Raw genomic sequence first — 144179 nt, forward strand, 5'->3', positions numbered from 1 at the left:
AGGTTAGGAAATACCTGGAGATTTTAGGGTTGGAGTCTGAGGAGGGCAGGGTTTGGGGAGGGGAGGGACTTCAATGCCATAGAGTCCAATTGCCAAAGCGGCCATTTTCTCCAGGGGAACTGATCTCTGTCGCCTGGAGATCAGTTGTAATAGCGGGAAAACTTCAGCCATCACCTGGAGTTTGGCAACCCTATACCCAGCGATTGGTAACCCTACCAGATTTATCAAAAAATTTGTTCATCTTTAAGGTGCCACCACATTCCTGTTTTATTTAATAGCTTTATTGTGGACGTTGCTTTTTTTCTGGCTATGTATATGGTGTCTATAGCCCCCACTGTATATGCTTTCCTTTCTTATCTAAGGCCGCAATCCACACAAACTGCCATTTTACATATTGCAGTAATTCCTTTATTTGCTGGCGCCAATACATGCATATAGATAAGGGGTTTGTGAATGGCGGGCTCAGTAATGAAAAAGGATTTCACACTCAGGTCCCTAGAAGGTACAAAAATGCTTCTTGCGTGTTCCTTTGTTTAACTCTGCGCATGCAAATCAAAATCAACTAGAAAACGAATAACCCATCTGGCGGTACACCGCACTAACGAAATAGTGTCATAAAGATGAAATTATTTAAATTAATATTCAAACCATACAGTCAGCCTTGATTTAACTTTCAATTATACGGAGGTAATTGTATTAAGGAATTACTTCATTCGCTGGTTGGGGGCTGAAAATAGCCGGAGTGTTTTAATATCCCTGTGTCTGCAGGTAATATATGTCTCGGTCTGTGGCTCAGTGCTGACTGGAATCCTAATTCTTGTTGTGGTGGGTATATATGACAGTGGAACTATTGATAGGGTCTGAGCGTGACCCTCTGGACATACTCTGCACAGTCTACTGAGTTCGCTGGAAAGGACTTCGAGAGATTTCTCTGTGCCTAATGCAACTGCGTATGCTAGAATGGGTTTTTACATCTGTGCGGCAGATTTTGTTCATCTTTAAGGTGCCACTGAGAGCCAGTGTATTATACTGGTTAAGAGTGTCAGATTAGTGTCTGAGAAGCTGTAGGAACTAGTCTGTGAAGCCCCCAACGGGTCCAATAGAAACCTTTGGGGCTGTTCAGGACAGGAAAATGGTACCAAGGGAAGGTATAACTCCCCACTCTCTAACCTGGCATGGACGCCCCTCCCCACATGTTGACTCACTGCATGGAGAGGGAGATCAGGGACGAGCATGCTCGCCTCATCAACCATGTGGAGGAAGTGGCCATGTGTACACTGGCCAGGGTAGGAGGCTGGAGATGGGGAGAGGCAAGTACTGTCACGGCTTGTGGCGTTAAGGGGTCTACACTCCTAGAATGTACCATTTACTGAGAAATGGAGTTATCTATTCAGCGAGACCTCACAGCCAGAAGTCAATGATAATTCCTACAAGGACTGTAGGCTTTCTATTGAGAAGTGCCAGAAAATTTATGAACAAGGGACTTCCTTTAAATAACATTTATTTCACATAAAATATATATGCATGTGAATACATATTCTCAAAACATGTCATAAAGTACAAACATTATGATTCTTTAACATGTTCAGTTATGTTAACATATGCAAGCAGTTTCATACAATCTTTATAAGCAATTTCTCTATGTAAGGTTTCCTAACCTTAAACCTTTAATACATTTCTCTTTATGAGATTCTAACTAGTATCTCTAGATTCATTCAGAATACTACAGTTACAGAATCTTGTAAAAACTTGATTAATTTCACAGAGAGAAGATATGGTTAAATATAATGGGAAAAAGATCTGTTATAGCAAAAAGCTTCTTTATCCAAAGTACCTGAAATATAAACTATAAGTTATAGTGAATTAAATACAACCTTATATTATTTCTAAAACCTCTCCAGCTCATATGCATAGCTGATATTTAGGATATTGCAAACCTTTTCTGTAAGGACATAGACTTTTCCCATGCTTCTATGTCTTTACCATATCTTTGATTCTCTGGTTCTTAGTTTATTTAAGAATTATAGTCCAAAGCTCATTGAGTATTTCATGCCAGTTTAGGTTCATTGAAATACTGTTCTGAAGTCTATTTATCAGAGAAAGCTGAAATTAGAGCTATTTGAGCTATAGTCAATTATTACAGCTAAGTGTAGTATCTTTACCCATTGCAGTGTGCAGAGGATAAGATACTATGATCTTTATATTTAAACCATTCTATGTTTATAGATGTCTGATCACTTTCAAGATCAGGAATGCTTCATACATGCTGATGGTATGTGTATCTCTTAACAGTCAGCAATGCAGAGCTTATATATTATTTATTATGTGCAAGCTTAAGGCTGTATTAGTGTTTATATGGAAGACTCAGCTATTCTCTAGCTTGTCAATTTCAGTGAATATGTTTCCTGAACTAAGAGTCTCCATGAATAGGCCTAATAGATTTTGTATATGTTTTATGTAAGCATTTCATATGTGCCTTAAGCTTCATTACAGAGAAAAGAGATTCTCCTTTTCTCCCAGGAACATCTCTTGCCTCTTATTCTGAGTACAGAAGCCTCCCCTATTATGTTGGGGGAGCCTCTGACTCCTTTCTTCCCTGTTTCTGGTTCTAAGAACTGTATGGACCAGTTCTGTAGTTTGGGTTTCACAACTTCCATGTTGTGAAATGGTATAGTTTCATATCACGCAAGACATGAAATGATAGAATATAATGGAAATGAGTTATGGCCAGACAGACTTGCTGCCCTCTCTGTAACTCACTTCATGTGTCTCACGCAAGAGACAAGTATAGAGAGTGAGGTCGGTCAGCGTCAGCCAACTTCCATCAACTCTCTGCTTTCCTAGTTTAACATCTTAGGAGGATGTCAGGGAGACCCAGCAGCCAGACAGCATTCAGCTGTCCTCTACCAGTCCTCCCGCCTTTTGGCCGTTTGAGGCTTCCTTATATCCTCTCAGATCAGTGGTTATCTGAGCTGAGTCAGGAATCTTCAGGCCTCTGTCATGGATCCAAATCAGGATCCATGGCAGTATCATTTTCACTCATCTATGGGGAAAATATTAAGTCACCAGGTTTACAAGTGCAAAATCCCCAGTACAAGGTTTATTGTACTGCTGCACTGTCTTATCGGACAGCGGCATAATTCCGTCCGACAGTGGCATAATTCCGTCCTTTACACTGTATCTTAGAGCAGAGACGAAAAAACCCCAAAACAGAGATGACCTTCCATTCTATGCCTGGAAAAGCACCTCAGATAAGCAAATGCCGACTTTTCAGACTTAACTATCAAGCAGGCAGCATGAAGTGCCTTTAACCTTGTAGCCGTGTAGTTATTTCAAAACAGCTATAAGTGGCATAACGTTTACCCCACATTACTGCATTAGGTCCCAAGGAATGCTTTTTATTATTTAGATCCAGAGGAAAACCATATGCTCAAGCCAATTATTGCCACGGGCTGCTACAGTACTTACTGGCGGAGGGGGGGGATTTTCATCGCCAGGCAATGACATCATTTCCAGTGGGACCTGGAAGCACTGGCATCGCACCGGGGTGATGCTCTAGCACTCACCCCCGAAACTCCATGTGTGCCAGAGTGTGGTCCTGATGAAATGCCAATGCTTCCAGGTCAAGCCGGAAGTGAAATTGTCACAGCAATGAAGATTGCTTCCCCCCACCCCACCGTTTTGCCAGCCTGCACCAGATGACTGTCAGCAGGCATCAGCATCAATTACCTGTAGTTTGCCCGCCATTAGCAGGCACTGTTGATGCTGCTTTCAGAAGAAGCAGAGTTGGTTTTTATATGCCAACTTTCTCTACCACTTAAGAATCAAACCGGCTTACAATCACCTTCCCCTCCTCACAGCAGACACCCTGTGAGGTAGGTGGGGCTGAGAGAGTGTGACTAGCCCAAAGTCACCCCGCTGGCTTCGTGTGTAGGAGTGGGGAAACAAATCCAGTTCACCAGATTAGCCTCCACCGCTCATGTGGAGCAGTGGGGAATCGAATCCGGTTCTGCAGATCAGAGTCCACCGCAGAGTCCACGTTGCTGATCACCGAGCAGGGGGTGCACATGGTCACTGCTCCCACACATCGCACTCAGCAGATGACCAGGCAATTGCACAAAGGCAGGGGGTTGCTATGGTCCCAATCTGAATCATTCCCCCACCCATATCTGAGAATTAAGGTCTGAGCCCAGAACTCCAGGGGCACATGCAATTGACGGGGGTACCGTGGTAGCCACGAGGGGGACACAAAGCCTTTGAAACTTCAACTGCCTGTCTTGAGTTGTGCACTGTTGTTGCCCTGAGATGGTTTTGTTTTGATGAACCCTTACGTAACTGGGAGTAAAGAAGTTACTTCATGGTGACTTGATTATATGTTGTATGTTGTAAGCAAGATAATCAGTCAGTGCACTAGTATGCTTGCTGACCCAAAATTAAGTCCCGCTGTGTTCAATAATGCTTGCTTCTAGGTACGTGTGTGAATGGGACCTCCGTGCTGTATTGTTGTTGTTGTTTTATGGCTCCCTTCAGCTTTAAATTAGTACGTTAAATAAGCAAATTAGATGAATTCATTATGAATTGGGTCTCTCGGCGGCTTTTGGTTCCAGCAGGGAAGTGGAACCTCTCTGCTCTGGGGAGTGTATCTCCGATTACTACAAGCCAGGAGCAAACTGCAGGCGAAGACCCTCTCTGTCATCCATTTGTGAAGCTTTCCAGAAGCATCTGGGTAGAGAGGAAATGTTGAACTATCGTCACTGTATTAGTCTGATCCAACAAGAGAATTTTTAGTGTTTTTCTCATCTTAATTGTATAAAAAGGTAAAGGTCCCCTGTGCAAGCACCAGGTCATTCCTGGCCCATGGAGTGACCTCACATCCCGAAGTCTACTAGGCAGACTATATTTATGGGGTGGTTTGCCATTGCCTTCCCCAGTCGTCTACACTTTACCCCCAGCAAGCTGGGTACTCATTTTACCAACCTCAGAAGGATGGAAGGTTGAGTCAACCTTGAGCCGGCTACCTGAAACCCGGATTGAGGTCTTTAAATGGCTAGCATTTATTAGCAACCTGGTTGGTTGGTTTTTACAAGGGGGACCTGGAACTAACTTTGACCTCTCATTTTTAATCCTTCCTCCCCATAAATTATAACAAAACCAGGTTTGCTCTGAAAATGATCCTCCCCTAACTCTGTTCCTTGGGATTTTGTCTTTGTTTCCTTGGAAACAGTGGAAACTGTAAACTGTTATCAAGTTCAAACCAGTTTAGGACGGAGCAAAAAGAGTAAGAAAGAGTAATCTGAACTTCAGTTCAACCTGATAAAAGAGGTGTAGGATGCTGGGATCAAAAGAGCAAAAGTGTTTAAAAAATGGTGTTAAAATTTGGTGCTTGAGCATCCCACGTGATGTCAGGCCTTTTCTATCATGACCCCTATTCTGTGGAATGGGGTCCTTGAAGAGATGAGGAGGACAACCTACTCCAAAACTCTGGATGATCTCGACCAATGGTTTAACATAAAGGTTAAAGATAGGCTTGCCAACTTCCAGAAGGGGCCTTGAGGTCTCCCAGAATTACAGCTTATCTCCAGACGACCGAGATCAGTTTCCCTGGAGAAAATGGCTGTTTTGGAGGACAGACTCTATGGCATTATACCCTGCTGATTATACCCTGCTAAGGTCTCTCCCCTCCCCAAACCCCACCTTTACCTAGCTCAAAAATCTCCTAGTATTTCCAGACCTGGAGTTGGCAACCCTAGCGAGCATTGGACATAATGGACTTAGAATATCTCATACATGAAATCCCAACTAGCTGATTCTGCCTTTCCTACGGTAACTTGTTTCCTGCCAACAAGAAAAAGAACAACACCGATAGAGGGCTGTTTGCAGTTGATTGCAGTCGATCAACAAAAATATCAGGGTTTATATCAAATACGGCTGATGGAGCTAACAATATCAGAAGTGATGGATTGCCTTTATCTAACTCTAGCTGGAGATAATCAACCAAGGCCAGTAGTGCTATTTTGATCCCAAATCCTGCATTGAAAAGGGTCAAGGGCAGATGTATCCTCTAGAAATGGGCCTGCAGTTGTTTCGCCACTACCTGCTCAATCGCTTTGCCTAAAGAGCAAAAACTGGATACTGGTCGATAATTGTCTGAAACCCTCTTATCCAAACATAACTTCTTCAGAAAAGGCCTAATCACACCTTCTACCAGCTGTGAGGGAAACTCCCCTTGTAGGAGGGCCATCTTAATGATCTTCCCCAGGGCGCTTTGTAAACAAAGCTGTCACTCCCATTGATGGTCCCATCTTGAGGATCATCAACTGCTAACTAGGAAGTTTTGGCTTGTATTTTTTGCCATATTATCTGGAGTAATTGGCCTTCTCATAAACAACAGCAGCACTCAAAAAAAAATACTGATTCTAAACAGTTATAAGGTAACCACGCAACATCCCATCGCTAGCCTAGCGGATTGTCCACATAGACCTGCCAGCGCTCCCACACAGTAGGAGACAGCCAGCTAATTAAAGGTTGCACTCTTTCCATCCTTCTTTGAAATCTGATATGCCAATTTTGTTCTGAGATGCTGTACCCATATGGAGATTTCCTCTGTGTGCAACAGTCTGTCAGTGTGCAACGGTCGAGCCTCTAACGTTCCAGGAGAGCAATAAGGCACTGTAGGTTGTTTCTTCGGCAGGCTAATGAAAGTCACTGTTCTACAAAAAATAAAATTAAAAAAAACCCACTTTAACAGAAATGCCCTGTGGACGCCTCCCAGGATGCCATCGCAGGGACTTCTGCCACAGGAACTCTGCCAAGAGGCAGCGCCAGCACCTGAGCCCCCACTGCTATGTCGCATCTCAGTGCCGGCGTGGATGCCACCTGTGACAGCATAAGTGCCCCTTATCCCAGGTTAAATGGGCACTTACGCTGGCGCAGGGTCACACCAGCTCCTAAAGAGCTTCGTGTCCCCAGGATCGCAGCCTTAGTCCTGCTAACGGGAAACCTGCTTTTGCATTGCTGCCTTTTGGATCATTCCTCACCATCACAGGAAAATGTATCATTAGGCTATTGTGGCTGTTGAGCGATCTTCCACAGCGGCAAAACCCTGTCTGCACATTACAGACGTGGGGGAGCTCTTCTTGCTCAGGGGATATGAAGCGATCTTCAGAGACGTCCCCCTGAGCACAGCTTTCCAAGAACATTTTCAAAATCCTGAAAACAACGAAGCTTGCACGAAAGATTCACAAAACGGCATTGGCACGGACCCAGGGTGAGGTGGGGGGCGGTCGTTCCTCACAAATGATGCCAGAGAGATGCCCGTGACATTTGCACAACCTCACTGCTTGCTGCAATCACAATGGCAACGAATAAACCAAGGGGAAGAGGGGGAATCGTTGCAGGTAATAAATATTGTTCTGAATTTTCAGCAACATGCAGCAAAAGCGCCACCTGGAGGGCAAAAAGACACCTACAATTTTCACAGTGTACAAGTAAAAACAAGTTGGTACCCAAGTCAGGCAGTTGTAGCAACAGTGGGGATGTATTGGGGTATGAGCCCACTTCACCAGATGCATACACTGTTACCTGGAATCGGCAGATCAAAAGTTCATGCTCCTTATAAACTTTTCTTTCTCTTTCTCCATACACTATACCTGCCAACTGGGAATAGGTTCCTTCCCTCCCAGGGCCGGTGCCAGTCATTTTTGCGCCCTAGGCAAGGCTAACTACTTGTGCCCCCCCCCCACGTTGCTAACCAATTTTGAAAAACAGGTGTCTTGTAGAAAAAATAAAAGCACAAAATGTTTTATAAGATGTTATAATTAGTGCTGTTCCATAGCACTGTTGTGGTACTTATCTTAAAATAAAAATATATAAATTGTCAGTTGCATTTTTTTTCAACAAAGTAATTTGGTTAAAAACTGTGCCCCTCAGGCCAGTTCTGCACCCCTCTGAGGCCTGCGCCCTAGGCAACCGTCTAGTTCACCTAATTTTAGCACCGGCTCTGTTCCTTCCTTCCTTCCTATTGTTTTATACTCTGCAGTCTTAAGAAAAAAATTTTTGAGGTGGCATTTGTCTCAAAGCTTATATAATACAATAACCATGCTAATTTTTTAAGTGCCACAAAATTATTGTTGAACCATGAACCTTAGGGATGTGACTGTCAGAAATCTGAACACATGTGTATCGCATAGATGTTATGCAACAGAAATCTTGAATTGGTTACGGCTTAAGTGTAAACTTGGGGCAAAGCCACATGTGAAACAGGAGGTCTCTGATGAGGAACTTCTGAAAGCAGCCATGGAGGGGTTGATCTGGGTCAGGACAGCAATAAAGGGGGAAACAAGATTATCTTATTCCTATGACACTATTTTGCTCATTTAAATGTTTCATTTGGAGTTGCTGTTTGGATGCGGGGGGGCACAATAATGATCTCCTTTTACCAGCAATGATGCCCTATAATTTGTTAGATTTTTACCCCATGCTTGCTATAAGGACTTCAGAGTAGTATACATAGTGGGATGGATTCGGGCATTCTGATTGCAGTCCTAAGCAGTGTTACACCCTTCTATGTCCATTAAGGTTCCCCACCCCTGGGCTAGAGCCACCCCAATGTCACCCCCTCCATGTTATCCTTACCAACAGCATGTGAAGTGGGTTAGGCTGAGAAAAAAATAACTGGCCCAAGTTCAGCCAATGAACTGCATGGCTAAGTGGATCTCCCAGGTCTAGGGTTGCCAACCTCCTGGTATTGATAATGACTAGGTCCTACTCTGATACCAACACTGAATCCTCTAGCATCTCGAGTAGGACATCAAGGAGGGACTATGCCTTAAGACTGAGAAACTACCAGAATTACTATATTAGAGGAGGTTATTTTCCCAGGCGCAGGAGGAGGAATCCCAAGACCTAGTGGTTAATTTATCTGACCACACCCTTACGGATACAGAACGTAAGGTGCTCAATTTGGGTCTGGGATACGTGCCATTCCCGCAATACTCCAATGTGCAAACACGGACTGACCTTTTTAAATTAATCAGGTTAATCAAACTGAAGGATTTTTTAAAAAATAAGGACACAGATAGAATGGGCATGAAAATTAAGTCAACATTCACCCCCCACAACTCAAAACCCCTTGATTGAAACCTTTCAACATGTGGAGAAAATGGCTGCTTTGGTAATTGGACTCAATGGCATTGATCCCTCCCCTCCCCAAACCCCGCCCTCCTCAGGCTCTGCCCCAAAAACCTCCCGCCGGTGACGAAGACAGACCTGGCAACCATACCCAGGTCCTAGTCCGACACTCTAATGACTGTAACATGCTGGCTCGTATTACAGACTATGTAATGTAAATTATATAATATTATATGAACATCACCTATCTGTGCTGTTCACTGGGGGGACTTTTATTTTTAAATAACCAGTCATTTTTTAAAAATCAAGTTTGAAAAACTCTATCGCCTGTTTTGTTTTTTAATGTATACAAGGAATAGATGAAATCCTAAGAATAAAGTATGGGGTCATTATTAGAAAGACAGGTGAATTTTTTAAATAGTGATGTAGAAGAGGGAGGAAGGAATGCTTGATAAATATTTCCGTTCTCATTTGGAAAGAAGGAGAATAATGCATTCATAATGCTGTTTAATGATGATTAACTACTTTCTGATCCGACCATAATAAGGGAAGGTACTTAGCAGCATCCACAGAAACATTTTCAATCAGTACGTCTTGCACTCAAGAGTTCTCAAAGAACTTCCTTAGGAAGGAACTGGTCTACTCACATTAATCATGGAATATGGAATAAATTAGCTAGTATTTAGTTGTTAATAGGAGAGGCCCAAGTAATTATGGGCCAATTAGCATTGTATTGATCTTGAGGTAAACAATTGAAATGCAAGCACAAGACTTAATAAACAATGACTGAGAAGACAGCAATATAACATTTGGTAGACTTCGCTGGTGCATGATTAGCGTTCGCTGTCTCCCCTGCGACAGCGTGGTGGTACAGAAGAGTTAAGTCTGTTCGCAACTCACACGCATCTAATTGCACAGACAGTGCAGAAAATGTATAAAAAACTTAATCTGCAAATGAAAGCGGAAGCAGAAGGAGAGGAACAAGAGACCCATTATTGGGGGGAAAAAACAATTAATAACCTAGCGAACACCAGAAGACACTTATTAAACAGCAGCTGACTTTGGAGTTGGGCAGGAGGCCTGAAGAAGAAGAAGGAGAAGAAGAAGAAGAGTTGGTTTTTATATGCCAACTTTCTCTACTACTTAAGGGAGACTCAAACCAGCTTACAATCACCTTCCCCTCCCCACAATATAGACCCTGTGAGGAAGGTGGGGCTGAGAGAACAACAGAGCTGTGACTTGCCCAAGGTCATCTAGCTGGCTTCGTGTGTAGGAGTGGGGAAACTAATCCAGTTCACCAGATTAGCCTCCACCACTCATGTGGAGGAGTGGGGAATCAAACCTGGTTCTCCAGATCAGGCTCCATCACTCTAAACCACCGTTCTTAACCATGTTAGTCTGCTCCTACCATGAGGATTTGGTAGACTTTTTTTTAATTGAGCTTTGGTTGGGTCAAACTCCCCACATTTTACATATGATCTTAGTACGGGCTTCCATTGTCTCTGGGAGACTATCACATAGCCAGGAACTATATTCCCCACTGGACAGCCTGAATACAAATGGCGGTGTTTGTGGCTGTAAAAGTCTTCAAAAGTGTCTGGATGAACAGACCAGATCAGCCCTAAACACCATTGTATTAGCACTGAATATTTTTCCACAATGGCAGCATAATGTCATGTTTTGTGAAATTTCAACAACCACTGAGGTTGGTACAATTTACCTTAAGCATTTGTTTAAAGGTGCAGCCTCAGGGTTTTACCATATCCGGCTTCAGATGCACTGGATTTCCCCACCACCACCATCTACACCAGCTTCTAAGCAGGTCCTGGAGGCACTGTGCAGCGGTGGAGTACCCCAACCTCACTGATGTCCAGGCTGCCCTCTTGCCTAAACCCAGCAGCCAATAGGAAGGGGAGACCCAGCTGACCATGCAGCAGAGGCGGGCTGCCATCAGGATGGGGACCTGGGGCACATCTCGCTGACCAGCTGGCAGTCCAGAGGCAGGGTGGAGCATGAAGAGAATCTTCCATAGGGCCTTGAAGAGATGGGGAGGAAAGGGGAGGAGAAGGTTGAGTCTCAAGAGTAGGTGGAGCTGGTTGACTCTGGAAAGGCTGCCAGAGGAGGCATGGGCAGAGAAGGGAGGGATAAAAGAATGCTGATACCCGAGTCAGGGATGAAAGAGGTCAGAACTCTCTAAGTTGCCAAGAGGAGCTGACCAGGAGGAGAAGGAATTAAGTGAAGCAACCCCGTTTCACAGTTCTGAGGCCTGTGGGGGCTCCTGATAGGGTTGTCAGCTCTGGGTTAGGAAATACCTGGAGATTTTGGGGGTGGAGTTGCCGTGGTGCAGGCAAGGAGCGAGAGCTGGAAGAGTAGTCCGGGGAACAGTCCAAGGTCATTCACAGTTCAGGCAAAGTCCAAGATCTCAATACCGGCAAGGGAAGTCCAAGGCGTTCGTCAAAGCCAGTCCAAGAAGTCAGGCTACCAGGAATCCAAAGGATAGCAGGGAAACAAGGCCGGTTCACAAGGAGGTTGGTGACAAGTTGCTTGCACAACAGCCAAGCCTAACTGATGGCTTCAGTCCCTTCCCCTGCTGCTGTAGCAGAGCCAGCTGATGCTGATGAGGCTGAGTTCACAGGTGGTGCTTCAGCCCTGCTCTTCCTCATCACTGCTACTGGGGAGGTTCCTCTGTAAAGCCTTCAGTCTAGCACTTTCCCGTCTCTGCTGCATTGCCAGACGGACCTGTTTTCTTCTCTGCTCCAGTGGCCTTGGCGAGGCCTCTGGAGACACTGCATGTTGCAAGGTGTCAGGTCCAACTGGAGTCCTTGAGCTGGCAGGCTGCAGGCATGGCGAGTCATCTCCTGACTTTGACTGCTCCTCTATTCTGGCAGGCTGTAGTCCTTGTGGTTGTTCCTGTGGGACTTCTGCCTGAGGATGTCCCTCTGTTCTGGCTTCTAATTCCCCTTCGTCAGAGGAGGTCTCTGCAGGCTGACTCATGACAGCAGCCTGGGAACGGTGGGATTTGGTGAGTGGAGGGACTTCAATGGGGTATAATGCCATACAGTCCACCTTCCAAAGCGGCCATTAATAATTATTGTTGATCTCTCAAACATTAAATATCCCAAGTTCATCGTAAGTTGAGGAGAACCCACAGCTCCCAAACTTGCATTGAGTTAGGGTTGCCAACTTCCAGGTGTTGGCTGCAGATCTCCTGGTATTACAACTGATCTCCAGGCGATAGAAATCAGTTCCCGTGGAGAAAATGGCTGCTTTACGGCATTGAAGTCCCTCCCCTCTCCAAACCCCTCCCTCCTCAGACTCCACCCCCAAAATCTCCAGGTATTTCCCAACTTGGAGCTGGCAACTTTATACTGAGCTGATCCAGCTAAAAAAGGTAATTCAAAGTGGCCAGAGCAAACAAAACATGAAGAAATTAGAAGGAGATGGAATTCTTTAATCCTTACTTGGCAAAACAATGATTCATATTTTTTCTGGTCCTTGGTCTCTGGTGCTATGGGAGGAAGGAAGGGATGGATTTTGGTATTCCTCCAGCTGTACGAAAAGAATAATGTGCTAATTTTTTGATGGTCCACCAATGAATGAAGAACCTCTGTGGGAGCAAGAGACGCTTCCAGCTTGGCATAGAGTCTTGCCAGAGGAGATACAATAGTGACCTTAATCAAGAAACTAAAGCCAGGGAAACCCCCTGGGCCTGACCTGATTATGGCTGAAGTTCTTCATTCTGATACTGGATGGTGTGCCATCCATTTTTACATCGTTCAACAACTCAGGCAAAGTGCCTAGATCCTGGCACTAAGTCATTATTGCACCAACCCATAAAAAGGGGGGCACATCTAACCCAGCTAATTACCAACCGATTCACCTTTTGTCTGTGCTGGGGAAATTGCATGCTTTATACTTACATCGGAAACTTGAATTTAGTCAGAACACACTATTGGCCCTGAGCAGGCCGGGTTTATACACGGCTGCTCTCTGCTGGATCAGTGAGCAATTCTCTACCAAGTGGTTCCTTGTATGTTGCCTTCATTGAACTATGGGCAGCTTTTGACTTTGTACCAAGAAACCACCTGTGGACCAAGCTGAGAACCCCTTCCATCAATTGTAGACTGTTGTGGCTAATTGAAACACTATATTAGCCCTCCTACACATGTGTCCGTTGTAGCAACGCTGGTCTAGATCCTTCCCTCTGTGGAGAGGGGTCTGTCAGGGATGTGTTTTGGCTCCCTTATTGTTCAATTTATATTTGAATGACTGATTTAAACTTGTATAACTTGTTTTATTCTTATACATCAGTTGCCTTGAGCAGATTTTGGAGAGGTGGCATAAATATTCGAAACAAACAAACAGATGTCTCATAGTCAGATTGCAACACAGGATGTTCAATTAGCCTAAACTCAAACCGCATGGATTCACCGAACATATGTAACAATGTCCAGGGCGTCTTATTCTGCTGTCATCTTAAGCACCACAAAATAACATTGTTCTGGTTGCCCCATGTCCCTGGCAAGAAAGCAAAGTTTGGACTGTGGGGTCTTCAGGCTCAGCGGCGTTGGAAAGTGCTGTCAAGTCACTGCTGATTTACGGTGACCCCGTAGGGTTTTCAAGGCAAGAGACTTTCAGAGGTGGTTTGCCATCACCTGCCTCCGCCGAGAGAGTTCTGAGAGAACTGTGACTGGCCCAAGCAGGCTTCATGTGTGGGGAATCGAACCTGGTTCTCCAAATTAGAGTCTGCCGCTCTTAACCACTACGCCACGCTGGCTCTCTTACACCTTCCAGTACCACTGTATTAGGAAACTGTGCACCAAACAGAAAGAGCTGCAGATTACAAACGCTGTTGTACCGATGCTCAACACAAGGGCTTTCTTTTGAATCCTTCTGCGTGTGTGTGTGTTAAGTGCCGTCAAGTCGCTTCCAACTCATGGCGACCCTATGAATGAAAGTCCTCCAAAATGTCCTATCTTCTGCCTACCACCAACTTAACTTGATAGTGTTAGACAACACAGAGCAGCCTCCCAAGAAAATGGAGGAACAGTTAAGAGTTTTTGCCCCAAATGTTGAGGATCCGAATAGTTGGCCTTTCGCGTGGGCTGAGAGAGTTCTGAGAGATCTGTCACTGGTCCAAGGTCACCCAGCAGGCTTCATGTGGAGGAGTGGGGAATCAAACCCGGTTCTCCAGATTAGAGTCCACCGCTCGTAACCACTACACAACGCTGGCTCACAGGCTCTAGCAGACAGCAATAATATAATTTCTGGGCCCTAGGCAAAGTGGGCCTCTGGGCTTTACCAATGCCGAATAGGAAATAGACCCTGGATGATCTAGTCCAGTCTAGAATTAATGTACAGAATGTGGATCCCTGAATCCTACGGGGTGGGGTGGGGGGTGGAATCTTAGGGTTTCCAGGCCCCTCTTCGCCACCGGCAGGGGATTTTTGGCACAGAGCCTGAGGAGGGCAGGATTTGGGATGGGGAGGGGCTTCAATGCTATAGAGTCCAATTGCCAAAGTGGCCATTTTCTTCAGGTGAACTTATCTCTATTGGCTGGAGATCAGTTGTAATAGCAGGAGATCGCCAGCTAGTACCTGGAGGTTGGCAATCTTAGGAAATCTAGACTTGACGGGTGTTTGATAGCTACTCTTACCTCCCGTAATGTTTTGGTAAAGCTGATACTGATTTGTTTTTTCAGGCCATCGGTGACTAACACCGGACCGTGTGGGCAGGTTCTTACAAGAGAGCTTTCATTTTGTTCCATTTCCTCCTCCGTCTTAAGTTTGAGAATGGCTCCTTTCTGAATGCCATATCAAGCATTGAACAGGGCAGGGGCCACTTCCACAATGCTGGGAACGATGCTGGCAGAAGGACTAGGACCAGACCTAATTTCATTGTGCTAACAGAAGTAAAATAGGCAGTCACAGGGGAAGCTCTGCCTCACTTGGTATCTGGCCATAAGGTTCTTCATCAAGGACTGCAGATGATAGCTTTAGCCACAAACAGAACCTGTTGCACGAACATTTCTCAAAGAAAGGTTTGCCTGCCTTGGAGTGACTGTCACTATGACCCAGTCTAGACTAATGAATTGCCGGCCAAAGCCTCGTGTTACAGATGAGGCCATGTCTGCCACCGAGAACCACCACCTCTTCCATATCTAGAAAGCCTGCCATCTTTTACTTTATTGGGAATGTTTCCCATGACCTGGAACCGCAGCCTCCAAGTTGCTCAGTGCCCCCTAGGGTTGCCAGCCTCCAAGTGGTGGCTGGAGGTCTCCCGCTATTACAACTGATCTCCAGGTGATAGAGATCAGTTCCCCTGGAGAAAATGGCCACTGTGGCCATTGGACTCTATGGTATTGAAGGCCCTCCCCTCTCCAAACCCCGCCCTCCCCAGGCTCCACCCCCAACATCTCCAGGGTAATTCCCAACCTGGAGCTGGCAACCTTAATCACACATCACTTTTGGTTATGTGACTGGACGTGATGTTGGGGTATTCTGCCCCCCCCCCATCACTTTTTTGCTCAAATTTCTTCTGCTGTTGCACCGGGCCGTAGCAGTAGGGTTGCCAGGTCCCTCTTTGCCACTGGGGGGAGGTTTTTGGGGTGGAGCCTGGGAGGGTGGGGTTTGGGGAGGCAGGGACTTCAATGCCATAGAGCAAGGGTGGGGAACCTTTTTTCCGCCAAGGGCCATTTGGATATTTATAACATCATTCGCAGGCTATACAAAATTATCAACTTAAAAATTAGCCGGCCAAGCCCCAAGCAGGCAGCTTCCCCAGATGACCCCCCCCCCGGGCACGGGCAAGCAGGCAGGCATCCAACCGGTGGCGCACTTGCCCAGCTGGTGGCACAGGATGGTCTGTTGCACCAGCCGGGCATAGCCGTCCAGCCGCACGCCGGAGTTGCTCCTGCTCCACATGGTCGGGGCCGGATTCTACAGCCGGCTCCTGCTACCTCTGCCTGCAGGGATGAAAGGAGGACACGCTGGCTAAGAACTCCCCCCCCTCTCCCGCACATTCTGGCCCTGCCCCCATTAACCCCTCCATTGTTGCCACTTCTGCCCCCAGCCCTCTTGTAGTACAGAGGGAATATGTTTCTCTTAAACGGCCCCTGGGCCTGACGTTCCCCACCCCTGCCATAGAGTCCAATTGCCAAAGCGGCCATTTTCTCCAGGTGAACTGATCTCTATTGGCTGGAGTTGTAATAGCAGGAGATCTCCAGCTATTACCTGGAGGTTGGCAACCCTATGTAGCGGGACCGAGGACAGGAGCACCTCACTACTTTGTCAAAAAATACCTTATTGCCATTTTTGGGTCACTGTCAACCCTGGTAGTGTTCCTTAAGCCAGGTGTAGAAGCATTTAGGAGAGGTGGCAGAATTAGAATTTTCTTCTTTATGCACAGGCTATTTTCATATGGATGAAACTAACTGTCCCCCACAACTCAGGATTGCTGTTAGTGTCCACAGATCATAGAATCATAGAGTTGGAAGGGACCACCAGGGTCATCTAGTCCAACCCCTGCACCATGCAGGCAATTCACAACTACCTCCCCCCCACACCCCCAATGACCCCTACTCCATGCTCAGGAGATGGCCAAGATCCCCTCCCTCTCATCATCTGCTTATGGTCTTCAGACTAAACATAATTACTAGCTGGGCTGCAAACTTTTTTTTGTGGGAAACAGTAACTTCTGTGGATTTGTTTGAAAAGTTGATATACTGTATTAAGCAAATGATTCAAATTTTATCTTTTGACATGCTGTGTTACCAAGGATTGGTGGATTAGTATGTGGGTAGAGGGGATGAGATGTGGATTTAATATTTGGGAGTTGTTAATGAATTATAAAGATTTGTGAAACATTTTAGATTCGAAATGGAACTCAGATGCAGCTTAAAGAATCATAGAGTTGGAAGGGACCACCAGGGCCATCTAGTCCAACCCCTGCACAGTGCAGGAAATTCACAATTACCTGCCCCACCACACCCCCAGTGACCCCTACTCCACACCCAGAAGATTGCAAAAAAAAAAACAACCCTCCAGGATCCCTGGCCAATCTGGCCTGGAGCAAAATTGCTTCCTGACCCCAAAGTGGGAATAGGCATTACCCTGGGCATGTAAGAAAGGGCCATGAGAACCAAACACTTTCTGCCCTCCCTCTCATGATCTGCCTAAGTTCGCAGAACTTGTGCATCTGCTTCTCGATCCCTGTGATTTTGCAATATGATTTATGTTCATATTGTGGATAGCATGACTCATAAAATGACAGAATGAAGCAATTTAATACTCTCATCTTACTCCTGTCCCAAAACTGTAAGGGAGAGGCACGATGAAGTCTCCCAAGCTCTTGTCACAAAAGTGTTCCCACTTGTGTAAACTCCTAGGTCAGGATGACACACTGCTCACAACAGATCATCTAGATATTCCAAAAAGATTGCTCATCCTCCTCGGTTGGTCAGGTTATATCATCCCATCTTCCACAAAGTTTTATATCTCTGAACCCTGCTGGGAGGAAGAAGTTATGAGGAGAACAGTATGCCCTCTGTTAAATGCCCAATCATAAATTAATTTTAAAACTCCCAAGTAGGGGTTAAATCTCCCAGACTGTGGAGCTATGCAGCACCTAGACGAGTGCTTACAGACAACCGGTGGAAAACCATTTCAGACTACAGTGAGGAGTTAACACAATTTAATGTTTCACCATATTCCTACCCCAGTCCCCTCACATAGAAAACTTGGGATTCAGGGAAAAGAGAGAGCCAAGTTGGTGTAGTGGTTAAGAGTGTCGGACTAGTATGTGGGCAGACCCAAGTTCAAATCCTCACTTGTGCCATGGAAACTCATTGGGTGACTTTGGGCCAGTCGCATTCCTGTGGGGAGGATGCATGAGTTTAAGTGGACATTATAATACTGGGAAGACATTGAATAAGGAGCTGATGAATTGAAGAATCGAAACGGTCGTCTGGCTTGATGTTTCATCAGCGTGAGGGTCGGATTACCTACTTATCTCCCTGTGGAAAGAAATTCAGAAACTCACGTGCATATTGAGTACAAGTGTAGAAGAGACTGCAAATCATTACATTTTTGTTACACTTGCCTTGAGTTGTGGACATTATGACATTATGATACTTTTGTGGGTGGCTGCATGCTTCGTTGGGGGTTACCGCATTATGTATTCCCAGCAATGTATTAAGAGTTTGAAAATGTTATAAAAAAACATCGCTTTAAAAGGGTTTTTGGAAGCCACGGCTAAAAAATGGTTGGAAGACGTCTTCACATCTAAAGAGGCCAAACAAGTGCGAACAGTATTTTTTATAACAGTTTCAAACTCTTAATACATTGGAGGGAATACATAGAAAGTGCGAACAGTATTTTTTATAACATTTTCAAACTCTTAATGCATCGCTGGGAATACATAGGGGGTTACCACATTATATATTCCCAGCGATGTATCAAGAGTTTGAAAATGTTATAAAAAACATCGCTTTAAAAGGGTTTTTGGATACCACTGGAAAAAAATGGTTGGAAGACGTCTTCACAGCTAAAGGGGCCAAACAAAGTGCGAACAGTATTTTTTATAACATTTTCAAACTCTTAATACATCGCTGGGAATACATAGAAAGTGCGAACAGTATTTTTTATAACGTTTTCACACTCTTAATACATCGTTGGGAACACATAATGCGGTAACCCCCATAATGCGGTAACCCGTTGTTATAAGTCTGTCACAATGTATTTGAAATGCTTATTGTTCATTCATATTGATAAATGGTATTTAAAACTTCTTGTTAAGGTCATAATATTTTGATAAGATCTTTGTGGTTGGCTGCTGTGTCAGGTTTCAGCAATCACTTAGTTGTACACAGTGGTGCTTATTTCCTGCAACCTCCAGGTAATAGCTGGTAATCTCCTGCTGTTACACCTGATCTCACGCCAACAGAGATCAGTTCACCTGGAGAAAATGGCCGCTTTGGCAATTGGACTCTATGGCATTGAAGTCTCTCCCCTCCCCAAACCCTGCCCTCCTCAGGCTTTGCCCCAAAAAACCCCCGCCGGTGGCAAAGAGGGACCTGGCAACCCTACTGACTCTGGAGGTGAGCTGTAATTCTGGGAGATCTCCAGGCCCCACCTGGAGGCTGGCCTCCCTATATAATGCAGAAGAAGCCCCATGCTCTTGATTGTATCTGCTTAAACTTCACAAGCAGGAGAATGGTTCCATTTTGAATGCTTCTTCCAACATTTTAAAAGTTTGGGTCCAAGACAGGCATATTTACATTATTTATTTACAGCAAATATGAACACATGTGTAATGTGCATGGGCACTTGGCAACCCTAACTGCAATTTCTGTTTGAACTTATGTTTGTCTTCATCAAAAATCAAGAGTGTTATGTATGCATGTCTGTATGTGTAATTGAATCAAGGGAAAACAAGTACCTTGTAATTGCATCAGGGGAAAACAAGCACCCTGTGGAACTTGGAGTTCCCCAGGGCTCCTGAACTGTATGTTCCCATTGGCTACTGGGGTTTTCCCTCCCCAATCACAGACTTGGGGGAGAGTGGCCGCAGGCGGTCAAGCGGGCATATAAGTAGGGTTGCCAGGTGCCCGCTGGTGGCGGGCAAACCCCCGGTAAAGTGCCCCTCTGCCCACCGACCAGCTGAGGTTCGGCGGGCAATCGTGCACGCGCAGAGCTGGAGCGCCAGCCGGGAAACTTCCTTCGCCCTCCCCGAGGGGTGCGGGCCGCCCGCTTCAGGCGTGCGCTCCAGCTGGGAACCTTCCCTTGCCCTCCCTGGGGTGAGCGGGCCGCCCGCTTCAGGCGCACGCCAGTCCAGAACCTTCCTTCTCCCTCCCCGGGAGCCAGCCAGGAATCTTCCCTCGCCCTTCCCAGGGCATGCGCCCGAGTGGCAGCCACGCGCACCAGCCATGCGCACTCACACAACTCTAAAGAAACCTCCCACCGAAGGTGAGTGGGGACCTGGCAATCTACATATAAGCAGGGGTCCGATCACAGTAGTTAGTTCCATTCTTGTTCTCTCAATAAAGCAGTTGTGGAACTCCGTCTCCGACCTCCTGTATTGCTCACCCGGACTTAACAAAGAGCACAACTTAGGATCTTATTGTTGTATGTGCCAAGAAATAGTGGTTTAGTGTTAGGCAATTGTATGCCTGTCTCAGAAGATGGGTCAAAGCTGCTATAAGCTTGAGGCTATGAACTGGCATGGGTGAAGGGAGCCTGAAAGTGAAGTTACCTGAGGGTGCACCCATAAACATTTATGGTTCAGCATTAATCTCAGAGTGTTAAAGAAGTCAGTGGCAGTTAAAAACAATTTATTCCAGCATCAGTCAGAGCCCATAAATGAAGTGTACATCTGATGGTGAGATGGATTTATCTTGAAAGCTGCAAACAGTTGACTGGCTGTTGTTGTGATTTTTAAAAAACTTTCTTTGGTAATATCACTCCTCTCCCTTTCCATCGTTCACAATTTTTGAGTATAAATGCATCTGCCTAACTAACAAACATATACTTCAATGCATCTGATGAAGCCACCTGACTTGGGAAAGTTGATGCTGGAATCAATGTTAGCCTTGTATGGTGCCTCCTGTTTTATTTTGCTGCTACAGGCTAACACGATTACTCCTATGGAATTAGAAAAGAGCAAGAGTCCAGTAGCACCTTAAAGACTAACAAAACATCCGGCAGGGTATGAGCTGTGGCTCACAAAAGCTCATACCCTGCCAGAACTTTTGTTAGTCTTTAAGGTGCTACTGGACCCTTGCTCTTTTCTACTGCTACACACAAACACGGCTACCCATTGTGATCTATCTCTAGGGTTGCCAACCTCCAGGTAATTTACAATTAAAGTCAACTTGGATTGCAAAATTATTAGTTATTCAACAAAAAGCAACCACTATGGCTATTACATAAAACAAACCAATGATATCAGTATAAATGTAATACTGTATTAGTCTTTTGTTCCTTCACAAAGACTTTTAACAAAATATTGTTAGGACCATTCTCATCTCAGACAGGCTTCCGGTAAATATCCTGTTTCATATAACTTTTCATCAGTTAATGAATAATAGTCCATACATCAGGGGTGGGGAACCTCAGGAGGACATTTTTTGTGGCCCTCTGGAGCTCCGGGAATCCTGCCGCGGAGCTCTGGGGGGGGGGAGTGCACTGAGACTGGGGCCCGGTTGCTTGGTGCTCCGTGCACCGCCAGGTGTGTGGGCGGGGGAGGTGGGGTGGCTGGGGCCCGGTCGCGCAGGCCGGCATGCGTGGGTGTGTGTGTGTGGGGGGGGGGAGGCTTTTCTCTCTTCCTCTTTTTCTGTCACTCTTTCTCCTTTCTCTCCCTCTCTTCCTCCCTCTTTTTCTGTCTCTTTCTTTGTTTCCCTCCGTCCTTTTTTTTCTTTCCCTCCATCCTTTTCTTTCTTTCTCCTCCTCTCTCCATTTCTTTCTCCCTTTCTCTCTGTTTCTCCCTCCCTCCCTTTCCCTCTTTCTCTGTTTTCCTTCCTCCCTTCCTCCCTTGCCAATTGACTCTGGGCTGCGCCTCGTTTTCTGGGGCTCACCGCTGGCTGCCCTCGCACCTGGGAGGGGGGAGTGGGGGCGCCCTGCAGGCCTTCTCTGGGTGGCCTCCCCTGGGGTTGCCAACCTCCAGGTGGTGGCTGGAGACCTGGCAACCCTAGCCTCTCCCCCCCCACGGGAGATCTACACCTGGTATGGCCCCCGAAAGATGTTATAAATGTGCAAATGGCCCTTGGCAGGAAAAAGGTTCCCCACCCCTGCCATACATAATCAATATTAATCTTCTGTTCTTCTCCTTTTGTTCTTTTTTTCGGATCCCTTTACTGAAGATTTTTTAAAGAGTTGGTGTTCAATGGCTATCCCACGATGCTTCTACTCTAATCAATTAAACTCATTATTATTAAAACTCGTATCATTGGAAATTTTTTTATGCTAGTGCACAAAATAACATGCAAAAACATAATATAACATAATTACTTACTGTCAACTTTACACGTCTTAAACATATATCCAGGTAACCATATAGGTATGTTACTCAATTCATGATGGGATACAAGGGAGAGAAAAGGTGTGATATTTATACAAACGCTGATCTAGGTTTCCTGAATGCACTTAAAGTAACAAACCCAATTACAAAAAGGCTGAATAATCGCATGCCGAGTTCAATCAATTCGGGATCATTGTGTTGAACAAGGTTACGAAATAAGCTTCTCTCTGGCTTAATATTTTATCCACATTCTCATTACTAAATGGTCTTTTGTGAAATTGCCAGAGAGCAAAAAATCTTAGGTCAGTATCACAATGTTTTGCTTGAGTGAAGTGTGGGACAATCGGTGCCTCTAGGACAGAATTGCGCACACGCGACCTGTGTTCTCCGATCCTTGTTTTCAAGGATCGATTGGTCTTGCCTATATAAAGAAGCTGGCAGGGGCACAGGACGGCATAAATCACGTTGGCAGAGGTACAATCAGTGTAGCATTTAATTTCAAAAGTGAGTCCTGTTTTTACGCACGTAAAACTCGACAGGGAGTGCATAAGGGCACATGACACATGATCCACAGCGATAATGGCCCCTTCTAGTATCTCCGATCGGGCGATCGATAGTGTCTGTGTGCACTAGTCTGTCCTTAAGGGACATCGTTCTTCTATATCCCAGGAGGGGTGGTTCTGAGCAGTCTGGCAATGAGGCAACAATGTGCCAATGTTTATTAATGATCTTGCGTATGCCACCCACAAGTGGAGTGTACTGGAAAGATGATGCCAGCCTTTTTTAAAATTCTTTAGGGCGTGCAAACAGTTGGTCTCGTGTCTGAGCATCTGCCCGTTCCTTGGCTGCATAAAGGAAGCCACGGCCCTCAATTTGCAAGACCTCCAGGATCAGAGGAGCAGGCCAGTAGCACTGTGGATGCTGTGGAGCACAGGCAGGACGGTGCTGCAGCAGTCGTCTTGTTTGTGGGCTTTCTAGAGGCACCTGGTTGGCCACTGTGTGAACAGACTGCTGGACTTGATGGACTTTGGTCTGATCCAGCAGGGCTTTTCTTGTTCTAAGACATTTTTGAGGACATTGATTCATAGGGTCGCCATGAGTCGGAATCGACTTGAGGACACTTAACACACATACACATATTGCCCATAGTGTCTCCTTGAGCCAGTGCAGAAACCTAGTGCACGACTTGGGGTTTAGCCTGCAGAACTGACCTGAGGTGAACGAAAACGCATGGGAGGTTTTGCCTTGGACTTGTGTGTGTGTTAAGTGCTGTCAAGTCACTTCCGACTCATGGCGACCCTATGAATGAAAGTCCTCCAAAATGTCCTATCTTTGACAGCCTCACTCAGATCTTGCAAATTGAAGGCTGTGGCTTTCTTTATTGAGTCAGTCCATCTCTTGTTGGGTCTTCCTCTTTTCCTGCTGCCCTCAACTTTTCCTAGCATGACTGTCTGATCCAGTGACTCTTGTTGTGACCAAAATACGACAGCCTCAGTTTAGTCATTTTAGCTTCTAGGGTCAGTTCAGGCTTGATCTATAACCCACTGGTTTGTTTTTTTGGCCGTCCACGGAATCCATAACCCTCTCCTCCAACGCCACGTTTCAAAGGAATCTATTTTCTTCCTATCAGCTTCCTTCACTGTCCAGCTTTCACACCCATACACAGTAATACGGAATACGATGGCCTGAATTAATCTAGTCTTGGAGGCCGGCGACACATACTTACACTTCAAAATATCTTCACGGCCGCCCTTCCCAGTCTCAACCTCCTTCTGTTTTCCTGGCTGCAGTCTCCCTTTGGGTTGATGGTGGAGCCAAGGAACAGAAAGGCTTGCGCAATTTCAGTTTCCTCATTGTCAACCTTAAAGTTGTGTGGTTCTCCTGTAGTCATTACTTTCGTAAGCCTTGGACCTGCCGCTCTCAAAATGCACCATTTCTGAATTCTCAAAACTCTGCATGGGGGGGGCTTATTGTTGACTTTGGAGAATTAAACTGGGGAAAATGTGCATTTTGAGAGTGGCGAGTCCAAGGCAAAACCTCCCAGGCGTTTTCGAGTGGGGGGGGGCCTCAAAGGAGCACCAGAGTTCCACAGCCAGATGGGCGGGGCCAAAGGGGCGTGGCTTCTCCCCGCTCCGCAGGCGTGACGCGCAACGAAGGCGCCAGAGTTGCCGCCTCGTCCCCATACGCGCGAGGAGGAGGCGAAGGAGGGGAGGGGGCGGCGGGCCTATAAGAAGCGGCTCGGGCCGCGCGTGACCTTTCACCCGACGTTGCTTGACGGTGCGACACGGAAGTGCGATGGCGGCGGCGGCGGCAGGAGGGCCGGGCGGTAGTGGAAGCGGCGTCGCCTCGTCCTCAGAGTCCGCGGCGCGTCGGCGGCTGCGGATCCTCTCGGGCCACCTGCGCGGCGCTCCGGAGACGCACCTGTCGGCCGGTCCGTGCCGAGGGCGAGCGGCGGCCCCGCCGTCGCCGTCGGCGGGGTCTCCCCCGACCACCCTCCCCAAGAGACGGTAAGTCCTGGGAAGCCTGGCTGGGGAGGAGCTCTCCTTCCCGCCGCCGGACCGCTGGCCCCGGAGAGGCGCGGGGCCTCTCATCCGGCGCTGCTTTTTTCCCTTCCCCAGCCAGCCAGCCCGGTAGCGGCTGAAGCGTGCGGCTTCGCTATCTCTGTGTGCCCGCAGGGCGGATGTTGTGCTTTCCACAGCCGTTGGAAAAAAAAAAACCCCATCTCAATCTGATAATTCACAGTGGGTCGCTGTGTTCGTCTGTCTGCAGTAGTAGAAAAGGATAAGAGTCCAGTAGCACCTTCAAGACTAACACAAATGTTTTCCGGTAGGGTATGAGCTTTCGTCCAGTAGCACCTTAAACACTAACAAAAAAATATTGTCTGGCAGGGTGTGTGAGCTTTCGTGAGCCACAGCTCACTTCTTCAGATACAGCTAGGATGTGAATCCATCTGTCGTTAAGTAGAGGAGAGTGAATTCAGGCAAGCATTCGTATGTCAATGTTAAGAGTCCAGTAGCACCTTAAAGACTAACAAAAATATTTTCTGGTAGGGTGTGAGCTTTCGTGAGCCACAGCTCACTTCTTCAGATACAGCTAGAATGTGAATCCATCTGTCTTTAAGTAGAGGCCTGCCAGGTAAGGATAACCACTACCTTGTGAGGGTCCATAAGGATATTGTGGGGAATAATATGATGCCCAAGGATATCTACCTCTGTCAGATCGAAGGCACACTTTCCAAGTTTAGCAAATGGGTTATTATCTATAACCTCTGCATGACAGCCTTCACATGCTAGTCATGAGTCCAGGGATCTGGGGAATACATCAATATGCCATCAAGGTAGATACTAACAAACTGGTCAAAAAGGTGATAGAAAATAATTCACAGTGGGTAGCCGTGTTAGTCTGTCTGCAGTAGTAGAAAAGAGCAAGAGTCCAGTAGCACCTTAAAGACTAACAAAAATATTTTCTGGCAGGGTATGAGGGTATCTGAAGAAGTGAGCTGTGGCTCACGAAAGCTCACACCCTACCAGAAAATATTTTTGTTAGTCTTTAAGGTGCTACTGGGCTCTTGCCCTTTTCTACCATCTCAATCTGGGTTTTAAGGGCGGGCGAAGTTTATTGGGCTTTGAGGAGGCTCTGGAAACGGCCTCGGGCTTATCGGGGAGCTGGTCTGTTGTCTGGTCCTAGACGCATCTCTCTGTAAAGTAGGCCCTTAGGTTCTGAAGTGCTTGCTCCCAGGTAAGTAGTCATAGAAGTGTATTCCACAGACATAACAGTGCCATCCTAAGAACACTTAGCCTGGGAGCGAGCCCGGTTGTTACTGTAGTTGAGTTACTTTGCGTTAGCTCCTTGGTGTTAAAGTGGCTAGCAAAGTGTCAAAAGCATGAAAACAAGATAACAATCAAGATTTATTTTTTTTGTTAGAAAAACACCCAAGATAAAAACAGGACAGCCAGGTCTGCTGAAGCAACTTACCTTCCTCCAAATGTCTTCTGAAATTAAATGGGACTGGCTTCTGAGTAAACATGCATAAGATTGTACTGTCTATCAGCCTGACCCCAAAGTTAGTACCCTTGCCCTGTTTCTTAAAAAACAAGTTTGCTCTGTTTCTCAACCGTTGTTAGCAGCATGGATTCTTAGTCCACTATCAGATATCAACTAAATGTGATGTGTGGCTGGTATTTTGAATAGGAGTGGGTATGCAGATCTTACTAGCTGGATCCTAAGCACCTCCATTCAGAAGTAAACTCCAGAAAGTTAAACGGATCATCTGGAGTAAGCATTCTTCAGTTGATTACTGTAGAGTGATCCACTGTAGAGCCAGTAGATAACTCTGTGGCCTTGTTTAGAGAGAGGCCCGCTTGAACTTCTTCAGACCTGATTCTAGAAGCAGGCCGTTAATGTGTGTTTGTCTCTTGTAGGAATTTTTAGGTCTGTAAACTTTTAACTCTGTTGGTTAGTGTTCTGGAAATCCCAGGCTTAAGTTTATTCCCCCCCCCCCCTAGTTCTTGTACCTATAGGTCAAAGTGTGAATGCATTCTACTGCGCTCCTTCGTGTTGAAAAGTGGCCCACCTTGGTGGATAGGCTTTGAAACAAAGGTCATTACAGCAAAGCAATAGTAGCTGAAAACTTCTGGTGCTGTCCTGATGAAGAACTCGTGTGTCTTCTCCACAAATGAAGACACGAATCCGGCATTCTGCTGGAATGCTGCAGAAGTCTATCTCTTCCTTCCGCCTACTTCTGGGATGTTGCACCAGAAGTACAAACAGTGGATGTCCAGATGCCTTGCACGGTTCACAGATTTGTGAAACTGAATACTTGAGGGGGAGGGGGTGGGGTCCTTGAAGTGGCAGTGATACAGAAGGGAGGTAAGTCAGCAACTGCAACAGGATGTGTGTCAGAGGCAGGGAGGAATGATAGCAATGCTGTTTGCTCTTCCACTCTGGGCAGTAGTGGTTCAGCTCATTAGCAAGTTGCTTGCGTGAGGGGCAAGGCAGTCTTGCTGGCTGGGTGCAATAAGATCATGAATGTATGTGTTCTTTGATGATCAGTTTGTCCTAACATTAACTTTCCCCTGTTCTCAGGATTGTATTTGCCACTGCGAACATAATAATCACATATGCAAGGATGAGGGGATAGTTAGAAGGCCTTTCCTAATACTGACTATGAAACTGCAGCATTATTTTCTGCCTGTTCATTTTGGATTTGCGTAAATTGAGCGTAAGACTTCATATACTTACTGAGTAACTACTGGTGTTGCAGAGAATTTTCAGTAACATTGTCAACAGGAATAAGAGGACAAGTCTTATGGATTGAGAGCTGGCTGAAAAATAGGAAGCAGAGAGAAGGAATCAATGGTCAGTTCTCACAATGGATGGGTCTGAACAGTGGGGTCCCTCAGGGATCTATGTTGGGACCGGAGCTTTTCAACCTGTTCATCAGTGACCTGGTGTTGGGGGTGAACAGCAAGGTGGCCAAGTTTGCAGGTGACACCAAATTATTTAGGGTGGTTAAAACAAAAACAGACTGTGAAGAGCTCTGAAAGGATCTCTTCAAACTGGAGGAATGGGCATTAAAATGGCAAATGAGATTCAATGTGAGCAAGTGCAAAGTGATGCATATTGGGGCAAAAAAATCCCAACTTCACATATACGCTGATCGGATCTGTGCTGACATTGACAGACCAAGAAAGGGATCTTGGGGTGGTAGTGGATAGCTCGATGAAGAGGTCAACCCAGTGTGCAGCTGCTGTGAAAAAGGCAAATTCCATGCTGTCCATAATTAGACAAGGAATAGAGAATAAAACTGCTGCTATCATACTGACTTGTAGGACCATGCTTGGAATACTGTGTACAGTATTGCAGAGCTTGAAAGTGGAGAAAAGAGCAACCAGAATGATCACAGGACTAGAGCAACTGCCCTGTGAGGAGCGGTTAAAATGCTTAGGGCAGTTTAGCTTAGAAAGAAGGTGGTTAAGGGGGGGGGGCATGATAGAGGTCTATAAAATTATGCATGGTTTGGAGAGTGGACAGGGAGAAGCTTTTCTGCTGAACCTGGAGAGTGAGAGATTCTAAACAGATAAAAGGAAGTATTTCTTCACACAATGCATACTTAAATTGTGGAACTCCCTGCCCCAGAATGTGGTGATGGCTGCCAACTTGGAAGGCTTTAAGAGGGGAGTGGACATGTTCATGGAGTAGAGGGCTATTCATGGCTACTAGTAAAAATGAATGCTAGTCACGATGTATGCCTGTTCTCTCCAGGATCAGAGGGGCATTTGAATATATTAGGTGCTTTGGAGTGCAGGCAGGATAACGCTGCTGCAGTTGTCTTGTTTGTGGGCTTCCTAGAGGCACCTGATTGGCCACTGTGTGAACAGACTGCTGGACTTGATGGACCTTAGTCTGATCCAGCATGGCCTTTCTTATGTTCTTATATTCTTAGGTGTTAATTGCAATGATGTAACTGGAGTTTAGGTAAGTGGACTGGAAATGGTAAGAAAGTTAGGGTATCCATCGATATTTGCAGCGGTAACAGGAAAGTTAGAGATTTGTGTTGCAGACATATGGTTAACAACCACACCCTCTGTGTATGGGATCTCAACATTCCAGCCCCACAAAAAGGAGAGCATTATTACGCCACTTAGAAGTATGTCTCATCTAGTTATTATGTATTGTGTGGGGTCCCATCTGGTGTCTTAGCTAGTTATCTAGTGTGATGTAGTTCATCTTTGAATTCAGTCATTTGACAGAAAGCATGACCAAGGGAGGCATCACAAACCAGAATTATAATGCTGGTGTTGATGTACCGTATTTTTGGCTCCATAGGACGCACCTGACCATAAGACGCACCTAGTTTTTAGAGGAGGAAAACAAGAAAAAATCTTGTTTTCCTCCTCTAAAAACGTGTCTTATGGAGTGAATGCCGGCTGGGCGCGTGCGCGTCCGGATGGCGCGAGCTGGCGTTTCCCACCCCGACGGCACGTCGGGACGGCACGAGCCGGCGCACGCGCCCAGCTGGCCAGCGGGGCAGGGAACGCCGGCTCGCGCTGTCCGGACGCGCACTCGCCTAGCTGGCTCTGTGCGCCCCGCCCGCCTCCCAGCTGGCCATTGGGATGGGGAATGCCAGCTCGCGCCGTCCCGACGCGCACGCGCCCAGCCGGCATTCATTTCATAAGACGCACAGACATTTCCCCTCACTTTTGAGGAGGAAAAAAGTGCGTCTTATGGAGCGAAAAATACTGTAACTCCTTGGTTTCATGATTTGCTAGCATTTATCTGAAGTATGTGTTGAACTGTTACTGTGGAGAGATTACTATGGAGAGATGATTTTACATTTTTGTGGGGGGGTCAGAAAGGAAAACAAAATGCTAACATGGCACAAGCTCCTGTGTTAAGGGGTGGAAGTAGAATCCTACCTTTGGGATCAGGATTGCAGAGTTCTTGATCCCCCAGATCCATGTTTCTCTGAACAACGAATCCAGTATGGGCTCATAGGATTTCCTGGTAGGCACTACCCCTTTCCTCCCATTGGGTCTTTGTGAAAGATTTTAAGGGATCAAGCCAGGCCACGCATGGGGAGTAGCCCTTCTGTCCTTCACGAATTATATGCATTTGAGCATTCTTTCTCGATGTACCTGAAAGAATGATTTGGGAATGATAGTTTGTAAACAGTACTTCCAGTCCTCCCCCTCTCAATTGATGTCCACTGTGAAACTTGTCCTCACTCTTGGGAAGCCATATATCCAAGACATATATTTCCTACCCTGACGCTACTGCATGCTGTCCACAAGACTGCAGATCTCAGATCTAGCAAGTCTGAACCCTGGATATTTCATGCCCGAAAGAAGGTAAGACTATATTCCATGCTGAAAGCTACACTGTTTAAATCTGACCATGTTTTTTTTTCCACGGTAAGAATATAAGAAAATACATGCTGGATCAGACCAAGGCCTATCAAGTCCAGCAGTGGCCAACCTGGTGCCTCTAGGAAGCCCGCAAACAAAATGACTGCAGCGGCATCCTGCCTGTGTTTCAGAGCACCTAATATAATGGGCATGTTCCTCTGATACTGCAGAGAATAGGTATGCATCATAACTAGTGTTCTTTCTTATTAGTAGCCATGGATAGCCCTATCCTCCGTGAACATGTCCACTCTCCTCTTAAAGCCTGCCAAGTTGGTGACTTCAGGAGTCCTCGAAATGAGCTGAGGAATCGTCATCCTCACAAAGCTTTTTGTCGCCATCCTGCTGATCGATAGGAGGATAAGAGCTTCTTGAAGGGGCTTCAAGCTTCATCTTTACCATGATCTCTGAAGCAGTTGTTCCAGTTGCGGTCTCTGCAACACTGCCTGCTGGCTTCTTGTACAAAGTAGATTCTGGTGACTTCTGCGCCAACTGCCTTTGCCCCCTTCCCGGACCCTGCCTATTCTCAAATTAAGGATATGTGCAAAGACCTTTTTCTTCTCCTCTCTCCCTTACCTTTCCCCCCACCCCCAAAAGCATATTGCATTCTCTGGTTATTGAGAATAAAATCTGGCCAGGCTGTTTGAAGGGAGAGAGCCTGTACTTTCCCTCAAGATAGTTTCAGCGAGCTTACTTTTAGTTTGTCCAAAGGGACAGACAATTAACCTTCATGTAATCAAGAGCTTTACTTAGAATCATAGAATTGGAAGGGGTCACCAGGGTCATCTAGTCCAACCCCCTGCACAATGCAGGAAATTCACGACGACCTGCCCCACACACCCCCAGTGACCCCTACTCCATGCCCAGAAGATGACCAAGTATGCCCTCCCTCTCATACTTGCAAGTGTTTTGCGCCTCTTCGATAGACCAGCTGATGCATAACCAGTGGCGTTATACATGCAGAGATTCAGTTGCTCAGGAAAGCTCTGATGGCAAAAGAGATGTAATCCTCTGGTTTAGGTAACATTTTCCTCTTGGCTTGGGTCTTCAGAATATGAGGCAATGTTGTCCAAGATGCATACTAGCATAAGTTCCTATAAATCAAAGTTGCTGCCATCCCAGAAAGCAATCCATAGGGGTTTTTGTTGTGTAATAACATTTTCTTACTCTTTCATAGATGAAATTGTTCTCATAGATGAGATTGTTTCACAGATGAGATGTTCTCCATGCTGGCTTGCCTATGGTAATGCGCAAGCAGGAACATAAATGGACTTAGTGCTGTTCTGCATGCTCCAGATCTTGTTCAACACCTAGAACTTTCCTCCCTATATACTAGAATGCCTAGACATTAATTACACAGAACTTGTGGAAACGTAATTGGGGACGCAGTAAGTTTGTTTTAGTGTGCGTGGCTGCTGCAGGCTTTTTGGCGCATTTCCACTTGTGCAAGAGCTTTTGCAGAAGCAGAAATTTGGCGCTGGACTCTATATCCAAATACTGTGTGCCTTAACTCTGTATCCAAATATGCTGCTAGTACTAGTATGACAGATTGTTTTGGTCCAAATATCACTTTCTTTTGTTGACCAAAAAATTCCTGTTCTCCATTTTCTGCTGTTTTCCCCTCTGATGGCCAAAACTAAGGGTGTAACAACATGATGCAGTTAACATGTGTCGGGTCGCAGGTGTATAACAAGGCTTGCAGGCAGATGTACATTGGGGGAACTCTCCTTAAAAAGCATTCATTTGCTCAGTGCTGTGAGGAGGGTGAAGGAGCTTCCGGTTTCCCTTCCACTCTGCTTTTGCCAGCAGAAATGGCGGCAGGGAGGCTTTTTGCCCCTTTTCTCTGCCTACATGTGCCCTAGTAAGGACATACGGAGCCAGAGAAAAGGGGGCAAAAAGCCCCCCACCATTCTTTTTGTTGGTGAAACTGGTATGGGAGAGAAACAGGAAGTGCCTTCTTCCCCCTCACAGCACCAAGCAATTGAGTGCTTTTATAGAAGAGTTGGTTTTTATATGCCGACTTTCTCTACCACAGGGGTGGGGAACCTTTTTTTCTGCCAAGGGCCATTTAGATATTTATAATATCATTTGCGGGCCATACAGAATTATCAACTTAAAATTAGCCTGCTATATTCTTGGGCAGTCCTAGCAGCTCCATAGCTAATGACTCTTCTTCAAGGCAGAAAAAAGGTTCCTTTTCTTGGCAAAACAAACTCACATCCGCCTTGAATAAAGGTTATTTCTGTCTGCGGGAGGGGGCAGACCACCAGTCTTAGATCCTTCTGAGCTAGAGATCTGCCAGGACCCACGAAGGGCCAGACCAAATGCTTTCGCGGGCCTTATATGGCCCCTGGACCTGACGTTCCCCACCCCTGCTCTACCACTTTAGGCAGAATCAAACTGGCTTACAATCACCTTCCCTTCCCACAACAGACACCCTGTGAGGTAGGTGAGACTGAGAGAGCTATAAGAGAGCTGTGACTAGCCCAAGGTCACTTAGCTGGCTTCATGTGTAGGAGTGGGGAAACAAATCCAGTTCACCAGATTAGCTTCCGCCACTCATGTGGAGGAGTGGGGAATCAAACCCGCTTCTCCAGATCAGAGTCCACTACTCCAAACCACCGCTCTTAACTACTACACCATGCTGGCTCTCAGCACTGGGGCAAGTTTCCCCGATGTATGTCTGACTGTGAGTCTAGTTGTGCACCGATGACCTGAGACATGTTTGGCCCTAAGATACATGTGCTAAGGTAGCCTAGGGTAGTGATGGCGAACCTTTTAGAGACCGAGTGCCCAAACTGCAACCCAAAACCCACGTATTTATTGCCGAGTGCCAATGCGGCAATTTAACCTGAATACTGAGGTTTTAGTTTAGAAAAAACAACTCATACGTTAACATCTTTTGCCTTAAAAGAAAAACACAACAACAGAGCTTTCAATTATACAAACAACTTTTTATCGAAAGGGATGCTTTTGAACAATTAATGTGATTTTTGCTGTTGTGTGCATGCTGATAATTTGGCTCATACTTTGTAAGTTTGAGAGCAACACATGCAGCACTCAGGTCATCGGTTAGGTGTCAGATTTGATATAATTCAAAGCTGAAAACAGCTGCTCACAAGCATAAGATGATCCAAACAAAGTGAGGAAAGCAATCCCAAGTGCTTTCATTGACTTAACATTATTTGGCAAAGAATTCCACACTTTTAAGGAATTCTGAGTGGCGAATGCAAGGCAAAACCTCCCATTCATAAATGGCCAATAACCCCCCATGCAGAGTTTTGAGAATCTGGATGGGGGAAATGTGCATCTGAGTGGCAAATCCAAGGCAAAACCTCCCATTCACAAATGGCCAATTATCCCCCATGCAGAGTTTTCAGAATCTGGATGGGGAAAATGCGCAAGGGGCCAGCTTGCCCAAGCAACGGGGTGTATTGGGGGAGGAAGAGAGAGAAAGACACCCCCCCCCCGAGGAAAGGTCGAGGCGGCCGCAGGCTTGCATGAAAACCCGCAAGGCGAACTTTTGCAACTCACCCCCCAACGATGCAAAGACACAAACACACAAAAAAGCCTGCCGCGTTGCAGAGGAAGAGGCGCCTTTGCATCGTGCCCCGGGTAAGGGGGGGGCAAGCTCGCATGCTTCCCACGCCAGCAGCAAAAGCCGTGCGGGTGCAAAGGGCGGCAAGTTTGCAAAAGTGGGTTGGGGGGGGGCTTTCCCACTCCGTTCCTCCGGTCCGGCTCCCTGGCTCCCCTCCGCCGCCTGCAGCGAAATGCAAACCCCGGGCGAGACGCGCTTTACAAAAAAACATAACCAAGCCACGCACCCTTCCAAGCAGCGTGCTCGGTAGAAGCTCTCGACTCAGGGGGCTCCGAGGGGAGGGGAGGGAAAAGGGGGAGCGATTCCCAACTCGCCGCCGCCGATCACAGCACATCCTACCAGGAGGGAGAGAAACCCCTCTTCCCCTGGCCTCCAAGGGGCCAGGGCCACTCACAGCAGGCAGAGGGTGAAGGCTCCTGCCACGCTCTTGCGCACCAGGAAGCTGCCGTCGCGGCCGGCCCAGGCCAGCAGCTCCTTGGCCGCCGCCCGGCTCAGGTCCTTGTGGTACCACGGCGGTAGAGCCCCATGCCGCAAGCCATATGCCTCCCGCCGCCCCACTCTGCCACAGCAGCAATGCCGCCGCCCCACCCAGGCGCCGCTCCAGACCCGCTGCCGCCACTGGCCGCTCATGCTCGCCCCCAAGGACTACCTGGCTGGCCGCACCGCTACACCTGCCGCCTCGTCTCCGCCCGGCTCTGCGCGTGCCCACGGAGAGGGATCGGCGTGCCGCTTATGGCATGCGTGCCATAGGTTCGCCAACACGGGCCTAGGGTGCTGTAGTTTCCAGCTATGTTTCCAGTATTGGGTGTATTTGTAATTTTTTCTTTCTGTGAAGTCACAGCTGACTTATGGCAACCCTGAAGGGTTTTCAAGGCAAGAGATGTTAGGAAGTGGTTTGCCATTGCCTGCCTCCACGTCACGGCCGTGATATTCCTTGAAGGTCTCCCATCCAAATACTAGCCTGGGTCAGGGAATTTTGCTTCTTGAAAGCAGTTGTTTATACTTTTAAATTACACAAATATCCCTAACAGTACAATTGTATATGTTAAATTGTAAATGATGCCTTTTATATTGAAGTCGTAAAATAAGTTTAGGCTACTTCAGAAAGTAAGGTATGTATTTCAATTTTGCCTCCCTAAATTTTCAAACTTTCCCTAAGAACTGGAAGAAAGGTTTCCCATGGTTTCAGCATTTCTGGACATTGTATCTCTGTGTTTAGTGATAAATCAGTGTGTATTGTTTGTCTTAACTATTCTCATACTTTTTACCAACTGATCAATCATATCCAACAACATGTGAGAGAATGTTCAAATGATCTTCAGCTGTTGTTTTCCAGGCCTAAACTTTTAACACAGAATTCTAAATTAGCTTTTGCAGATTAAATGTCTGATTCCATGGCTTCTGAGTAAAGTAGAATAACAAACATTTTATATATGGTCTGGGACCTTTGTACCTGCTAGACCACCTCTCCTAGTATTCCCCTCAGAGAGCTTTACGTTCTACTAACAATAATCTCCTGGTGGTCCCCAGCCCGAAAAGTGTCCGGCTGTCCTCGACCAGGGCCAGGGCTTTCTCAGCCCTGGCTCCAGCCTGGGGGAAACTCCCTTTCCACCAAAACTAGGGCCCTTCGGGATCTCAAACAATTCCTCAGGCCCTGCAAGGAGTTATTCCACCAGGCCTATGGTTGAGGACAGCTATGGTTTTATCATCTATGCTGGCTTCCTTACCCGCCCCCTTATGTTACTGGAATTTATGGGGGCCCTGGTTGCTTGCCGGCCCTGCAGCGACGCTTGTGTTTTCTATGAGCACCATTACTTTAATTGTTAAATTATCGATTATTACTATTATGTAGTTTTCTGGAATTTTATTGTATTTTATACTGTTTTATTGTATTTATTACATGTTGTGAGCCGCCCTGAGCCCAGCTTCGGGAGTGAGGGCAGGATACAAAACTGAATATCAAACTGTTACGCAGTTCTGGGGCATCATCAGTGGCAAATTGCCTGGTTCATTAGCAGAGGCTCGTGTTTGGCAGCTCCCTGGATACAATCCATTATTCCTCCTCGAGAAACTCCTTGTCAGGCAAGTGTGTTCTGCAGCCTTTTCACGATCGTTATTATTTAACTTGTGTGTCAGATGGCTGGCTTGGTGTTAGATGGCTGGCTTGTTTGGGCTGCATTCTTCTGAAATTGGCTGCAGTGAAAATAGCCGACTAAATTAAGCAGTTTCCATTTGTGGTCCCAGGACGCTTCATGTTAAGAAGACATTTCCCGTCTTCAGTTTTAAAATCCGTTTCCATTGTTGGAATGCAAGCCTTCCACACGCCTTAGCATTTACTTTTATGTGGATTTTGACAAGAGGAAAGGCGAAGTCTGATAGCTGCTTGGATTTGTAAGAGGAATTCTGATGGTTAAGACTAGCAAGTGCTGTGGCATTTATGATGAGCCACGTGTTCTGAGAAAGCACAGTATTTTAAATCTAAAAAAGGCAATGGCCCCATCATTCAGGCTCTAACAAGAAATACAATCATTTTTCTGTTACATGTTCGGAGGTCCAGGAGGAGATATACTTTGGGGTGGTAGAGGAAGTCCTTCCTGTGGAGTAATCTGTTATACCACAGAGGCTAGGCATAACACCTAAGAAGAATTTCAAATATCACACTGGTTGTGATATTTGCAAAAGTGAGACATGGAGTTAAAGAAAGCAGCAGTTGAAATGCAAGATACACATTTCAAGATACACATTTCCGATTTCTGATCTAATGAAACTCCATTCAGCCCTTTTTATGAATGTGCTGAGCCCTGGTGAGTTGGTTTTATTTCTAACATCGTTGGCCTGCTCTGTAAAGGGACCTCAACATTGAATCTTCCAAATGAAAGGGGTTGACTGCCTCATTCAAACAAAACAAAATATTGCCACCTTGTGGATGACTCCTACCGCTTTCTGAGTCATCTTTTCTTTTTCGTGAGAGCATTTCACCTCCATCGATGGACTGTGAATAGTTTCTAGAATTTCATTCTGCCCTAATTGTTTTTTGCGGGAATGAGTGAATTTGTCTGTGAAAAGCTTTCTCTGCATATGAGGGAGCCTGAAGAACCCTGATGTAAGCAATTGAAATGACCAGAATAATTTTTAGAGCTGTTCTGTGTTTCTTCTATGTTGACGGGCTGGTTAATGTTGATGTAGCTAGTTTGGATCTTATGCTCTTCTGGCCAATACCCTGAAAGAAATGTAAGGTAATGTGTAGAGCCACCCACCGGTCAGAGTGGTTTGCGTGCCTTGTCACACAACACAAGCAAGAGCATAGAAGCAAACACAATGCTGCCCCCTCCGTTCCATGGATTGCTGGAGTGCACGGTGGTATAGGACCCCTGCAGCTGTCCTTTTGATAAGACCTAGGTGGAAGCAAGGATGTACAGGTCAAGTGTCTCATCCAACCACCTCTACAGCTCACTTGGGGGAGAAACCTTCAGGAAGAAGCACATAACCTTAGTGAGGAAGACACTAGGACAAGAAACTGGGGAGCGCAGAGTTTCATGTTACCCAAGATTAACTTGGTTAATTGGGGAGGGGCTGTGGCTCAGTGGTAGAGCCTCTGCTTGGCATGCAGAAGGTCCCAGGTTCAATCCCTGGCATCTGCAGTTAAAGAGAGTGAAGAAGAAGAGTTGGTTTTTATATGCCGACTTTCTCTACCACTTAAGGAAGAATCAAACCGGCTTACAATCACCTTCCCTTCCCCTCCCCACAGAAGACACCCTGTGAGGTAGGTGTGACTGAGAGAGTGTGTCTAGCCCAAGGTCACCCAGCTGGCTTCGTGTGTAGGAGCGGGGAAACAAATCCAGTTCACCAGATTAGTGTCCTCTGCTCCAATCCACTGCTTTTAACCACTATACCATGCTGGCTCTCAAGTATGTGATATGAAAGACCTCTGCCTGAGACCCTTGAGAGCCCCTGTCAGTCTGAGTAGACAATACCAACTTTGATGGGTCTGATTCAGTATAAGGCAGCTTCATGTGTTCAGGTATATACTATATGTTAACTCGGTCATCTCCCCAGTAGCTATTGGGAGGGTGGGGAAGGATTGTCATGAGACATGATAATTGCCACAGGCTTAGATAGATGTAAAAGGGATTGGATATACAGGTTGAGTATCCCTTATCTGGACATCCGATATCCAGGCTGATCCAAAAACCGTATGTTTTGAGCCGGCATGCAGGCATTCCTCACAGGCCCTCAGCAGGGCCATTGATGGTTCAATGTACACAGCATTATTAAAAATATTGTTTACAATTACTTTCAGGCTATGTGTATTAAGGTGTATATATAAAACATAAATGAATTTCATGTTAAGACTTGGGTCCCATCCTCAAGACATCTCATTTTGTATTTGCACAAATTCCAAAATATGGAAGGATCCAAAATACAGACCACTTTTGTTCCCAAGCAGTCCGGACAAGGGATAACTCAACCTATATTTACAGACGATCGGTCTGTGGTCTGCTTTTAGCCATGATAGCTGAAGGCTGAGAGGCAGAATGCTTCTGATAGCTGGGTACTAGGGAGCAAAGGGCTGTTTCTGGGCTTCTCTACAGCACCTGATCACCATGGCTATAAACAAGATGCTGGGCCCACAGCGCTGATCCAGCACGGTTAGTCTTACTTTCCATCTCTATACATTGGAATGCGAGAGAGGTGTTTTTGGATCATACCATAACCCTATCTTGAAACTGAGGCAAAACTCACCTTTGCACCTTTTTGGCCTGTAGGGCAAGAACTCACGTTTTAAATTACACAGACTTAGGACCACACAGAAACGCATTAATTGTGTGATCCCTCATTAGCCCTGGTGATGAAACCAGCCACTAATACCAGGACTGAACAGACTGCTGAGAAGGGCTTTGCCTTGCTGAACAGCACAGGTTTAGCATGCATGAAATCCCCAGTTCAAACCTGGGTATGATCTCCAGCCAAAGAGGGCTGGGAGTAGCCCTGTCCCCAGCAATACCTTATAAGAGTATGTTGTTAGAGCCACTCAGTGCCAATTAGGTATTTATAGCGTTTAGCTGATGGGCTGCCCATAATTTTCCCTAATCCCATTCAACCATGCCATTAACGATCCTCACTGTGTCGACTACCTTTGTGTATTGCTTAAGGTCCCAGTGCCTTTAATATTCATCTCCCATTTCACATAATAAAGCCTGGTATTTTTGGTATGGCCGTAGCCTTGAGCCCCTTACAGATCAGCAGAAGCCCTGCTGGAACAAGGTTATTTTCTGCCTGTGCTACAAAGCGGCAATGCCCATTTGTCACTGCAGTTGCTGATCTTGTGGGCATACTCATGGTCTGCACAGCACCGGCAGCGGGAAATATTCTTGCCTCAGCTCCTCTCGAAGCAGGTGATGTGAAAGACCTCAGCCTGAGACCCTGGAGAGCTGCTGCTGGTCTGAGTAGACAATGCTGACTTTGATGGACCAAGGGTCTGATTCAGTGTAAGGCAGCTTCATGTGAAGGGCTGCCTGAAGAGAGTCAAGAGAGGCGACAAGCGTAGTGGCAATAACTGCGACAGAGTAGGTGCTGTTGCATGGTTGGTGCGGTAAGCCCACAGCGGAGTGGAGCCACCCTGGTACTCTTCCCTGCCTGACTCCTCCACTTCAGAACTCTTGAGTTCCTTTCACTTTTCATATTTGCCTGCTGGTGAGGGGCTGTGGCTTAGTGGTAGAGCCTCTGTTTGGCGTGCAGAAGGTCCCAGGTTCAATCCTTGGCATCTCCAGTTCAAGGGACTAGGCAAGTGGGTGATGTGGAAAACCTCAACCTGAGACCGTGGAGAGCCGCTGCCAGTCTGAGTAGACAATACGGACTTTGATGGACCAAGGTCTGATTCAGTATAAGGCAGCGTCATGAGTTCATGGGACTAGGCGAGGTGATGGGAAAGACCTTAGCCTGAGACCCTGGAGAGCCGCTGCCGGTCTGAGCAGACAATACTGACTTTGATGGACCGAAGGTCTGATTCAGTATAAAGCAGCTTCATGTGTTCATATGGCAAGATAATGTGGCAACACCCCCCTTTCTCCTGTGTTTCTATGGGGCTTAATCTGTGGTAGCATGGGGTGCAAGCAGTTTGCGTCCCTTTCTCAAGCCAGTGTGGTGTAGGTGGTTAGAAAGTCAGCCTGGGATCTGGGAGTCCTGGTTGCAAATCACCAAGCCTTGGAATCTGGCCAGGGGATCTTGGGCCAGTTAGACACTCTTGCAGCCTAAACTTATTCCGCTGAGTTGTTGTGAGGATGAAATGAAAAAGAAGGGAACGATGTAAGCTGTTTTGGGTCCTCCCATTGGGGAGGAAGGCGAGGGGGTAAATGAATACTACCATTTTATATTCTAACTGAGTTATGAATGATGCCTTTTGTGTTGTTTAACCAGTAAGCAAAACAAAAGAACACTGTGTGATAGCACAAATTACAAAATCCTTATCAGCACTATACTGGACACAGTAATAAAGACTTAAAATATATTTTCTTTCCCCCCCTGCAAAAAATCCCCCCCCCCACAAATCCCAGTTTTATCGGCACAATCCATACAAGGATACCTTCCAATCCACTGACGAGAAGAAACCTTTGCGGTAGATCCAATGTTTTGTTCTGCATTTATTGATATTTATGATTACCTCAAGAGAAACATTTGTCAAAAGATGTTGGTGTGTTAGCTTGTTTCAGTTAAGTACTTCTTCAGGTTTGGGTGTGAGTTTCTCTGGCCCTTCCCCACCTTTAGGAAATTATGTCATTATAGTAGGTTAAATTGGACAGCCTTCTTTTAATCTTTTGTGTGTGTATTAAGTGCCGTCAAGTCGTTTCCGACTCATGGCAACCCTATGAATGAAAGTCCTCCAAAATGTCCTATCTTTGACAGCCTTTAATCTTTTAATCTGTGTGTATTTATATGTGATGTTTTAACTTATGTGCTAAGCCGCCCTGAGCCCAGCCTGAGTTGGGAAACAGTGGGGTATAAATCGAATCCAGTGGATGCACGAAAATGTATATGCAACCAGGGCGCATTAGAAACCACTGAACACGTCCTATTTGAGTGCCCATTGTATGATCATATACGATCAGGCCCTCTGATTCCCTTGTTAGTGGATTGTCCCAGACCTCAGAAAACATCGTCTAGAGCTCCTTTTGTCAGACACAATACCAAATTTATCTGTTAGTATGGCTAGATTTGCCTGGCTGGCAACTAAAATAAGACAAAATGCATTTAAGGCTCTAGAACACTGGTTCCCAACCAGGGGTCCTCGAGAACTAAATTAAGGTCCACGAAACAAAGTTGTAAACCCATAATAAATTAATATTTTCAATTAAAAGTTCTCTACTATATATATATATATATATATATTCAAATATTATTTTAAGTTTAATGTTTAACTGTTATGATTAAAGTTTATTTTCAAATTCTCTGAATTTTTATTTTGAACCTTGGGGTCCCTGCACCGAACAAAAAAGTCCTAGTGGTCCCTGGTCAAAAAAAGGTTGGGAACCACTGCTCTAGAATAACCAATCTATAATTAGAATCTCAACTATTTTATGTATACTTTGGAGGATTTTATCCCTTTATTTCAGTTTTTAATCTCTGCTACATCTTTATCATTTGTATTATCAGTTCATAACTATTTATGTATATATTTAATTACAATTTTTTGGGGTATTTGATAGTCTATGGGGGTTACCGCACTTGTATTCCCAGCAACGTATTAAGTATTGTCGAAGGCTTTCACGGTCAGAGTTCATTGGTTCTTGTAGGTTATCTGGGCTGTGTAACCGTGGTCTTGGTATTTTCTTTCCTGACGTTTCGCCAGCAGCTGTGGCAGGCATCTTCAGAGGAGTAACACTGAAGGACAGTGTTGAGAGACACAGTGTTGAGAGACACTGTCCTTCAGTGTTAGTCCTCTGAAGATGCCTGCCACAACTGCTGGCGAAACGTCAGGAAAGAAAACACCAAGACCATGGTTACACAGCCTGGATAACCTACAAGAACCGATGTATTACATGTTTGAAAATGTTATAAAAAATACTGTTCGCACTTTCTATGTATTCCCACCGATGTATTAAGAGTTTGAAAACATTATAAAAAATACTGTTCGCACTTCGTTTGGCCCCTTTAGCTGTGAAGACGTCTTCCAACCATTTATAAGCCATGGTATCCAAAAACCCTTTTAAAGCGATGGTTTTTTATAACATTTTCAAACTATTGATACATCACTGGGAATACATAGTGCAGTAACAGCCTATGACTACAAATAAAGTATGATTCCGATTCTGAATTAAAAATGAAATGGCTTAAAAATTACCAGAAATTTTGACTCTCTAGCTGTGCCATGATCAGCTCCAGCATTTGTTGTCATCTTGTGCCCTCTTGAGCTGAATTAATACTGGAGAGTTTACTCAGGCTTGGCTCCTTCATCTGTGTGTGGACAGTCTGCTGCACTGAAGTAGCCAGCATGGTGTAGTGGTTAAGAGCAGTGGTTTGGAGCGGTGGACTCATCTAGAGAACCGGGTTTGATTCCCCACTTCTCTACGTGAGCGGCATACGCTAATCTGGTGAACTGGGTTTGTTTCCCCACTCCTGCACATGAAGCCAGCTGGGTGACCTTGGGCTTGTCACAGCTCTCTCAGCCCCACCTACCTCACAGGGTGTCTGTTGTGGGGAGGGGAAGGGAAGGTGATTGTCAAGCGGTTTGAGTCTCCCTTAAGTGGTAGACAAAATTGGCATATAAAAACCAACTCTTCTTCTTCTAGTTCGGGTTGGCCTTCTAATGAAGCCAAAAAATTTCTTTCTTTCTTTCTTTCTTTCTTTCTTTCTTTCTTTCTTTCTTTCTTTCTTTCTTTCTTTCTTTCTTTCTTTCTTTCTTTCTTTCTTTCTTTCTTTCTTTCTTTCTTTCTTTTTCATTCATTCATTCATTCATTCATTCATTCATTCATTCATTCATTCATTCATTCATTGCATATTGCATTGCATTTATAGCCCGCCCTCATTCTCAGCAAGCCGGGCTCAGAGCGGGTCACAACATCAGTTAAAACATACTCTAAAACATGCTTTAAAATTATAAACCCAAACCAAATATAATGAGGCAAGGTGGCACTAATACAGGATACAATTACAGGCACTGGAGAAAGCTGGCCAGGCAGTGGGACACCCCCCCCCAAAAAAAAAACACTAGGTTGGGGAGGATGGGGAGGTCAGGTATATTTTCTAGGATAGATTGACTGGAACCTAAAACTAAAGCCTCAGGCATAAACGTATCAGATGCATCTGACCATATTGCACTAAGCGTTTGGTCATGTTCCTGTTATGGTCCTGCATGCCAGCAGGTCTTGTTGTCCTTGTTAGTCTGTGTTTGAGCTTGGTTGAAGAAGAAGAGTTGGTTTTTATATGCCGACTTTCTCTACCACTTAAGGGAGAATCAAACCGACTTGCAATCACCTTCCCTTCCCATCCCCACAACAGACACCCTGTGCTGTAGGTGGGGCTGAGCGAGCTGTGACTAGCCCAAGGTCACCCAGCTGGCTTCATGTGGAGGAGTGAGGAATCAAACCCAGTTCTCCAGATCAGAGTCCACCACTCCAAACCACCGCTCTTACTTGCTACACCAAGCTCAAACACAGAACTGATGAGGTCTGAAGGACTTGAAGCAGATGACGCAATTATACCATGTTTACTATGGATAATAGCCTCGATCCCTTGGAACACAAGTGTAGCAGTTTTTCCCCTTTTCTACTCACTAGCCTCCATGATCTCCGAAGAGCTGATGCTGGGAGGCTGCTGAACTGGTGTGGACAAAAAATCATCCAGGATGCAGCAAGGAGAGGAAGACCACTACTTTTGCGCCAAGTTGGATTTCTTGTGCATGGGGGATGGAAGAGCAACTTTTGCCCTGTTCCTCACCCCTACCTGCAGCCCCCTCACCCTGGGGCCAAGTTGCTTTTTGTCTGTGGTATTCCTGCAGTGCCCTGACCTTTGTGGCCCAGGTTAGTCACATCTCAGAAGATAAACAGAGTAGGCCTTGGTTAGTACTTGGACGGGTGACCACTAGGAAAGTCCACAGTTGCTATGTGTTGGCAGGCAATGGCACACCACCTGTTCGTCTCTTGCCTTGACAACCCTATGGGGTCTCCATAGGTCAGCTGCAACCTGATGGCATTTTGCAGCACCCTTCCTGCAACCTCTGGTAGCATTTTGGAAGTCTCAAGGGGCTGTTCTGAACATGGACTGACACAAACAGGACACAGGGTCTTATTCCAAGACACTGAAAGACTGGACAATTCTACCAACTATTTTGCACAGAGAAGCCATTGAAATTAATAAACATCAGCACAACTTTAACAGAAAAGAAGAGAGTTTAAGAATGAATAAGGCTTGGCTTCCTGTCCTGAAAATCTCCAGACTAACAAAGACTACAGTCAACAATAGCCATGCAGATTAGCTTTGCATTTCACACATTAACAGATCACTTCAGGATACAATGGTTCCATATTAACATACCACACCCTCATTAGCACATTATCTTGATACTTACAGGACAATGATTAGCACATTACCTTTGATACTTTTTGCAGGACAATGATTCAGCTCAACCCAACCCCTTTCTGACTATATATTACTCTTCCTACACACTTGACACTGAGAGACACTGTCCTTCAGTGTTACTCCTCTGAAGATGCCTGCCACAGCTGCGGGCGAAACGTCAGGAAAGAAAATACCAAGACCACGGTTACACAGCCCGGATAACCTACAAGAACCAATGAACTCTGACTGTGAAAGCCTTCGACAACTGTCATAAGGATTGTGCTTACCTTTCATAGGAGTTTATTATCAAAGATTTATATCTTGCACTCTCCAGAATCTACTTGATGCAAGCCAGTGAAGGAAAGGACAGCTGTCCAGAAATATATCAAATGGTTTTTCTGTTGCTTTCCTTCTTTGCTGCTATGACCCATAGGTCCTGAGCAGTTATTTCGTAGAGAAAAATATGATGGAGAGATATTTGGCCACGGCCAATGTTCTATTTGGATCTGTATCCATCAGCAGAAAGGGAACTATTTTGTCTCTTGTTATGGTGGCAGGAATTCTTGCCAATATGGGGGTAATCCATTTATCTCGGTGGTGTTTAAAGAGGGGGTATACCATCATCTTATGAGATAATGTGTCAATTTTCTTCTGTGGCTATCGTATAGTTCTGCTGTTACGTTTGTGTGGCCTGTCCAGAGATCAGTTGTGTGTTTAGTCAGTTCTTTGGTCTATTTTTCTTGGAGCCGACACGGAAGATTATCTGGATAATTATAGCTGAGCCAAGGGCTATGGGTTTGAATACTGGTCTTATAATAACAACTTGACGTGTTCTGTCAAAACGGGCTACAATTAAATGAATTGTATCACAATTACCCAACTGAGTATATTCTATTATGCTCCTCTTTTAAGGCAAGAAGTTTTGAAGTGGAACGGCTGGGGATACAGTGACTCAAAATTCCTATTCAATAAGGGGCAAGCAGAATTTACAGGAAAGAGGTAATAAATGATGACAGATGGCTCATACATTGGAAGAGTGGGCGGCAGCTCCATGGGGGTCACTGTGTTTTGGCTACTCTTTGGAAAATCTTCTTCTCCTTTCCATCTTGATCAATTTATTCTCTAGAAAACTGACTGTCCCCACAATTAACTGGATTATTAAAGAATAAGACATCGCGGTTCCCAGTATAGAGCCTTGTGGAGGCTGGCTGTTTCCCTCCATTCGATTCCCCACTCCTCCACATGAGCAGCGGACGCTAATCTGGTGAACCAGGTTGGTTTCCCCACTCCTACGCATGAAGCCAGCTGGGATACCTTGGGCTAGTCACAGTTCTATTAAGAGCTCTCTCAGCCCCACCTACCTCACAAGGGTGTCTGATGTGAGGAGGGGAAGGGAAGGTGATTGTAAGCCGGTTTGATTCTGCCTTGTGGTAGAGAAAGTCAGCATTTAAAAACCAACTCTTCTTCTTCATCTTCCATTGTGAAAATTGTCTCCAGCTTCAGCTTTGATTTTTTAATGAGCTATAATCCCATAAGAGGATTTGTATTGTGTGACTTCTGTGCTAAGGCTGACATACTCTAGCAAACAAAACTAAAACATATAGAACTGGATCCAAAGAAGACCCTTCCAGAGGTGCAGAATTTCTCCCACAAATGATACCTGAAACATGGCACTGCAGAATAGTATAGCGGCGAATAGATTCAAAATTGTCTTCCCCTTCTGTTGGCTGAAAGGAATTGTGGATTCAGTTCGTTATGTCTGCTGAATTATCCTTATTACAGGTAGAGTATCCCTTATCCGGACATCCCGTATCCAGACTGATCCGAAAACTGGACCCTTCGAGCCGACATGCGGATAGATCCATACTGCCCGCTTTTTAGAGTTTCCTCTCATCTAAAAAATAAAATGCAGTGTACACTGCATCGTAGGTGGAAACTGAAAGCTTGCCTTTGTTAGTTTGTTGTTGTTCTTGTTTAACAGCTGATACAAGTATTCTGGTGAGATAGTTACCCCTTTGCTTTCTGATAGTTCAGTGTACACAAAAATTATTAAAAATATTGTTTAAAATTACATTCAGGCTTATGTGCATAAAGTGTCTATAAAACAAATAAATTTGGGGCCTATCCCCAAGATATCTCATTATGTATATGCAAATATTCCAATATACGGAATGATCCGAAATACGGGCCACTTCTGGTCCCAGGCAGTCCGCATAAGGGATACTCAACCTGTAATCTATTTGCTGCTATTCTCAAATAATTATACAGAGTTGCCAAGCATAACTTTTCCTTGTCGAAGCCATGCTGATTCTCTCTTGGCATGTCTTAACAATACCTGCTTAACAGCTTGTGTAATTTTTCATGGGAAGTGACAGGCAGACAGAGCAGTAATTTCTTGGTTTCTCTTGCTTTGTCTTCATAATTAATCCTCAATTTGTCTGTATGAAGTAACATCCAGTTTACACGGGGAGGCAGGGCAGGAAAGAACTGATTTTAAAATACTTTTTTCTTTGGTTCAGGTACCAGATAGGTGGTACAGTGTTGCCTCTTCTGCAAGAATGGGTAGAGAAAAATCTTGGAGGAAATACGGAACACAAAAGTACCCCTAAGGTAAGTATATACATGCTGTGTGTGTGTTTGTGTAGGAAATCGGATTTGAATTAATGTCTCTTAACTCCTCTATAACTTCTGTTTGCATGTCTTTGTGTTGAAAATGTGAAGTTCACCTGTACTAAATTGGATCATTGGCCCTTCTAGGCTGGTAACATAGAGAGCCAGCGTGGTGTAGTGGTTAAGAGCGGTGGTTTGGAGTGGTAGATTCTGATCTGGAGAACCGGGTTTGATTCCTCCACATGAGAAAGACTGCTTTCTAAGTCTGCGCGAGTCACTGTTCTGGGCATGCTCTTATCAATAGGAGGTGATTCTGGAGAAGCGCTTGGTGGAAACGGGCAGATGCCCATGTCTCCGGTTCTTGTATTTCTCTGCACCTTGGCATATAGTGTGTTCCCAAGCGTGAACTGAGTTGAGGAACACAGGGCTAAGGGAGCCCCCTTAACCTATAAGAGAAAAGCAGGGAGTATGCCTTGAAATGCTGGTCTAATCAGAAGGGCCCCCTCCCCAAGAATGAATTGTGATATAGGAGATACGTTGCTGGTATCGCAATGTGGATTATTCTCCCTATGGTGTAGTGCCAGCACTCTGACTTGGATCCAGACAAACTTCCACAGTCACAAGGATTTCCATTCACCACAAGCAATTTCCCCCTACTGTAGCAGCCTATAATGCCCCTCAAAATCCTGGTCTTGGGGGAGAGGGGACTGTGAAGGTTGGGGTAACAGAGGTAGCTTGATGTAACGCTCGACCAGTGTGACCTCTACCCCAGCCCTCACCTGACAGATTTAACCCGAGTGGCTTCTGAATAAAGCACATTCAGCATCCTTGAGGGAAACAGAAAAAGAACTGTAACTTTTCTTCACTTCCAAGGATAGGGAAATAAGGTGATTCAGAAAAGAGGATGGGAACTATTCTCGCTCTGAGCAAGGAGGGCATCTTGAAACATTGGGTTATTCCCATCGGTTGCTCAGGGAGGCAGGAACAAAAACCTTCAACTTCCTGTCTCCTCTTGAGGGAATAAACCCCTCCTTCTCCTCAGTTTTGTTTCCTGCCTTGCATGGGGAAGCAGCTTTTCAGCAGAGCTCTGCTACTTTCGCTTTCTTTCTGAAACCTCACCTTGTTTTTACCAGAAGACTTCATCATGGGATTGCTCTTGGCATTGCCGAGCACTTCGGAGCAGCCCGCCGTGCGCCAGTCTTCCAACATCCACTGTTGTGGTATCACGGGGTTGAAAGAGGGAAAAGAGCCGATCGCCTCTAAGTGCCAGCATATTGCTGCAGCAAAAAGGTGGTGGTGGGGGGAGAAAGGCCTCACATAAGAAGAAGGCATCAAAAATGGCTCTTGCTCCAGGCACTACAGGAAGGATTTAACCTCCTCTGCCTGAGTCATGCACCTTGCCTGCAACTGGTAATGTAGCCTTTTCCTCCCCTCCCCCAAGCCAAAAAAGAGCAGGGAAAAGGCCTTGCATAAGAAGGAGGCATCAAAAATGGCTCTTGCTTCAGGCGCTTCAGGATTTCTCCTCCTCTGCCTGAGTCGTGTACCTTGCCTACAACTGGTATTGTAGCCTTTTCCTCATTTGTCCTCAGCCAAAAAGAGTGGGGGAAAAGGCCTTGCATAAGGAGGCATGGGAAATGGCTCTTGCTCCAGGCACTTCAGGAAGGATGTCTCCTCCTCTGCTTGAGTCTTGCACCTTGCCTGTGGCTGGTAATGTGCCCCCCCCCCGAGCCAACCGGTGGGTGGTCTCCAAGTCCTCTGTGCAGAACTGGCCTACTTAGGACAGGAGCCTCCTAGATGGTTGGCATTCATTGCAGCTGCCTTCTCCCGCTCCCTCAGTCAGAGAATCCTGACACCCCACAATCTTGTGTCCTGTTCTAGTTGGCCCACTAAAGCAGCAAGGAAGGCTCCTTGCCTCAGACTAGTGAGTGTGTTTTGCACAGCCTTCCCCTTGCTCCTCGACTGAGGAACGTAGGGAAGAAGAAGAATTTTTCCTTGGATGATGAAGAAACACAAGAGAAACACACCAGGCTATTTAGCAGCAAAGACTATCAGTCTGCTGACCATTACAGCTCTAGACTTAAATGATGATCCTGATGGGTCACACACACACACCCCAAAAAAAAAATTTTTTAAGCCAGAAGGGACTAAGCAATTATTCCATAGGCATGCCACCCCTTCTCAGGGGGTGCCTTTCCCTGATTACTTCAAGACCCCTTTTAGGGCTGAGTGGGAAGTTTTTTAAAGTTTTTAACATGATGGCTAAAGCCTCAGAGTTGCTACAGCTCCCCCTGATGGATGCTCAGGTAGCCACACTACAGTCCTCAGATCTCTTCTCAGAGGACAGCCTAGACTTCGTTGGGACGCAATAGAAAGGCTGACCTTGCAGCTAGAAACGGCAGGAGTTCTCTGCTCTTATTTCTAGGGCTGTTATACTGTTGACTCGTAGCTTCTCAGTGTATCCCTTCTGATAATAATTTTTTTAAAAGAGCCTTAAAAGCTACCATCTTCTGGCTTACTCTGCCAGAAGTGCTTACACCTGGATATCCTTTGCCTCCAGGGCCATGTCAGCAGCTCAGCCATTAGACATGCCCTTTGGCTCAGATCCTGGCAGGTGGATTCCCATCCCAAAACTGTCCTAAAGGGATATCCTTCCCAAGGGGGAAAGTTGTTTGGGAGAAATTGGACAGCATCCTGGCAGAAACCAGGGATAAAAGAAAGCCCTTCTCGGGATCTCTTGATCCGGGTGGTCATTCAGATGCTGGTGGCTGCCCTTGGCTTACACCTATATGGAGTTATCAAAACAGTGCGCAGTTGGACGCACATTAGCCGCAGCCTTATTCCTGTTTTCTCTCTGTTATTAAGACAAAGGGGATTGAGATAATGTACCAGACCCCATCTGCACAATGTGCCCATAGTGCAAGTCTCACAGGGAGACTTGGTGGTTTGATCACTACAGAGTGTAGTCTTGGCCTCCCTCATCCTCTCAACGATATTGTTTACACAAAACGGTTTGCAGCAACCGCAGCAGTCTTTTCATGGTTGGGACCAGCCCTTCAGTTTTGGGCCCTACCTTTGGCCTCCTTAGTATCTAGGATTTTTTCCAAGTCGTTTATGTCTATAGAAGCCCAGTGGGCTGAGCTCCGAGCTTCAATCCAGGTCAGCCAGATCCTAGTGGATCTCCAGAAAATTGCTAAGGACTTACCTGTTATACATAGGGTTGGTTCATTGTTTCTCTATTGCACACCAGACCACTCCTGTTAAAACAGAGCCTGTTCTGGTGGGCCATTCCAGCAACCTGATCAGGGGTCAACAGCACTCCTGTTAGCAGCACTCCCATTACTCTTTATTTCAAATCTCTCAGTAATCAGGGTGACCAGGTGTAGGGACCCCTTCCCCGGCCAATCAGTTCAAGGTTCATGGTTTGTCATGGGAGTCTGAACATACTGGAACTCAGGGCCATCCCTAGAACACTACATAGGTGCTTCTTTTCTGTCAAGGCCAGGCTAACCGACATAGGTGGACCAGGCTAGCTTGAGTCTAGCACCTGGTTGGCCACTGTGTGAACAGACTGCTGGACTTGATGGGCCTTGGTCTGATCCAGCAGGGCCTTTCTTATGTACTTATGAGTCCCTCACATCCTTGGAGCTAAGCAGGATTGTGCCCTTGTTGATTTTCCACCCTCATCAGAATAGACTACTTTCTGATAAGTCCATATAATAAATTAGGATGACACAGATCTCTTCTTTGGCTGGAGGATCAAAGAAAGTACAGACACCGGGGTAACCTCCTTCCCATAGTGCAGGTGGAATGCTAGGCCATCAGTTCACAGATAAATGAGTAGTCAATCAAGTTCCCTCCAACAGTCAGTGCTCAGACTGGGCTTCCACAGGTGGAACTATCCACACTAGCCTCTAGTCTCTGTGGCCCAGAAAATTTTTCCTGGCATCACCTCACAAGGGCGAAATGGAAGGGATGGTTGCCCCCCCCCTGTTTTTTCCTTGGTTTAAGTCTAGCAATTGTCTTTTTCCTCTATAGAGCATTCCATGAACCTGAGAAGGTTATGACAGGAACCAGCAGTAGCTGTATTTGTGTACCTATGTGGAATAAGGTAAAAATATGGTTTCCATTCGGGGGAAATAGGGCTATATAGGAACTGTGGAGGCTCCTGGTATGCCAGGATTAGCCCACATGGCCTGCTTTCATTCCATGGATCTGGACCGCTACCGACTGCTGGGTTATCGAAAGACACTGGCAGTGACTTGAGGGAAAATCTCCAGTCATGGAAAATGCTTCTTACCCTTGAAGATCAATCTCCAAGAGCATATGCTCTCCCTCGTAAAAAATGGGTGTCCTCTAGCGCATGCATAAGGATATGGAACCCTAAGTTATTAGGTTTGGCAGTTACTTGGGGCCTTGTGGGAAGGCGTATGCCAGAGTATCCAGTTCTCCACCTTGTGCAGACAAGTGACAACCACTGCCGCATTAACTCCCGGTTTAGCAGGACATAGTGGCCAAAATTTCAGGCCAGTCCACCTTTGATATTCAGGTTCGCTTACTGGGGTCATGTCTTCATCCACTAGGTATTTTCCAAGGTGGTGTTATTTAAATTTAAAAAAGAAAGAAAGGAAACCTGAAGGAAGTTACACTCAGGTGGCTCCTATTAAGTCTCATCCTGATACCAGTAGTGTCAACCCATGGGGTACCCAAACTGAGAACCCTATTGTTCCGTAAGGTTCTGTGTGTGTGTATTTCTCAAAGTCAGGGTAGTACTATGCCCTGTTCCTACCTTCATCCTTTATGGAAACTGCTCAGTTTATAAGGAATTCATCTCCTTATTCTAGCTTAACATAACATAACATGTAATAACATAATGCTCAACCAGCTGGTTTTTTATTTGCGCTTATATCAGTCGCAGCCAATCCATGAGTAGCTCCGTTGTTTTTGATCTTGGACCTTCCGGAACGAAGGGAAAGGTTAAGGCTTGAGTCATAGTAATCTGTCATAGTACTGGACAATATATCAAGCAGGTGGTACTGCACAGTCTACACCTAGTGCAGCCCCAGTTTTTCTTCTCGTTTACATAGGCAAGCTTGACAGAAGAGTTATGGTTACAACAATGTAGTCTCCTATGTTTGTCTTAGACAATACAGAATACATTCCTTTGGTTCAGCGGATGCAGGCTCCACTACAAATGTTGGAAGAAGACTAGTACCCACACGGCAATGGGATACAGCTCTTGGAGATCCCAGTGTTTCAAGATGCCCTCCTTGCTCAGAGTGAGAATGAACCTTGGATTACTTACCGTGAAGGTTCCTTCTGCTCTGAGGTAAGGAGGGCATCTTGCCCCACCCAAAATGAATAAGCTCAACAAGTCAGTAAAATGACGATATGGTTACAAAGCCTGCCGTGCACCTTACGGGCACAGGTTGATGTTCAGGTCATAAACCATATCAAATCAAGGTTTAAGAATGTTTATAGGGAAGAGGACAACCTGGCTCAATTAGTGATCTCCTGCAGTTCTTCCATTGTCCTTCTGTTTGTTTAACCGTTGGCACCTATTCTGTATTTTTTGTCTAGTTAAGAATGGCTTCGACTCCTTTCTGTCTCTTCCTAGCCTGGGAAGTCTTCAAACTGAGGAAGGGGTGATTCCAGACCAGGAGACAGGAAGTTGTAATTGATCCTGCCTCCCTGAGCAACCAGTGGGAATCACGCACTGCTCTGAGGTCTAAAGGGCATCTTGCCCATCTGGTGCAGGTATTCCAGTACTACTACACAATGCAGCCTTTTCTCAATCTTGATGTCAGGAGAAGAACGACAACTATTTCTCCAGCAGTTCCTCTGGAGATAGAAAGAGTTCTCTTCACTCGGGAGTATCCTTCCCCGTTTTTGCCAGTTTCCTCCTGTTACTGTTATAACGGTCTTTTCTAGGCTCCCTGTCCTAGGCAGAGTTTTTTGTTATAACCTGCCTATGGTTTTAATGTTTGGTTACCTCTACCGTGTTTATTTCTGTTGTTCCGGTCTGTATATGGTTCCTTCCTGTCCATTCCTAGCTTGGAAAGTCTCAGACTGAGGAGAAGGAGGGACTTATTCCCTCAAGAGGAGACAGGAAGTTGGAGGTTTTTGTTCCTGCCTCCCCAAGCAACCGATGGGAATAACCCAATGTTTCAAGATGCCCTTCTTATCTCAGAGCAGAAGGAACCTTCACAGTAAGTAATCCAAGGTTCATTTATAGGTGTAATGCAGTTGGGATATCAGGAGAGCAGTTAGCAGCCAAGTTTGTATTCCTGAGGTGAATATTGGCCTTCCCTCAGCCTCAGGATTCTCTCAGCGTAAATGTGAGCTGCTCTCAGAAACCACAAATGTTTTGCTAGTTTCCCTCAGAAATTGAGGCTTTGAGACAACTACAGTCTCTTCCTCAAAGCCAGCTTGCTTTATCACCAAAGACCGATTCTGAGACTTCCAAAGTCTCCTGAGGCAAGTTCTCTCCCACCTAAAACTCGGGAGACCCAAACCCAGTCCCTACACGTACACTGGTTTAGCCTGCTTACACATGATGCAAACTCTTGAGACAGGATCCCTCCAGTCTCTCTTTCTCTGAAGGTTCAGACTCCATCTGATCCGAGCTGACAGTGAAACAGCTTTTTCTGTCTTGCTTCCCCTTCCATCTGGTTCATCCAGCCTTTCCAGGAATCCTGCCTGGCTGCTATCTCTTCTGCTCACATACTGTGTGTGTTAAGTGCCATCAAGTCACTTCCGACTGATGGTGACCCTATGAATCAGTGTCCTCCAAAATGTCCTGTCTTGGACAGCTTTGCTCAGATCTTGCAAATTGAGGGCCGTGGCTTCCCTTATGGAGTCAATGCATCTCTTGTTGGGTCTTCCTCTTTTCCTGCTGCCCTCAACTTTTCCTAGTATGATTGTCTTTTCCAGTGACTTGTCTTCTCATAATGTGTCCCAAATATGATAGCCTCAGTTTAGTCATTTTAGCTTCTAGGATCAGTTCAGGCTTGATTTGATCTACAGGCCACTGGTTTGTTTTTTTGGCAGTTCATGGTACACATGGTAACCGTAACACTCTCCTCCAATACCACATTTCAAAGGAATCTACTTACTTCCTATCAGCTTTCTTCAATATCCAGCTTTCATACCCATACATAGTAATAGTAATACAAACCAGGATTAAAGGGGATTGGTGTATTTCGGAAAGGGACCAGGACCTTTGCCCCTCTGTCACAGGGACTCGCCCCCAAACAGGATTTTGAGGGGCTGTTGAGGGGGGTTCACTCCATGGATGGGGGAATCCTTATGGCCACGGAAACATTAGTCTGGATCCAGCCCTGCGCGTCCTCGTTGAGAACTAATATTTCAGGGTTTGTATGTTGAATGTTGTTGTTTCTTCATGTTGAAGGCATCCTTAAATATTAGCGAAGTACCTCCGTCTGTTACAAATGAAGAATTCCTTCAGGACCTCAAAGCTACAAACATCTCATATTCCCAAGATGCAGAAGACAGGGTATTCAGAGCTCATGGTAAGCAAACATCTGCACACAGCTGTATGTTTAACTTCAGAAACTAAACAATAACAACAAAAAAGGAAACTTGAATGATTTTTCTAATGATTATTCTTATACTTCAGGTCATTGCCTACATGAGCTGTTTTTACTCAGGGAAGGGATGTTTAAACGAGTTCCTGATATAGTTGTATGGCCAGGTAAGCACTTCAGAATATTCTTTTCATTTTTCAGAGGAGGTCCAGTGTGGTAAACCACCACCCCTTTCAGGAATGCCCTTCCCCGTCTCTCATATGGGACATAACTGACTGCATCATGCCGCTAGTGAAGTAGGCTGAAGCTTGGGTTCTTAAAGTCGTATCTTTTACAATTAAGGAAGTATTGCATATAGTTCCTTTTACCCCATAATGTTAATGTCTTTTTTAAGTAAGGGGGAATATCCCACCCCCACCCCCTGTATATTTTCATACTGTAGTAGAGCTGTTAAAAACACTGAGGGAATATATGAGGCTTCCTGTTTTGCTTACTGTAATAAAATTATGGCGTCTGACTCCCTTTGAAGCCAAGCTATTATTTAGGTGTTTTAAGTTCTTGTAATTCAAGGTGTAGCTGCATTACTGGCATTTCTTAATGTATTCTGAGAAAACCAGTTATAAAACCAACTAAAACACACTTTTCTTTCTCTGTTCATTTCTGATCTAGAGTGCCATGACGACGTAGTTAAAATAGTTGAATTAGCCTGCAAGCATAATGTTTGTATTATACCTTTTGGTGGTAAGTAATATAACCTGTTGAGCCACTCTGTAAGAACTATTACTTTGTTTGCAGTGGTTGGGATCCGTAGAGCTACTTCAGGTGTGCCCAAGGGCCGAGTGCGATTTTTGACTTCGATCAGTAGCTGCGCATGCCGCATCGTAATTTGCTTTTTTGGAAGCCCCCTCAGATTCAGAAACCCAGTCCACACGCTCTCTTAGCCTAACCTACCTCCCAAGGTTGTTGTGAGGATAAAATAGAAGAGGAGGAGAGTAATGTAGGCTGCTTCGGGTCTCCACTGGGGAGGAAGTTGCAGTTATATATTGAAGTAAATAAATAAGATCAGGGATCTTTCTTGACAATAGTGCTATTGGCTGTAGTTCTGAATATCAAAATAAATCCAGCGAATAAACCTTTCACAAAACCGTTTGGGAGAGAGGGATCATAAATCTAACGCCAGCATACTAGTTTACTCTGACTCAGAAATAATAAGCTTGTTAATAAGCCATCTCCTACTCAGTGGCAGATAGAACCACTTTCAGGGTGGAGGGTGGTGGGCAGCTGGAGGAGGAAATCAGCACATGCTGTGCTGTTAATGGGTTGCATAGAGCCCATTGTTTCTAGCAAGGCTTGGCTTTCCTTGCTTCCTCGGCCATGAAAGCGAGCCGCGCACTTCCCCTTTCATACCGTGTTTTGCGTATTTTAAATCTTCGCAAGTTGGTTTGTGCAAATCTGCTGGAAGCATTTAAAACAAGCCTGGATTCTTGGTACATTCAGAGAATTAACTTGACCAGCTTGAGAGAAATGGAACACTGACAAAGGAGAGGCAATGAGTTGTGAATGGTTCGATACACGTCCGGGTCACAACCTAGTTCGGTCCCCTGGCTGAAGAAATCCCACGTACTTTACTATCCTATAGTTGCCATACAGCTCTTGCTTCTTGACCCAAGGAGGGAGAAAGAAGCCACACTAGAAGGACCATCACTGTGATGAACTTGACAAAACTGATCTTTGCGTGGTAGTATTCTGCTCTTCCTCCTGTCCTCATCCTGTGATGCCCCTTCAACACATACTAATGGCGTCTGGCGTCCTATGTATAATTCTTCTGGACAGTCACTTTGAGTGGATAGTTGGTATGCAAGAGCCAGCCATGTGCACATATGGGTGGCCACACCTTTATTGCTTAGGGACCAGGTCCAGTCTCTTTGGGTGCCTGGTCACCTTGCAAGTGACCTCTTAAAGCAGGGGGTCCTCAGCCTTTTTGAGCCTGCAGACACATTTGGCATTCTGACACGAAGTGGTGGGCGCAGCAACAAAATGGTTGCTGCAGGAGGCGGAGCCAGCCACAAAATGGGTGCCACAGCTTAACCTCAGTAACACAGTGCAGATCCTTGTGCTGTGGTGGCAGCTGCTGCCAAAGCAACATTTTAGAAAGAAATCTGCACAGCCAGTCAGAAGCCTTGCTGGGCAAAAGCCCTACCTGGCCCCACCACTTCCGAAAAACACTTGGGCACCAGAAAAGGTGTTGGTGGGCTTCGTGGCACCCACAGGCACCACATGGGGGACCCCTGTCTTAAAGCAAAATATCTAGAAGTGCTGCTTTTAAAATTTCCCCTCAGCTAAAATATTGACCACTTAGGCAAAAGAATTAAAAATGATTTTCTATATTTCCTGTTTGCAGGTGGAACGAGTGTTTCTAGCGCGCTTGAGTGTCCTGCTGATGAGAATCGAACTATCGTGTCGCTGGACACCTCGCAAATGGTAGGGAATGAAAAAAAAAACTATTCCTAGCAGAGAATAGCTGCTGGCCAGACCTGCCAGAGTTCAGTTTTTAGCGCAACTTTCTTTTAGTTTCGCAAATGGACTTTGGAGTATAAATTAGTTGGCTGAAAAATGAATTTTTAAGGGGCACTGGTCTATTGTCACAAATCCTGATTATGTAGACTTGACCACCAACAAGGAAGTACCCTCTGCTAATTTACTAACTTCTACTATCAATTCAGGATTATTGCAACAGCGTGGTGTAGTGGTTAAGAGCAGTGGACTCTGATCTGGAGAACCGGGTTTGATTCCCCACTCCTCCACATGAATGGCGGAGGCTAATCTGGTGAACTGACTCAAAGTCAGCTGGGTGACCTTGGGCAAGTTACAGCTCTGTTAGAGCTCTCAGCCCCACCTACCTCACAGGGCATCTGTTGTGGGGAAGGGAAGGTGATTGTAAGCCAGTTTGAGTCTCCCTTAAGTGGTAGAGAAAGTCGACATATAAAAACCAACTCTTCTTCTTCCTGATTCTTATCAGCTTGCGGAAGGTAGAAATGTCTTGAGATCTATTGTATAAAGGATCAGCAGCCTTGCCCTTTTGAAGTCTTCTTAGTAGACTGACATTTAGGTGGGTTCTTTCAATGCCTATATGAATCCATGGGCCTGAGCTCTCAGCTGTTGTTTTTGCTACAGGTTGGTAGATCATCAGGTCACAAGTTCGGTGTCCACACTTCGTAGCTTAAACAGAACAAGGCAAAACCTAAAGGAAGGAGAGGGAATGCTTATATTTATTTCCACCTTCCCTGCTTCAGTCACACAGCTAGCTAAACACTGCTGCTTTTGATGGGGAGCTAAAAAGCAAAGTGCCTTTTTTTTTTTAACTGAGTCTCTCTTTTGTTTTCTTGCAACAGCATCGAATTCACTGGATAGATGAGAAAAATTTAACTGCTCGTGTCGAAGCCGGCATTGTTGGACAAGACTTAGAAAAACGGGTATCTTGAATTTCTTGTTCTGTTGTGACCCACAATTTCCCACATTTACTGCTTATATCCTCTTTCATTTGTGACTTCATTGTTCTACACGTTCTTGTTAATTAATATCCACCTGTCTCCTGGAGTTCTGGGATGTTCTTCAAGCTCCTGAACTTTCTGATGTTTAAATAGTCCAAGGGCACATTTAGAAGTTTGTCTACAAGGCAAAGCAAGTCTGCAACTATAACTGTAAAGAAAGCAAAAACTTGCAAGATGTTTGTGTTCACAGGAGCGCCTGCCAAAATGTAACAGCTCTCCGTTTTTTCTAGCACATATTCTCATTCTTCTAAACTACAAAAGAAGCGATGTTGCCGTTCTTGATGTAAAACCTTCCAGTGAACAGGGAAAAAGAGTCAAACAACCTGATCCTGAGCCAGCATGGTGTAGTGGTTAAGAGCGGTGGTTTGGAGCGGTGGACTCTGTTCTGGAGAACCGGGTTTGATTCCCCATTCCTCCACATGAGCAGCGGAGACTAATCTGGTGAACTGGGTTGGTTTCCCCACTCCTACACATGAAGCCAGCTGGGTGACCTTGGGCTAGTCACAGCTCTCAGCCCCACCCACCTCACAGGGTGTCTGTTATGGGGAGAGGAAGGGAAGATGATTGTAAGCCGGTTTGAGTCTCCCTTAAGTGGTAGAGAAAGTCAGCATGTAAAAACCAACTCTTCTTCTTCATCATCCTAGCCAGGGTTTTAGACAGTATGTGTGTCCTACATCTGCTTAAGCCAGCATACTTTGTGAGTGAGGCAGAGCTGTCCCGCTTGGCCCTTGTTACGGAGGGTCCTTTGACTCTCAGGAGGAGCATTTCGGAGGTGTCAGTGGGAAGGAAGGGGGAAAACAGGGATGTCCCACTCCACGGGGAGTACTTAGGATCCTCCCCGATGTCGTCATTTGATTCTGCTGTGCTGAAAGAATCCCTTTCAAAGATTAAGTCTGCCTCTGTCATGATTCACTGTTCTAATGTTCAAAACCAGGTTGAGCAAACTAAGATTAGCAGTTGTCCCAGGTTAGGAATCTGTTTACAAGCTAGATGCTCGAGATAGGTTTACAGATGGAAATCATGTTTAATAGCAGGTTAGGCATAACCTTGAACCTCATTTAAGAAAAACAGATTTCAAAATTTCATTTGAATTGTATGCTTTGATTAAGAACTTCTACCCAACTATGTTTTTTTTAAAAAAAAACTTAGCACCAGTTTTTAACAAGTTACTCAAATGATTTTAGTGTCTTATTTTTTATTATTTTAAGGTTTGTTTTTAAAAAGTAACTTTCCCTTTAGCTATGACTCAACTTGGCCTGTGATTCCTTTGTTCATTAATCCTATTTTTGCCTTGGCAAAATGGGCTCTTGCGTACATATTCAGTGTTAACAGGTAACCATTGGTAAATGTGTTCACTCTGCCTAGTGAGAGAACTTCTTTTAACTTTGAAATGGAACAAATGAGCTTGGGTTTGGCACAGGGTTAACCGCTCCTGCAGAGGTGGCTAAAAGTCATTCTGAAGTCATACACCTTTTAAAAATACTTGCAGTGTTTTGTGATGGGACTTCCCAAAGAAGAGTAGCCTGTTTTTTAGGGGGTTCTGTAGCATTTTCCCAAAGAATTTTTTGTGTGTAGGAAAATACTCATACTGCAATTTCTGATGAGATGCCCTTTCATACTTCTTGTTTTTATGTCTTTTTATCATTTGATGTAGTATTTTAACCTTTCCGGAGCTGTGGTTTTTTTTTTTTTTTAAAGGTTAGAATTAAAATGCACAGAGTACATTCCCTTAATTTAAATGTCATTTTTCTAGGCTGCTAACTTCTGATATTTCACCAACTGCTCCATTCTTGAAATGCCACGCAGTCTTTTGTCCCGCTAGAGTACCGCATAATATCGTCTTTTGCGGCAGCTTCTTCCTTTAAAACTTGTGTTGTGGTTCCCCCACACACACCTTCCGAGTTTCCCCTTCATTAGAAATCAGTTTTGATTTTGTTTTTCAGTGACTGGGTTTCTTTCATTGGTTCCGTATCACTTGGGGTCAGTGCTGACCAAATTTGGGGTGTTGATTACATTTTTTTTACATACAGAATAGTTATAGAATATGTAGAAATACCTTGGTGGTAAGCCGCTCAAACCATTAGTAACTTTTATTGCAAGTGTACAGGTACTGCTGAAGTACCTTATTAAAATCCGCGAAGGAAAGAAAGGGCTCCCAGCAGCGCTTGAAATGTCAAGTAGAAAGCGTTCGGCGTCGTGGGCCACTGCGGCAAGTCTTGATCATGCTCGGAAGAACTTGCGTGCCGAGAGGATTTGCAGTCCGGTCCCATTGATCAACAGTAGTGCATATGCCCCAAATCCTTGAGGATACCGGATTTCAAAAGTCACTTGATATTTTTTAATAAAAATAAGTCTCATTCTTTTATTTTCTGAATAGCTGCATTATATTTTCTGCGATCCGTACATCAACATATTTTTCCTGGTTGAAAACAACTTCTTGATGATTAAGGGATTTATTTATTTATTTTAATCTTTAGCCTTCTATCCCGCCCTTCTCTCGGCTGAAGCCGGTCTCAGGGTGGCTCACAACAGATAAAAACAACGCAAAAAAATAGCAGTACATAAAATTATCTGAATTAAAACCCACAATCTCAAACTAAAAGCCAGATCCACACGGCTTCCATATTGTACCAACAAAGAGCACGAAGGAACACAGAATGCATGGTACTTTATGTGCTGTATCTTGTGTCTGCCATGTAGCAGATGAAGGGCAGATGCAAGCAAGGAGCCATAAATGTGGTTTACCTGTGATTGCATTGACATGTTGTAGGACGCTGTGAAAATTCTTGGGCCTCCAGCTTCCTTTCCCTCCCCTCATTTGTGGTTTTAAAACTACTCCCTTCTGCATTCTGTTCAATCCCATGTTTGGAGGCCAAAAGAACACAGCGTAATTTGTGATTCAGCTGAAGGATACTGTGGCTTCTGTGAACTTTTACATGGTTTGTTTTGAAGCTGGGCATGAGGAGGGGAAGGAGGGGGGAAACGTGAGCCTGAGGATAGTCAAGGGCCCTTTCCCATAAGACTGTGGTTTGTCACTGCTAGCAAACGTACGGTTGGAAGCCTAGACCATGACTTGAGTGCTACATTGTGGTCGGAATAAACCATGGTTTGGTAGCGTGTACTAGCAGTCCTAGACTTACCTTTAACAGCGCAGATGAGTCTTTAGGTTCTGACATAAGCGACCCCTCTTGTACCACTGAAATACTAAAAAAGGTGACCGGACCATAGCATGTAATTGGGAATTTGCGGGAAATACTGACTCATTGCAAGAATTCTCACTCCATTTGAGCAGGAACTCATGTGGGGTGACTTCTGTTGCTTCCCTCTCCTGGTTGCACCCTGTGCCATTTCCAGAGGGTCCCCCCCCACCCAACTCTCAGGAGCAGCTTTTTAGAGGGAAGCTGTGGGCTGCAGTGGGGAGGCAAAAAAATGGAAGGCAGCTTTTAAACCAGCTTTAGTCTCACTAATGACAATAAGGGGAGCAAAACACTGATATGATTCCAAAGAAAATGCTGTGGTTAATGTATCTTTAAAGCCCGAAACCAGTGATGGCGAACCTTTTAGAGACTGAGTGCCCAAACTGCAACCCAAAACCCACTTATTTATCGCCAAGTGCCAATACGGCAATTTAACCTGAATACTGAGGTTTTAGTTTAGAAAAAGCAACTCATACATTCACATATTTTGCGTTAAAAGAAAAACACAATAACAGAGCTTTCAATGATACAAACAACTTTTTATTGAAAGGTAAAAGTTTGCATTTGGCATGCATCTCTCGTCCTCTGCTCAGCCACCAGACATTATTGTACATAAGTAAACAATTATACTGTCCCTGAACCTCCTCAAGAAGTGCTTGAAACTGTCAACAATTCAGAGCACGAGCCATGATGTAATTCACCATTTTTGTGACATCTTTGAGGACATCGTCAAATTTTTTGAACAATTAATGTGATTTTTGCTGTTGTGTGCATGCTGATAATTTTTCTACCCTTGGCTCATACTTTGTAAGTTTGAGAGCAACACATGCAGCACTCAGGTCATCTGTTAGCCTGTTTCTGGTGTCAGATTTGATATAATTCAAAGCTGAAAACAGCTGCTCATAAGCATAAGATGATCCAAACAAAGTAAGGAAAGCAATCCCAAGTTCTTTCATTGACTTAAAATTATTTGACAGAGAATTCCACACTTTAAGGATTTCATTTTCAGAACTAACTGTGCTGTTCTTTGGCATCCCTTCTATCTTCTCAAGTGTTTCACGCAGGTCATAAAATTATTTTTTCCAGATAGAGCTTTCCTGAAATTCTATTAGCTCCATTTCCAGATTTTCTAAATTTAACCAGTGTAGGCAGGAAAGATCAAGTTCTTCAAATTTGGCTTTATCTGGAGAAGTAAGAAAACACAGGGTTGTCTTCATCTTACGGAACTGTAAAAATCTGTTACTAAAATTCACCTTTGCAGCTGCGACAATGCTAGAAAATTCCTTGTAGATTTCCTGATGGCTTGTAGGATTGTCTGCAAATGTTGTAGAATTTTCTAAATGCTTTTTTAGACGGGCGGGGCCCCAGACAAACTGAAGAGGGGCGGGTCAGCTCAGCTAGAGAGAGGGAGGGGCTTGCCCCGGGTGCAAGGAGAGGGAGGGCGCCAGCGCAGGCTTGGGGAGCATGGGCTTGGGGAAAGGAGCACCGCCCTCACCACGGCAACACGGCACAGCCCTAGGCAGACGCGATGGGTCTGTGCGTGCCCACAGAGAGGGCTTGGTGTGCCGGCTGCAGCACGCTTGCCATAGGTTCACCAACACGGCCCTAAATGATCTGAGATCACCCTACCTGTAGGACCGTCTCTCCCAGTACACACCCCAGAGAGCGTTACACTCAGCTAGTAATAATTTACTTTTGGTCCCTGGTCCAAGAAGTGTCTGGCTGTCCCCAACCAGAGCCTTTTCAGCTCTGGCCCTGGTCTGGTAGAACTCTCTGTCAAGTGAGACCCGGGGCCTTGCGGGACTTGAATCAATTCTGCAGGGCCTGCAAGACTGAGACTTTCCGCCAGGCCTGTGTTTGAGGCCATGGATTTATTGTAGCTGGCCTCAATACCCCTATCCATAGTTTTATTTCTTCAGTTGTTCTTGGAATATTTGGTTCTGTTTTCCATAGAATCATACAGTTGGAAGGGACCACCAGGGTCATCTGGTCCAACCCCCTTCACAATGCAGGAAATTCACAACTACCTCCCCCACACACACCCAGTGACCCCTACTCCCTGCCCAAAAGATGGCCAAGATGCCCTCCCTCTCATGTTCTGACATAGGTCATAGAATCAGCATTGCTGACAGATGGCCATCTAGCCTCTTCTTAAAAACCTCTGAGGAAGGAGAGCTTACCACCTCCCAAGGAAGCCTGTTCCACTGAGGATCCGCTCTAACTTTCTTTTTTCTCCTCCCTCTCTCTGACTGGTTGTCCCCATCACTGAGATTAATATCAAGGGCATCAACTGGATTTTAAAATTAGTAAGGTTTTAATTATAGCCTGTATTTTACAGTGTGCATTTTAATTGATTGTGTCATTTTGATTGTTAGCCACCCTGAACCAGACTGTAGTCAAGAAAGGGAGGGGTATAAATCCAATAAACTAAACTAAACTCCATTAGCACTCCTCTGGATCTGAGTCATAGATTGGCCTGGATCCTGCCTAGAATTTCTGCAGGCGCAAGAGGAGAGGTACAATGTTTGATTCCATCCTTTCACTGGATACCTCTGATTCCTCCCCAAACTGTTCATGGGGGGTGTCCCTATGCCCCCACAGCAGTATTTCAGGGGGCATTTTGTGCTGCTTCAGTTGGGGGGCTGTTGGTAAAAATAGCCACCCCTCTAGTGCCTGCAGAAATTCTTGTTGGTATCCATTATTTTTGCAATGGGTGTTGTGGAATAGCTCTAGAATTCTTGCAAGGCACTCTTGAATGTATACTGCTCACATGATCAGTAGCTGTGCCAGTTGACGTAAGACTGACTTATGAAATGCTTTCATTAGAACTAGCGTTGGGGGTCACCGTACAAAGGCGTTTTATTCAATTGTTGAGGCAGTGCAGATGGCAAAAACCAAACTAATAAAGAAAAGCGAAACCAGCAACAAATGTATAGGAATTCCTGATCTGGGTAGCAAATACCCATTGGTATTGCATCCTGAAATCCCAGCCAGATGGTTGTATATTAAAAAGGGAGCTCTTCTTGAGAGAATAAAGTGGAATCTGTTCAGGATTTCTGTGAGCCAGATGCAAATCATGTTAACAGAATCATAAATGAATGCTTCCTTTATTGTTTGCTAGGGAAATTTAGTTTGCCAGGGAAAATTAGTTAGTTAACATTGTGTCCTGTGAAACATGCTTTACAGTATTTGATGCTTTACAGTATTTATGACAATGCTTTACAGTATTTAATAAAGTATTGGACTGAAGCTTTTGGAAGTGGAAGGATGAATAAGGCTACATCTTAACAGCTGTGTTTTTAATGCATGCTGCTAAGGCCAGTTCACTTAGTAAATTCTTGGCTGGTTTTTGTTTGTTTGTTCATGCCGACCTTGTAATCATGCACACATGGTACAGTATGATTTTTTGCAATGGTGACATTACCCAAAAGTATTCCCATTAGGGTAGAAATGGTTGAAGAATGGATGTCATGCTTCTGTGTATTGTGCCTACACTTCTATGTCTGAGAGCAGCTACCTGGAGAGTAGTGAGTGGCAGAAATGAATGAAAACCAGTCACTGAGAAACCCAGGCTTAATCAAATTTAAATTATGTTGATCTGAGACTTCCCTCCAGTTTCTGGGGGAGGAAAGCCATGCATTTGCAAAACAGTTCTGCAGTGGAATTTGAACCATCTCTGACAATAATGGATTATTTTTTCTTTTAGCTGGCTGAAAGCGGTTACTGTACAGGCCACGAACCGGATTCTATGGAATTCAGTACTCTTGGAGGATGGGTGGCAACGCGAGCATCCGGCATGAAGAAAAACGTTTATGGAAACATTGAAGACCTGGTAAACTTCTTCCTCTTCTCCGCCTCCCCACCCAGCTTTCAGCAAATGATCTCATTCCACTGTGATAGATCACGATGGGTTAGTCTGTCTGCAGCTGTAGAAAAGAGCAAGAGTCCAGTAGCACCTTAAAGACTAACAACATTTCTGGCTGGGTATGAGCTTTCTGAAGAAGCGAGCTTTGGCTCACAAAAGCTCATACCCTGCCAGAAATTTTGTTAGCCTTTAAGGTGCTACTGAACTCTTGCTCATTCCAGTACATCTGTGTTTTGGTCTTGGTTTTTAGTCTTGTTGTTGATGCCGTGGCAGGGATGGAAAGTGTAAGGGTTTCTGAAAGCAGCAGAGTTGATCTTGTTCTAAATAACACTTGGAACAATACTACTTGAGCTTTACGTGTTGTGACCCAAATGGCCTTCAGGGTAGAATGATGAGAAAGAGTTGATGATTGAATAAAAATATTTTGGCGTAGATCCCGTACTTTCCCTTGTGCTGTTCTCTGCTTCATTGGAGGAGAGGTCCCCTGATGAGTGAGACTCTTTCCACTCTTGCAAGAAGCCAGTCTTGCATGAATGAGAAGTGCTGGTACCTGAGGAATGCACCATGTAAGCAGAAGGAGAACCGGGAGTGGGGGGGGGGGGGCTAGCCTATAAGAAGTACTCTTCCCTTTGTCCACCCTTCATCCTTTTTAGGAACAGCAGACAGCAGGGTGGGGACATATTAATGGAGGAAAGGGGTATTCATGGCTATTAGTTAAAATGAATACTAGTCATGCTGCATACCTATTCTCTCTAGTGTCAGAGAGCATGCCTATTATATTAGGTGCTGTGGCAGGATGGTGCTGCTGCAGTCGTCTATTTTGTGGGCTTCCTAGAGGCACCTGGTGGCCACTGTGTGAATGGACTGCTGGACTTGATGGGCCTTGGTCTGATCCAGCAGGGCCTTTCTTATGTTCTTATGGAGAGTATGCTTTTTTTATATATAAATATTTTTATTTATTAAGAAAGAATTACAAGACAAACTAAACACAACATATAATACATACACAGAGCCATACATGCAGTATATCAAACCTTCCAAAAAGTGCCATTTGTTAACTGCTTTCGGTTAGTAAGAATGTCCCATTTGAAAAACCCTATTATAGAAAACTCCCAATACGCTTAATTAAAATGTAGTATACTACCTGAAGATTTTTGGAATTAATCCTACTTATTTTCCTACTCCTCAACATCTAGTCTACAGTTTTCTTTAGATAACCAACTATTACTCTAAACAATGTGTTTAACATGACTGCATGCTAAATCATTTATTTGTACTATATAACCATTTGGAATAAGTATGGAGTTAATCAAATTATGCATTAGGGTGGAGACTATTTTTACCCTCCTACTCTGTTGCACACAGTATGAAGCCTTTCTTCAATCTAAGAAGCCATCCTTCATCTTGAGTGGCTCTTCTGTTGGAAGAAGAGCCACTTAAGTTTGGAGAAAGGCTCCTTGGAGTTTGGTTGAATCCAGCCCAAAGTAAAGTTGCAGGTCCCATAGGCTAGTTTGGGGTCAGCTGCTTCTTGCCCAGCAGATTTCATGTTGAACAGTCATGGCAGATTTGAAATTGATTAAGATGCTTTTGGAATTGGTATCCTTTGCATGATTTTGTATATTCTTTTTTAATATATATGTAATCTTAATTGCACATTGTGCCTTAAACAGGTCGTTCATATAAAAATGGTAACTCCAAGAGGCGTAATAGAAAAAAGCTGTCAAGGACCACGAATGTCAACCGGACCCGACATCCACCATTTCATTTTGGGATCTGAAGGTATAAGCAAAATCCAGTTGAATTGCAGCGTCTGAAATCCTTTTGGGAATCTGTAGAAAAAAGCCAACAGGGCTGTGGCTCAGTGGTAGAGCATCTGTTTGGCATGCAGAAGGTCCCAGGTTCAATCCCCGGCATCTCCAGTTAAAGGGACTAGGTAAGTGGGTGATGTGAAAGACCCCTGCCTGAGACCCTGGAGAGCCGCTGCTGGTCTGAGTAGACAATACTGAACTTGATTGTCTGATTCAGTATAAGGCAGCTTCATGTGTTCAAACAAAGGAATAAGCTTTGTACTGACAGCAGCTGATTGTCATACAGATATAACATAATGTGGCTGTAGGTAGCTATGTAGTGTGGTGTGAAATCATTGTGTCAGGCCTGCTAGGTGTTAGGACTGCAGATCTCTCAATGCAATGTTGACGAAGTCAGCATTCGAGATTTAGTTATTTAATTTCTAGCCCGCCCTCAATCCCCAATCAAGGCTGGGCTCAGGGCGGGTCACAACAAATTAATTACAATAAAAACAATAAAATCAATGCATCTCTTAATTAAAATTATTGAAACAAATAGTGATAAACACATAGTGGCACTCAGTTGACAAAACAGTTGCTGGAAAAATTCGGAAGCTATTTGAAAGCCGTTGGAACCCACACCATCAGTAGTCCAAAAGGTGTGGGGAAGATAGAGGTAGGGAGGGAGGCCAAGCACTGATAACAACCTGCAGTGGCCCTCAACCACGAGACGTGAGCTCTGCCCGCTAAGACCTCCTGCTTAACCGTTCTGGTTTTAGAGTTGTTACAGCTACAGCTAGAAGGCTGAGTATAGCAAGCTTTATTGCGTGCAGACATTATATGGAGCAGTGTCTCCTTTCTGACCTTTAAAGACCCATTAAGCTTTTCAGAAGAAGAAGAGTTAGTTTTTGTATGCCGACTTTCTCCGCCACTTAAGGAAGAATCAAACCGGCTTACAATCACCTTCCCTTCCCCTCCCCACCACAGACACCCTGTGAGGTAGGTGGGGCTGAGAGAGCTCTAAGAGAGCTGTGACTAGCCCAAGGTCACCCAGCTGGCTTCATCTGTAGGAGAGGGGAAACCATCCCGGTTCACCAGATTAGCATCTGCTGCTCATGTGGAGGAGTGGGGAATCAAACCCGGTTCTCCAGATTAGAGTCCACCCTTCCAAACCACCACTCTTAACCACTACCCCATGCTGGCTCTTCAGGGGAATGGAAAGAACTATCCCAGCCATGCTTCTAGAATAGCATTGTGTAAACTGGACACTGCTATTGCAGCTGTATGTGTGGGCCCTTGTCTGCAGCACTAGGGAGTCTCTGGAGGTCCTGGAGGTGGTTGTTACTGTGGTAAAGAGTTACACGGAATGATAATGTTAAGAAAGAGTTAATGTTTTGAGGAGAGGCAGTCTACATCCTAGTGGCATCTGGGAAACTGTGTGGCGGTTGTGAAGATGGCTGCTGGAGTTAGGGCCTCTAGGCCCAAGTTGTGTAGTGGTTAAGAGCAGTGGTTGTGTAGCCAGCATGGTGTAGTGGTTAAGAGCAGTGGTTTGGAGTGGTGGACTCTAATCTGGAGAACCAGGTTTGATTCTCCACTCCTCCACATGAGCGGCAGAGGCTAATCTGGTGAACTGGATTTGTTTCCCCACTCCTACACATTAAGCCAGCTGGGTGACCTTGGGCTAGTCACACTCTCTCCGCCTCACCTACCTCACAGGGTGTCTGTTGTGGGGAGGGGAAGGTAATTGTAAGCCGATTTGATTCTTCCTTAAGTGGTAGAGAAAGTCGGCATATAAAAACCAACTCTTCTTCTTAATTGTGACTATCACAAAGCTTGCAGAATGGGCTTTTTCTGTCTCCTTCCCACACGGCATCCCGCTGAACCCTCTGAAGTTCTGCTTATGGCATTCTGGAACCCTCACTAATAGGATTGGGGGGAGGTGACAAAGCAAGGGTCTACCTTAGAAACCTGTACACACCCCACCACCACGGCACTTCATCCACAGTAAATGTTGAAGGGATTCAAGGCATTGTTTCTGATCTTCCAGCAACAATACTATAAAGCATTTCTAGATGCTCTGTTGATACTAATAATTGCCATTCAGTGGTTTTTAGGCAAAATTCTAAATGGGTTCTTGCCCAGAAAACAGCTGGTAGGGCCTTGCGTGAATCAATTGAAAAAGAAGATTCCCCCTTATTGACCTCAGTTAGAACTGCATTCCCCTTTTTGGGTGCCTAAATATTAAACCAAAGGCTTGGATCCCGTGGTAAGCCTTTCTCTCGGTGGAATGGGACTTCTTCCTCTGGCAGGCCGAAATGCTTTCCTAAAAGGCCGCTCCTAGAAGATGGGGCCCTCAGAAACGGCATGGCAGACAAATTGAGTGTCAGTAGTCGGAGAGGAAATTGGCGAAATTTCCGTTAGCGGAAATTGACCACGGGGTCTAAGTCAAGATATGGAATTCTTAGGTTATGGTAGCTTTAATCTTATAGTACAGTTACCTTTTACCTATGCCCATATTTGATCTTTGGAGTTGGAGTATTCCTGCAGTCAGAAGCATAATTAGTAGTAGTATTTGTTTATTTGTTTAGCCATAGGCCGTTACAAAACTTCCTTACATAAATACAGAAAACTTAAATTGTAACCCTTTGAGAAATCTACATTAATCATGTACAACTCTTTGGAGGTTCTGGAATAAGAAAGTGTTCCTTTTTTTAAAAAAAGGACCAAACTCACAATTTTAAAAACTCAAAACGCCTTCAAATATTCTGTATTTTGCCTATGAAATCATAATTCAATTTTGTCAGTCTTTTAACCGCTGCAGCCAAATAATGATTTTCCTCTTTTTATGAAGGAATCCTTGGAGTGGTAACGGAAGTTACAATAAAAATCCGACCGGTCCCTGAATACCAAAAATATGGATCTGTCGTGTTTCCAAACTTTGAGAGAGGGGTGGCCTGTTTAAGAGAAATAGCGAAGCAGGTAAAGTACCTTTGCTCTAAAGGTTGTAATTCACTGCACTTTTTCAGAGGAAAAATAGCAGTATCTGAATACTTTCACTAGAGGGCATGCTCTGGTCTGCCTGCGTCATCTTTGTAGGGTTGAGAAATGGGTTTAAAGGAGTAATGTCCCTTTCACCTTCTTAGAAATTGGTTGTGGAGCTGGAGTTAGGTAAAGGTAAAAGTAGTCCCCTGTGCAAGCACTGTGTCATTCCTGACCCATTCCCGACGTTTACTAAGCAGACAATGTTTACAGGGTGGTTTGCCAGTGCCTTCCCCAGTCATCTTCCCTTTACCCCCAGTACTCATTTTACCGACCTCGGAAAGATGGAAGGCTGAGTCAACCTTGAGCCGGCTACCTGAAACTGACTTCTGTCAGGTTCATACTCAGGTCGTGAGCAGAGCTTTTGACTGCAGTACTGCAGCTTACCATTCTGTGCCATGGGGCCCTGGAGCTAGAGTTAGGCCTCTTTAAAAGTATTGTGTCCCTTTATTCCCAGAGTGTTTTCCTGCTGTTCCTCTTCTCTCAGTGACCTGGAGCTGCAGGGAAGACAGGGTAGTAGACAGGGCAAACTTGTCCTTCAGATTAATGGGAAGGTCCTAGTGTCCCCGCTGCCTTGGGAGGAGGGGCGGGGAAACTAGCAGTCAGCAGCAAGTTGAGCCAGCTGTTGATTTGGCTTCCTCCCAGGATTGTTTTAACATCAGTTCACTCCTGGAAGTAGATCATTTGTTGACGTCTGTGTCTGGGTGTATCCCCTACACTTCCTGCACAACTGGTAGGCAGGCAAAGCTTATTAAAGTTGCTGTTTTAATCCCGTGGATATGTTTCTCAGATCTGGTACTTGACAAATGTAAATAGAGGGATTTAATACCTCCTCCCTTTCCTGTCAGTGCCATAATTACAGTTATCCCTTGAGGATTCAGTGCCCTGTTTCCTTTTGTGCCGATGGACTGCCCAGAACGAAACCTTCTTTTACAAAAGTCCTGGATGTGTTTACACCCAAGGGCAGAACACAGTTTAATCCTTTAACCCACATTTCAGAGACCTGAGCAGTAGCTCCCATGCGTTTGTAATAACAGCCCTATATCTTGATTCGAATCTACCTGTAAGAAGTATTGGGATGGTTGGCTGTTGTTGTTTATTTTAATTATTAAATTTAAAAATTCGAATTATTTCCAGTGTTCTTAAAGAGCAAAATTATTGTTTTCTTTTCTGTTCAAAAATATATATATGGAAATTCTGAATTGGTACCAGGGAACTGTAGACCAGGAATAGTTGTAAAACCCAAACTTATGAAGATAGGAATCCAACATTCATCATGAATTCAGCCGACAAAATTAGATATCCAGATGTCTAGACTGACAATTTTGAAAGTGTTTTTCTAAAATGATTGTGGCTTACCACTTTTCATTTATTAGTGGCAGTCCTTGGCATGTTCCCTGTACTTCCAAAAATCTGTCACTGATAACCGGACGCTATAAATAGGGTGGGTGTCATATGTTTAAACAGCCCATTCTCAAAGGCTGGCGATAAAAGTCCATTATGAAAGACAACATTTTGACTGGATATGATATAACGCACCTATTTACCCACCACAATCAGCCTTCTTTAATCTGTGCCACTGCACTGAATGCTTCTTGAATATACTTGTACGACAGAATTATGTGTAGAAGTCAGATTTGTGGTATTAGGGTGAACGCGTGGGAGATTTCTCAGTTATATTTCCTTCGTTCAACTACCTCTGTTGATAACACTGTTTGTTTTGTTCAGAGGTGTGCTCCTGCATCCATTCGCCTTATGGACAATCAGCAATTTCAGTTTGGTAAGTTTTTACTTCTCTTTTTTATTTGGTGTTTGTTTTCCTGATCTGACGTTAAACATGAACTGGTCAGATACTTTGTCAGGTAGGCACAGGGCTGGATCTTGGGGGGGGGGGTCTGGCAGGGGCTCTTGCCCGGGTGCAAGGAGAGGGAGGGCAGCAGCATGGGCATGGGGAGAAAGAACGCTGCCACAGTGCAGGTGCCCACCCGCCACCAGACTAGTGCACATGCTGCAGCCCCCCCCCCAATAGCTCCTACCAGCCACTGCTATCCCTTGCTTTTTTCTGCAGGGGTGGCCACCGTGTGCCCCGCCTGGCGTAAAGCCCCTGGGGCCACCAGCGCCTGGCTCCAGCGTGTGCATGGCACCTCCCCTCCCTCCCCTCCTGCTCTGTGCACTCCTTCCCCCAGCTCTATGCCTGGGTAGGGGGCCAGTGTGGACAGCCCTTAATTGTGGGGGTCAGGGATTGGGAATGGGATGCTGAGGACTGTCTGCCCTTCCAGGATTCTCTGTCAAGCACCATTTCTTCTGTTTCCTATTGCCCTTCTGAGAGGATCAGTTTCCAGACCCAGAAGTCTCAATTATCTGGTTAAACTGCCTTAAATCTCTCTACAAAAAGGAGAGCTATTTCCCACTGAATATTTGTTCCAAGGTAAAAAAAAAAAAAAAGGATTGCGTTTGAGAAAGACGGATCTTTAAAGTATTTATTGGTAGGAAAGCGTCAGTACGTATACAAAAGACCAAGCAGCATAGCAACCCAAAAGTTCTCCTCTAGTCAGTTTGTTTTCTCCTTCTCTGAAAATCCCTCTCACTCTTCAATATCCAAAGTTCGTTCTTATCTTCCAACTCCATGGTGATCTCTTAAGTCTTGGTTCCCAGGAAAGCAAGTTGATGTGAGACGCAACAGGACACTTGGACTCTGCTCAACCAGTAAAGAATGCAAACACTCGAGACCCCAGTGTAACTTGTTGTTCACCATCTCAAGATAACCAGATTTATTCTTTATTGTCACAAGCGTGAAGATACTATTTTTTTAAAAAAGACTGTCAAGGGCAGCCAGACATGTTCTGCACCCCCCATGGTTTGATGTTAAGGCTGGCATTCAAAAGACTGGAACAACAAATTCTGCATGACCCAAGGAAACAAGAGTCCCGTGGCGCAGAGTGGTAAGCTGCAGTACTGCAGTCCAAGCTCTGCTCATGACCTGAGTCCGATCCCGACAGAAGTTGGTTTCAGGTAGTCGGCTCAAGGTTGACTCAGCCTCCCATCCTTCCGAGGTCGGTAAAACGAGTTCCCAGCTTGCTGAGGGTAAAGGGAAGATGACTGGGGAAGGCACTGGCAAACCCACCCCGTAAACACAGCCTGCCTAGTACACGTTGGGATGTGACGTCACCCCATGGGTCAGTAATGACCTGGTGCTTGCACAGGGGACTACCTTTACCCAAGGAAGCTTTGGGCTTGTTTTCTTGAGCATCAGAACCCCACTCCAAGGAAACCACTTTTGAAATTGTAGGGTCCTAACTTATTAAGGCAGAGGGATCCGAAGTTCAGAGAAAAAAAGTAAAACCCCACTGGATCTTTGGGTCCCAGTCTCTCTGCTCCGATGTCCACCCTGAGTTACTCCTGACTCAGCATTTTGGGTCAAGATTTGAAGGGGAAGGAAGGGGGTGATAGGCAGCTGAGTCTTGAATCCATAAAAAAGTGAACGCTCAGCTAGCGTCTTCCCTTCAGGTGGAGAGAGAACAGTGAGGGTATTTCATCTTCCGCCCCTGCCTCTCAAGCCAGCTGAAATAAAATTCAAAGGCATTTAAAGTTGTATAATAAAATCAGGCCTCTGCAGCATTTACAGCACCGTTCTAGCCAGAGTTGCCCCCTTCTATGTTCATTGAAGTCAGTGGGTTTAGAAGGGCTTAACTCAGCTTCGGTTTTTTGTGTAAGCTGGTCTTTGATCGTAATAAATAAATGATGAGGATGAACTCAGCTTCGGACTGCACTGTTAACTTGTTTGAACTCAGCAAGAAAGGCAAATGAGAAATGAAGTGAGTGACATTAAAAGGTGCCCTGTTTAATCAGGCAGCGTGCTTCTAATGCCAATTGATTTGAATCCAAAGGTGCCGTTTTGCACAGGGAAGGGCACAGTTTTTGTGATATGAATGTTTACCCAAACTACATTAGTATGCATCAGGTTAGAAAAAGATTCCCTTTCGTCTCTTCCAAGGTGGTGCCTGTTAGGATACACGTAGGCAAACATCTAAAAACTGTGGTTTATTCCCCTTCACTGCTAGTGATTTATTCCTACGCAGACAAGAGTGCCTGCTTAATCAATTAAAGCTCCTGTGATTACTGGTCTAAGATTACTTAATTAGGTGACAGCCTTAAATACAAACAATTGAAAGCATGCCAAAACCTATATGCCATAAAACGTCAGTAGTTGCTCTAGCCAGCTCCTGTAAAAGCTATTTGGAATCCTTTTGGGAATGCAGAAGTAGGCCGAGGGAAGTAGGCGTTTGGTTCGAGATGATCCTGCCAACCCTTCGTTTCAAGTTCTTTGAGTTGGAAGTAGGAGCACCAAACAGGACAGCTTCTGGGCATGTTTCCAGCCACATCAACCTTAACATATATATATATATATATACTGGCTTATATCTGACTAGACCAGCAGGAGGTGTGTGGGGAAATTTCCTTCTTCTCCCTCCTGCTATAGCCCACTGAGGTACGATCTCCATTTTGTTCCTGGAGCTGCACAGGATGCAAAAGGAGGCCGTCTACAGTAAGAGCAAGGAATCTGCATAAAACACTGTCCCTCCTTCTGAGGCCTTCTATTTTTGTAACTGTGTAGAATGTTCCTTGATCACACTGTGGGGGAAGTGGGGAGTTTAAAGTGAGGAAAAAACTTCCTTCTCCTTCAGTCCTGTCAGCCAAAGCGAGATACAATAGATTAAACAAAACTGGTCGGATAACAACTTTCTAGCACTTCTACTCTGGGCGGCTCTGACTCATGGGGTAAGATTTTTGTGGAGTCGTTCCAATGGTTCCTAAACGGAAATAATTGGAAACATATTGGGGGGGAAATAACACTCTTCGTAATTGTCTTTAAACCTGGTCCTGGGGCCAAAGACATTGATAGACTTGAAGCATAGAATTAAATAAGCAGTTGGTATTAATACTCTGTGAGACCCAGCGCGGTGTGGTGGTTAAGGTGTCGGACTAGGACCCGGGAAACCCATATTCGGATCCCCACTCATGCCATGGAAGCTTGCTGGGTAACCCTGGGCCAGTCACACTCAGCTCTGACCCTGGTGAGTATTTGGGTGGGAGACCTCCAAGGAACACCAGGGTCGTGACGTGGAGGCAGGCAACGGCTAACCACCTCTGAACGTCTCCTGCCTTGAAAACCCTATGAAGTTGCCTTAAGTCAGCTGTGACTTGAAGTAAAGCGTAGTGAACTGCCATTTCAGCATCATGGTGCTCTAGCTCCTCATTGAGAGAGCTTGCATCTAAACATCCCTCAAGCCAAGGGCAAGGCTGCTGCAGGAGTACCCTCAGCTTTTTCTCTTCAGATCTGGGCTCTGGAGAAACTAGCTGTGCCAATTGGCAACACCTGTGGCATCACAAAGAAACTTTTAAAAAGTGGTGGTATAAAGGTGCGTCATGATTACATAAAAATACAAATGGAACTTTAAACAGCCAGCAGTGAAGAAAGGGGAGGCAGCCCACCTATATGTAGCGCAGGGAATGGGAACTGGAATCCATCCTGGGACTGGAAGCTAGGATGCCTGCCACATGGTGGAAAGAAGAAGACTTGGTTTTTATATGCCGACTTTCTCTGCCCTTTAAGGGAGAATCAAACCAGCTTACAATCGCCTTCCCTTTTCCTCCCCACAACAGACACCCTGTGAGGTAGGTCAGGCTGAGAGAGCGTGACTAGCCCAAGTTCACCCAGCTGGCTTCATGTGGAGGAGCGGGGAAACAAATCCAGTTCACCAGATTAGCCTCTGCCGCTCATGAGGAGGAGTGGGGAATCAAACCCGGTTCTCCAGATCAGACTCCACCACTCCAAACCACTACACCATGCTGGTTCTGCATGTGGAAGAGAACTGCAGCGACTCCTTTTTTGAAATATCTGTGCACCCCAAAATTTAGAGTTTGTTAGCTTTGATTGTATTTTTACATGTGGGTATGAATATGAATATATATATAGAGAGGTAAAGGTCCCCTGTGCAAGCACCAGGTCATTACTGACCCATGGGGTGACATCACATCCTGACGTTTACAAGGCAGACTTTTGTTTTACGGGGTGGTTTGCCAGTGCCTTCCCCAGTCATCTTCTCTTTACCCCCAGCAAGCTAGGTACTCATTTTACTGACGTTGAAAGGATGGAAGGCTGAGTGAACCTTGAGCCGGCTAACTGAAACCGACTTCTGTTGGGATTGAACTCAGGTCGTGAGCAGAGCTTAGACTGCAGTACTGCAGCTTACCACTCTGCGCCACGGGGCTCCTATGAATATATATACTTGGCCTTAAATCCTTTGTAACAGTGTTCACAATCCAGACTGGCGCAAGTTGAAGCACTTTCTGCTTGATTCCACAAAGAGGGCATTTGTTCTCACATTAATGTTAACGGTGATCTCTCTTGTTCGAAAGTAGAGAACTTACCAGAATTCAGATTTTTATTGTTAATATTTGCTGCTGTCTTACAATTTTTTTTCTTTTTCTACCCCCCTTGCCAAGGACATGCTCTTAAACCACAGGTTGCTTCCATTTTTACATCACTTTTGGATGGGTTGAAAAAATTCTACATCACAAAGGTATTTAATTTATTTGGTTTTATACCCTGCTCTCGCTCCCTGACTGAGGCCGGGCTCAGGGTGGCTCGCATCACATTAATCACACAATAATTATAAATACAATAAAACCTCATAAAAATCACAAAGTAAGATAAAAAAACCGCGATTTCTAGCCCCATTGATATCCAATAGATAGCAAATAATAAAATCTACAAGATGAACACAGTGGCGCTTCTATTGGAGGACAGGGTTGCAGTAGGTCTGCGGACATCCAGAGCGCCCCCCCACACACACACAACAGTTGGTAGCAATCCAGCACAGAAGGTGAGGGAGAGAAATAGCATCCTCACATGCTAAACCTTATGGGATTCAGTCTTCTTTTTCTTTTCTTTTTTAAAAATGAGGATTAGAATGTCTTGTGTGTGTGTAAAGTGCCGTCAAGTCGCAGCCGACTTATGGCGACCCCTTTTTGGGGGGGTTTTCATGGCAAGAGACTAACAGAGGTGGTTTGCCAGTGCTTTCCTTTGTATAGCAACCCTGGACTTCCTTGGTGGTCTCCCATCCAAATACTAATCAGGGCTGACCCTGCTTAGCTTCTGAGATCTGACGAGATCAGGCTAGCCTGGGCCATCCAGGTCAGGGTTTAGAATGTCTACACCAGTGCAAAGGGCAAAGTGGGTGGGAGATGTGATGTATCTGCCAGCTGTGTTCGAAGAATAGCCCAGGGTAGGGGAGGAGAGGCAGGAATTTCTGTCACTCTGTGGAAGATCGTCTGTCTGCCTGAGCAGAATCTCCTTGGCCATGCAAGAGATTCCGTAGGATTGCCAGATTCACTTGTTGATTTCTGCTGGGGTGGAAGACGGAGGAGGGGAAGCGACCAGCCAAGCCCTGAAACTTCGGTCATGCCATGTAGAATCCCACGGGTATAGAACTTGTCTTTAAGAGGCTCTGAGAGCGTGAATCTCATTTCTTTATTCCCTCTAATTATAGTAGTAGTAGCAGAGCCCTTGAAATTAATTGAAAGACTAATTTCATTGTGTCCAGCAGTGAATCCCTCCCCCCCACACCCAGACAGGCACCTTGTGAGATAAGTGGGGCTGAGAGAATTGTGACTGGCCCAAGGTCACCCAGCAGGCTTCATGTGGAGGAGCGGGGAATCAAACCCGGTTCTCCAGATTAGAGTCTGCCGCTCTTAACCGCTATGCTTAAGGGGTTCTACATGGATTTTAAAAAATCAATAATATAAGGTATAAAGGAGCTAAGTTGTTAGGCTGTGAAGCAGCTAAAATGCCAGCATCTAAAGCATGTGGTTGCTGCTGATGCATTTCTGTTCACATACTCAAGCTATATCAATCCTGGTCTACAAGACATGCTTAAGGCCTAACCCCAGAATCCCAAAGTATTCATTCAGCTTTCAGGATTTGACTAGCGGGTAGTACAGTGACTGACTGTGGGGGGCTAGGAGAGGTGCAAGAGCTTAAACTCTTAGAAGACAGACAACATAAATCTAGTGTCAGCATAAATATATTTAAACCCAGGTCATCATTTGTTGTGAGAGCCTATGGTGGAGGCTTCACTCTTCTTGAACTATTAAAATATTACAAGCTCTTTGGGAGGTTTTTGAAGACACTGCTAAAGTCAGGGTACTGTCCCTCAACTACTAGTTGTAAAATCTTAAAACACACAAATGAGATTTAGCTCAGAGAGCTCTAACCTCACTTGCACAGTCGGCAGATTTTGCAATGAAGTTTAAAAACCTGCGTTTCATTTGAAACCAGGTTTCTGATGCCAACGAGCATCTCTCAGATATTCAAGCTAGCACTGCCCAAACGAGTTGGATGCCGACTAAGTCAAGTGAATAAGGACCACTTTTCTTAACCTTGTGTACTGAAAAAATCGGATGGAGCAAGCACAAGTTGCATCTCTTACTGCTTGTCTGCTGCTGCCCATCCCAAGCAAAACCTTCAGAATGTGCCTCAAAGAGGACTGGACAAGATCTCAAAGCCTGTTGTGAATGTCTGCAGAGAAGTGGATGTCTCCCCCCCCCCCCAGTTTATTTTACCCACTTAGGGCTACAACTTTTTTTTGGCCATTAAATCACAGCTGACTTAAGTTGACCACTCATGCGGTTTTCAAGGCGAGGGACGTTCAGAGTTGGTTTGCCATTGCCTGCCTCCCCGTTACACCCCTGGACTTTTTTGGTGGTCTCCCATCCAAGTACTAACCAGGGCCGACCCTGCTTAGCTTCTGAGACCAGGCTAACCAGGTCAGGGCAATCCAGGTCATGGCCACCTGAAATGTGCTTGAAATCTGCCACTAGTAGCGTCAAACGAAAGTATGGCGGAAATGAACAGATTGTTGTGTCCCGGTTTTACTTTAGCGGAAGATTAACTTGAAAAATGGTATTTTGTTGGTTCTTGTAGGTTATCCGGGCTGTATGTATTTTGCTCTGTATGTTACTTTTGTGTAACGAAGCTGCCCCTCTTTCCACAGTTCAAAGGCTTCAATCCCAACCTCTTATGTGTTGCTACCTTGCTTTTTGAGGGAAGCAGAGAGAAGGTTCTTCAGCATGAAAAGCAAGTTTACGATATAGCTGCAAAATTTGGGTATGACCTGAGAATTTTACCTTCTGATACTTACTATTTGAGAAGTCCAAAATCTTTGTACGGTTATGAGTGGAAATTGGTCTTTTATGAAGGTCATGTGGTTTTCAGTCATGTCGAACCATTTCAGAAAGTCAGCATGAAGCCATAGAAATGCCCAGTGGGTAGAAATGCAGCTGATAAGGTGAAACCAGTAGCAACTTTAATTTGCTTTTGGGGCACACATTTTTGCAGGCGTTTGCAATTAGAAGAAAACATTGCTTTCCCCCCCTCATGATCTTGCTACTATAATACTTTGAAGTATTTTTACCCACACCTTTCCATCCTAGTGGTGTTGACTAACAGCCAATTAAATCCTATGAAATAGACAATAGACATAGATTCCTAAATAAAGAATGGCGTCATGGCTATTGAGAAGTCTTTCCTTTGCCTCCGTCTCAGTCAAGTCGCTTTTGTGACATTAAACAAGCCGGTCCTAACCCGGTGAAGGAAATCCCATGTTTTGAGGTTGAAGGTATAACACTGTGCATTATTGACCAGAGCTGCAACCGGAGCGAGCCTGTTTTTAAACGGAAATTGTCTTTTAATCAGCAGAGCTTGATTGATTATCTGCACCCCACCTCCTGTCACTGATTGCTCTGTGCTGTTACAAAGGAACAGAAAACATTTCACTTCAATAACAAACTGAGTAATGATAGTGTGGTTTGCGTTCCATGTGGCTTGATTGATTACGGGGGGCTGATCAATGAAACCACCGGGTGAAGACATTGCTTAGGCCACAGCTTTATTTCCCATTTGAACAAATTATTTGTCAAGTAACTGTTGCTGTATAGGTGGTTTGCTTTTTTTGCAAATGAATAGAGGCTTCCTACCCTTAACAATAGAAGGGCCAAAATGTCCTTTCAGAAATGTATTCTTAATACAGACCTCTTTTTAACAATGACGGAAGCAGACTGCTTTCTGAAATGTGCAATTGCTTATTAATGTTTGTGCGCATTTTTAACCCCTTTGCAATTAGGAAGATGGAGGAGCCAAGGCAGCTGCTGGTGGGTTTCCGAAGAGTGGAAGTATTTCTGCCTGTTGAGTATGACTTTCTCGCCTTTCTCCACATGCTGCAGACCAAAATGCTGTTTCTTGCAGCAGCCTCTTTGGGAGAGGTGTATTTGAGGCTACAACAGGAGGCGAGGAAGTCACACACTGTAGCCAGAAATCATTCTGCCCGCAGAAATGCTCCATTGGGTCCAAGCCAGTATTTTTAAAGGTTGCTGTCTCTTTAAGGAAGAGTGAACTCTAGGCCAGCTATACAGCCTGTCTCATTTAGTGAGTGTTTCCTGAGACCGGCTGCCTCCGCATTCTTTGTTACCTCTGGCAGAGAAAGAAAGCACAACCAGTAACCCAAGAAGCCTGCTGTGTTCCCCAACCATGACTGTCTCTAACCATATTAATCTACATGCCCAATTGGTTGTTAGAGGTCTTTCTCCCTCAAAAATCACAGTAAAATGTAGTAAAGACATGGAGACAGCCAGTCCAAATTCACTTGAATTGCCAGCAGTGCAGCTACCGCAGTTTTGCCCCTTGGCCCCAGGCAAGGAAGGTGGGTAACAAACTGCAAATCTACTTTACAGTGCTTGGAGCTTGATTTTGCTTATCCTGATTTTTACAGCTAAACATGCAAAATACATTCATGCTACTTTTGTGGAAGTCTGTTCCAGGAAGTCTGTCGACTTATGGTCTTTTCCCATGAATCCCAAATTTGTGAAAAATTAAGAGATTATTTTGCTGCTGCCTGTTGCTAGCAAATGGTGAAGTCTCCCCCCTACCCCGCGTCTTGTTCCGCCTACTTTGTTCTATACTAAATTAGTTAAGGAAGCAAAGTAAAATGAACACGCACCAGTAGTCATTTAAAAAAGAAAAGGAAAACCTAAAGGGGTTGTATTCAGAGGATCCGTTTCCATTTGTGTTACACACACACACATTATTACATCCAATTATATGCAAATATAAGATGATCCCCTCCTGTTTTGATGGCATACCTGTGGGAAAAAACTGTTCTTCAGTTTGGGTGAGTACTGTATTCAGCTCAACAGGAGGCACAACAATATTTTCTAATATAAATGTGCAGTTTGGAGTGTAAAATGCTTTTCAGGGTAAAGCATTTTGAGGAAAGGCATTGGGTGTTGAGTTTAAAAAAAAATTTCCAGCAAAGGATGTATATACTCCTCGACTGAAGAACAAAGCCGATAATCCTTTATAGGCTGTCCCACTCCAGGATGCTTTTTGGAAGGGAGATGAACAAAGGCTTTGTGTGTTTAGGCAGAGGTTTCGCATCTCTTAGTATAGAAATTAAGCAAAGCAACACTGAAAGACTATAACAAAATAAATGTTATAACATAACTACTGTCCCACTGCGGTCAGTTCTCTTGTCTGTCAGGTTTTCTGTCATATTGAAATTGCTGGGTTGGGTTCCAAGTACCACGAGCGGGCTTTCCTGCTGCAGTCTGCTGAGTCCTCTGGACTACTGAGGGCCAGGGGACAGCCCTTGCAAACAACATGGGGTTATAGTGGGAGGGGAGAACTGGCAAAAGCCCCCCCCCCTTCCTCAGCCAACTGAAGTGCCATTCTGCTAGCTTAAGTGGGGGCAGAACAGCATCTTGGGATCCAACCCGTTACATCCCCGACTGAATTTCTGAATCCACCCAAATGTCTTGGTTTGAAACATTATTGCTGTTGACTGTTTCATGACTGTTTCATGCTGTAGGTGTTGTTTGCTGGGGTTCTATGTTGATATTTTATTACCCTTTCAAATTGTAGGGGTCTAGCAGCTGGAGAAGACAACGGACAGAGAGGCTACATGTTAACATTCATCATTGCTTACCTTCGGGTGGGTCTCTCGCTTTTTTTAAAGTTATATATGTAGTTTCCATTCTATGATGTAGAATCAAAGAGTTGGGAGGAACCCCCAGGGTCATCTAGTCAAACCCCCTGCACAATGCAGGAAATTCACAACTGTTCCCCACATCCCCAGTGACCCCCTACTCCATGCCCAGAAGATGACACCCCCCCCCCCCCGAAAAAAAGCTCCGGATCCCTGGCCAAACTGGCCTGGAGAAAAATGGCTTCCTAACCCCAAATGTGTGCCTAAGATGCACATTCTCCTGAGGAAACATTCACATTTCTGAGTTGTTTAGAGCTCTGCTGCCAGGGAGATTTTTACCTGCCTCTTTAACACAGAATTGCTTTTGTACTCATACGTATCCTTTAGGCTTTGCAGCCTTGTTCTGCATGCAGAGTCCAAGAGACGATATCAGATGCCATGCTTTCACAGTCTCACAATAGTCCAGTGGGCAGTTTTTTCTCATTGCCATTTGTATGGTTCGGCATTAAAATGGAACCACAAGAGGCAGTTCTGGGGGAAAGATGTACAGTGCAATATAGTGGTTAAGAGTGGTGGTTTGGAGTGGTGGACTCTAATCTGGAGAACCGGGTTTGATTCCCCACTCCTCCACATGACCAGTGGACACCAATCTGGTGAACCGGGTTGGTTCTCCCATTCCCACACAGGAAGCCAGCTGGGTGACCTTGGGCTAGTCACAGCTCTCTTAGAGCTCTCTCAGCCTCACCTCACTGGGTGTCTGTTGTGGGGAGAGGAAGGGAAGGTGATTGTAAGCCGGTTTGATTCTTTCTTAAGTGGTAAGAGAAAGTCGGCATATAAAAGCCAACTCTTCCTCTTCTTTGTGACATGAGGGTGCCAGGCTTACTGAATTGTCCTAAGAAACAGTTAAGGGTACAAGGTAAGGGGCAAAATTGCCCCTTCCAATCTCTTATTGGCACACTTCTACCGATAGAAAAAGAAGGATGGAGCAAATTTGCCTCCTCACCACCACAGCCTACTTAACCTGCCTGCCTATTATGCCATGCAGGTGCCATGACTTGAGGGATCCTGGGGAGGAAAGTAGGGGAAAATCCATGATCCCTTGCATGAGTGCATCATTGGATCCATACTGACAAGTCTGTGTTATTTGCTGTCCTCTGCTCGCCTCCTTCTACTCAGGAGGCAGGCCCAGGGTCATTAGCTTGTGCAGGAACACCAAGAGTGGGGGCGGGGGCTCTGGAGGTGAGCAGTCCTTAGCTTTGCACACAAGGAAAGTACACCTGGAAAATGTGCCTCGGCTATGAGAAGTTTGGGAACAGTAACGTGTCTGCAGAAATGTTTTTGTACCCTTATAAAGCTGGTTGGGATAAAAGTTATAGAGCCTTGTAGTGTTTCCTTCCAGATCCCATGACGAATGGTGTGCTTCATGCAAGAAGTTTACCTTGTTGACTATCAATTTGTATTAATGAGGAACTATTTGTTTGCTTATGAAAACGAAAGCTAGAAATTGTATTAGGAGTTTCATTACCAAGTTTAGAAACGTTTTTTTTAAAAAACGACACAAGCTATTTACCACGCTTACGAGCAGCATTAAGAGTAGCTGAGCATTCAAAAGATCAGAATTTATTTGGTAACTTTTTTTAGCCATCTGTTGTTCAAATGAAAATAATTAATTTGATATTTCCCAGGAAGAATACGGTCCATCGTCCCATTGAGCCCTAAAAATGACACGTTATTTTCTCCTGATTAAAAAAAAATAACTTGGTCTTCATAGCCATTTCTACCTTCTGCCAGATGCCCAAAGGTGAAAAGCACTAAGACCATTTGTAGATCTCTGTTCTAAATATTTCAGATTTGGCTGTGACCTCTGTGTTACACCCTCTTGACAGATGTAGGCGGTCAGAGGTTTAAATGGGTTGCTTTAAAATATTGTTGTAATTATACATAGCGATGCACAGAACTAATAGCAGTCTAAGCCTGTGTGTGAGAGTGTAAAGTGCTGTCAAGTCGTAGCTGACTTATAGCGACCCCCGTAAGGTTTTCAAGGGAAGAGACAGAGGTGGTTTGCCATTGCTTCCTCTGCTTAGCGACCCTAAAATTCCTTAGTGGTCTCCCTTCCAAATATAGTCTAAAAACTAAAGAATTATAATAACTTTTAGAAATACTAACCTGAAACATTTTCTTTCTGGTTACTTTTATCAGGACTTGGGTATGGATTATTATTTAATAGGAGAATCGTTTGAGACATCTGTTCCTTGGGACAGGTAAAAGGAATGCTTTTTTCTATTTAGTAAAGCTTTCCTGTGACAGCCCTGTTTTTTTCCTAAAACTTTCTGAGCGTTTTGTCTTGGTTTTAATGTTCTAATGTGATAGAATTTCTGAAGCGTAGCACTAAACGTAGCACTGTAATGTATCACTGAAGTATTCTAGGAATAGCGAGAATGGATTTTGTATTTGGCCCATTTGAAGCCTGCTTTAGCAATAGAAGTCACCTTGTGCTTTTGTGGAGTTGAACCATTCAGTTGTATTAAAGAGCAAGCTATAAGCATGGATCATTTGACTACTGATTTTTCAACCTTGGCAATGATTAGCAAATGAAATGTTTCCTCGCTTCATTCTGTCTTCCAAAAACTATCCCAATAGATCGCTCTTGCTAATCCTATAACGCTAGGAGGAACCTCCCAAACATGTTTGGCATTTATGTGGAAATCCAGAATAATTTGCTGGGTTGTGTTTGGAACTTGAGAGAACCGTGCTTCCATTTACGGTGAAGTGTTCTCTTACGCAATAGACCATTTCAGTTTCAGATATGTGTTTACTGAATATTTAATCTTCCATTCCAGTGATTTTTCAACCCATGTCTGACCCAGGCTCATCTGTAATGCATGCAGGGGTCACTGCAGAGTCAGACTCTCCAGCAAGGGAACTAAAGTTAAAATGGAGGAACTGGCTACACAGCTCAGTTACTAGGTACAAGCCTGTAATCAGGCAAAGTCCTGACAGAAGAGGGGACATTTTGAAGCCAGAAGAGGGAAAATACTGCAGCGAGAATCAGTACTTGTTTCTTAGCTTTCTTCTTATTTTTTCAGGGTTCTGGACCTCTGCAGAAATGTAAAGGAAAGAATAGTAAAAGAATGCAAAGAGAGAGGTGTTCAGTTCCCACCTTTTGCTACCTGTCGGTAAGGCTGAGTTCTTAATGCTGCCTCCCTTTGTAGTGGAATAAATCAGTAGTGGAAATCGAAGAATGATGCAGTAAAACTGTCGGTACCAAGTGCCCAGATTATTGTAAGCAATTGTTTTGAAAAATGATTCTTTAGGAATGGCAAAACTATGAACACTCTGTTCTTTCAAACTTTTATTTTGAACGTATAGAATATGTTAGGGAATTCTCAAAGAGTTGTGTTGGTGAAACAAGTTTTACCCCACTGTTTGTTCCTTGTGTACAGGCCTTCATTATCACCAAAATTATCACTTTCAGTTGCATTGTACCTTTCCCCCAGGGTTTAACTAATAGGATCTAAATGTTTTTGCCGTTCTAATTTAGTTGCACTTATTAGCCACATTTACCATAAAAATATGCCCTGAACAACCTATGCACTAAAGGGGTTTATATATTTATTTGCCCATTGGTCCTGTTTCTTATTGATTTGTTTAGAGTTTCTAGTCTGCCTTTCCATGTGAAGAATTCTCAAAGCAGCTTACACGATAAAAGCAGAGAAAATTGCAATATGCCACTAACAGTGCATTCCTAAGGAGAGTTACTCCAGTCTAAGCCCATTCATTTCAGTTGGCTTAGACTGGAGTAACTCTCCTTAGGAATGCACTGTAAATTCAGGAATAAAACATAAGAGCGCTAAAGGTTATTCTATAGATAGATACTTTAAATGTGTGAACCTTCTGTGCCATACTATTTTCTGTAATTCTGACGTCTTTTTCTTGGGCTCATAAAAAACTTAGGGCTAGATCCAAATGATGTATTGCACCGTTTGTGGGGAAGAGGAGTGTTCCAGGGTCCTCCCTGGACTGGAGGAAAGTGCTGTCATTAATGGAAATGGAACCTTTGGATCCAACCTCTTTCTGGGCTCTGCCTTGAGAACTAGCTTTTATTCAGAGCAGTGTGATTTATCGAACTCTTTTTAAACACAACAGGGTGACGCAGACCTATGATGCTGGTGCATGTGTGTATTTCTATTTGGGCTTTAACTACAGAGGAATAAGTGACCCTATTCATGTTTATGAAGCCATTGAGGTAATGTACCTATGTGTCGCTCTCATGTTATTGATAAGTAACTATAGTAATACATCAATATGCATGGCCCCAGAGTACGGATGGTAACATCTTCACAATGTGGCCATGTATAGATGGGAAGGGATTGTTTTGCAAATCTGGGGAAAACCCTGGGTTTTCAGAAAAATCTGTAAATCGAAAAAGAGAGGGTATTATTTGGGGGGGGGAGGGAACCCACAGGTAAAAGGGGGGAAAATGAGATCTTGTGAGTTGTCCTGCAAGATCTCAGCTGCCATTTTGAGGGTTGTTTATGAATCCCATAAATATTGTCGAAGGGTCCATCACCACCACTGGCAGAACAAGGAAAAATAAGGTGGCAGGGAAGGATGAGAAAGGCAGTGAAAGCACAAGGTACAGCAGGAAGGGGGCATCTCCCACCTTGCACTCCCCTACCCTTGTGGTAAATTTATGGGACACAAATCCATCAGTAATAAGTTTCAGACATTAGTTTAAACTTTTATGACCAGCTTCCTTATATATACAGTGCTTAATGGTATGCCATTCATTAAGGTTCCTCCTCTTCAGGGAGATACTGTATCTTAGCCAGCCTTTGAAAAGCATTGAGCTGTTCTTATTTCAAAAGTTTGAAAGCTTATCCCTCAGTATGTAAGATGTTAAAAGTTACCATCTCAGAGATGGTATTAGCATTGCAGGCGGAAGTTCATTCTGCGGGATACGTGAACAACCTCGGTTTGCGTCAGTTGCTAGTGCTAAAGTGAATGAAAGGGGTTATCTTGCTTGTTTCGTCCAAATCTGGATGAATAATTTAGCATTCTTTCTTCTAGAGCTCAGCTAGGGAAGAAATCCTTGCAAACGGAGGGAGTTTGTCACATCATCATGGAGGTAATGTTTGTGTCTGAGCCCCCACTTCTACTTCACACTTAATTTTCTGTACTGTGTTTCCAGATGCTGTTTTGCATGCAGCACGTCAGTCCCATTGTTGTTGCATTACTTTGCACTTCTAGTTTTTCTAGGTCCCTCATGATAAATAAGACTCTAGAGAATTTTTTGGTTCTTGCAAGCAAGAACTGTTTACCACTGAGAGGCTGCAAAACCTGTCTTCATTGTAAGGTTGTCCCAAGTGCACACTTTTTAATTCCCCCTCCTTTGGTTGGTATTTGTGCATTTCATTTGTGTGGAAGGGGTGCATGTAGAGATACAATTGGGGTAAGGAGCATAATTTGTGAACACAGCAATTAAGTCTAGTTTGATTTGTAAAAACATTACCTAGTGTTCTGGTTCCCAGCTGTTTCAAAGTGTAGTGGAAATATGAGAGGGGGACGCCATGTTCATAGAATTATAGAGTTGGAAGGGACTACCAGGTTCATCTAATCCAACCCCCTGCACAATGCAGGAAATTTACTACTACCTCCCCTCCACACCCCCAGTGACCTCTACTCCATGCCCAGCTGATGGCCAAGATGCCCTCCCTCTCATGATCTGACATAGGTCATCGAATCAACATTGCTGACAGATAGCCATCTAGTCTCTGCTTAAAAACCTCTGAAGAAGGTGAACCCACCACTTCCCAAGGAAGCCTGTTCCACTGAGGAACCGCTCTAACTGTTAGAAAATTCTTCTTAACGTCTAGACGGAAACTCTTTTGATTTAATTTCAACCCATTGGTTCTGGTCCGACCTTCTGAGGCAACAGAAAACAAATCAGCACCATCCTCTATATACCAGCCCTTCAAGTACTTGAAGATGGTTATCATGTCCCCTCTCAGTCTTCTCCTCTTCAGGCTAAACATACCCAGTTCCTTCAACCTTTCCTGATAGGACTTGGTCTCCAGACTCCTCACCATCTTTGTTGCCCTCCTCTGGACAAGTTCCAGCTTGTCTACATCCTTCTTAAATTGTGGTGCCCAAAACTGAACACAATGCCACTCTTGAGGGTTAGGAGACCTTGCGGCAAAAAAAAAGGGGGGGTATGTGCAGAGATCGCTCTCCCTGTCCTTACGTGAGCTCTTCTCCAAATGGCTATTTGTGGTAGAGCTTATCCTGGGTGCGGGGGGAACCTGCTGATTAGGGATGCGTGTTCGGATATATCCAGTCTGAAAATATACCCAAAAACACTACCGGTGTTTTGGAGGTATATTCCAGGTACACAGTAGAGAATCCCGGTCAATACCAGTATTGCTAATATTCCTGGAAATATTCAAGAATATCCAGGGTTGACATTTTAAAGTGCCAGATATGGTGGGTTTTTTAACCTTTTTGCAGGTTTCCTGGGCAACAGGCGGGAGGGGGAAAGGCGACAGCTCTCCCAGGCAAATGGGATCTCAGGGGGGACCTTGCCAGGTTGTTTCTGTTGGGATTCTCTTGTTTGACATTAGTTCTTTGGGACTCGTGTGGCCTCATTTGCCCTGGGTTCTGCTTGGCTTCTGTGGTTTGACATTGGTTTGTTTGGCCTGGACTCCTTTCCCTTGCTTCAGTTGGTTTGGCTTGGTTTCTCTGGTTTGACATTGGATGTATTGTGCTTGCCACATTGGTCTGTGGTTCTGCTGGGATTCTCTGGTTTGAAGTTGGTTGTTAGACTTGTTGCTCCTTTTTCATTGGGAGACTTTTGGCCAGTGGTTGTTTGCTCTTGTGTGTTTGGCTATTCTTTGCCCTGGGGAAAGCATGGATTTTTTTCCCCCATAGGAAGCGATGGCGCATGGCTGGGGGTAACTTTTTCTGGGGCCGCTATATTTGGATCTCTTGGTCCAATTCACTTGAAACTTAGGGATTCTTTAGTGGACCTGTGAAACTTAGGGATTCTTTAGCACCAACTCCGCTGCAATTTTTGGTATAATTTGGTCACAAAACTGCTCATCCAGCCCCAAGGAAAGATTCCCCATAGAGAATAAGGGACACGGATAATTTCAGAATCACAGAAAACCCAAATCTGAATACTGAACCAGTATTGAAGGCCCAGAACTGAAAAATGCCAAAACAAATTGTTGTTTTTTTGGTGCACATCCCTACTACTGATTTCTTTCTAGCAGCAACTCCATTTTGCATGTGATGCCATTCTTGAGGGTGTCCCCCCCACACACACACACCCTTGGGAGCACAGGTGACTGAAACAAGAAAGTGGAGGTAGCAGAGATCTCTTTGAGCTCCCTTCTTTTTATGGTTTCTGTGGATCGAAGCCTAAGGAGGTTCCATATTGCCTTCATTAGGGTTTTATCTATTGGACGATCTCTGATAGTTCTATCCAGGCAGGATAAAACACTCCAGTGTTTCTAAAGGGAAAAGGAGGCTTAAACAGAGCTAACATCAGAGAGTGGAAAAGGACTTGTCCAAGAGGCTGCTGATAAACCACTGTGTAGAATTAAAAAAAAATTATTTTAAATACTAACTTGACCAACATGAATACAGGCCGTCATAGAGGGAAAAAGAAGCTCTTTAATTTAAAAAAGCCGTGCTCAGATTGCAGAGTACTATGCAACAGCAACTCATTCATATTTTTCTCAATTGTTAGTTTAGAACTAGTTTACTGAACATTCTTCAGTCCAATAAACCGCTGATACTGTTAAGAAGGCTTGAACATGCGATAATTGCCTTGAACAAATGCAAGGCATTGTGAAGGCAATCCCAGAGCATCTGGGACTTTCCCCATCATCTACACTGGACATTCCATGGTTGCAAAAAATAAATAAATATAATAATAATAATAAAGCTTAGAACGTATTTCTGCCCTTCTGCCGCTGGCCTCTAGCTAATCCCGTATGTTAAATTTCCACTGTGAATATGGTTCCTGAGCTAGAATTTGTTGTTTGGGATTAAACTTGGTTACCTACCTCCTTTTTGTATTATTTACTGACCTTCAGGCCTTGTCATGACATTCTCAGCGTTGCTTTTTAGTTCCTGTGTGGGGAAGGGCGAATATTGATGCAATTCCTCTCCCGTATTTGCCCTATAATTGTGATTAATAACGGTTCCTTTCACTATCTGGAAACAGACAGCCTGGTTTGTCTGCCTACAATCATGTTGTGATAAATGAAGCTATTTTAACTCTGGGGTTTGTGTATCAAATAAAACAGATGTAGTCTGGGACTTGAGGCTATAAGGGATATAAAAAGCCTGTTTAACTCTGTTTTCGTAGTGCTTGTGATTTTCGAGGCAGGAACTGGACAGTTTATGTAGCAGAGTTTATTCTAGAAACAGAGTTGTAATTTGTGAGCATGGGGCTGGGTGTTTGTGGCAAATGGCCCCATTCCTGAGGGGGTAGACCCCCTTCTGTGAAAATCTTAATTGTGAGAAGTATGCTGGTCTAATAATCCCATCAGTTTTGTAGTATAAAGCAAAGGTTTTCCTTTATATCATGGCCCACTGATTGAAGTACATGCAAGTCATTTTGCCCAAAGTGCATTTGAATGCATCTGAACACCAGCCTTACACCAGAGGTAACTGGATGGGTTGGGGGAACATGGCACGAATACCGCACATGGTTAAATGCAGATTACAATGGAACAAGGTGAGCACATGAACACGTGAATCAGTGTTATACTGAATCAGACCTGTGGTCCACCGAAGTATTGTCTGCTCAGACTGGCAGCGGCTCTCCAGGGTCTCATGTAGAGGTCTTTCATTATCACCCTACTTGCTTTAACTGGAGATGCTAGAGGTTGAACCTGGGACCTTCTGCATGGCCAAGCAGATCCTCTGCCACTGAGCCATCACCATTTTGTGGTGGAAGGGGCTTCTACTTGTCTTCCTTGGACTCTGACTTCGCTTCCTTGCTAGTCTCCCATCTCTCAGAAATGCAATGGAGAGGATAGATCATGCTGGGCCCAAGACTTGTCTTGGCAAGCCCCGCCTATAGCCAGTTTTCCAGCCGCTGGCCCCGACTGGCAAGTGTGCTAGGGGAAGGCACCGCTGTTAGCGGAGCTGAACATATGCTGATTTGGTGGCTGTAACAACAAGCTGGTTTGTCCCAGCGAGAAAACTGAGGAGGGGATCTGACTATATGGCAGGAGGGAGGGATCGTGCGTGTGCTGCAGCATGTCCCCAGTCCTCCAAGCCATAGTTTGGAAGATCAGGGATGCTCCATCTGGACCGAGCCCAAGTGAAAAGTCATGGATTAATGAGGTCAGGTGATACACGTACAACGCCGTACATTAAATATCAGCCATAGTGTGATGCTAAGAGCTGAAACTTTCCATGGAAAACTACCGTATATACTCGCGTATAAGCCGAGTTTTTCAGCCCAAAAAAAGGGCTGAAAAAGCCGAACTCGGCTTATACGCGGGTCAATACGGTAGGGGAGGGGAGGGGGGAGGGAGAGGAGGGAGGGGGGAACTTACCATTCTCACCGCTGCCACCGGGCACGCGAGGGTTCCTCCGGCCGGCAGGGGCCTCTGCAAGGCCGGCAAGGCTGCCCTGCCCCTGCCGCCGGCCCCGCGAGGGTTCCTCCGGCCGGCAGCGGCCGGCAGGGGCCTCTGCAGGGCCGGCAAGGCCGCCCCGCCCCTGCCGCCGGCCTTGAGAGGGTTCCTCCGGCCGGCAGGGGCCTCTGCAGGGCCGCAAGGCCGCCCCGCCCCCGCGAGGGTTCCTCCGGCCGGCAGGGGCCTCCTGCAGGGCCGGGAAGGCTGCGCCGCTGCTGCCGCCGCCGACTCTCCTGGTGAGTAGGGGGTTCAGGGGCTCTTCCCCCTCCCCCCCTTGAATGTCACTGGGGTCGGGGTGGGTTGGGGTGGGTTGGGAGGTCCCGGGAGGCCGGCGGGAGGGCGACCTGGGGCAGGGGCAAGATCTTCCCTGCTCTCTAAAATGGCGGCCGCCATTTTAGAGCGCAGCTTTACCAGAAAAGGGAATTTCTTATTGACCCTCGGCTTATACGCGGGTCAATAAGAAATTCCCTTTTCTGGCCTCAAGTTTGGGGGGGTCGGCTTATACTCGGGTCGGCTTATACCCGAGTATATACGGTAAGTGGGTTTTTTGCCCATTTTGTGTAACGTGAAACTTCAATCCTCCAAGATCATTTTTAGGAGGGTAGCTGTGTTGGTCTGCAGTGGAAGAGCTAGATCGGAGGTCAGTAGCACCTTAGAGACCGGCAAGACTTTCGGGGGAACAGCTTTCAAGAGTCATCTGATGAAGGAGAGGGACTTTGACTCACAAAAGTTTATACCCTGAAAACCTTCTTGGTCTCTGCAGTGCTACTGGACTAGAATCTAGCTCCTTTAATCCTTGAAGCGGCACTCATAAGATACATGTTTCCCCCAAATATTGGAGACGGTGGCGCAGTTTTAAAAGCCCACCAAACAGCTAGTTAGATGGCAGTATCAACAAACTGCATTTCTCAACATAACCGCCTTTTAACCATATTATTAAGGGCACCTTTTAACAAAATATTGTCGAAGGCTTTCACGGTCAGAGTTCATCAGTTCTTGTAGGTTATCCGGGCTGTGTGACCGTGGTCTTGGTATTTTCTTTCCTGACGTTTCGCCAGCAGCTGTGGCAGGCATCTTCAGAGGAGTAACACTGAAGGACAGTGTCTCTCAGTGTCAAGTGTGTAGGAAGAGTAATATATAGTCAGAAGGGGGTTGGGTTTGAGCTGAGTCATTGTCCTGCAAAGTATTAAAGGTAATGTGCTAATCATTGTCCTGTAAGTATCCAGATAATGTGCTAATGAGGGTGTGGTATGTTAATGTGGAACCATTGTGGAACCTTAACGTTTCCATTCCTTTTGTAACCTTTTGAATTGGGTTTGGATGCCTGTAAAGGAATGATGATGATGATGAAGATACATGTTTCATGCACACTGTGGCGACCAAGTGGGTTAAATTTTTTTTTTTTAGCAAACATGTTCCTGAAGAACCACCAGGGTCTCATGTGCAGCTTAAAAAAACACACACCAAAAAAACCCCTTTCTGGTTCGCTAGTCAAATGTATGTTAGATTTATTATTGTAAAAGTATAAAGCATAGAAAATGTGACAAGATAGATGTGTAAATTATCACTCTGACAGGGCTAATGATGCACTCCCAGCACCTTCTGTTTTGAAGCACTTGGTGAGCGACTTCATTAAGTATGCACTAGCTGTTTTGGTGGCTGCTCCGACATCAGTTCAGTTCCTTGTGGAATTGTATGATTACGGGAGGTGGGGGGAACAGACAGGCGGGCTAGCTGTCGGACGTCCTGCTGTGGCTTTAATGCGCTCCCATCTTGTTGGGCCAGTTGTTTTCTCAGTCTTCGCGGAGACAATTACATCTATAACCTCAGGATAAGCTCACCGAAAGCAGCATTACCGACCGTAGTGGATAATAGCGCCGACTGTTCGTTGTCTCATTAGCTGTAGCGTAGGTTGAACCGTTTGGCCCTCCTTGGAATTTCAACAGCGAACCTGCCTGGTGATCAGGGAGCGGGAATGTGGTTGAATGTTGTGGTGTAGTGGTTAAGAGAATAGTTTGATTCCCCGCTCCTCCACATGAGCGGCAGACTCTAATCTGGTGAACCAGGTTGATTTCTCCACTCCTCCACATGAAGCCTGCTGGGTGACCTTGGGCCAGTCACAGTTCTCTCCAGCGTAAGAGCCAACGTGGTGTAGTGGTTAAGAGCGGTGGAGTCTGATCTGGAGAACTGGGTTTAGTTCCCCACCCCACATGAGATGCACGTAGGCTAATCTGGTGAACTGGATTTGTTTCCCCACTCCTATGCATGAAGCCAGCTGGGTGACCTTGGGCCAGTCACACACTCTCAGCCCCACCCACCTCACAGAGTGTCTGTTGTGGGGAGGGGAAGGGAAGGTGATTGTAAGCCAGTTTGATTCTTCCTTAAGTGGTAGAGAAAGTCGGCACATAAAAACCAGCTCTTCTTCTCTGAGCTCTCTCAGCCCCACCTACCTCACAAGGTGTCTGCTGTGGTGAGAGGAAGGGAAGGCAAGTGTAAGCCGGTTTGAGACTCCTTAAAGGTAGAGAAAATTGGCATATAAAAACCAACTCTCCTTTGTTGTTGATTTTGCCCATTTCCTGGTTGGCTCCCGCAGAAGCCCCCTATTTGACATGAGCGAAGCTGTCATGGCAGAACGTAAGGGGAGAGGTGGTCTCACAAGTAGGAGGGACCAAGGTCATGAAGGGCTTTGTATGTAATAGCCTGTACCATAAATTGAGCCTGGTAATAAATGGGCAGCCAATGGAGTGTCTGCCGACTGGGAGTGCTCCATCTATCTCCTGATAATAGCCGAGCCACAGCATTCTGCACCAGTTGGAGTTTCTGAGTTGATTTTGAGGGGAGACCAATGTACAGTGCATTACAGTAGTCTAGTCTCAGTGTTACTGTGGTGTGGATCGAGGTGGTCTGGTCAGCCATATCAAGGCAAGAAGCCATCTTACGGGGCTTGGCTGAACTGGTAGAAAGCATTTTTGCAGCTGCATTAAGAAGAAGAGGAGTTGGTTTTTATATGCCGACTTTCTCTACCACTTCAGGAAGAATCAAATCAGCTTACAATCACTTTCTCCTCCCCACAACAGACACCCTGTGAGGTAGGTGGGGCTGAGAGAGCTCTAAGAGAGCTGTGACTAGCCCAAGGTCACCCAGCTGGCTTCATGTGTAAGGAGCGAGGAAACAAATCCAGTTCACCAGATTAGCCTCCACCGCTCATGTGGAGGAGTGGGGAATCAAACCCGGTTCTCCATATCAGACTCCACTGCTCCAAACCACCGCTCTTAACCACTACACCATGCTGGCTCTCCAGCATGCTGTAGTAGCATGGTGTATTAACTTGCTTCTCCAGTTTAAAGCTACATCCAGTATAACCCCAAGGCTTTTAACTGAATCAGCAAAGGTCAGTTGATCATTAAAAGTAGGAAGAACAATATCCTTCTCAACCAGCATTGTTTCTCTGTCTTTTCAGGGTTTAATTTCAATTAGTTTTTTCCCAGTCAACTCTGCAGCATGGTTGTATTCCTCAGAGGGAAGGAACAAAAACACTCTACTCTCCATTGGTGTCCCTCATCATTCACTATTCTGATGGCAGTTCAGCTACCCTGAGAACGGGAGCATGCAAGGTGGCTTGAATATAGCCACACATACTCTGGAGAGGCCGGCACTGGAGATGCAAATTGCCTCATGCAAATACGTCATGCCTCAGGTTGAAAAACCCAGTAGTTATTTTCCTTGGTTCAAGAATTAAACACGTGGGTAGCTCATAGTCATTCCCTGACAAAACCCAGTTACTTTATACAAAAAAAAAATCCCTACCTTAAAAACAAATCAAGGTTGTCCTTGAAATTCGAACATTGAGTCTGCATTAATATTTATAATTAACCAGACTAGAACATAGATTGTTCTGATGGTTTTGTGGCATTTCCAGATTGGCCTGTGTTTTGTTTTGTTGTGCTGACAAGTCACGGCTGACATATGGTGACCCAATAGGGTTTTCAAGGCAAGAGAGGTTCAGAGGTGGTTTGCCATTGCCTGCCACGTCACACTCCTGGTATTTCTTGGAGGTCTTCCATCAAAATACTAGCTAGGGTCAGGGCTGAGAGTGTGTGACTGGCCCATGGTCACCCAACAGGCTTCCATGGCACAAGTGGGGATTTGAATCTGGATTTCCCATTTCCTAGTCTGACACCTTAATCACACCACCACGCTGGCTCTCTCTTGGGTATATATATATATTTATAAAAAGGGTAAAGGTCCCCTGTGCAAGCAACGGGTTATTCCTGACCCATGGGGTGACATCACATCCTGACGTTTACTAGGCAGACTTTGTTTACAGGGTGGTTTGCCAGTGCCTTCCCCAGTCATCTTCCCTTTACCCCCAGAAAGCTGGGTACTCTTGGGTATATACATGTGGTTATATTTAACAAATCACCTTTCTGAGTAGGATAGGTGGATTCTGGCATGTTGGGCTAATCTTCTTTGAACATAATATGCCAAAGCTCCATCCAGTATGTTGGTTCCATATTTCTCTAAAGAAGGTTGTGTGGATTGGTTTTAATCTAAACACATTCCTCAAAATCGTTGAATTTAGGATTGGCATTGCTGTTCAAACATGCCAATGCATCTTGTTGAGAGAGTTTTGAGCTGTGTGTAATTATTTTTAATGTGACACATGATCTTGGTCTAAACTTTATCTAAATTTCATAGTTTTTGCAAAGAGAGGAGGCACTGTGGGCTTCCTCTGGGGAGTACTCTTGAGTTTAATGAGCTTGATAGTCTGGTGGGCTCAATAAATCAAACAAAGCAAAACATTTCTCATTTTTGAATAAAAGCATTTATCACCCAGTGTTTGTTCATTCATGGTCACAAGATTGATTGGCTCCTGCTATTATGATGAATATTAAAGACTTGCTTTTTCCCCCCCCTTCTCCAGTGGGCAAGTTACGGAAACAGTGGCTGAAGGAAAGCATCTCCGACGTTGGCTTTGGAGCGCTGAAATCTGTCAAACAATATGTGGACCCCAATAACATCTTTGGAAACCGGAATCTTTTATAAACCTCTTTTCCTGTCCATATTCAGATGACATTCACGCAAATATATATAAATATATATATTATTGGTTTTGAGTCTCACAGCGGTCCCGGTATCCAAATATAGCATGGACCCAATTTCAAACTTGCTTTTTTTTCCATCTTCAGTTCCTTTGGTCAAACTGGTTCATTGGTTAGTTGCAACAGGGACTTTTCCGAGCTCCTCCAAGACGTGTCAAGAGACAACCAAATTTACTAAAGGGTCAGTCGGTCTGTGAATGCAGCTCATGATGAACCTGTTTGGGCTATTTCCTACTACAATGTATTTATTGCGAGAATATCCATGGCTTGCTCTTGATGTTTCTGTCATAGGAAAGCCCCTCTTTATTGAAATAACACTCCTGGGACACATGTGGAAGACAGAGCTGTATTAGGACTGTCTAGTGGAAGGTTAAGCAAATGGATAAGAAACTTTGTTGTTTGTTTTTGTTTTTTAAAAAAACCCGACTTGAGTGTGCCTTCCCAGTCCTTCCCATCTGGCGGTGCTGAAAATGTCACCTAATGACCAGGAAGGTCTGAACTGTATTTGTACTACTTAATATCCAGAACAAAATTTATTAACCCGAAAGAACAAATGGTTCCTTTTGGCACACTGTGGGGGTGGGGGTGGAATCTTCACCACATAAAATGTGTTGGGCCTTCATAGTTTTGCCCTGCTGAAATGTCTGGGTTTATTTTAGAAGGCACTCCTTGTTCTCAGAAAAGCCCTGTTGGTTTCAGAGTCGCGCCACCATTTCAGCCATTCCAAGTCAGAAAACAACTTGGGTTGGGTAGTCTCTTTATTTTAATTACTAGCGATAACAACATAATCAGTTCTTCCATATAAATAGGATGTTGAACTAAAAAAAAGAGTATTGGTGAGCATTAAAATGAAGCCTACCTTTAAAATGTGTATCATACAATTCATCGAGATTCACAATGGAGAGGGGAGTCCTTAAAACAAATCGGCTCCCTTTTATGATTTGAAATGACGGTGTAGAATGGTCAGCTTAGTTTTTGTCTGTCCCTCGTCTAGATCATACCCTGTCTTTTCAAAGTTAAGCACTTCTAAGTCCAACTGATTTCAATTCTGTATTTTGCCCATAGTCAATAATGGCTATCAACAATATGTGTATGTGTAGGGGAGAGAGGCAGATTAGATACATTCTATATCTGAAGTAGTCTTCAACAAGAATATCTAAATGTTACTTGAATTGCAAACTTAATTCACAGGTTGATTTTTTGCTAGCTGCAAATAGGAAGTTTTAATATATTAATTGTACCACTGTAGCCTGGCCACAAAACTATTTGGGTAGGATCCAAACCTCTTTTCTACCAATGGGATGAAGAGGTGGTGATTGCCCCCATTCTCCTGTCTTCTGTAGGCTGAGTCCCTGAAGTCCCCTGACCCCAACGAAGCACAGCAGATAGAAGGAGAGAGCAGGAAAGTCCCATTAACAGTACTATGGATCCAATGCTTTTGTTTTAGCCTGCTCAGTTTTTTACTGTCAAGAAGCTCAAATGAATATATGGCCAAAATCTTAAGAGAACTGCTTTTTTATACCCTAAAAAAACCCTTTAAAATGGACATGCACAACATCCTGTCGCAACCACTCACACTGCTGGACTTGAATTTGAAATCAAAACTGCATTCCAGAGAAATCTTTTAATCCATGGACAGGGGAGGGATCAGTATGTTTGTTCCAAGGAATTTTTGCTGAAGGCAGAGTAGATTTTAAGGCTGACAGAACATGCCTGCTTTTGACCACGTACTACATATCCTTTGCATCAGAGCTGGTCTGGTTTCTCATTCGAACACCAAGGATATTTAGCTCTCGTTTTGGTAGGAATCAAGTGTGTTCATGTGCCTAAGGAGAACCAAATTCTAGGGGCTGCTTTTTTTGAAAGAATGAAAGCAAAAAATTAAACTTCCTGATTTTTACTCATTCTGACAAAGGTTGTTTTCCCCCAAAATGTGCAAGTTTTTTTATGGTGCTTAATTGATTTATCTTAACTGATGAAGGTTTCCTGGCAATGTTTCCTAATCTTTCGATGTTGTTACTGGAAATTGCACAGAGGGGGTAATACTAGGGGCCCCTGTATTTTCATAAATCTATAAATAGCTAGATAACGAAGAGTGTTCAGATCATGAAGTATAAACTTGTGTCGCGTTAATACTGTCATATCTAACAAAAGTAATTGTGGGGCTTGCAGAAGTAGACAGGCGTGAGGGATAAGACACAATGCAGATTACTGTGAACAAATTGTAAATTGCTTTACTTTTTTTTGTCTATTTTGCTAACTCTTATTTTGGTTCAGTCCTTGGAAGCAATTTGACTGTTCAGAGCCATTAGCAAAGCACCTGTAAAGCATACCTGAGTTGAGTGCTAGCTCAAAAAGTGAAATGTTCATTAAAAAAAAATGCAAATTTACCAAATGGAAAGTTATTGACTGTGTGTTCATGGCACTCCTGCAGGATAAATGATAACAAAGAATATACAGGTATATACAAGAGAATTGTGTGATGGTCACCTTTTCACTGCAGTTGCAGAGTTTGAGCGCTCATTGGTGGGTTCTCAAGAGCTTTGCTCACATGTCTATGCACGCACCAGGACTGTGGAACGCATTAAGCTGCCATATACAGAATCCCGCCTTTGGTGTATCAAAGTCAGCTTTCTGTACACTAACTGGCACTGGCACCCCGGGGTCTCAGGTGTAGAGGTCTTTCACATCACTGGACCCTTTTTAACTAAAGATGTCATGGTTTGAGCCTGGGACCTTCTGCATGCAAAGCAGATGTTCTCCCCAGCCTACTACCTCTTATCTGATGTCCTTTCAGCAGCCACTCCTATAGGTTGGGTAGGACCTCTTGAGCAGCATCTGATGTTGACCAAAAAGACAGACAAAAATGAAAATAGAGCTGTGTGTATGCTGTTCTTTTAAAAGCACCCAGCAAGCATTTTTTAGGGGTAAGCCATATTTTAGAGCAGGGGTCTCCAACATGGCGTCCACTGGTACCTTTCCTGGAGCCCGCCAAGTGTGGTTAGAAAGTGGGCAGGGCCAGGTGGGGCTTTCTTCTAGTAAGCCTTCTGATTGGCTGTGCAGAATTTTAAACGTTGCTTGGGCAGCAACTGCCACATGGATCTACACTTTGTGACTGAAGGTGAGCTGTGGTAGCCATTTTGTGGCTGGCTCTGTCTCCTTCAGCAGCCATTTTTGCAGCTGTGACCGGCACCCTGTGTCAGAAATCCAAAGGTGCCCGCAGGCTCAAAAAAGTTAGGGACCCCTGCTTTAGAGCCTGCCCAGCATGCCCCCTACACAAAATGGCAGTGCTCAAGGGTCATCTCTCCTGTGGGGTGTCTACTGGGGGGGTAGTTATTGGCAAACCAAAGGCACATCCACTCTATCGCGAGTTTCAGCGTGCTTAGTCAGTTGTCCCCAAGACACTCCACCAGACGTTGACTATTAGAAAAGTGCTCAGTTTATTTACAGTGCATCCAATCTCCAACATACACTTCCAATCAGTAACACATTCCAACATAGCCTCCGGCTTAGCCCTCCTTAACTCACCAACACTGAGCCCTAGAGGCTACACACTTATATACACATTATACATCAGATATGCACCAGGCCACCTGCTGCTACGCCCACAGCATTACATCACCTTTTCGGCCATATCTGGTTCCTTCCAGTTTACACTGCTGCTGCAAGCCATTACAGACTCTTACATCAGCCCAGATCCTCTAGATCTGACATGTACTGACAGCTCTTTCTAACCAGCTGTCCTGTCATAATATTACAACATGTTTGCATTTGCGACACACTCGTATGGCTGGCTGGTGGCTCTCCCAGTGTTAAATGGGGTGTCACAGACTTCTGTATTGAGCTCTCTGGGACTTCATTTAGCGTGGTGGTGCTAGATCTAGCTGGGGTGTGGGGAATGAGACAGTAGCTTTTCCACCCCCCCACACCCCCCCGGTGCTGTATTCAGAAGGGAAGAGTCTTTCCAAAGCCATTCAAATAAGTCGATTCTACTGCCTGCAAAAAAGTTCTTTGGATCCTAGTACTGCTTCGCCAACTTTCCCGTTGAACGCCTTCTGCATCGCCCGGGAAGAACACAAGCCATTGTTCTTGCTTTCAGCAAAAAGCAAGAGTCAAAATGCAAAGAACTGGCCAACTTTTGTGTTGGATTTCCACCCCACCCACCCCCAGCACAGCAGCCTTCTCTATGCCTCATGGCAAACTGCCTTTTTTTGAAACAAAGATTAAAAAAATAGTTTGAAAGAAATTGAGAATTCTGCAGTCTCTGTGTGCTTGACGTCGTGCTTTAGTTGGTGGCAGAAGTGCTGTTAATTTCTTCTCTGGCCAAATTCAAGTCTCTGAAAATCATGACATTAAATCTCATTGCACTGTGAACTCTTATGGCAGTTTTAGATGTCACCTCAGAACATGGTTCTAAGAAATTTCGCAGGAGTGTTTTCCCCCTCAAGTTGGAAAAGTGATGAGAAATTAGTGTCATTTACAGAGTTTTCAGTGTAATGAAACTATATAAAAGGTGCCTCTTATTCTATGATGAATTAGAGTATCAAATTAAACAGCTCTTCCACATTAATACTAACCAATTAAAGCATACAGTTTTATGTAATTAGGAGGAAACTTAAGTTGTACCATATACTGATGCTAATTGTACAATTATAGCTATGAAGTTGAGTGATGCTTGCTAACTAGAACGATGCTGATTAAATTAATACTTTTTTAAAATGACCAGTTGTGTTTACTTCATTCAAATACAATTTGCAAGGTTCAAACAGAGCAATATAAAACTTGAGCCTACAAAGAAATGTTGCATAACCAACTTGTAACATCTTTATCCTGCCTTCCTTCTAAGGCACTCAGGATAGCATTCATGGTTTTCCCCTGCCTCCATGTGATCCTTACAATGACCCTGTGAGGGGGTTAGGCTACGTGACTGGCTCAGGCTATCAGGTATTTTGAAGTTGGATCTCCACACTGCAACCTAATACTCTAATTCAGCAGTGCTTAACTCAAAACATTTAAATGGGCCAGAGCAGACCTTGATTAGAACTACCTGGGGAACAACGTGGAAATATGACATCACTTGGCCCAAACCCCATCAGTGCCAGAGGTGGGAGAGCTGGGAATGTAGCAATAGCAAGCTCATGCAGCCTCAATTTGCCTCGGGAATGGGAGGGGAGATGAGGTTTAACCCTTCAACCACCACTTTGCTTTGCTGTTTGAAAACAGGCTCCCTGCTTTGTTAGCCTTTTTAAAGAACACAATATCATGCATGCATGCCTCTCTCAGCAGCTTTTTAAGACTGCTGCCCATTTCTCATGGCACTGCTTCGTTGGCACTCAGCTAGCCTCAGCTCAGAAGTGCAGCCAGTTTGGTCAGCAATGCCTGTTGAGTCACTAAATTTTGGGTGGGGGCTGCATGTTGTGTCAAGTACGTTTTTGACTTGAACCAGGCATTTCCTGGATCGCCAGCTCATTCTCTTGGAGGTGGATGTTACCAACTGCAAGAGGAGCTGTGGTCGATGAAGGGAGCTTTCCTGCCTTGTTCCTCCATTGCAGCATACTCTGCTCCCAGAAACTATTTCCTGGGGTTAGTGGGACTGTCAGGTGCATAGACTTGCACAGTGGTGCCTGCAGAGAGGGGGGGTTGGCCCCAGATCATTCTCTTCCGTAAGCAAAAAATGTGGGTGATGTGTATGTTTTAAGTGCCGTCAAGTCGCTTCCGACTCATGGCGACCCTATGAATGAAAGTCCTCCAAAATGTGATATAGTGGATGATAATCAAACTAGCTACAGCTGCTCACAATGAAAAGTGGGAGTGGGCTCTTTTCAAATCAATAATTGAGAGTTTTAACTTGGGTTCCAAATGCTCCTGCAACTGAAGGTACAGTGATATCACTTCTCTTCCCCCAATTCTACAGAAGCCATGCATGAGTTGTGTGGGCTTCTTAACATCTGTATCCTAGGTCAGCCTAACTTAAGATAGACAGGAATTTATGCTCATTTAAAAACATAAGAACATAAGAAAAGCCATGCTGGATCAGACCAAGGTCCATCAAGTCCAGCAGTCTGTTCACACAGTGGCCAACCAGGTGCCTCTAGGAAGCCCACAAACAAGGCGACTGCAGCAGCATTATCCTGCCTGTGTTCCATAGCACCTAATGTATTCGGCATGCTCCTCTGATCCTGGAGAGAATAGGTATGCATCATGACTAGTATCCATTTTTACTAGTAGCCATGAATACCCCTCTCCTCCATGAACATGTCCACTCCCGTCTTAAAGCCTTCCAAGTTGGCAGCCATCATCACATCCTGGGGCAGGGAGTTCCAAAATTTAACTATGTGTTGTGTGAAGAAATGCTTCCTTTTATCTGTTTTGAATCTCTCATCCTCCAGCTTCAGCAGATGACCTCGCATTCTAGTATTATGACAGAGGGAGAAAAGCTCCCTGTCCACTCTCTCTATACCATGCATAATTTTATAGACCCCTATCATGTCTCCTCTTAACCGCCTTCTTTCCAAGCTAAACAGCCCTAAGCGTTTTAACTACTCCTCATAGGGCAGTTGCTCTAATCCCCTGATCATTTTGGTTGCTCTTTTCTGCACCTTCTCAAGCTCTGCAATATTATTTTTTAGGTGTGGTGACCACAACTGTACCCAGTATTCCAAGTGTGGTGTCACCATAGATTTATAGTAGCAGTTTTAATTCCTATTCCTCATTTCATTATGGCCAGCATGGAATTTGCCTTTTTCACAGCAGCAGCACACTGGGTTGACATCTTCATCGAGTGATCCACTACCATCCCAAGGAGGACTACTGCAATAACTACAGATTCCCCTGAAGAAGACCCTTGGGCGAAACGCATAGGGATTTTAAAATTTCTTAGTAATAAAAAATCTTTTTACCTATTTTGCACCATTGGCCTCGGCCTTATTTTTATCTCCTAACTTAAGTTTAGGCCAGGTATTCAGCTTACATTGTGATTTCTTTGTCTGGAGTTCGGAGTTCTCCCACAATTCAGTAAAGCCGTATGGCTTGTTTTCAACCCCTCAACTTTATACTGTTTCCTTGTTTGCCCCTGAAGCAGTCTATTGGATGCGAGAAGAAGGGGCTCTGTAGTCTCAAATGTATTTAAAGCCATGTGCAATACCACATCCAGCACCAAGAAAACAGATTCAGAAAAAGCAATGAATAATTTGTGGTACTTTTGTTTGAAGGACAGACATGGCAACTGAAGTAAAACCAGACGCTCGCTGTGGACACAGAGGGCGGTGTGAGCGCAATCCATCAATCCTGAATAGATGCAACTCTGGGGAATTAGAGGAAATGACAGGGGCCAACTCCAGCAATTGACCTTTTAAGCTATGACCCAAAGGCAGGAACAGTCGAGGGGTTCCTGAGGAAAAGTCCTATCCAGGAAATCCTCACTGCCTCTCAGCAACACATTTCCGAAGGAGTGGCTCGCTAGATTTCCCCTCAGTCTCCCCCGCAATATTGAAACAACATCAGAACAAGAAATAATGATCTTTCAGTACCTCAGCCCTCCTTTCTAGTAAGACCATGTTGGCATAATTCACGGTTCTATAACTCTCAGGCCTGTCTACAGTTACTTCCCGTATGCGGGGCTACCCTAAAAAATAGCCCATAAGTTTCAGTTTGCTCAAAATAGTGCCTTCTGGGGGTTTTTTTAATCGGAGGTAGCAGGGCAGGCTGATCCATCCTGCAGCAATTGCATTGACTGCTGTTTTGGATTCTGGGTTCAAGTCAAGATGTTGGTTCATTCAAGCTGCTCACAGCCAGAGACCTACACACAAAAGGCGTTTCTTCATGTGACCTGCCTGGTACGCTCGGTTAGTGGTGCTATTTCTCTTGCTTGTGATGTGAACCAGTTTGAGGGGGTTTGCTGAGCCCTTTCTTTGAGCTCTCTTCATCGTGTCTCTGTAGAAATTTGGTTAATTAACCCAGTGGTTTATTGACTGAAGGGGCAAGTTGGCTTGATTTAATTGCAATACTTTTGGCAGTGTTATGTGATTTTATTGGCTCGTGTAAATAGCCTTGGACATTTGGAGAGGCAGCGTATGAACGTCTAAATAACAATAAATAAATGATGCACACCTTCTGCCCTCTTGCAGGAAGAGTAGCCGTTTCCATCAAATAGGAAGGTCATTAGCTGTTTCTTTCTGTCTTAGTCATTCATCTTCAGCTATCTCTTTCTTCTAACATCATCAGCACCATCAGCAACCCTAATGCATATTAAAGAAAGGAAAGGATGTCTCCACACAAACACAAAGCCTTCTTTGCTTCCAGAATCTGGCAACTACCAGTCTAGCTCTTGTTATCAAATTTAAAGTAATTGTCTTTAATCTTTTAGACATCACTGGGACACGATTCAGAAGCATATTCTCTGGCATAAATGGTACGTATAGTAATAGTACCAGTTCTAAACGGGCCTCCACCGTTTTCCAGAATCAGCCCCCTCACAAATCCACCACAAATGGGAAAAGTTGGCTTTGGAGGCTTTGCATGCCCAACGTATACCATCAGTTGTATCGTATATTTTGGCTAACCTCCGAGGGGATAAATGGTATTTTCATTATATTCTCTTTAAGCAAGAGACACAGTGAAAAGGAAGATCTCTGGATATAAGCAAATGTCCGCACTTTGTTCTCGATCCCATGGACCAAATCCTCATTCCATCTAACTTACATTTCCCCCCTTAGGTTTACAGTCCAGTTCCGACAAGATATCATACATGAGGGAAAAATATTCCTGGTATCTTCTAGCATTATTCTCTTTATTGTTTTCTTTAACAGTAGCTACAGCGCCTGTAGCATTTTGACTGAAGGGTGAATATTTGTATTTGAAAGATATCGTGCAAAAAAACGAAGCCACAAGCATGGATGCAATTACAACAAGAGGATGCTGGAGCTGTTATTCGGGGCCTAACCCCGACCTTTTCAAGGGCCATCGAGTTCACTCATGGGGGGCAAGAGGGGAGTGTAGCATCATCACTGCATGTGCTACACAATTATTTTGTGATGCATCCCAAAATTCTCAGGTAAAAGAAGCTTCTTTTACCTGAGAATTTTGGGAAGCATCACAAAATAATTGTGTAGCACATGCCCATGAAAGAACGGCAGCTTTATTTTAAACATGTGAAATGCTGAAAATTAAAAGCTATTTGAAATCTCAAATTTTAAACTGCAGCCATTCCCCCCCCACCCCCCAAATCCTTTACTGGGGCTGTTTTTTCCATTGACTCGGTCTCTGGTGACTCAGGAGCTTTATCCATTCATGTTGATATGGCAACAGCTGTAGAGTTCACATCCCAAATGAGGCGGTTGGCCTAGCCTGATTTGTATTCCATCCTCACCTGCTTTTCTAGAAGCAGTAATTCTTTTTTTTTTCCCCGCTTCTCTTTTTCCGTGGTTTCCTGAAAGTGGAGGTTACCACTGAATTTATTTGCAGACCTCTGTATCATGGGAGCTTGAGCATGAAGATGTAAAAATTTGTAGCTGTTGTGGGGGAGTCTACTCCAAGGCAGACTCCTAAATAAATTTGAAAAGGGGGAGGGGAAAAAAAACTTAGCAGTACTCCTAAGAAGAGTTACATCCTTCTAACCCCGTTGAATCCAGTGGATTTAGAAGGGTGTAACTCTGCTTAGGATGGCAGTGTGAAACATATTTTCTATTGTTTGCCTTTCTTGAGAGAGAGCTAATGAAAGGAAATACAAGCATCGGTTTTAGAAATGTTCTGTGCTTTTGGTTCAATATGGTATGTTATATTTACGTGTGTGTGCTAACCCTATGAATTAATGTCCTTCACTAGTGATATGGGGTCATCTGCATCTCATACTTAGCATTTATATAACATTTTGGCATTCAAAGCACTTCCTTACAATAGCCTTGTAAGTAGGTTTGCCAACTTCCAGGTATTAGCAGGAGATCTGCTGCTATTACAACTGATCTCCAGCCAATAATTAGTTCACCTGGAGAAAATGGCCGTTTTGGCAATGGGGCTCTATGGCATTGAAACCTCCCTCTGGTGGCAAAGAGAGACCTGGCAACCCTACTTGTAAGGTAGGCCAGTATTATTATCCCCACATTTTCCGTGACCTGATCTATACACTCAGTGAAATGAAGGGGAAATAAGTGGTGAAGTGGTAAAATGGACGGTATCACTTCACATTGTCATTCTGCTGCACTAATATTGCCACCTACTGGAGTAGGGTTGCCAGGTCCCTCTTCACAATCGGCAGGAGGTTTTTGGGGCAGAGCCTGAGGAGGGTGGGGTTTGGGGTGGGGAGAGACTTCAATGCCATTGGACTTCAATGTCCAACTGCCAAAGGCAGACATTTTCTCCAGGTGAACTGATCTCTGTCAGCTGGAGATCAGTTGTAATAGCAGGAGATCTCCTGCTACTACCTGGAGGTTGGCAACCCTAGGTACAATGCCATAGAGTCCACCCTCCGAAGCATCCATTTTCTCCAGGAAAGTGGATCTCTGTAGTCTGGAGATGAACTGTCCTTCCAGAGAATCCCCAGGTCCCACCTGGAGGTTGGCATCCCTAAGTGAGGCCTATGTTAAGCAGACCGCTAGTCTACGTTTGAGTTGAGTTTTTCTCTCTTTGTGTTGGAGAAAAAAATGGGTTTGTTTTTTATCGGGCATAAGGAGGAAAGCCCCAGGAACTTCATGAATCATGCTTGCTTGGAATGAGCACAATCTCGTGATATGTTCCCCTTTAGTGTGGGGGCTTATTGCTTTCCATGCAGGAGAAAATCCCTGTGTCGAAGTATCCCCAGTTGAGAAACCCCATTCCCTCCAATCAGCACCAAGCTTCTTTTTTTCCTTGGACTAGAAAGCAAATGTTCTTCAACCCTTTCTTCTACTCAAGCTGCTGTTTCTTTCTCTTTTAAATCTTGCTTACTCTGATCTGGAGAACCGGGTTGGATTCCCCACTCCTCCACATGAGCATTGGAGGCTAATCTGGTGAACTGGATTTGTTTCCCCACCCCTACACACGAAGCCAGCTGGGTGACCTTGGGCTAGTCACTCTCTCTCAGCCCCACCTACCTCACGGGGTGTCTGTTGTGGGGAGGGGGAGGGAAGGTGATTGTAAGCCAGTTTGAGTCTCCCTTAAGTGGTAGAGAAAGCCGGCATATAAAAACCAACTATTCTTTTTCTTTTTTCTTATACATTCATCTAACAATATTTCAAACCCTGTATGTCAAACTACCCTGTCTTCTACGAAAGAATCATGGGGGTTGTAGTTTACTGAGGAAGTGAGCATGCTCTCTAAGGATGAGCTGCAAAAAAGGCAGGGAGGGGGAAGCAGCACAGTTTGAAATGTGCAGAGTGCTTCAGATACAGCTCATTAACGGATTTAAATATGCTGTCTGAAACCTCCATCCACGTATTGCTTTACAAGGAATCGGGCCAACAATGGGCAACAACTGGTTTAGAATGGCAATGGTGAAAGCAGTGTAAGAGATCCCTCTACCTCATTCTGCACCAACTTAAATTACTCGCCTTATTCTGCGTCTGCAGGCAATTGCCATATTCTGCGTCTGCAGGCAATGGCCAAACTGTCTCCAAAGCGCCTTGCAACAATCTAATCTGGATTCCGTCAGAGTCGATAATGGTGGGTTAGATTTCAGTTTGCAGGATTCTGGTCCACCAGTTGAGGTTGGTGAGAGGTGGGACATCTCATGGAAGAGACACAAACATGTATCTGCACATGTGGAAGAAACCTGAGTTAAAATCCCTTTCCAGACAGAACTGCATGTTACAATAAGCACATTGCTACTGTAAAACAACAACGCAGTCTGGAATTGAGTGGCCCTTTCCTCTCCTGCATGTGTAGTAAAAGTCACACAAGACTAGAGTTGCACGTTCCGGGTTGGGAAATTTTGGGAGCGGAGCCTGTGGGGTTTGGAGAGGGAAGGGTCTTCATTGGGGTATAATGCCTTAGAGTCCACCTTCCATAGTGGCCATTTTCTCCAGGTGAACTGATCTGTATTGGCTGGAGATCAGCTGTAATCCCAGGAGATCTCCAGCTACTACCTGGAGGCTGGCAACCCTACCCATGGCCTGTACTTGCTGTGCTACACATTTCCCTACCTGCAGGGGCCAATGATGTGGAGTGGGGCAAAGAATCCCAGCATTACTTCAGGAGAAGGAATTCAGCCCTTAGCCACAGAACTGGCCTTGGACTACTCACTGACTACAGGGCTGTTGTGAGGATGAAATAGGTCAAAGCCACAAACACCAACCTGGTATGCCAAATTAGAAAACTAATACATCGGATTGTCTGGAAAAAATTAAGATTTTTCCAGAGCTGGGGGGGGGGGGGCAATCTGTGGCTCCATTTTAACTCTTGCTGAAACTCAGCAGACGCACGGATAACAAAACCAGAATTTCTGACTGTATTTCAAAAGGCTTCAGCAAAAAACATTCCACAGCTGTCCACACATAAGAAAACATCTGTCCCATACTGTACCGCTTCCCCCACCTCCCAGTATAAGTGAGAGTTCTCCGATTTTAATATTTCTGCACCAAGTGTAAAGATTTATACAACTAGGTCACGCACAGCTGTCTCTTTTAAAATACTACATGTGGTTTGATGAGGACGTATATATGGGGCAGGAGGGAAGAGCTTATTTTTTAGTGTTTGTGGGGAGAGCAATCCCCTCTTTACAGACCCCAGGGGAATAGTCTTCCCACAAGTCCTCCACTCACCGCCTCACATTTATGGAAGCCTGTTGCAATGACAGCGTTTACGGTGTGGCAAAACTGAATTTAAAAAACAAATTGGATCACACTTTCAGGCCACCGCCGCACAACGCACCGAGAAGGAGCCGCATAAGCTCTTCTGCAGAAGCGCTCCTTGGCCCCGAACGTGCGAGCTAAACGCTCTTTCCTTCGCCTCCCCGCGAAATTTCATCATGCTTTAAACTATAAAGCACGCCTGTCTGCATGTGCCTGACAGTATTTAGTTCATCTGTGGATCTGTATTGCTTTTCCAATATAGCTGATAACCAGTCGCTTTCTTTCTGAGCCGTTTAAAGGAGTCGGGAGGCACATCAAAGCTGCCAGAACACTGTTGGCTCAGCCAAAACACACAGCAAAATTCATATAGGAAATGCAAATTTAAAGGAGGCAGCCAAAAGAAAGGGCAGGAGAAAGGAGAGCTGCTTCTCCTATCTGTCTGCATTGGAAGCCTGTGCATTATGGGTGGTTAGGCTGCTGGTAGTTGGTGTTAATTATATAGGAAAAGGGAATGATAATGTGTAAAGAGCAGGAAGCACAGAGAATTCAAAAGGAACAATACTATTTGATAATTCACAGTGGGTCGCCGGGTTAGTCTGTCTGCAGTAGTAGAAAAGGGCAAGAGTCCAGTAGCACCTTAAAGACTAACAAAAATGTTTTCTGGCAGGGTATGAGCTTTCTATTTGAGTATTGAAGGAGCTGCTAACCATTAAAAAGAACTACAAGGATTTGGTACATCGGAGAAAAAAAGAGGCCTTGTTAAAAAAAAAAAATTGGAGGAGCTGGATTACAGCTATGAATAAAAATGATAATTCAACCTTCTGGCAGACTGTGATAAGTCTGTGTGTATAAAATGAAAATAAGCAGACACTGCATTTTCCAAACGTTCACAGATCCATGTGCGTCTGGTGGCATCTGCAGCATCAAGTGGTGATTTTGTATTCTGAGTAAAGTGAGTGATGGGAGCAAGAACTCCTCCGATAGCACTTCCAGGTGACCTCTGCTCACCTGAGGTAGATGCCGTGATCCTTCTGCCCCAGAACCCAACCAAGTCACCCTCACTCCCAGCCCAGGCAAACGGCCCAAAAGTGAGAGAAGTGAGAGAAGCACAGAAGCTAAGAGATAAGACAGAAGTAATTTTTGGTGAGGGAATCCCACTCGTCCCCACTGGAATCCCTCATGCTGCCCAACCCCCTGTCAAGTGGAGTTCAGAGCCTTACCTCTGGGTAGCCGGTCACCACCTCCTGTTCCCTGCCTCCTCTCTAGTGTGGCTGCCAAGAGGAGCCACCAAACAAGGCTGTGTTCGTAGTATGAGTCAGCAGCAAGGAGCATAGGTAGGAATCAAGGGAGAATAGGGGCCACGGACAGATAAGACAGATCTTTCTACAAACCTGAGAAAAGTCCCAGGTTTGCAGATAAATCTGAAATCTGGGAAATAAATAAATTGGGAGGGTTAAAACACTCTAAAACGATAGAAGCAGCACCTGCAGCTTTAAGAAATGAACGCCCTCAGTGGTTGTTGCGAGGCAACCACAGTCAGCCTAACCTACCCCACAGGGCTGGTCTGAGGATAAAATGGAGGAGAGGTAGGGTTGCCAGGGCCCTCTTTGTCACTGGCGGGAGGTTTTTGGGGCAGAGCCTGAGGAGGGTGGGGTTTGGGAGGGGAGGGACCTCAATGCCATACAGTCCAATTGCCAAAGCGGCCATTTTCTCCAGGTGAACTGATCTCTATTGGTTGTAATAGCGGGAGATCTCCAGCTAGTACCTGGAGGTTGGCAACCTTAAGGAGAGGAGAATGATATAGGTTGATTTGGATTCAAATTGTGGTAAAAGTCAGAGTATAAATGAAGTAATAAGTAATAAAATATAGCTGAAGATGGGGGTGCAGATAAAAAGGCAGGTTGGTGGGTGGGTGGGAAGGAAAGAAGAAAGCAGGGAAATTTGAAGATATGGGGGCTGCCAGGAGATGGGAAAGAAGAAATGGTGTGGGGAGTGGGAGACAGGCAAAACTGAGGTGCCCTGCGCAGGTCCTTGGAGGTTCCTCACTGTGCAACTGGGACCAGATCATCCTGGTGCCACAGAACTGGGCCCACCCAGCTTGACTGGCACAGCACAGCTGGGCTCAGCCTCGGGTTGCCAGGTCCCTCTTTGCCACCGGTGGGAGGTTTTTGGGGCGGAGCCTGAGGAGGGCAGAGTTTGGGGAGAGGAGGGACTTCAATGCCATAGAGTCCAATTGCCAGAGCAGCCATTTTTTCTCCAGGTGAACTGATCTCTATCGGCTGGAGATCAGTTGTAATAGCAGGAGATCTCCAGCTAGTACCTGGAGGCTGGCAACCCTAGCTCAGCCCAGCAACTGGCGCCTTGCAATTTGGACAGAGTTTTCCCACAGAGAGGGTGCCAGAGGGAGGAATCTGAAGATGGGGAGGGGGGGATGAAGTTATTTAGCTGGTGGGTGGAAAGGAGAGAAGGATGCAGGAAAAGGGAAGAGGCTATAGGGGATTCACGAAAGGGGAAAAGGGAGTAGTAGGGGCGGGAAAATGAGATGCTCCCCTGCAACTCCTTGCGGGTCCCCTATTTCCAAAGGGAAATTAATCAAGTACAAGGAAATCAAGAAATTATGTACCCTTAGTGAGTCAAATTCACCATTAACATGATCCAAAGAAATCTAGAAGCCTCTTGAAATAAATAGAACTTGAATTAAACCTAGTGTGTGCTAATATTACATAGGTTTTGAGTCCTTTTTTCTTTCTTTCTGTCAAGTCACAGCTGACTTATGACGACCCCGTAGGGTTTTCAAGGCAAGAGACTGTTCGGAGATGGTTTGCCACTGCCTGCTGAGTCTTAGGCATGCTTAATTATTTTTCTGAACGGGGCACCATGGGTATTCTCATGCCCTGGTAATTCCATGGTGGGGATGATTGCTAGTTTCACTGGGTTACTGAAACAACACCAAAAATAGAAGAGTCTAGTGGCACCGTAAAGGTTTATAAGTTAATTAAGGCATGAGCTCTTGTAGACTAGTGTTTACTTTACCAGATGCATGAATTGTGTCCTCTGTTGGCTGATGTATACAAATGGCATGGAGGGGGAAATGGCACTTGTAACAATGGAGACAAAGGAAAATGAAATGCAAGAGATACAGCCTATGAAATTTCTGTGTAAAGCCAAAAAGTATAAGATAAAGGCAGTGATCATTTGCAATAACTGTAACTGGTGATACAATATCTCTAGTTATGTTAATTTAATGCCTAGAGTCAGTGAGACATGTATTACTGCTCTTTAAACATTGCTTAATGCAATCAGACTTGCTGATATATCAGCATTCCCATTTCATGCTGGAGTCACCCTTTCCAGTCCCTTTGTTGGCGATAAACACAGTGACCATTCATAGCAGCAGTAACCAATGATAACATAATTGCTTTGGCCTTGCTAAGTTAATTTTATATCTATAGCAGTGGAGAGGAAATCATAACAGTGATGGAGTCCTAATGGAATAGCATCAGCCTGCTGATAAAAAGTGTCAGTTTTTGTACACATGGATACAGGAAGCTGCCTTAGAATGAATCAGACCCTTGGTCCATCAAGTTCAATACTGTGTACTCAGAATGGCAGCGGCTCTCCAGAGTTTGATTCAGAGGTTTTCCACATTACCTACTACCTGGTCATTTCAAGTGGAGATACCAGGGATTGAACCCGAGACCTTTTGCATTCCAAGCAGATCTTCTACCACTGAGTCACGGCCCACTCCCATATATCAATTCATACTAGTCTGATATATTCCTTTGCATTGGCACATTTTTTAATAAGGATGCCAGACTCCAGGTGGGCCCTGGGAATCCCCCAGAATACAGCTCAACTGCAGACTACAGAGATCAGTTCCCCTGGAGAAAATGGATGCTTTGGAGGGTAGACTCTATAGCCTTGTACCTAGGGTTGCCAGATCTCTCTTCGAGATCAGTTGTAATAGCAGGAGATCTCCAGCTAGTACCTGGAGGTTGGCAACCTTACTTGTACCCCACTGGATAGAGTTGCCAACCGCCAGATCTCCTGCTAACGCAACTGATCTCCAGTTGATAGAGATCAGTTCACCTGGAGAAAATGGCCACTTTGGCAATTGGACTCTATGGCATTGAAGTCCCTCCCCTCCCCAAACCCCGCCCTCATCAGGCTCCACCCCAAAAATCTCTCGCCGGTGACGAAGAGGGACCTGGCAACCCTACCACTGGAGTCCCTGTCCTCCCCAGGTTCCATCCCCAAGTCTCCAGGAGTTTCCCAATCTGGATATGACAACCCTATAACCAGCTCGGGGAGGGGGGCAGCTGTGTGTTAAAGTATCCAGGGCCCATACCGTTAAAATCTGGTCATCCCTCATTTCAGATACTGTTTTCAGTGTGAACAAACCAGAAAACTTTACTCTCACTTTCACAGTTGAACAGTATCATGGATCAGGTTGCAAGACATCAAGTTTCCTTATTAGTTCAGTTCCTAAAGATCTGCAGGAGAACACAGGGCAGTGTGGGGATAAATATGTTCTTTAAGTGACTACTATAAATACTCATAGATCTTTCCAGTCTGCAGCGGTGTATGTGTGGCTTTCGCTCGGGCTGAAAAGTAATTTATGTGTAGAGGCTGTAAAACGTCTCAGTCATTGGGCAGGGAACCAAACCCCCGGAGCCTCGTAAAAACCATATGAATACAGTATACTGTAGCAGCCCCCCTGACAGCTTGTAGGGTTGCTGGTATGCTTTTCCTCACCGACACGGTTCTGAAATGCATAGCAGAAACAGCAAAGCCCTTCCCTTCATATCTAATATCTGCAGCCTTCATGGAGCTGAAGTTATATTAAGCAGGGCAACTCGTTTTCTGAAAATCACATCTTGATTTTGAGTATGTGCGCTTATGAAAACTTACTGCTTTCCTGATTGGAATATTGATTTCTTTTAACACGTGGCGAGCATGAGCTGTTGTTTGAGATTTCAGCCGGGAGCAGAATGGAGAAGTTAAGCACCTGAATTCTTAGTCAACACGGAAAGGTTGTAAAATTTTACAACCGTGAAGTGAGGAGATTGCAACATGCAAGTTCCATTAGGGGAAGGTGGATCAGAAAGGATGTTGCATTACATACTTTAGGGATTTTGTCATGGGGTTGACTGGCCTGACTTAAGTTATTAGCTGTTCTCAAAAGCTTTCCACTGAGAAATGGAATTAGAACTGGTAAAGTTTCACTTGTTGTGTCATTATTCAAAATTCTGCTGAAACCCTCATAGATAGTCTGAGATCGGTAGGGTTGGCAGCTCTGGGTTGGGAAATACCTGGAGATTTTTGGAGCGGAGCCTGAGGAGGGGAGGGGCTTCAGTGCCATAGAGTCCAATTGCCAAAGTGGCCATTTTCTCCAGGGGAAGTGATCTCTATTGGCTGGAGATCAGTTGTAATAGCAGATCTCCAGCTAGTACCTGGAGGTTGGCAACCCTAGAGATCGGTTCAAATGAACAGGAGTCTTTTTGGCCTCTGAAAGACTACCAACACTTTATTCCAGCATGTTCTTGTGGACTAGAGCCTGCTTATGCTTGAATAAAGTTTTGTTTGTTTTAAAGGTGCCACAAGGCTCCTGTCTAGTTTTGCTGTGCTGTGATATATTAACATGCCTACCCCTCTGAAACTGAGATCTGTTAAGTTTAGTATTAAATGTTTTCCTTTTGCCCTTCTTAAGAGCCAGTGTGATGTAGTGGTCAGAGAGTTGGGATCAGATCTAGGAGACCCAGGTTCAAATCCCCCCTCTGCCATGGAAGGGCACTGGTTGATCATGGACTGGCCATTCTTTCGCAGCCTAGCCTACCTCACATGTAGGGTTGCCAACCTCCAGGTAGTAGCTGGAGATCTCCCGCTGATCTCTAGCCAACAGAGATCAGTTCACCAGGAGAAAATGACCGCTTTGGCAATTGGACTCTATGGCATTTAAGTCCTTCCCCTCCCCAAACCCTGCCCTCCTCAGGCTCCGCCCGCAAAATCTCCAGGTATTTCCCAACCCAGAGCTGGCAACCCTAGCTATTTGGGGTTCTTCTTCAGATAAATAAATTCTGCAGGCGGTGCCTATTGTTATCCCCTGTAGTGAGAATCCTTTAAATTTCCTTCTGAGTGGAACAGGATGGCTCTTATCATATGAAAAACGAGCAGCAAGGCTTTTGAAATGAGAAATACACTGATAGCTTGTATTGTCTTTAACAGAGGGTGAGCTATACACTAAAGCCGCTGCATAATTGTGCTCTGTAACTCAGAATCTTAATTACAAGGAGGGGGAGGGGGGGACCAACTGTGAATTAGTTCATTAATGCAGTGAAAAGAAAATGTGACCCACCTGCCAAAGGGCAAGGTGGAAATAATTAATCTGATAATTGTTATAAAGGGGGGGGGAAGGGGGTTGCATTAAAATGCACAGCTTTTGGTGTGATGCTTTTAAATCAGACCACTCTGATTTACAGGAGGACTGTTTATTGTCAGTTCTAGCTTACGCATAAAGCTTTTCTTCCATTTAATGTGACTTCAATAAGTTCTCACGATATGAATTGCGCACACTGCCCCATTGTCAGTGTTCATAAGAGACCCCTGCTAAAACATTGATTTAAAAAACAAAGGGGAAGGATGGAAAAGTTAAAAAACACACACAATGGATCTAACAAAAGCTTTTACACACTAAATTAAGCGCCCATCAGCTACTATTCATTCAGTTTATGAAGGAGTGTGCCTTCCCTGTTTGTATGGACGGCAAAGTAAGATGTCTTACTTTGCTGTCCATACAAACAGGGAAGGCACACTACTTCATAAACTGAATGAATAGTGCACAGAAGGACTGAAAGCTTGAAAAAGTTTCATATGAAATGGAATTATACCGGATTTCCATTGCACAACGTCCGGTCACCATTGCCTAATTGTTAGAAACTGCATTTTATGTGTATGGACTTGAACTGAACTGAGCAATTGTGCCTATTTCCACTTATTTGTATCGCTTTTGCGACTCTATATTGGGTCTATTTTAGACCATCTGTAAAAAATATTTGTTCTATCTGCTCAACTGAGGTTGTGTTAGTGAGAATTCATTCTCAATATATTTTTTTTCTAAACAGCAATTTGCATTGTAGTTACCTTATTGGGTGTATTTTTGCTGGTGCTCTTATTTTGATTTGCCAAAACTCCTGTATAGCACCTGTAGCCGTTTTTGACTACCACCTGGAGTTTGGCAACCCGACCATCTTTGTGCATTCACTGTTGTGGCCCCCTCCTTAAAGGAAGGCCTGACTGAGGAGGTCAGGACAGCTCCATTCCACAAACTATATAAAATAGAATGGTTCAGGAGGGCATTTTTATAATGATGGTAGGGCTTTACTGTAACAGAATGGTTCACTAAGGCGCTTTGTAAAGGGAAAGGGACTGTGACCTATAACACTGTGCAGCGTATGTCATCTGTTATTGTTAGGGTTGCTTTCGCAATTGGACTCTATGGCATTGAAGTCCCTCCCCCTCCCCAAACCCTGCCCTCTTCAGGCTTCGCCCCCAAAACCTCCTGCAAGTGGCAAAGAGGGACCTGGCAACCCTAGTTATTGTAGGTATCCTCTTCTTCTCAATGCATCATTTTCTACTGATGTAATACCATTTTCCTGCATTGTTTACCATACCATGCTTTGTTTCAGATCTGCAATACTAGTCCTGCTTATTAGATGTCTCCTCCTATTGATTGCATCGACTTAGATTGTGAAATGTGCCTTGAGTCTCCGTGTGAAAGGCAAACTATAAATACTGCAAATAAATAAAGAAGATAAATAAATCTGAGTTTACCTTCACTCGTCATGTGCAATAAGAGGGAAAGGGCAGGGCCGTCTTAACAGCATTATGGGCCCCTGGGCAAACCAGTGTGCTGGGGCCCCTACGACAACCACTCACAGGAATAAAAAGTAAATGTTGTCGAAGGCTTTCACGGTCAGAGTTCATCGGTTCTTGTAGGTTATCCAGGCTGTGTGACCGTGGTCTTGGTATTTTCTTTCCTGATGTTTCGCCAGTTGGCGAAACGTCAGGAAAGAAAATACCAAGACCACGGTCACACAGCCCGGATAACCTACAAGAACCGAAAAAGTAAATGGTCGATAATATTAAACATATATTTATTTTATTGGCACTTCAACAAAACTGCAATACCAACCCAGAGATACTAAATCAGAGACAAATCACAATGTCCATTTGTAACACAATAACATTGCAGAAAATATTATTTCATACTTTAGTATAGTCTAGACTACTGTGTAGTAGTATTTATTTATGGCAAGTCACTTAACATACACAGATTGGCATAGGGCCCCTATGCTCGTGGGGCCCCCGGGCAAGTGCCCATCCGGCCCATGCGTTAAGATGGCCCTGGGAAAGGGAACTGGGGTTCCAGGGGCAAAGAACAGTAAATAAAGGCACTCTGACATTTCCCATCCACAATAAATTTGGCTGTCGTGCCATAATGAACCACTGTTGGTGCCTCCTAGCACAGGAATACCAGCAGGCCATTTACAAAGACCGTCCTCCATAATCCATTCCAAAGCAGGGTTGCCAACACAAGGCTGGCAACTGGTGTGAGACTCACTGCTGGGGGCCTCGCTGGCAACATAATGATGTCACTGGTGACCTGCTGATGTCACTTGCAGCGTGACCAGAAGTGACATGATGACATCGTCAGCGACGTTCTAGCATTCAGCCAGAACTGTATGGTTTAACCATAGAGCTTTGACTGAATGCTAGAGTGTTGCCCGCTATATAATGACATCACTTCCGGTCATGCTGAAAGTGACACTACTGCATCAGGACACCGGTGACTGCTCAACACCCACCCACCCACTTCCCTCAATTTTTCTCCCATTGCTCAGCTGAGTGGTTCTGGGAAGGGCCTGCAGGAGATGGGCATTGGGAGGTCTCCTGCTTTCAGTGGGAACATGGCAACCCTACATCCTAAAGCAGTGTTCTTGGCCTGCTCATCACATGGCTTTCAGTATACGAAAAGTGCAACAAAATTTATTATAGTTATGAATGGATGTGGTTGGGAATTAGGGTTGCCAACCTCCAGGTGGTCAAAAATCAATAGAAAAACAGAGATGCTCAAACAGGTTATTCAAAATATACAGCTGCTATGGCTATGTGTTACAATAAACTGTTATATTCATACTGTTGCCTTAAGTATACAGTGCTGTTGCCTTAAGTATAACAATTTTTATACTTGCAAATTCTAACACAAACAATTTATATAGTGCTGCTAATTTATACAAAGAGTTTTTTTCACATGCATCAAGTACTTTCAATATCTATAGTTGCTGCTAATTATACAGAAAGTTCTTTTCACATGCATCAAGTCCATATTCAGCAGTAAGTGGATACAAAATGATCAGTCACACAAAACAGAGGGGGTGAAACAGGATCCTGGTGAAAACTCCTGTTTCCCAGCCTTCTTCAGCCATCCACAATAAATAATAGAATATTGTCCACTTCCTTTCTTTTTGCAGCCGTGTTGAAAGCTAATAATGTAAAATAACATAATTTACACTCCTTTAACAATGTTCATCAAAATACAAAACATATCAAAATGCAACAACATGCTATGTTAAATTCAATACTTACGAGCTTCAGCTTCTACATATGTTCAGTCAATATATGAAGCAGTCTCTGGCTAGCTTTCTTTGTGGGATTTTTTCATACAGACGAAGGGAGTTATCAGTGGGTTCTGCAGTTGCACCCTCTATAGCAAACATATACATGAACCCGGAGCTGGCAACTCTATTTGGAATCTTGATTTATAAATGTTAACAGACTCCAGTTGTGCCCTGACTTGTCTGGAGCATGTACAAAAGCCCTCAGCAGCTACTCGTGAGACACTGGCAAGTAGAACATGTTAGCTACCTCCAAGGAAGGTAGCATTCTGTTCCCTGCCCAAGTCACATGTGGGCTGTTTCTCACATGCTAGTTCATTAGGTGGTAACTTCCATCTGTTAATGAACCAGCAAAAAAACACAGATTGTACTTCCACTTCAACGGTTTTTAACGCGCCTAACTCTACGTGAAGTTATGATCAATGCTTTTTAAATTCAGTCAGTGCACACATTCAGGTTTTGGTTAACAGCATTCACTAACCAAAGTCACCTACACATGGGTTGTTTGCCTCAGACTGGATTCTGTCGGGAAGTGTTTCTCCCCCTGCTTTTGTCCACAGCACTGTGCTTCTCCCAGGATTTCCTTGCCTTTGCTGCAATCTTTTCCAAGCCTGCTTTTCTGTGATGTTTTAGGAAAGGCCACAGCAAAGCCAGGGTAGCACTCAGATGGATGAGAACGCCCAGATCGTCCCAGTCTCACCCACGTTGATGCCATTCTCCCTGCCCCAGTCCCCTGTGGTCATTTCCCCTGCCACCAGAAGGTGTTCTTATAAATCAGCAATTGAATATTGTTATATCATTATGACAATCTGTCCATCAAGTTCTCTGAATCCCCAGCTTTTTTTAAAGTAAGTCTCTAACCCCTTTCATTGCAGAAATACACCTTTCTCCTTTTATCTGTGCAACAACAAGATCTAGAGTCTTGTGTGTGTGTGTTAAGTGCCGTCAAGTCACTTCCGACTCATGGCGACCCTATGAATGAAAGTCCTCCAAAATGTCCTATCTTTGACAGCCTTGTTCAGATCTTGCAAATTGAAGGCTGTGCCTTCCTTTATTGAGTCAATCCATCTCTTGTTGGGTCTTCCTCTTTTCCTGCTGCCCTCAACTTTTCCTATCATGACGGTCTTTTCCAGTGACTCTTGTCGTCTCATGATGTGACCAAAATACGACAGCCTCAGTTTAGTCATTTTAGCTTCTAGGGTCAGTTCAGGCTTGATTTGATCTATAATCCACTGATTTGTTTTTTTTGGGCAGTCCACGGTATCCGTAACACTCTCCTCCAACACCACATTTCAAAGGAATCTATTTTCTTCCTATCAGCTTTCTTCACTGTCCAGCTTTCACACCCATACATAGTAATAGGGAATATGATGGCATATAGAGTCTTACTTTTTATATAAAACAAAAGCCTGGAATGCAGAGAATCTGATAGACAGATGGCTATAGTGTTATAATGGCATTAAATTGCTGATGTTAAAAAAACGGGTGATATCGGGGAGGGGAGGAATGGTTGCTGCCCAAGGACTCAGACAGAGAAACTGCAGTGAAACCATATGGAAACCCTGTTGCTGCTGTGCTGTTATCGGCAGCTGCAGAAGCCATGGGGAAACCACACAAGCCTGCCCCTGTGAGGAAAACACCCAAGGAATGAGGAGGCAACTTGTTCTAAATCCCTATACAATCAGAAGGAAACGGAAAGAGCATGCTTTGACCCAGAATATGCTAATGGAGAACTAGTCCGACTGGAATAAGCCTGGCTGCCGCAGACTCGTTTAATATGGATTCTCTGTTCTCAGAAAACATCAGTGTTTGTTTTTAAGGAACACACTTGAGACCTTCCACTTACAAACAACAACTTGAGAACCCACAGCCTCCTGCTGCTACAAGTTTAAGGAATGCATCTCATGATGTGTTTCCCTCCCCTTTCCTCTTTAATTTTTTGCTCTCTTTGGAAAGCCGTTTGGCTCCTCGTTAAAAACCCCGAGCTGTTAACATTTCTGAAAGGATGGACACATCTCTGTCTATTTATGACCTGAAACCTCTCTCCACTGCAGAGAATACGCTGAACTCTGAGGGGCACCGCACATATGCTCCACGGAGCTGGAAAACAGTGAAGCAGTTACTTTTCTATAAATACCAGTAACTCCTCTTGACATTTACAAGCGTGTGAGATTCTTTTACACAGTCCACGATCACCGGAGTGTTTAACAGATCAGTGAACTGCCTGTCTCTGGTGAAGAGGCTCTGCACAGCAGCAAAGCTATTTCATGTGCATGCAGAGCATTGACGTTAGCGGCAGTAGCTCCCCCAAAGCATCAGGGGGACTGCAGCCGGCATGCAGTAGGGAGAAGGAATATGCGATTGGCACTGCTGCTATAACTGCAGGATTCCTATCGACCCAAGACCCAGTTTTGTACACTGTAGAAAAGTTTTGTCCCACCAAAAATACTTTTGGGCACCTTTCATTGGGAAGAACAACACAATAAAAGGAGCAGAATTTGACGGAAGGCAAACTGAGCATCTTTATTGGCTAAAGTGTGAGCGTTGGCAGGCTTGGGGGAAGACAATATTGTGAAAACAGAGCAAAAAGAAGGAGGAATTTCCACGATCTGATTAAAATAAGCAGCGTGTGTTATAACCTTGCCAGGAGGCTGGGGGTTGCTTTGCGCAGAGCTGGAGAAACAGCCGGGGTCAGGAATCCAACCCCTGCCAATAAGGCAGACTTGTCTCAGTCTGTTCTTTAAAAAGACAGTGTCGGTGTCCCATATTTCTTGACAATGTTCCTGAGAAGGCATACAAGATCCCATAATCAAGATTTTGCCGCACATAATTGTATCACATCTCTGGTGGATTTCATTGCTCTATCGAATTTAGTTTACAAAAGCAGTAGTCTGTGCCAGCGTCTGCCATTTATGAGGCAAAAAGCTGGCTTCTGCCAAGATATGAAGTCTCCACTCTAGAAGACCAAATACAAAACTTTTTCAGTCAATATGTTTGCCCACACATATAAAAACAACAGTCAATATGTTTGCCCATACATATGAGGACAGCAATCCTCTTCAAACACATAACTGCCATTTTGTCTTAAAATCCACCTTGTGCCTTTCAGACAAAATTGTGGTCATGCCTACCAGGAGGATCACAAGTACATGTTCTGTCCATCTGCTTGGCCAAAGAGCTACTGTGACTGCATCCAGATATCACATTTAGCTGCAGTTCAGGAAAGATGTGCACAAGCCAAGATCCCTAGATCAAAAAGGGTTTGTCAGTGTGGTATAGGGGACAATGAAACCATCGAACATGTGCTGATATGTTTCCCATTCTACTGCGAAGTCCAGTCAAAGCTTATTTCCCCCTTGCTTGGCAAATTCTCTGAAGAGCCAGCTGAGGTTTTGGCAAAGAAGCTCCTATTAGGAGAAAATCCACAGCTTATGCTCCAAGCTGCCAAGTTCTGAGCTGTTGCTATTAAAATATGCAGTACTTTGTTGGAAAACGATTGTTAATATACATTATAATTTTTTTTATAAAGATGTGCACAAAGTTGGCTTACTAATGGCCCATCTGCAGTGGGTAGACCCACACCCTCAGCCCCAATCTACAGCCCTGGAGAAATTGAGGAGCAAGAGGGAAAAAATGTCAGGAAAATGGCCGCCATAACAATGTTCTAAGCATTTCCCCACGTCTCTATGGTCTTTACCATAGAGATCAAGGGAAATACCAAGAGCATCACTCAAAAGTGATGTCACGATGTCCCCAAATTCCACCCTCCCCAGGCATTGCCCTCAAAATCTTCTGACAATATGAGGTTCTGGGGTCTCCTCAATTCCTCTGTGTGTGGTGCTTGATTTGGATCAGGACCCTGGTGCATGTGGAGCAAGCGCTTCAGGCCTTTCCCTCTGCACCATTTTATTCCCCTGAAACAGACTTGGTAGCGCTATTTTGCCTGTTAGACACATGCACACATGACGCTGCCTTATACTGAATCAGACCCTTGGTCCATCAAAGTCAGTATTGTCTACTCAGACCGACAGAGTTCTCCAGGGTCTTGGGAAGAGGTCTTTCACATCACCTACTTACTGGAGATGCCAGGGATTGAACCTGGGACCTTCTGCATGCCAAGCAGATGCTCTACCACTGAGCCACAGCCCCTCCCTAAATGTGGAACCCACATTATCCCCAAGAACATGTAGGTTTCCCCAAATATCACCCATGACTCTTTGTATAGGAGGGGATGATGGGAGGGAGGGCTCTGTTTGTGGCGAGCCTTAAGAAATGATAGTCCCTACGCATAGAAGAGAATCAGGAGAATGTCCAGAAGAGGGCAACAAAGACGGTGAGGGGTCTGGAGACCAAGTCCTATGAGGAAAGGCTGAAGGAGCTGGGTATGTTTAGCCTGGAGATAATTGAGAGGTGATATGATAACCATCTTCAGGTATTTGAAGGGCTGTCATATAGAAGATGGAGAGGAGTTTTCTATTACTCCAGAAGCTTGGGCCAGAACCAATGGGTTGAAAGTAAATCAAGAGTTTTTGGTTAAACATTAGGAAGAACTTTCTGACAGTTAGAGCAGTTCCTCAGTGGAACAGGCTTCCTCGGGAGGTGGTGGGCTCTCCTTCTTTGGAGGTTTTTAAGTAGAGGCTAGATGGCCACCTGACAGCAATGCTATGACTCACTATGGATTTAGGCAGATCGTGAGAGAGGGGGCAGGAAGGGACAAGCCAGTGCTCAGCTCTTGTGGCCCTTTCTTATATGTCCATGGTAATGCTGATTGCCACTTTGGGGTCAGGGAGGAATTTCCCTCCAGATCAGATTAGCCCAGGGATTCTGGAGGCTTTTTGCCTTCCTCTGGGCATAGCACCGGGGTCACTGGGGGAGTGGGGGGTAGCTGTAAATTCCCTGCATTGTGCAGGGGGTTGGACTAGAGGATCTTGGGGTCTCTTCCAGCTCTATGTTTCTATGTCCCTGACACATGGCTATGATCCATACCTTCAACTACAACCTCTTCATGCAAGACAATATTTTCTTCCGTATACCCAACCAGCATGTAATGCAGAGAAGCCATCAAGAGGTTACAACCTGTTTTAAAGACCCCAGAAGCCGGGCTCTCTAATTCAGTGCATTGATCTTTGCATTTGAGCAAGGCGACAGGTTTTAATTCCCAGGAACACCTTTCAAAGGTTGAGAACTGTGAGTGGCACACGGCTGACCTCTGAATGCCTTCAGCGATCACTGAGCTCAGCACTTCTGTAAATTCGTTTGTCGAGTGGAAGGATACTTTTTGGAAGAAAACGGAGCAGGCTAAGAGAATATGATCTCAGTGTCTTCTTAGTGGCTGAGTGCTGCACACAGAGGCTGCTTTATTCTCTCTGTACCGCCTGCCTTTCACACATCAAGAACTTTACAGGCTGCAGCGCGATGGCAGTAGAAGACTGGCTCCCTTGTGGGAGAACAAACGGGTGCTTCTGCAAGCCTTCATGCGGCTCATCAGCACCCTCTGTAGCAATGTGCGCGAACAGCATGCAGAAACAAAGCCTGCATGTGGATATGTGCTCATGCGCCAACTGGAGAACGGTGGAGACATTCACAATTCTTTAGCAAATTGCTGTGAATCCCTGTAGATGGGAGAGTTGCAGCCCACTCCCATGCATGCGTACTCAGGAGTAAATCTGACTGAATTCCATGGGATGTATTCTCAAGTAAATGTGCACACCACGGAACCCATGAGGCTGCCATATATTGAGTCAGGCCTTTGGTCTATTGAGAATAATACTATTGACTCTGGCAGGCAGCAGCACTCCAGCTCTCTGGTACTACCTGATCCTTTGATCAGGTGTCAGGGATTGAACCTGGGACCTTTTGCATGCAAAGCAGATGCTTTACCACTGAGCCACAGGCCTTCCCTAGTGCCCCAGCCTTTAATGTCACAGGCTGTGTGTGTGTAAAGTGCTGTCAAGTTGCCACTGACTTATGGCAATCCAGTAGGCTTTTCAAAGCAAGAGACTAAATTAGGCGGTTTGCCATTGCCTTCCTCTGCATAATGACCCAGGTCTTCCTTGGTGGTCTCCCATCCAAGTACTAACCAGGGCCAACTCTGCTTAGCTTCTGAGATGCTAGGCTAGCTTGGGCTATCCAGATCAGAGCATCACAGGCTGTACCTCTTGCATAGGAAGAAGAAGAGTTGGTTTTTATATGTGGACTTACTTTACCACTTAAGGAAGAGCCAAACCAGCTTACAATCCCTCCCCCTCCCCACAACTGACACCCTGTGAGGTAGGTGGGGCTGAGAGAACTGTGACTAGGCCAAGGTCACCCAGCTGCCTTCATGTGTAGGAGTGGGGAAACAAATCCAGTTCGCCAGATTAGCCTCCGCTGCTCATGTGTATGAGTGGGAAATCAAACCCGGCTCTCCAGATCAGAGTCCACTGCTCCAAACCACTGCTCTTAACCACTACACCACGCTGGCTCCCAACCTCTCAGCATGTTTCCATCCTCTGTGTTTTCATATCAATATCCATGGTCTGAGGTCTAATTTCATGCATCCGATGAAGTGTATGCTACATTAAATCTGTTAGTATTTATAGAATCACAGAGTTGGAAGGGACCACCAGGGTCATCAAGTCCAACCCCCTGCACAATGCAGGAAATTTAAAACTACCTCCCCCCCCAACACACCCCTAGTGACCAGAAGACGGCCAAGATGGCCCTCTCATCATTTGCCTAAGGTCACAGAATCAGCATTGCTGACAGATGGCCATCTAACCTCTTTTTAAAAACCTCCAATGACTCCCTTTTGTAGGTTTAACGTGGTTGCACCTTCTGGGATCTGTAGCCTTTAATGTGTGGCAGCCTCTTTTATATTCATGGCAAATCTGACTTGGAAATTGCACAGGTCAGCAGTTGTCTCTGGAAAAGCCCCCCTCCCCACCAGCTGAACGGTTTGCTAGAAAACCCTGATGCTGATTCCCAACTGGAGCTCCAAAGCTCAGCGCCATCCATGTACATCTGACGTTTCCATTTTTCCTTGGCTGGGTTTGCTTTAAAATGGAAGGCACCAACTCCCTCTATGACAGGCAAAATCAATTTCTTAACAACGAACAGTTTTTGTTTCCCTTTTCTCAGTCCAGAGAAAAGAAATGGTTTGGAAATGGTCTCTTCCTACCCTGCTTCCTACAGCACGGTTTGAAAAAGTATTGTGTGCTTTTCTCTCTCCGAGCGCAGGCAAAGGCGTGCCATGAAAATGATTGATAAAGGAGCAGGCAGGTCAGGCAATGCTGTGGTATGCAGGACACGTATGGAACACACACACACAGAGAAAGAAATCAAGCTCCCGAGAGAGAATCTGCAGTGAACGGAAGAGGGGAGAGAGGAAACGAGAGCATGAAGGAATGTGTCGGAGGGATACCCTTGTTTTAAGGAACCTTTTGGAAACGGAGGGTGAAGACATGATCTGTGCTAATGGAAAGATTCCATTAACCCGTCAAGACAGGCTGGAAAACTGCATGACAGGGCTTTTTCAATCTTGGCTACAGCCTGGTAGAATTCCCTTCCTAATATTAGGGCCCTGCGGGAACTTAAAGAGTTCCACAGGGCCTGTAAGATGGAGTTATTCCACCAGACCTACAATTAAGATCAGCCGCCGGTGTCATCTGCAGACCTCCCTACATCCCCCTACCTCCCTACATATTATTATTATTATTATTATTATTATTATTATTATTATTATTATTATTATTATTATATTGCATTTCTACCCCGCTTTCCCCATCCCAAAGGTCAGGCTCAGAGCGGCTTACACAATCTAAAACATAATAAAAACAATAACACATTAAAAAATATAATTTAAAATGCAATTTACACTAGCCCAATAATGCCCCTCAATGGCACTTAAAAGGTAAAGGTCCCCTGTGCGAGCACCCGGGTCATTCCTGACCCATGGGGTGACGTCACAACCTGACGTTTACTAGGCAGACTTTGTTTGTGGGGTGGTTTGCCAGTGCCTTCCCCAGTCATCTTCCCTTTACCCCCAGCAAGCTGGGTACTAATGGCACTAACACCCCAAAAATAGCAATCTGCAGGCAGCAGATGAATCTAACCACCCACCAAGGTAGTATAGCAGGGGTGGTGCTCAGCAGCAGGGAAGGGGTGGGAAGGACTAGGAAGGTCAGCAATTATAATGAGAACCGTCGCTGGCCTCATTATTCTGTTCATTTTTCTGTTCATTTTGTGAACTTGGGCAGGAATGTCTGATTACAGAGTAGGGTTGCCAGGTCCCTCTTTGCCACCTGTGGGAGGTTTTTGGGGTGGAGCCTGAGGAAGGCGGAGTTTGGGGAGGGGAGGGACTTTGATGCCATAGAGTCCAATTGCCAAAGTGGCCATTTTTTCCAGGTGGACTGATCTCTATCAGCTGGAGATCAGTTGTGATAGCAGGAGATCTCCAGCTAGTACCTGGAGGCTGGGGCAACCCTATTACAGAACCTTTCAGTGGTCAGTATTTTAACCCAGTGCCATCTGTTGTTTTACAATGTTTGTTGTAAGGTTAGATTTTTGGTTTTAATTGTATGGTTTTATATTGTGATTTTATCGTTGTTACCCACCCTGAGCCCGGCTTTGGCTGGGGAGAGCAGGATAAATTTTTTAAGCATAAATAAAGAAAAATAAATGACGACTCTCTCCAGAAAGAGCTACATTTCTCGGTACCTCTGTTATCTCTTGGTTTCGGCCCTGCAGAGTTGACCCCAAGCCCTATCACTGCCCGTGAGGATTCTGAGAAAATATTCCATGTCTGCTTTTGGCAGTTTGATGCTACAGCCACCGTCTATTATCTTCACTCTGAGAAAGAACCACGAGGGACTGAAGAGGGGAAAGATAAGAAAGAAGGTGGGGAGAGAAGATAAATCTTTGATCCCTTATCTCCCGGCACATGCGGTGGCATTACAAATCCCACAGTCTCAAATCTGCTCAAAGCTCAGTCAAGGAAGACATAATTGCGCCACCTTTGCTCACGGTCCTGCACTTCCTTGCCGAAAGGACCAATTCCCCTTGTAACAGTCCACAGACAAAAACTGCGTAAAATAGCTTTGATATAAAAAGTCACTAAAACACTAAAAACAGGGAGGAGGCCAATAACAGTGATTAGGAATATGCCAATCAGCATTAAAAAGTCTCCACCCGCTGGCAGAAGACAACTCCCCAAGAGGGAATTCTATAGTTCTGGTGTCACAACCAAGAATGCCTTTTCTCAGCTTGCCACCCATCTAGCTTCAGATAGCAGGGTCTTCCGAAGCAGGGTCTCCAAAGATGACCGGAGGGGACAGGCAGATTCATATAGGGGAAGGCAGTCCTAAGGTATGCTGGCCTCAAGCCATATAGAGCTTTAAAGGTCAATACCAAGGTTACCCAGAGCTTCCATGGCAGAGAGTGAGGATTTGAACCTGGGTCCCCAGATCCTAGTCCAACTCTCTAACCCAGGGGTGGGGAACCTTTTTTCCGCCAAGGGCCATTTGGATATTTATAACATCATTCACGGGCCATACAAAATTATCAACTTAAAAATTAGCCGACCAAGCCCCAAGCAGGCAGCTCTGCCCCAGATGACACCCCCCCAAGTGGGCAAGCAGGCAGGCATCCAACCGGTGGCGCACTCGTCCACCTGGTGGCACAGGATGGTCTGTTGCACCAGCCGGGCATAGCCGTCCAGCCGCACGCCGGAGTTGCTCCTGCTCTGCATGGTCGAGGCCGGACTCTACAGCCGGCTCCTGCTACCTCCGCCTGCAGGGATGAAATGAGGACACACTGGCTAAGAATTTGCCCCCCTTCCTAGGGTTGCCAGGTCCCTCTTCCCCACTGGCGGGAGGTTTTTGGGGCAGAGCCTGAGGAGGGCGGGGTTTGGGGAGGGACTTTAATGCCATAGAATTCAATTGCCAAAATGGCCATTTTCTCCAGGTGAACTGATCTCTATTGTCTGGAGATCAGTCGTAATAGCAGGAGATCTCCTGCTACTACCTGGAGGTTGGCAACCCTACCCTCCCATGCATTCTGGCCCTACCCCCTTTAACCCCTCCATTGTCGCCACTTCTGTCCCCAGCCCTCTTGTAGTACAGAGGGAATACGTTTCTCCATGGCCCGGGTGGGAAAGGGTTAGCACAGTTTCTTGGGTGGTCCTAGCAGCTCCATAGGTAACGACTCTTCTGCAAGGTGGGGGAAGGTTCATTTTCTCCGCAAAACAAGCTCACATCCACTCTGAATAGAGGCTATTCCTGTCCACGGGAGGGGCAGATCCTTTTGAGCTAGAGATCTGCCAGGACCCACAAAGGGCCAGACCAAATGATTTCGTGGGCCTTAAATGCCCCTGGGCCTGATGTTCCCCACCCCTGCTCTAACCCCTACACGACGCTTGGCTTGCAATATATGACAAGCCCCGTAAATACATCAAGTGTCCTGAACTTGAACACAACTATGACACTGAATGTTTTTTAAGCACTGTTTCTGGAAAACTTTTTTTTTAAATTAACACTGTCATCTCCAGTTTCCAGTAAGTACATGTGTCTCTTCCCCTTTGAGTATTCTTGTGTATCAACACAACTGCTAAATCTGAATTAAGTGTAATGGTGGTATTAAGCTAACTGTAAGTCTTGACAACATACTGTTCACGAGCAGAGAACTCTAAAACTCCAGATGTCCTATAAAAGCAGATTTTTATAGAAAGCAGTAAGTACAGCAGTCATCCAAAATGCCCTAAAGTGGTATAGGGTAAAATTTCAATAGCACCAGAATGCCACACTTTCAAAAGTCAGAGAAGATTGTTTTCATTGAATGGACCATTTCTTGAACTAGACTTTGGAAGCAACCCAGCCACAGTTCATTGTTACTAAGGCTGAGAAGCAAGAACCATTTACTTCCGGAGGACTTGAGCCCAGTAATCGTGTTCAGGACTGGAGCCTCGACTATTGGGGCTAACATTAATTTCACTCAAACTTCTTTTTCCGGCGTGGTGCAGAAATCCCCCAAAATTGCTAATCTTGGTATAAGAAAATCTGAAAATGCAAATATTTTACAGACATTTTCTGAAGATTATGTGGATTATGAGAGTAGTTTTCAAACAAGGTGAAGACGTTTCATGACCTGCTTGGATTATGTCATGCATTTTAAAGAAGTAGGACCAGGACTGGGAATTCTGGCTTAACTGATTTGATTCGTGTCTGTGAATAACCTTTTAAGTTAGTTTTTTTCCAGCTCCGACGCAAGAGAGCAGCAAATTTGTGAATGAATAATGGGGCTTGGTGAGTCAAAAGTAGGCTATAGGAGGATATCCTGTTCTTGAAATGAGTCTAGAATTCCAGTACTAAACCTTTGATATCTAAACACTCTGCGTAGTCCAAGTGAGAAGATCAGACTATAAATAAAGCAAATCAATAAGTAAATACAGATCCCCTGCCAGTCTGAGTAGACAATATCGATCTTGATGGCCCGATGGCCTGGCTCAGTGTAAGGCAGTTTCATGTATTCAGATAGCTCCCCTGTTACTCTGGATGTATCAATCCCACCCACCCCTGTAGTCCCAACCACTTATATGAGGGTGGAGCATGTTGATTGCAAATGCAACAGACAATCCAGGCAGTGCTAAGGATGTACAGATTTCACTGGGAGAGATTTAAGCACCTGCCTAACTTTAGCTGACCTGTCCCCATCACCGGTGATTTCACAAGGGTAGCTGCTCACCTCATTAAACATCATTCTAATTAGCAAGGGGGGGCAGGGTGGGAGGGACGTCATTGCTGCCAGTGTCCACACCTAAACTGGGCTTTATTTATTCCTGTGTCTAGGAATAAACTTGGGTGGGACCAGAGGTGTGAGCTGACGCTCTTGAAGGAGCTGGACAATTGGATTCAAGATGGGCCCAAGTTAGAAAAGTTGGTTTTTATATGCCGACTTTCTCTAGCACTTAAGGAAGAATCAAACTGGCTTACAATCACCTTCCCTTCCCCTCCCCACAACAGACACCCTGTGAGGTAGATGGGGCTGAGAGAGTGTGACTAGTCCAAGGTCACCCAGCTGGCTTCATGTGGAGGAGTGTGGAAACCAAGCTGGTTCACCAGATTAGTACCCGCTGTTCATGTGGAGGAGGGGGGAATCAAACCCGGTTCTCCAGATCAGAGTCCACCCCTCCAAACCACTGCTCTTAACCATTATACCATGCTGGCTCAAAAATAATAGAAGCACATTCCACAAGTTAATTATGTAATGTATAAAAAAAGTTGCTCCTTAGCCTACTATCCGATCATCGGGTGACCCCCTAACTTAGAGTATTTTGAAAGTAAGTGGAGTGGAATCTCCCTTTCCAATATTTCTGTATCCAATTAAAATTACATGGGGAGACCAGCGACACATGGTGTAAAAAAGCCTATTCTTACATGTGGCCATTCCCCTTTTCAGCTTACAATAGTATTTGTGGCTTTTTTGTTCCTTATGTTAAAGCAAGTGGATGAGAGCTTGACATTCCAGTGGGCGATGGAATAACAAAGGCTGATTCTGAAGGTGAAAATGTCCAGAACACATAAACATCCTTGCGTAGTCAGCCGTGAATAAAAGCATAAAGAACTCTGCCTTGTACTTCACTGTGCTTAGAGGGCATTCAACATTTGAACTCAAACAAATATGTATGGGGATCAGTTTTTAAAAAACGCCCAGTGACTTTTACAGAATGCACACAATGAATATTAAACTAAGCCCTGCTATTCCCCGTGTCAGTGCCCATAGCCTGCACTTCATTCTCTATAATGTGGAGTGACTTTAAAAACTTTTTTTAAAGGTCACACTGTTGTTGCAGTACAGCGTATAGTAGCATGCTCTCCACCACCACCACCCCTGGGACCTTCTGCATGCCAAGCAGAGACAGCATGGTGTAGTGGTTAAGAGCGGTGGACTCTGATCTAGAGAGCCGGGTTTGATTCCCCACTCCTCCACATGAGTGGCGGAGGCTAATCTGGTGAACTGGATTTGCTTCCCTGCTCCTACACATGAAGCCAGCTGGGTGACCTTGGGCAAGTCACTCTCCCTCAGCCCCACCTACCTCCCAGGGTGTCTGTTGTGGGGAGGGGAAGGGAAAGAGATTGTAAGCGGGTTTGAGTCTCCTTTAAGTGGTAGAAAAAATCTGCATATAAAAACCAACTCTTCTTCTTCTTCTACCACTGAGCCACGGCCTCTCCCCAAATCTGTTTAGATTTCTGAAGTGTATTCTAATCCTATAAGTGCACATGGATTAAAACAAATAAGAGGGGAAAAGATGAACATTATTGCATAAAGTGTTTTTCTCCTCACCAATTGGCTCATTGACACACGAGCAACACTTTTTTTGGCAGGAATCTTTAGCTTCCTTTGGTTAAACAGTAAATGTGGACCTCAGTCCTTTCCAGAAATTACAGCTGGAGCCTACCAGTGGAAGCAGGTACTACCTGCAATGTTCCCTATATGTGCAATTGCTGTTTTGTGTGACTTTTAACATGTGCATTATACAGAAAGGTTCCCTTGGAGGATAGAGTATGTCACTGTGCTTTAAAGGAAATTGAAACAACAGAGCACGTTCTACTGCGCTGTCCATTATATCAAGAGGTTCGTTCTAAGTTTATCTCCCCCTGGCTTAGTCGGCATTCCAGCCATTCAGGTCAGCATACTAAAATGTTGCTTAGACGAAAATCCACAGGTTACATTAGGAACGGCTACGTTTTGTGCAGCGGCCTGTAGAATTCGTCAGACGCTGCTGAGAACACCGGCATGCCAATAATTTTAATGGGTAGTTTATATAGTTTGCAAAGTGTACAAACAACTTTTTCACTATTTGTATTAACCTGTGGGTAGAGCGAAACACTAAAGGTTTTAATGGTAAATTGTGAAGAGCTGTGCGGGTCTATGACTGTTTTTAATAGATTGATTGAACATGTGCATTTTCTATGCATGTATAGCTTTGTAGCACCACACAAAACCATGTGTTGCATGACTCACACAAAGTGGAGATCATGCATCATGGGTAGTGTGCATGCCCGTCGGTGGGCTTCCAGAGGATGTGGTTGAAAAGGTGTTTAAAACGGAATATCTTAAAGCAGTAACAATAATTGAGTCTTCTAGGAATGTGAATTTGTCTCTAATTGAAAAGTTAAAATGGGATTGTTTAAGTAAATGGGATTTAGTTGTTAAATTATCTGACCATGGGGTAAAACTGGCTTTCTGCGTAAAGCCATAACCTGAATTATACAAATCCAGAGAGTAAATCATCACAATCATCTTCTAAGGTTGTATTTCAAGAAGGCGGACTAGTTGTGATATCAGTGCACCACCAGGTGGCTTTCATTGAGAGGAAAGAAAGAGGAGGCCTTGAAGGAAGGGTGCCAACTTAGTAATGTCATCCGACCATACTGCTTGCTTGAAATCAGTTAACCCTGCATAGTATGACTTGTGCAAACTACAAACATATTCTAAACTGGCAAGCTCCAGCAACCCAAGGCCCTTGCCTCTTCCCCAGAAGAGTTGGTTGTCAAATGCCAACTTTCTCTACCACTTAAGGGACACTCAAACCGGCTTACAATCATCTTCCCTTCCTCTCCCCACAACAGACACCCTGTGAGGTAGGTGGGGCTGAGAGAGCTCTAACAGAGCTGTAACTTGCCCAAGGTCACCCAGCTGGCTTTGTGTGTAGGAGTGGGGAAACAAATCCAGTCCACCAGATCAGCCTCTGCTGCTCAAGTGGAGGAGTGGGGAATCAAACCCGGTTCTCCAGAGTCCACTGCTCCAAACCACTACACCACGCTGGTCCACTAAACTTCTGGCAACGTATGGTCTTTCCCATGCAGACTACTCATGCTAAGGGTAGGTCTCCCTGTCGAGGTTTTCATTAGGTAGCTGCTGGTACAAGGGATGTGGAGTGCTTTGGGCCCAGGGTGTGTTGGCTTACTGCTTCAGGGCACATGAGGACTCACATGATCAAGGGTCACTAGGAGAGAACTTGGATGTGTGTGCATCCAAGGGCTGGATGGCTACAAGGGCAGGATAGGCAAAAGCTGTTTGTATCCATTCCCCAGGCTACTGGCACATGTGTGGCATCTCTACACCCTGAAATCTGCCTATCCCCGGCAGAGGCAGGATTATGGCCCTTGTGAGGAATAAGTTTTTAATTACTGGAGAACACAATTATCTCTTTCCTCTGTATCAGAACAATAATCTGTCTTTTTCAGTTAGCTGATTCAAAAATGATATTCAATATATTTTGCGACAGAGTAATAAAGGATTTCTCTCCAAATAAGATATATTGTTAACCTGAAATACAAGCGTTAGTATTCTTCACTCCTATGTAATAATGCACTAGCAATGTGGCACCACAGCTTTGTACAATGTTTTGAAAACCTCCTTTTATTTTTGTTATATTTTAAAAATACGTCTGTAATACACAAAAATTAGTATCTTTTCCTAAAAAAAAAAGAGAACTTTATCCAACATTTCCAGGAGCAGAACTGAAGCCTTACAACAAAAAGCCCCCAAACCTCCCATATAAAACAGAATAAGTAATCTTAAACTCTTAATAATGATATACACAAAGCTAGTAGTGTATTTTATGTCAAAGTCTGACATTCAAGTACTGAAGCATATGTATATTTAACATCCTCTGGGTGGAGAATGCATTCATTTCAGTATAATTTTGATACATATTTCAAACACTACCAATGAGCAATAAGTAAACAGACAACATAGAATTTTAAATCACCAAGACGACTCATTCAAGAAAAGATGCACCCGGCTGTTGTGAGTGGCAATGCTAAAGTAATTACTTATTCCACCCAATAACTTCATACATCAGCGCCCTCAGCTGCCTGGCTTCGTAAGTAACAGTGTTTTTCCCACTATGCATCTTTTCTTCCTCAAGAGGGTGTTCAATCACAGCTGGGATATTCCTCCCATACATTTCACAGTGCTCAAGAAACTGGATACATTCTTGAATGACGGTGTCACGCACCATGATCACATGCTTGCACATATTTTCCAGCAGCGACAGGAAACATCTTTTAGCATAGTACCACGTGTCCGTGCCCAGCTTTTTGTTGTAGGGCTCCAAGCTCTTAATCACCCTCGAGATGCCAAAGTCGAAGTTCCCTTTGGCACAGTAGAGCGTCCCAATGACTAGGTTGACAATGCAAAGGTGATAGATCTTCTTATCGGGCTCGTGGTAAGAGAGCTGCTCTTCTTCCTTCTCAATCTTCCTCATCAGCTCCTCTGCCTCTTCGTTCTGGCTAGTCATGATGTAGGAAACACATAGGTTGGCCAGAACAATGGCGCTGACCTGCAGAATGTTATCATAGTGCTTCTTGACAATAGGCTCATAGAAACTGATTGCCTCTTTGTATTTATTCTCTTGCATGAACATCACATGAGCCACGTTAAGTTTCCACACTTCGTGATCCTTGCAGAACTCCACCGACTTGTGGAACATCTTCTCCAGCATGGGATAATTCTCCATATCCCAATAAATCTTGGCCTGGGCCATGAAGACAGGGACATATTTTTCCAGCGTCTCGTCATACTCGCCGAGCGCCTTTCTTAGAGCCTCGTCGTCCCGGTTCTTTCTCGCCTCCTGCACCTCCTTGGTAAGCTTCCTTAGTTGCTCAGTGAGAGCTCCCACCAGCTCGTCAAGCTTGTGAAACGCCTCCTCTGGGGCAGTTTGGCAAGTGATCATGGCATCCAAGAAATTGTACAGATAAGGTGTGAGCAGTTTATAAGTCAGATGGGCATTCTCCGCCAGAACATCTGCAGCCAGGTCGTAGTACAGGTGTTTGCAGTAGAGGAGCAGCAGGTTCCCGAACGTCTCCGGCGGGCAGGGGTTCTGCTGCAGCAGGAACTGCAGCTTCTCAAACCCTTCCGTAGGCCGCTTGTCCATGTTCATCAGCGCCTGGTTATGCAAAGTCACCGGGTCCAGCTCTTCCTCAGCCCTGGGCGGCATGTCCGTGAGGGCCTCCTGAGCCGCCTGCAGGTTGCCCAGCTGGTACTCGATGGCCGCCTTGAGGTTGAAGGCCTCCACCAGGGCGGTGCGGTGCAGGAGCAGGGTGTTGCCCACGCTGCGGACGTCCAGGCCCTCCGTGTTGGTGCCCACGCTCAGCTCCGGGTGCTGCTGCATGCCGCGGTCGATGATCTCAGCGAGGTGCTTCAGGGCCGGGGAGAACTGCTTGGCGGCGTAGTAGCAGAGCGCCATGTTGTAGGAGAGCTCCGGGCAGTAGCCCAGCACCTGCATGGCGGAGGCGAACTTGCTGCAGGCCTCCTCGTGCTGCCCTTCGCGGTACAGCAGGCAGCCCATGTTCACCTCGGCGTCCGGCACTTCCGAGGGGTCTTCCCCGGCCACGGCGTTGCTCCCCGCCGAGCCCGACTGCTGGAGCTCCACCAGGGCCTTGGCGCTGGAAAGGTCGCCCTGGGCGTAGTGGGCGGCCGCCTGCAGGCGGAGGGCCCGGCTCTGGAAAGGGGCCACGTCGAGCAGCGGCACGGCGACGCGCAGCGCCTCCGAGTAGAGGCCGCCCTTGTAGAGGGCCTGCGCCTGGTAGAGCCGGTACTCGTGGAGCTCCGGGTGCAGCGCCGTCAGCTGCTCGTAGCACTCGGCCGCCGCCACGAAGTCCTGCAGCTGGTAGTAGCAGTAGCCCAGCAAGGACAGCCCGGCCCGGGAAGGGGAGCTTCTCTGCAGCTCGCCGCTTAGGATCGCCACCGCCTCCGCGAAGCGCCCGGACCGGACCAGGCCGTAAATGGTCGCCGTGAAGTCCCCGTCGGCGATGGCGGCCGCCACCGCCGCCATGCCGGGCCTCCTCCTCCGCCGCCGCCGCCTCGCGTTGCCAAGGCAACGGCCGCGCTCTCCGCTGCGCCGGAAGTCGGAAGCGCCGCGGATCACCGGCGTCCGTTCCTGTGGCAACGGCGCCGCCAGGAAGCGGAAGTGGCCTACGCGTCATTTCCGGCGACACGATTCTCTCTTCCTCCCCCCTTTGAAATTAACCTTACGGCACCCGGAAATTAATATATGTACTTCACGCTTTCTAGCGCTGCGGGGGAAATCGACCTCCTTCCCCCCACCCCAAAAGGGACGTCTTGAACAGCAGTAGAAAAGGGCAAGGGTCCAGTAGCACCTTAAAGATTAACAAGAATATTTTCTGGCAGGGTGTGTGGGCTTTCGTGAGCCACAGCTCCCTTCTTCAGATACAGCTAGAACGGAATCCATCTGTCTTTAAGTAGAGGAGAGTGAATTCAGACAAGCATTCGTATGTCAATGTTAAGAGTCCAGGAGCACCTTAAAGACTAGCAAAAATATTTTCTGGTAGGGTTTGTGCTTTCGTGAGCCGCAGCTCACTTCTTCAGAGAAACTGCTGAATTACAGTTGATATTCACACTAAAGTCAATGCAATTGCCTGGGCTGAATAAAGACCTTGCATTCATGGCTCATGACCAATGCCGATTTCTCCACCCCCATCTCTCCCCTGGACATCACAGACTCTTCTGCAGACCACCCCTAATCCCATCACGCCTGCTATTCACATTGACATACTGTTCACATTGACATACTGATGCTTGCCTGTACTCTCCTCTACTTAAAAGACAGATGGATCTAGCTGTATCTGAAGAAGGAGAGCTGTGGCTCACGAAAGAAAGCTCACACACCCTGCCAGAAAATATTCTTGTTAGTCTTTCAGGTGCTACTGGACTCTGGCCCTTTTCTACTACTGCAGACTAACAGGGCTAACACTGTGAATCGACTTGAACAGCGAGCACTACATATCCCAGCATTCATTGGGCTGGGTGTTTTTGAAATCGTTTCCTGAGTTGGCCGCCGAGCATTCTGGGTTACGTAGTTTCTTCCGGGGGGGGCGGTTGCGGAACGCAGCGAACGTCTCTGAGCCTATCGATTAGGGTCGCCAGTTCTAGGTTGGGAAATGCCTGGAGGTTTTTTGGGGCGGAGCCTGAGGAAGGGTGGGGTTTGGGGAGGGGAGAGGAGAGGCTTCGATGCCGTAGAGTCCAATAGCCAAATTGGCCATTTCCTCCAGGTGAACTGATCTCTATTGGCTGGAGATCAGTTGTCGTGGCAGGAGATCTCCAGCTAGTACCTGGAGGTTAGTACAGGAGCGAAACATACCACGCTGTGCAAAAGTACAAACTTTATATGCTGCGCAAAGTCCCCAAAATGACAATCTATACAACTAATACATCAACAATAAAGACAAACAATGTGGCTATATACACATACTCTATGGATTTGTATATAGCCACATTGCTTGTCTTTATTGTTGATGTATTAGTTGTACAGATTGTCATTTTGGGGACTTTGTGCAGCATATAAAGTTTGTACTTTTGCACAGCGTTGTATGTTTCGCTCCTGTACGAAGTTCCTTATCTTTTGATATTGGTACAGTGGTGCCTTTTTTTTTTCCTCCAGTACTTGGAGGTTGGCAACCCTACTATTGATGCAGTTTACAGCAGAGGGAGAAGAATGTCCCTGGGATCTTTGAGCTCCCGGCAGAACTGAGCGCTGCTGGTTGCTCCGTTTCCAGCCTGGTTTCTTCATCTTCAGGAGGACCAGGTGGGGATGGGGGACTAGGTGTGCACCAAGGAGCGCGCTAGACTAGACTAGGTTGTCCTTTGTGTGCAGGTCTGTTGCCTGGCTTAAAAACAACTTCTGCTCATAGGAGACAGTGGCGAAATTCGGGGCTTTTATCTTGCAGTGGTTTGGCACAGCAAGGTATTGCCCCCCCCCCCCCAACACCATTTATTTAAAACATATATAGACCCACCTTTCTCCCGCAAAACTCGGGTCCAGGGCAAGCATCAATAAAACCAATGCCCCCCTCCCCATAGAAGATAGAGAAATAGGAGTTCTAATTTTTTTTTAAAAAATGGCTTCTCCTTCACGAAGGGGAGGGGGGGTCATTAAACTGTTTTATTATGGTTTTAAAATAACACTGTTCGCAGTGGGTAGCCGTGTTAGTCTGTCTGCAGTAGTAGAAAAGGGCAAGAGTCCAGTAGCACCTTAAAGACTAACAAAAATATTTTCTGGTAGGGTACCCTACCAGAAAATATTTTTGTTAGTCTTTAAGGTGCTACTGGACTCTTGCCCTTTTCTATTAAAATAACACTGTAACCCGCTTTGAATCCTTGTTGGAGAAAGATGTCTTATAAATAAAGCCATACAAAAAGCGTTTGTGTGTGTGTGTGTGGGGAGGGGTCCCGCAGTATCATGAGTTCTTCATTTCATAGGGCGAGGATGAGAGAGAACTGGTTTTAACTCTCCAAGAACGGCTTTTAGGAACTCTCCAGCTGCTTTATTGGTGAAATACCCTTTTAGTCACTCTTCTGCACAAACCGCCATGGCAAGAAAGCCCTCCCACTAAACATAACTCTGGTGCAGAAAAGACGAATTTTGTTAAATTACTACTTTCATCACAACGTCCAATCTGCCCTCAAAAAAACTAGCATTCAATTGAATTCAGATGTGTTGTGCTCAGTAAACTTGCATGCAAATTTACTATACTCTATTAACAGCCCAGAGTGATGATCGCCAATTAGATTGGCTATGTTAGTCTTTCCTGCTCTGGTTATATGGGGCAAGAAAGCTGGCACCTACTAAAAATGGCAAGATTTTGTTCTTTTGAGGCATCTACGCATGGGGTGGGCCTTGACAAGTTCGTGTCAGGACAGAGGAGAAACCGAACAGAGAAAAAGAGGGCGAAAACATGAATGGAGAGCCCTACAAATAAAAAGAGGAGGAATGAAAGACTAAGGACTCTTCCTTTGGAACGCTGCCAAACCTCTGTTTTAAAAAGGTTGATCCAGCTGAGCTTTACAGTCTGGATTTTAGTATCAATATGGCACCTCTCGTGGTGCTTAGCAATAATTTATTAGCGGAGGCATCTGCAGATATGGTGAGCAATGCTGGCTTTGGAAACCCACAGAGTTTGCACAGAATGCAATTTGGGGAGCCGGGGCAGCCTAATACTTCCAAATTGGGTTGGTTTTGTTTTATACAATGTTCCACTTCTCAGTCTTAACAGGCTTCCGGGTGAAGTCAGTAAAGCGTTTTCCTTAATCTCTGACTCACATTACTCCTATCGCCAATCCATATATCTAATTCCCAACTGTGCCCCCCATCTGCTTATACTTAAATCCGCAGATAGGAGGCACACTTACGCCGGCCAGGCCCAAAACACTTGCCTCCGATCCCCACTGGTTAACTGTTTATCTAATTTTCAATATGGCCAAAGCACTGGATACTTAAATCCAGAGATTGGAGCCAGGAACAGACAAGGCAGATCTTTCTACAAAGCGCGGGGAGATGGGACGCCCCCTATGAGTTTCGTGGGGCCCCACCTGTATATCTAATTTTCAATATGGCCAAAGCACTGGATACTTACATCCAGAGAGTGGAGCCATGAACAGACAAGGCAGATCTTTCTACAAACCTGACAAAAGTCCTGGGTTTGCAGAAAAATCTGGCATCTTAAAAAAAAACACCACACACAGGTTTAAAATATTCCAAAATGACAGAAGCAGCACCTGTAGCTTTAAGAAATAAATACCTTCAGGGGCTGTTGCAAGTTAACCTAAGCAGTATTGCCAGTCTTCAAGCCTTTATTTCTGTCAGTCAGTGGGGAGGGATATATCTAATTCCAGGACTGTGTTGGCCTTTGAGGGAGTTAGGGCCAAGCCTAGCAGCAACTACTAGGCAACTTGCTACTGTGCAAGTTGTATGACTCATCCAGGACTGGCGGTTTGCTACAGTTCAACAACAGCCATCTCACAAAAGCCAGTGTGTAGTGGTTCGAGTTTTAGATTAGGATCTGGGAGTCCAAGGTTCGAATCCCCACACTGCCATGGACACTTACTGGGTAATCAGTTACACCTAATCATCGTAACCTACCCCACAGGGTTGCTGTGAGATAAAATGGAGGAGAGGAGAATAATGCAAGCTGCTTCGGGGTCTTATTGGGGAGAAAGGCAGGGTATAAATGAAGTTAATAAATATAGCCAAAGACGGGGTTCAAATAAAAAGTAGGTTGGTCAGTGCATGGGAGGGGAGAGAAGGAAAAGGTGATACAAGAACTGGCATGAGGAAAAACACACATGAAGCTGCCTCATACTGAATCTGACCCTTGGTCCATCAAGGTCAGGATTGTCTACACAGACCAGCAGTGGCTCTCCAGGGTCTCAGGCAAAGGTCTTTCACATCACCCCCTTGCCTAGTCCCTTTAACTGGAGATACCAAGGATTGAACCTAGGACCTTCTGCATGCGAAGCAGATTCTCTGCCACTGAGGCACACTGGGAATAGTGTGGAGAAGGGGATACAGGGAAATGAGGTGTCCCTTGCAAATCCTTTCTGGTTCTCCATCACAAAGCTGGGCCTGGCTTTGCAGTCAGCCCAGCTGTCAGCCCTTGGCCCACAGAACCAGAAATCACCACAAAGTCGTATAGAGTCCAAACAGATGGCTTTTACTGATCAAATAGGCATACAGTGCAAACGAATAAAATGACAGCTATGAGAGGCTCACTAGCTGGGAGATATTATAAGGCAGGAAAGGCGGGAGATTACACGCATGAATACAGTTTCCCAGGAGCTGAGTTCCCAGGCCTAGGTATGCGACCTTGGGGGGCAGACAATACAGCACAGAGACAGAGGCAATAACGAAACCGAGATAGCAGCCTGACATTCTGCTCCCCTCAAGGCCCCCTCCCAGTTTGCAAGGGGGCTGGTCTGTCCGGGTAAGCAATGTGAAAGGCGTCGACGAGGTCGGGGGCGGAGACATCCCGTGCGCGCACCCATTCGTCATAGGCAGGGGGGAAATGTTTCCAACGAACTAGATATTGCAGATTGCCATGGTGAATACGGGAGTCAAGGATCTTGGAGACTTCGAAGTGTTCTTCCCCCCCCCACCATGATGGGTTGCGCAGGCGGTGGGTCCGGATGCCACCGTGGAGAAGCAACATGGGGTTTGAGGAGGCTTATGTGGAAAACAGGATGCACACGCCTCAAGGATTTGGGGAGAGCCAGTTCCACTGTGACAGGGTTTATGACCCGAGTAATGGGGAAAGGGCCAATGAATTTGGCGCTGAGCTTATGGCACGGTTGGGTGGAACGGAGATTTTTGGTGGAAAGGTAAACCAAAGCACCCACTTGCAGATCACCCCCGGGGGAGCGATGTTTGTCAGCTTGCGCTTTGTATTTACGTTTGGCCCGGTCGAGGTTGCTAACGAGCCAGGGCCAAGTGGTACGGAGGGCGTGTGCCCAGGAGGCAATGTCGGGGTTCCCCTCCCCCTCTACATCATCTGTAGGAGCGATGGGACTGAAATCTTGTCCATACACAGCAAAAAACGGGCTAAAACCTGTGGATTGATGCATGGCATTATTGTAGGCATATTCTGCTAAAGGTAACAGTTCCACCCAGTTATCCTGGTGGTAGTTAACATAACAACGCAAATAACATTCAAGTACAGCATTGACACGTTCAGTTTGACCATCAGTTTGAGGATGGTATGCACTAGACAATCCCTGTTCCACCCCCACCAACTTGAGGAAAGCTTTCCAAAACTTAGAAACGAAACCACTTCCGCGGTCACAAATTATTTTACGCGGAAACGAATGTAAACGAAAGATATGCGTCACGAAGAGGCGGGCCAGTTTCTGAGCAGAGGGGATCCCTGCGCATGGAATCAAATGTATTTGCTTAGAAAACAAATCAGTAACAACCCACAACACAGTTTTACCCCCACTGAGAGGGAGATCAGTCATGAAGTCCATAGCAATCACTTCCCAAGGTCTGCTGGGCGTTTCAAGAGGTTGTAGCAGTCCCGGGGGTTTGCCCTGCGATCGTTTCGCAGCGGCACAAACGGGACAGCTGCGGATGAAGGAGTCAATGTCGGAACGCATTCCCCCCCACCAGAACTGTCTGCGCAATAAGTGAAGGGTCTTCAGAAACCCAAAGTGCCCAGCTGTTTTGGCTCCATGAGCTAAATGTAAAACGTCCTTCCGGAGAGCTTTGGGTACATACAATTTTGAGTCTTTGTACCAGGACCCCCCTTGTTCCAAAACACCAGGAGGTAGGGTATGAGCGGAACGTTCTAAAAGGCACTGGTCCCGAAGGACAGTTAAAAAGGATTCGGAGATGGGGATTTTGGAGGGAGCCCCCCCGTCGGTCATGGAGATCTGAGAAACAGTTATAGGGCTAGTGCTTACGTGCGGCGGCGCGCAGACTGCAGGCGGCTGAGCGGTCGGAGGGGTAGGAGGGGCGGGAACTCCGGTCTGTTGCGGTGGCGGCTGGGCAGCCGATTGGGCTGGCGGAGCTTGCGAGTTAGGGAAGGTGTGCTGATGCTGGGATCGGGTTTGCACAGCCAGCATAGGTAGGGCCCCACGTTGCATAGGGGTGAACAGAGAGTTGGTGGGTCTTTCGAGTTTTACCGGATATTGTGGTAAACGGGAGAGGGCATCCGCGAGAACGTTCTGCTTCCCAGGGACGTGCTTCAGGGTGAAACGGAACTGAGCAAAGAACTCCGCCCACCGTTGTTGTTTCGCCGATAGCTTATGGGACCCCGTGAGGGCAGCTAGATTTTTGTGATCGGTCCAAACTTCAAAGGGTACTTTAGACCCTTCCAAGAATTGCCGCCATAAAGTCAGTGCATGATGAACTGCAGAGGCCTCTTTCTCCCAGATGGGCCAGTTTAATTGAGCGTGCGCAAATTTTTTTGAAAAGTAAGCGCAAGGGTGAAGAAGACCGTCCGGTCCTTGCTGGAGGAGAGCCCCTCCCATGGCTACATCGGAAGCATCGACTTGCACAATGAACATTTGATTTGGGTCTGGGTGCCGTAGCACCGGCTCCGAAGTGAAGAGGCGTTTGAGGGCCAGAAAGGCGGCTTGGCATTGCTCAGTCCATAGGATTTTTGCGGAGGGCAAGGCAGCCGAGCTTACTTTTCCCTTAGTTTTCAGCAGGTCCGTAATGGGTAGAGCCACTTGGGCGAAGTTAGGGATGAATCCCCGATAGAAGTTTGCAAATCCCAGAAATTGCTGTACTTGCTTACGGTTGGTGGGGGGAGTCCAATCGAGGACGGCTTGGACTTTGGCGGGGTCCATGCGAAGACCTTGGTGGGAGATGATGTATCCC

General features: G+C 45.2%; 2 protein-coding genes across 2 annotated transcripts; one reads left to right on the forward strand and one right to left on the reverse strand.

The window, feature by feature from the left end:
* The first annotated feature begins 24438 nt into the window (after positions 1-24438).
* AGPS (alkylglycerone phosphate synthase) lies at positions 24439-96574 on the forward strand. The gene is made up of 19 exons (XM_056861193.1): positions 24439-24650; positions 46719-46809; positions 54218-54338; positions 54446-54520; positions 55023-55094; positions 56755-56834; positions 57746-57826; positions 64808-64933; positions 66637-66745; positions 69605-69732; positions 71521-71572; positions 76300-76376; positions 78849-78961; positions 81770-81839; positions 84033-84094; positions 84920-85009; positions 85980-86079; positions 86904-86961; positions 96411-96574. Exons 1-19 carry the CDS (start codon positions 24439-24441, stop codon positions 96530-96532), a joined length of 1839 nt encoding a protein of 612 aa, XP_056717171.1. The 3' UTR covers positions 96533-96574.
* A 38198-nt stretch (positions 96575-134772) lies between these two features.
* Positions 134773-136841, reverse strand: LOC130487976 (tetratricopeptide repeat protein 30B-like). Its single transcript, XM_056861548.1, has one exon. The coding sequence runs from the start codon at positions 136839-136841 to the stop codon at positions 134835-134837; it is 2007 nt and encodes a 668-aa protein (XP_056717526.1). The 3' UTR covers positions 134773-134834.
* Between the last annotated feature and the right edge of the window lie 7338 nt (positions 136842-144179).

This window comes from Euleptes europaea, chromosome 15 (genome assembly GCF_029931775.1).
Source record: "Euleptes europaea isolate rEulEur1 chromosome 15, rEulEur1.hap1, whole genome shotgun sequence".
Taxonomy (NCBI): Eukaryota; Metazoa; Chordata; class Lepidosauria; order Squamata; family Sphaerodactylidae; genus Euleptes; species Euleptes europaea.

Excerpts from the sequence above, each read along its gene's own strand:
- LOC130487976 (XM_056861548.1), bottom strand. The coding sequence starts at position 136,841 with ATGGCGGCGGTGGCGGCCGCCATCGCCGACGGGGACTTCACGGCGACC.
- AGPS (XM_056861193.1), top strand. The coding sequence starts at position 24,439 with ATGGCGGCGGCGGCGGCAGGAGGGCCGGGCGGTAGTGGAAGCGGCGTC. Across the intron at positions 56,835-57,745 it reads CGCTGGACACCTCGCAAATG|CATCGAATTCACTGGATAGA; the intron begins GTAGGGAATGAA and ends TTCTTGCAACAG. Across the intron at positions 69,733-71,520 it reads TAAGAGAAATAGCGAAGCAG|AGGTGTGCTCCTGCATCCAT; the intron begins GTAAAGTACCTT and ends TGTTTTGTTCAG.